This window comes from Ursus americanus, chromosome 23 (assembly GCF_024610735.1).
Source record: "Ursus americanus isolate L20-20 chromosome 23, mUrsAme1.1.p, whole genome shotgun sequence".
Taxonomy (NCBI): Eukaryota; Metazoa; Chordata; class Mammalia; order Carnivora; family Ursidae; genus Ursus; species Ursus americanus.
This window is the reverse complement of record NC_142149.1, coordinates 45,224,853-45,342,021: the sequence shown is the minus strand read 5'-3', so window position 1 is coordinate 45,342,021 and position 117,169 is coordinate 45,224,853. Positions and strand designations below refer to the sequence as shown.

At 48.9% G+C, this 117,169-nt stretch overlaps 6 protein-coding genes and 1 long non-coding RNA gene across 21 annotated transcripts; 4 read left to right on the top strand and 3 right to left on the bottom strand.

Moving 5' to 3' along the window:
• Positions 1 to 294: 294 nt before the first annotated feature.
• On the bottom strand, positions 295 to 4,976 carry LOC123776996 (uncharacterized). Of its 2 annotated transcripts, none has more exons than XR_006775552.2 (3): positions 4,444 to 4,960; positions 2,132 to 2,376; positions 295 to 451 (listed from the first exon to the last, which is right to left on the bottom strand). It is a non-coding gene; the product is annotated as an uncharacterized LOC123776996 (long non-coding RNA). The 2 variants fall into 2 exon arrangements; XR_015721383.1 differs by lacking the exon at positions 295 to 451 and adding an exon at positions 458 to 1,490 and having other exon boundaries at positions 4,444 to 4,976.
• P2RX5 (purinergic receptor P2X 5) lies at positions 3,775 to 19,669 on the top strand. 5 transcript variants are annotated; one of them, XR_015721381.1, is made up of 14 exons: positions 3,775 to 4,451; positions 8,085 to 8,235; positions 8,889 to 8,960; positions 9,244 to 9,319; positions 9,406 to 9,502; positions 9,767 to 9,847; positions 10,188 to 10,326; positions 10,892 to 11,028; positions 11,474 to 11,567; positions 11,687 to 11,752; positions 14,154 to 14,236; positions 15,095 to 15,244; positions 15,566 to 15,691; positions 16,041 to 19,669. XR_015721381.1 is itself a non-coding variant. In XM_087854688.1 (13 exons), the coding sequence occupies exons 1-13, from the start codon at positions 4,315 to 4,317 to the stop codon at positions 15,630 to 15,632; spliced, it is 1,350 nt and encodes a 449-aa protein (XP_087710814.1). In that variant the 5' UTR covers positions 3,775 to 4,314; the 3' UTR covers positions 15,633 to 19,669. The 5 variants fall into 5 exon arrangements, 4 of the variants coding, with proteins under 4 accessions (XP_087710814.1, XP_087710815.1, XP_045629361.2 ...); XM_087854688.1 differs by having other exon boundaries at positions 15,566 to 19,669; XM_087854689.1 differs by lacking the exon at positions 15,566 to 15,691 and having other exon boundaries at positions 3,778 to 4,398.
• A 2,087-nt stretch (positions 19,670 to 21,756) lies between these two features.
• On the bottom strand, positions 21,757 to 22,634 carry EMC6 (ER membrane protein complex subunit 6). Its single transcript, XM_045773408.2, has 2 exons — positions 22,478 to 22,634; positions 21,757 to 22,307 (listed from the first exon to the last, which is right to left on the bottom strand). Exon 2 carries the CDS (start codon positions 22,267 to 22,269, stop codon positions 21,937 to 21,939), a length of 333 nt encoding a protein of 110 aa, XP_045629364.1. The 5' UTR covers positions 22,270 to 22,307; positions 22,478 to 22,634; the 3' UTR covers positions 21,757 to 21,936.
• A 64-nt stretch (positions 22,635 to 22,698) lies between these two features.
• TAX1BP3 (Tax1 binding protein 3) lies at positions 22,699 to 27,797 on the top strand. Its single transcript, XM_045773407.2, has 4 exons — positions 22,699 to 22,905; positions 25,896 to 26,015; positions 26,406 to 26,483; positions 26,795 to 27,797. The coding sequence occupies exons 1-4, from the start codon at positions 22,867 to 22,869 to the stop codon at positions 26,930 to 26,932; spliced, it is 375 nt and encodes a 124-aa protein (XP_045629363.1). The 5' UTR covers positions 22,699 to 22,866; the 3' UTR covers positions 26,933 to 27,797.
• Positions 27,798 to 29,605: 1,808 nt separating this feature from the next.
• On the bottom strand, positions 29,606 to 47,108 carry CTNS (cystinosin, lysosomal cystine transporter). 4 transcript variants are annotated; one of them, XM_045773403.2, is made up of 12 exons: positions 46,852 to 47,106; positions 45,617 to 45,660; positions 44,141 to 44,220; positions 39,729 to 39,807; positions 38,288 to 38,372; positions 34,944 to 35,047; positions 34,707 to 34,838; positions 33,857 to 33,956; positions 33,645 to 33,764; positions 32,451 to 32,621; positions 30,452 to 30,569; positions 29,606 to 30,166 (listed from the first exon to the last, which is right to left on the bottom strand). In XM_045773403.2, exons 3-12 carry the CDS (start codon positions 44,199 to 44,201, stop codon positions 30,033 to 30,035), a joined length of 1,104 nt encoding a protein of 367 aa, XP_045629359.1. In that variant the 5' UTR covers positions 44,202 to 44,220; positions 45,617 to 45,660; positions 46,852 to 47,106; the 3' UTR covers positions 29,606 to 30,032. The 4 variants fall into 4 exon arrangements, with proteins under 4 accessions (XP_045629359.1, XP_087710816.1, XP_087710817.1 ...); XM_087854690.1 differs by lacking the exon at positions 46,852 to 47,106 and adding an exon at positions 46,653 to 46,785; XM_087854691.1 differs by lacking the exon at positions 45,617 to 45,660 and having other exon boundaries at positions 46,852 to 47,108.
• SHPK (sedoheptulokinase) lies at positions 46,573 to 73,207 on the top strand. 2 transcript variants are annotated; one of them, XM_087854687.1, is made up of 7 exons: positions 46,573 to 46,709; positions 53,077 to 53,218; positions 60,184 to 60,367; positions 60,922 to 61,074; positions 62,058 to 62,233; positions 66,046 to 66,246; positions 70,508 to 73,207. In XM_087854687.1, exons 2-7 carry the CDS (start codon positions 53,185 to 53,187, stop codon positions 70,918 to 70,920), a joined length of 1,161 nt encoding a protein of 386 aa, XP_087710813.1. In that variant the 5' UTR covers positions 46,573 to 46,709; positions 53,077 to 53,184; the 3' UTR covers positions 70,921 to 73,207. The 2 variants fall into 2 exon arrangements, with proteins under 2 accessions (XP_087710813.1, XP_045629353.2); XM_045773397.2 differs by lacking the exon at positions 46,573 to 46,709 and adding an exon at positions 47,396 to 47,627.
• Positions 73,208 to 73,348: 141 nt separating this feature from the next.
• TRPV1 (transient receptor potential cation channel subfamily V member 1) lies at positions 73,349 to 112,197 on the top strand. 6 transcript variants are annotated; one of them, XM_045773393.2, is made up of 16 exons: positions 73,349 to 79,637; positions 83,435 to 83,754; positions 84,832 to 84,998; positions 85,075 to 85,227; positions 85,704 to 85,844; positions 85,994 to 86,292; positions 86,831 to 87,010; positions 88,988 to 89,146; positions 90,873 to 90,968; positions 92,450 to 92,520; positions 96,919 to 97,084; positions 97,516 to 97,582; positions 100,232 to 100,554; positions 101,985 to 102,112; positions 102,679 to 102,794; positions 111,257 to 112,197. In XM_045773393.2, the coding sequence occupies exons 2-16, from the start codon at positions 83,468 to 83,470 to the stop codon at positions 111,427 to 111,429; spliced, it is 2,526 nt and encodes an 841-aa protein (XP_045629349.1). In that variant the 5' UTR covers positions 73,349 to 79,637; positions 83,435 to 83,467; the 3' UTR covers positions 111,430 to 112,197. The 6 variants fall into 6 exon arrangements, 5 of the variants coding, with proteins under 5 accessions (XP_045629349.1, XP_045629352.1, XP_045629348.1 ...); XM_045773396.2 differs by having other exon boundaries at positions 73,349 to 83,754; positions 86,198 to 86,292; XM_045773392.2 differs by having other exon boundaries at positions 73,349 to 83,754.
• Positions 112,198 to 117,169: the final 4,972 nt, after the last annotated feature.

Genomic DNA, 117,169 nt, shown 5'->3' with positions numbered 1-117,169 from the left:
GCAGGGGTAGGAACGTAGGGAGAGGGACAGAATCCTCAAGCGGACTCCCTGCTGAGCGCAGAGCCTGACGCAGGGCTCAATCCCAGGGCCCGGAGATCATGACCTGAGCAAAATTAAGTCAGATGCTCATCCAGCTGAGCCGCCCAGGCACCCTGAGGGTCCACCATATTTTTAACTAGAGATTGTCCCAGGACCCAGAGCAGACCAAGATGGTCACAGGACAATAGGCTTAAAATGTTGGCAGGTCTTAGGAGTAAGTGAGATGACATAAAAGGAAAAAAGGCCCATTAGAAATTCATTTTATAATTCCCCATCACTTTATTGCTGGTGCCTTAGGTCATTCAGCCAGGCAAAGTCTTGTGAACCAGATGAGAACGGATGAATTCACTCACTGCCAATCCTTCCTTCAGGTGGACAGCAGTCATTGTAATGAAGCATCATGTAGACTTCTCTGAGAGAGCAGAGGGAAGGGATGTGGTGGTGAGGCAAGGAGGGCTTTTGACTACTCTGAAGACGGGCCATTCAACCCTGACCCCGACCCAAGAAGTGAAGTTTCAAGACACTCAGTTCTTGGCATGCCAGGGTCCTCTCTGCCCCAGCAGCGGTGGGAGCTCCCACAGATGGTGCCCATTCTCTTGACTGACCCCTCGCTCCGATGTGGCACCACGAGAGAGTTTGTTGCCCTTTGAGGAGCCCTACACGACTGGGCCTCGGCAGTGGCCTCCCTCCACAGTGGCAGGGCCACTGTGTGAGCTACACGCTAACTGTCATCCAGAGAAGCCACAGGTTCTAAAGGACTGAGCCCTGAGGGGATGGCTGGGAGACCTAGGACTAACTTTAGCTTCTCGGGTGACCTAGGACCTTCTTCCATCAAATGTGTGATGGGATTGAGAGTTACCTCGGCTGGGATCACAGAGTGAGTCCCGTGAGTTGATGTGGAAACTGTAAAGCACTGTGCTCATGGCGACAGTGGACATGATTGCTTGGGCTGGGGAGCCAGAACACCCGGATTCAAATTCTGGCTCAGATGCTTACTAGAAACACATCTAGCCTCTTAGGGAAACATAAGGATAATGATTGTGCCAACCACGTATGTGTTAGGGCTGTGATGATTAAATTGGCCCAGACACGTACTGCATTTAGAAGAAGGCTGAGCAAGGGCTGCACACTGAGACATCCTCGCTGTGAAGATACTGGAGCAGGGTGCTTGGGGGCTCTTAAGACTGTGGAGATGGGGTTAGGTAGAAACTGTCACTCAAAAGCAATAGGCACTTTTCTTTTAAGTGGAGAATACATCTGAGTTTTGGAAACATCACTTAGAATTTTATGATAATGGAAATGTAAAAAGCATAGGGCCCTTCTCCCACTTCAGGTATATTGAGTGTTGAGCTGAACTTGGGGTGGTGGCTGGCCTCCCATGTGGAGGTAGATTGCAGATACTTGGGTTCGCAGCTTTCCAGAAGCATTTTTCACAGCGTTTTGACCATGACCTCAGGAAGAAATACATTCCACATCATATGCACACACTCATACTGCAAACAACAGTTTCATGAAACTATGCCTACTCTTACTTCCTTAATAAGCATACTGATATTTCTCTCTCTCTCTCTTTTTGGAGGGGGGAGATATGCTCTTTGTAACCAGTAAGTAGATATCGTGACCCACTAATGGGTCTGGACCTAATAGTCTAAGAAGCTGCGCTATGGGGGAACCCACAGGAGGGGTCTGGCCTGACCCCAAGTGTGACCCTTTCCCCTCCAGTCCTCCCTCATGTGGTCCCTAAAGCTTTACAACAGTTCTGTCAGAAACTGCAGCCTGGTCTTGGCTGAGTCATGCGGGCTTCAGGAAGGGCTGCCCACGCTGGTGGGCGAATAAGAGCAGAGCCCCTTCTCTACAGCCAAAGTGGCAGTTAGGGTGAGCCCCACGCAGAGGACAGGGGCCCTTGCATCTCGGCCTTAGCAGCAGCACACAATACGCACTCAGTAAAGGACCGAGCAAGCAAGAACAGGGGAGAGGGCCCTGGACTGGGGCTAGTTGTAGGCTCTGCCCTATGACCTGAGAAATGAAGGCCTGGGTCTCTGGGGATCTCTCAGCAGAACAAACAGGCCAGGCCACAAAGCCTGGAACTCACTTTGGGGAGTGGAGAGACCCAATGTGGCACCATTCTAGACGCAGCGCATGCAAGGGTAAGTGGCCCTTTGGGGGCGGTGTTTTTCAGCCTCAAGCTCTTCTTCAGGCCAGATCTTGAGACCTTGAAAGGCTGCTTTCCTCGTGGGCTCAGGTTGATGGAATCTTCACAGGTGTGTTGTCACTCCATTGAGGCTGCCTCTCCCCCGAGTATTGGAGAGCCATGTGAGAGGAGGGCTGAGGAAGAGACTGGTAGGAGAGTGAGGAAGGGAGGTCTGGTGATAATTCCCAACCTTCCCCCCAGGATATCAGCTTCTAAAGTCCCCAGTCATGACTGGGACAGGGTGGCAGCTCCAAATCTCCCTGTTTAAAAAATCAGGGCTGAGTTTGTTCACTCACTTGACAAGTATGCATTGAGCTAATAAATGGCAGATACAGCAGTGGGCATCGGACACAGAGATGTCCAAAGGCAAGGTCCCCATGCTCCCGGAGCTTATGGTCTTAGTGGGGGACACAGTCAATAAGTAAACAAGATCCTATCCAACAACGACAAGTGTTTTCAGGGAATAAGAAGGGGTAGTGGGATAGAAAGTGACTGGGGCGGGGGCCACTTTTGGGGGTGTAGTAATAAAAATACAGCTTTTGGGGGCGCCTGGGTGGCTCAGTCGTTAAGCGTCTGCCTTCGGCTCAGGGCGTGATCCCGGAGTTCTGGGATCGAGCCCCATGTCAGGCTCTTCCTCTGGGAGCCTGCTTCTTCCTCTCTCCTCTCCCACTCCCCCTGCTTGTGTTCCCTCTCTTGCTGGCTGTCTCTGTCAAATAAATAAATAAAATCTTTTTTAAAAAAATACAGCTTTTGAGGAAATGGCATTTGAATTTGATGAAAAGATGCACAGATCTGTGCTTCCCAAATGACAGTTTGAGAGCAAAATACAGATCTCCAGACCCCATCCTAGACTTATGGAATAAAAATATCAGGGGCAGGGCACAGGGATTTGCATTTTTCTTCCAGATGACTCCCATGTGCACTAAAACTGGGCACCTACTGCCCGGTAGTTATACTTTTAGAAAGAGTCACCTTGGTGAACTTTTGGGACGCTTCCAACCCCTGGAGCCTGTGGTTCAGGGAAGGGAACTTCTAGGTGTGTGGAGGCCAGGGTCGAGAGGGGAGCAGGACTGCTTCTGGTCAGATGGCGGGGTGCAGAAACACGCGTGGCCTGCCTCTCTGTGGCCGACCCGAGTTCCACAACTGATCTCAGAGATGCCCTCCTTCATCCTAGGGCCCACTCCCTCTCAATTTCACCTGTTGTGAGGAGGGGCGCGGTTTTAGCACCCTGGATTAGGCCATCTTTTGCTCTGGGAACATTTCAGACAGTCGGTTTGAACTCTCTCCAGGCATACTTTGTGATTCTGCCTGCATCTCCACACCCCCAGCCCATCTGTCTGTCCTCCGTATGGTACATCTTCTGCTGCGGGCGCTGGGGCCCGCTTGGCAGCTGACTCCCTGGGAGCGGCTGGTTTTCAGCGACTTCATCACAGACGACACAGGAGCCCTGGATCAGGCAAGTCTCCAGTCTCTCAGCCTGTGTAGTGAGAATCAGGGACCCCCAGAGCAGGAAAAATCAAATCCGGGGTGCTTGCCTACAGATGCATTTCCTGTGCTGCTGGTCCCGCCTCCCCTGGCCTCAGTTTCCCCATTTATTCAATCTATTCAATCCCCACCCCAGGATTGCTTTGGGAGTAGAAAAAGTGGGGTTGCTTGAAAAGCGGCCGTTCTACTCTCATCTCCTCGCCCCCGCTCCTCCCGCGCCCGGTTTCTGATTTCCGGCCGGGGGGCCTCCAGGGCGGCCCTGCGCCTCAGCAGTGCCCTCGTAGGCGTGTCATCGTCAGGGGAGGAGGAAGAGGGGGAGGCGGCGGCAAGGTCGCAGCTGAGTCCGGCGCCGCCACGCTCCATGCCTGTGCCCCGGCCCCCAGCGCCGCTTCCTCGGCCTCGCCAGCAGCCGCCCGCGCCTCCGCGCGCTCCCCGCGCCCCCCGCCCTGCGCGCCCGCCCGGCGACCCTGCGCGTTGGGGCCGCGCCCCCGGGAGCCGCAGCGCCCAGCTGCGGGAGGCCGGCGGGGAGCAGGGGGCGAGAGGCTCCCATGCGGCACCCGAGTGGCCGCGCGGGCCGCAGGCGCAGGTGAGACCGCGCCATGGGGCAGGCGGGCTGCAAGGGGCTGTCCCAGTCGCTGTTCGACTACAAGACCGAGAAGTATGTCATCGCCAAGAACAAGAAGGTGGGCCTGCTCTACCGGCTGCTGCAGGTCTCCATCCTGACCTACCTGGTGGTGTGAGTTCTCCCGGCGCTCTCGGGGAGTGGGGGAGGCTCCGGGCCGCAGGGAACTGGATGTGCGTTCCGGGGCTTGGGAAGGGGCTCTTGGGTGTAAGGGTGGCAGGTGAAGAGGGAGCCCTCTGTTTCCCCACCGGCTCTGGAGGTGATGAGATGCGGGCAGGGACTTCAGCATTCCGCATTTATGAGGCTGTCCGTGGGCTGCTCATTCCTTCAGGCCTGAGCTCCGGCTGTTAGGGCCATGGGGGGGGGCGGGGCAAAGATGCAGGGGGCTGGAGCCTCCCTGGTCCGCAGGCCCGGGCACCCAGTGGGTTATTTATAATCACCGAGCTCATGTGCCAAGCTCCTGGCTGGGGCAGCTCCTCAGCCTGGCATGTCCCAGCGCTCCCTTCTGTCAACTCACCCCACCCCTGGCTGGCCTCTCTGGTGTCCAGCTAGAGGTCCTGCCCAGAGGCCCTTAACCCGGCACCCAGCTGGACCGTCAGCCTCTCCTCTTCCCCCTCCCACCATCAGGGGAGGGAGCAGCTCCTTGGAGTTGCTCAGCCAAGCACCGGCCAGAGCCCTCACCCCAAGAAGGGAGGGAACAGGTGGAAGGAGGAAATGACACCAGATGAGTAGGAGGCTGATGTGTGCCTTTTACTGCCTCCGTGAATGCCTGCCATTGAGTCCCTCCTATTTCCTGGCTGGGGGAGGTGCAGATGCTTCTCCTGAGAGGGCCACCCTGACCTCGCTAGGAGGCCAAGTGCCCATGGAGCTTCATCTCTAAGGCACCTGAATGCCTCCGCCTGGGGGCCTTTGTGCATGCCTTCCTCAGCCGGGTGTGCCTTTACTCCTCTACTTGGTTAAAGCCCACTTGTCCTTCAGACCCAGGTTCTTGAAAAACTCCTCTGGTATATTCCATAGGGATCGTTTGCTTGTCTGGCTCCCGTCCAGTTTGGGGACACCATGAAGGCAGGCAGGGCCTGGCATCACCTAACTGCTTAGGAAGTAGGTGTGAAATGAATGAATGAATGCGTGTTGCTCCTTGGGCATTTGCTGAATGTTTCTGTCCAGCCTGGGCCCAGTGTGTCCCTGGTATAATGGCTGGTGGGCTCATTGTCACAGGCCTCTCAGGTTTCCTTGAGGACAGGAGAGTCTAGGGCCTAGGATGTAGCAGTCTGCCCCAGGGATGAAGAGGGTGGGTCCATCCTGGTTGGCACCTGTCATATGAAGACTCCTTACCAGCACACTGGGAGGTGCAGGGCACCCCTGCCACTCCTGCATGACCTCAGGCAGGCAGCTTCCTGCCCTCTCCTGGCCTCTGTTTTCTCAGCTTTCCCAGGGGGTTAACCTGGATGATTTCTAACCTTAACAGTAAACATCAACAATAGGCTGGTTAGAGCCCATTTTGAGCTCTTCCGTGGCCCCGCACTCACTGTGCTAAGCAATTTACATGTGCCATCTCATTAAAAAAAATTTTTTTAAATATTTCGACAAAATTTGAGACTTACAGAAAAGTTATAGGAGTAATACAAACTTTTCAAAACATCCTTCACCTGGATTCCCCAGATGTTAACATTTTATTACATTTGTGTTGTCCTTTCCCCTTTCTTTCTCCACATACACATGATGTGTATGCATATATGCAATTTTTTTCTGTTAAAGAGGAAGTTGCAGGGGCGCCTGGGTGGCTCAGCCAGCTGAGCATCTGGCTCTTGATTCCGGCTCAGGTCATGGTCTCCGGGTGTGAGATCTGGCCTGACGTTGGGCTCCCGGGTCAGCGGGGGTCTGCTTCTGCCCCCACTTGTACTCTCTCTCAAATAAATAAATAAATAAATAAATAAATAAATAAATAAATAAATAAACAGCTCTTTTTTTTAAAAGAAGTAAGTTGCAAACATTATGCCCTTTTACTACTAAAGACTTCAGTGCATATTTCTTAAAACCAAGGAATTCTTTCATTTAACCAAGTACAGCTATGAAAATCAGGTAACTAACATTGAAACAATATTATTTTCTAACCTATGGACCTCTTGTGAATTGCTCTAATAATTACCTTTAATAGCAAAAAAAAAAAAAGAAAAATCTGAACTCCTGCCTTGCATTCATTCATTCAGTCTTCTTAGTTTCCTTTAATCTTTAATTGTACCTGAGACTGTCTTTGTATTTCACGACACTGATGTGTTTTGGAAAGTACAGGATTTTTATTTTATTACAACTTTTTAATTGAAGTAAAATTCGCCTAGTATGTAATTCACCATTTCAACTATTTAAAATTATACAGTTCAGCGGTTTTTATACATTCAAAATGTCGTACAACTATCACCACTATCTTATTTCAGAACATTTCCAATCATCCCCAAAAGAAACCCATATCTATTAGCAGTCAGTAGGAATCCTCCCCTACCCCCATCCCTTGGCGACCACTAATGTACTTTTTGTCTCTATAGATTTACCTCTTCTGGACAGTTCGTATAAATCAAATCATATGACATGTGGTCTTTTTTTGGTCTGGCTTCTTCTCATAATGTTTTCAAGGTTTATCCATGTTATGGCATGAATCGGTACTTGATTCCGTTTATAGCTGAATAATACCCACATGTTGTTTATCCATTCATCTGTTGTCAGGCATTTGGACTGTTTCTACTTTTTGGCTGTCACGAATAAGATTGCTAAGAACATTCACGTACACGTTTTTGTGTGGGTATATGTTTTTAGCTCTCTTGGGTATATATTTTGGCAGGAAGTTGCTGGGTCAGCTACAGCAGCTGCACTATTTTACATTCCTATCAGTGAGTCCCAATTTCTCCGCATCCTCACCAACACTTCTTGTTTTCCTTTTTTGTGTGTTTTTGTTTTTTAATTGCAGCCATCTTCAGTGTGAAGTAATATCGCATTGTGGTTCTGATCCTCATTTCCGTGCTGACTCACGATGTTGAGCATCTTTTCATGGGCTTATTGGCTGGCCGTCTGTATGTCTTCTTTGGAGAAATGTCGACTCAAATCCTTGGGTTTTTTTAAATTGGGTTATTTGTCTTTTTCATTGTTGAGTTGTAGGAGTTCTTTATATATTCTGGGTACTAGACCCTGACCATATGATTTGCAGATATTTTTGTCCATTCTGTGTGTTATCTTTTCACTTTCTTGATAGTGTCCTTTGATGCACAAAAATTTTTAATTTTGATGAAGTTCCGCTTATCTATTTTTTTTTTATTGCATGTGTTTTGGGTGTCAAAGAATGTAGGATTTGTACTGTCATTTTGTAGAAGCCCCTTAGTTTGGATTTGTCTGAGGTCTCTCGGTGAATAGTTTCAAGCTATGTGCCATCTCCTTTAACTGTCCTCACACCCCTGGAAGGAGGCACTGCTACCACTGTGTTAACTCCCGGAGTTCATTGCTTTTCCTGAGGTCACATCACCGGTGCATGGGTGAGCAGGTTTTGGCCCAGCCTTGGCCATCTTCGGGGCCTCAGGCCCTGGAAGCAGCTGTCTCCCTGTTCTGGGATTGCTTGTCACCTCTGCTGCTTGCAGAACCATGTTTTAGGCAGCAGTTGAGTTATGACCCAGGAGCTGGTGGAAAAGGTGAAGCCCCTGGGGAAAATTCCCTGAGGACAGCAATGAGGCTGATGCCCACCTGTCGCCCCTTTCCCTGCAGTTGGGTGTTCCTGGTGAAGAAGGGTTACCAAGACACGGACACCTCCCTGCAGAGCAGCATTGTCACCAAGGTCAAGGGTGTGACCTTCACCAACACATCTGAGCTCGGGGAGCGGCTTTGGGATGTTGCCGACTACGTCATCCCACCCCAGGTCTGAGTCCCACATAGGACTGGGGCTTGGGCTAGCAGGCCTGGCTCGGGGAGGGTCACATAGGAAGCTGCTCAAGTAACTAGGGACTCCCTTGGCCCAGGACAGCTGCCAGGGTTTGCAGGTGGAGACCCTGCCCATATCCCGACCACACCGACCCCCTGCCCTCCTTGACTGTGCCTATGGGACCACGCCCTTCCCAATAAACCCTGAGCCTGTAGAAACCAAATGGGGCTCCAAGAACGTTCAGGTCAGTGTGAGTCAGAGTGACCTGGCACAGAGAACCCCTTCCTTGTATTAGCCACTGGCTGCCCTTGAGAATGGCTCCCTGGCTGGGTCACAATGGGCCTGGGCCAGGGCCTTGGCCACCCTGTCTGGGCCTCTTCTCCCAGATCTGGGCTGGGATCCCAGGGACTGAGGTCAGAATAGGAATTTGTGGAGAGGGCGGTTTGGGATTGTGGGCCTGAAAGGGACTTACCTAAGGATGTCTACTCAGAGACTTCAAAGTCAGTGGGGACATAGGTAGGATCCACTGATTTTGTGGCCCCGTTGTCCTCAACACCCATGCGGAGACGCAACCCCTGCCAGGAAGCCCTGGGAAGGAGGGTCCCCAAGAGGGCAGGAGGATGTCCCTCAACTCCTCTCTGGCTCCTCAGGGAGAGAACGTCTTCTTCGTGGTCACCAACTTGATCGTGACCCCCAACCAGCGGCAGGACACCTGTGCTGAGGTTTGATGTGCTGCAGAAAGTGGGGGAGGGGGTGGAAGAGCGTCCAGCAGTGGTTGGGGGTCTGCCCCTCTCCTGAAGCAGGGGTTTCTACCCCGTCCAAGTGCCCCAGGGGATGTGTGTACCACAGCATGTCCCTGCATTGTTTGGGGGGGAGGCAGGTTCTCAAAGGGTGTGTGGCCCCCCAGGGGAGGAACCCCTGTCCTAATTCCTGGGGCGGGACCTGGTTCTGAACTGGGGCACCTGAGGGCAATTCTTCCACCCCGGTGCCCTTTCTTTCTGGCAGAGTGAAAGCATTCCGGATGCCTGGTGCTACACAGACAGGGACTGTCCTCCTGGGGAGCCTGTTGTAGCTGGAAACGGTGAGGCCTGGAATGGCCAGGGCTGGGAGCAAAGTGGGGGACGGAGCCGGGAGACTTCTAGCATTGTCTCTGTTCCAATCCCGCAGGAGTGAAGACTGGCCGCTGCCTCCGGGTGGGGAGCATGCAGAGGGGCACCTGTGAGATCTTCGCCTGGTGCCCAGTGGAGACAAAGTCCAGGCCAGCGTGAGTGGCTCTGGCCTCAGGACCCTGAGAGCTACCTGGGCAGTGAGTGGGTTGCAGCCCGATGGTGGAGACATGTTTACTCTGAGATCCTCTTTCTGAGGACACCCTGCAAAGCCCTAGGACCACTGCAAATTAATGGTCCTTGACAAAGGCTCCAGGGGATCCAGGGAGCAGGCAGGCCTCAGACCTGCCACAGGCCTGGGGGATATACAGAGGGAGCTGGGGCAGGGCCTCCTGGACAGGCTGTCCTGGCTTCGTTTTCAGGAAGCCACTCCTGGGCAAGGCTGAAGACTTCACCGTTTACATAAAGAACTTCATTCGTTTCCCCAAGTTCAACTTCTCCAAGTACGTGGGACTCGGTTACTGGGGATCCAGGGCCTGCGTCCTGCCTCCTTGTCCCTGTGCATGGGCCTGTGTGCGTGGTGTGTGACATCCGTGTGTGAGTGAACCACTGGGTGATGCCGGAGCACTGCTTCCCCTTGCTCTGGGAGTGGGGTTCGGTCCTTGAATGCAATAGGTTGTTGGGGGGTGCTGAGGGGGAGGAGTCAGCACTTGGGTCGAGGCTAAAGTCAGGGACTTAGCCTGGGCCAGGTAGAGGCGCAGCGATTCCTGGGTCAGGCTGTCTCCGGCATGGGAATGGCCAGTCTCAGCTTCATTTCATTGTCTGTTCATGGCCTCCATGCAGGACCAATGTGCTGGACACCAAAGACCGAGCTTTCCTGAAGTCCTGTCAGTTTGGCCCCAAGAACCCCTACTGCCCCATCTTCCGACTGGGGTCTGTGGTCAGCTGGACGGGGAGCAACTTCCAGGAGATAGCCCTGCAGGTGGGTGGTGTGCACTCAGGGAGCCGTGCCTGGGGGCCTGGGGGCCTAAGAGCTCTGGGTCTGGGCTCTATCACGAAGAGGGTGGTGAACAGGGGGACCCATGGGGTGGGATGGGCAAAGTCCCCTGCCCCAAGGACTCACTGTCTTCAGAATTAGCTATGACGCACCGCCTGTCAGAACTCAGGCACTCAGTGGGAGACATGCTGTGCACCTGCTGTTTGGTTCTCAGTCTTTGGGGCATCTGCTGAAATTGAGCCAGAAGGAGCCCCGTTGGCACATCCCGGCTCTTGTGTGAGGTGCCCCTTCCATTGTAGGTGCTCGCTCATAGAAGCATGAAACGGGGGTTCTGGGATTGGGCGCTCTTGGTGACGTGGTTTTCTCAGCCACTCCAAAGGGGGGGTTAGGACCCTGGAACTTCCACCTTCTTCCTGGAAGGATGCTCCAGGGGGGCTGACCCTTGGCCTGAGTACTTTCCCCGTCTTGTCCAGCTCCCTGTGAGGACCTGGTCTGTGCCTTCCGTCCACCTCCACAAAGTCCTGTGCACTGATTCTTGTCTCTTCATCAGGGTGGTGTGATAGGAATTCAGATTGAATGGGATTGTGATCTTGATAAAGCTCCTTCTGAATGCAACCCTCACTATTCCTTTAGCCGTCTGGACAACAAATTTTCAGAAAACTCAATTTCCTCTGGGTACAATTTCAGGTAACTGGGGCTAGACTTACTGTCCTGTTACCCTGTCCACATTTTGTCCTCTTCTGGGTGCCAGCACTCTGACACCCCTTACTGGGGGTGGATATTAGAGTGGGAGGTATAAGGAGAAAGAGCTGAGGAGAGGTGAGGGATGACAGGTGGGAGCATCGCTGGGAGTGGAGAGAAGTTTCTGTCACCCTGTGGGCTCACCAGGAAGCTGAGGCTTGGCTTCTTAGCCGGGCCACCTCCCTCAGTGCTTTGGTGGCCCTGGGTTGGTCCAGCATATAATGGGAAAGCCCTTGCCTTAGGGAATATCTGTAAGGATTTCAAAGATCTGGATGAATCTTTACTGTGTGTTAGCAAGTGGGTCTATAACCTCCCCCAGGGTCTTGGGGGGTGCTTATAAATCTCCAAAGCAGCCACGTAGGTGTTGCCAAGCAGGGAAGGTCTCCCCTAGGTTTGCCAAATATTACCGAGATGGAGCTGGAGTGGAGTTCCGCACCCTGATGAAAGCCTATGGGATCCGCTTTGATGTGATGGTGAATGGCAAGGTGTGTGCGGCGTATCTGGCATCCTGAGGCTGGGCAGGGCCGGCGGGGGCATGTTGGGTCCCTAGGAAGCCGACTGGCCACCCGTCCGTGTTCACCTGCTGTGTGTGTCTGCACCACAGGCAGGGAAGTTCAGCATCATCCCCACGATCATCAACATCGGCTCCGGGGTGGCGCTCATGGGTGCTGTGAGTACTCCCCCCTTCACCTTTCCCCTCTGAGCACTGGGGGGGTAGGGGGGAACTGCTCGGGAGGTGCTGTCCTGATGCTTCCAAGAGAACAAGAGCAGGCGAGGTCGGTGGGATGCAGGTCAGGCTTTCTGGGACCTGCCAGCAGCCCCCCGGTGGCAGCGACTGCCTAAGTGTCCATGTCCGGAGCCAGAGAGACATGTGCCTGGAGCTCTGCAGCTGGGGATGGGGCTGGGCTTCCCTGGGATCCTAGGTCAGTCCCTGAACTTCCGAAGCCTCATCTCTACTGCTGCTAAAAGGAGGCAGGACCCAGCTATATACAGCATTGCTCGGCTGTGGCTCTGCTGACATTTTGGGCCAGATAATTCTTTCTCGTAGGGCCTCTGCGCACACCGTAGGATCTTTAACACATCGCACTAGATACCTGTCTCGCTAAACCCTTCTTCCCCAGTTGCGACAACCAAAAATGACTCCAGAAATTGCCTGTCGCCTTGGGGAACAAAATCGCCGCCAGTTTAAAGTCACAGGGCTGAAAGCTGCGCAGCAGGGAAGTTGGGCTGTAGCCCTTCCTCGGGTCTGTCCCTTCAGCTGGGCCCAGAGGGGCTCACAGGAGAGGAAGGAGTTGCTGGAGGGTAGGCAAAGGTTGCCTCCGAATCTCTTGTCATGCCCCCTCGTTCTTCTGGAAGTTTTTTTTAAAGACGTGGGAGCTGTCAGTGAGTGGCTCGTGCCCATCCCAGGGAGCTCCTTTTTAAGGTTTCTGGCAGCCTCGTCCTCTCTGCCCTCTCTGCCCTGTGGGAGGCTTCTGGCAGGACCTAGGGTGGACTTTTTACTGAGACCAGGGGAACTGTGTAACAGTATCAGTGAGTAACAGGATGCAACGAGGCCATTCTCCTGAGAGGTGGTAGATGGAAGTGAGTCCCCAGTGATTCCTCTTTCCTGCAAACAACCGTTGTTAGGGAGCCCTGCACGTTTGCTTCTGTGACTTTCTAGAGCGGGACCACTGTCAGTCATTACTTCCTTATGCTGTGGGTAAGTCAGAACACAAGGGCGTGGGCCCATACCTGTGAAATAAAGGTAATGGGAAAAGTGGTGTAGATGCTGGGTTAGGGGGAGGGCTGTTCTCTGTGGAACAAGGAAGTGATGAATAACATTTTGGGCATCTCGGTGGGGAGGGGGAAGAGTCGTGCAGTACCCAGAGTCAGAGGCCGGGGTTCAGCTATGAGCCGGTGCCACAGCCCCCAACCCCCTCACCCCCTCCTCAGCGCTGCAGGACACATCCCCTCCCCTCGGGGCTGCGGGTGGAGTGGCCCTCTGGTGGAGGAGACGGGCATTTGCAGCATGCGCTCTGGTCTGAGGCTCCTGTGAACGGAGCGGGTGGGGGCAGGGGGGTCCATCTGGTTAGCTCTGTCCTCATCCATCTTTCCTTGATCACCCCTGTCAGCCTTGTTCTTCAGATCCCCTCCAACCCACCTCTTAACAGTGACTAGCGAAGGGGCCAACCTAAATTTCTAAAATGCCACAGTTCTGACTGTGTCCTGCCCCTGTTCAAGGCCCTTCAGTGTCTTTGCCTAAGGGATTAGGACCAAGGCTTCAAAGGCATTGTGAAAAAAATCTACCAGCTGATCCCATCCCACCTCTCCAGAAGTGTGTCTCCCTTTGCGACACAGGCCCTGTGGAATTTCCTTTGCTACCTGTGCCATGCCCTTCCTGGGCTTGCTTGTGTTTGGTTTTGTTTTGTTTTTTCTTTTTCTTTTTTTTCTTTTCTCTTTTCCTCTCCTCTCCTCCCTTCCCCTCTGCTCTTCTTCTCTTCTCTTTTCTTTCTTCTTCTTCTTCTTCTTCTTCTTCTTCTTCTTCTTCTTCTTCTTCTTCTTCTTTTTTTTTTTTTTGCCTTGTATAAACTCCATTCAACCCTCAAGACAGCCCAGATATCCGTCCCCAGGTTGAGTAAAGTCCTGTCTTCTCTCTGCTTCCTTGCTCCTGTCCTCATCATAGGATATGTCACTGTCATAATTTACATGCTCGTCGCCTGCACCAGAGGGACAGTCCCCACAGGGTCTCATTGTCTTAATCTTCCTGCATCCCAGTGAAGCTCCTGGCACATGGTGAGTGCTCAGCAGACATTCACCGAAGACATGATTGAAGGGGGTCAGGGTAGTGCAGGGGGTGCTTGGCCTGATAGAGCAGATGGGCCCCAGGCTAACTTTGGCTCTACCGTGGACTAGCTTGGTGGCCTTTGACAAAGGTGCCTCTTGCTGAGCGCAGTTTCCTCCTCCGTTAGTTGGGGACAATGATGCCCCTTAAGGGTTAGTGCAAGATCAGACAGGATGTACTATGTGTCAAGTAGCAGGGTGGTCTGGAAGTCTAGGGTTCTGAGTCAGGAACCCCAACCCTTTTGCTGCAGGGGGCTTTCTTCTGTGACCTGGTACTCATCTACTTCATCAAGAAGAGCCACTTTTACCGGGACAAGAAGTACGAGGAAGTGAGGTCAGTGACGCTTCCTCCGCCTTTGTGGGGCCCCCTTGATCAGCCTCCCCCCCCACCCCGCCCCTGGCCTAGAAACTTTACCCTGGTTGGATGGTGGTGCTTGGGGTGTGGAGGGAGGCAGGGCTGAAGCACTGGGAGCTCCCCTGGAAGGGCCGCAGAAGGTGGACTGTTTTGAGAACACGCTTTACAGAACCGGCTGCTGCCAGAAGAGCTGGCAGCACAAAAGGCCTGCCTAGGCCACTGGCAGGAGACTTAGCTTCCAGGCCTGACTCTGCCACTGCCTGCCATGTGACTTCGGACAAGTCCCAGGCTTCCTTGGGCCTCAGTTTCTCTCTCTGCGAGCCCTCTAGCACTTACACTTTAGGATTCTTGGATATGGTAGTCCTTGTGGACTGGGGTTGAGGGAAGCTGGAGTGGTAAGGGAAGAAAAAGACGGATTCCTTGTTTTTTACTGTGGGGGGTCTATTTCCAGGCTCTTCTGGGCCCTGAGCTTGGTGCTGTGCGATGTGTGTATTCACAGCAGCAGAGCACTGTGGAAGTGGGAAATCCTGATGCTTGTGGGCAGATAGGAAGGGGAAGGGGGGCTCTGGCCCAGCTATTCTGGAGGAGCTGGGACCAGAAGGGGGAATGCAGATGGTGGGCTCCAGATGGGCACCTGGGCACTCCCTGTACCCCACCCCAATGCCTCATTCCCCGGATTGAACCAGGCCTGAGTCAGGCTGAGCCCTTAGCCCTGACCCTGATGGAGCCCTCATCGCACCCCCCGCCCCACCGTGAGCTGCTGGAGGAAGAGGGGTGCTCCCCCCGCCGCCCGCTGGCCTTTGCAGGCCGGGGTTAACTGGGTCCTGTCCTGCCCAGAATCCTACGGGTCCTCCCTGGGCTTGCGGAGTCCTCGCAGCAGGGCGGGACCCCAGAGGCAGAGGACGCCGAGCAGCCTGAGGCGCGTCACGGAGGTGGCAGCCAGAAGGGAAATGGCTGCACGAGCCAGCAGCTCCTTGAGCCCGCCAGGTGAGGGCTGCAGGGAGAGGACCTGAGAATGAGCCTTGCAGAGACAGCTTAGCCCTCTCCTTTGCTCCCTGCTCCAGGGTGACCTGGCTACCAGGCAGGATGTCCAGGACCCTGGAGAGCCCATCCACGCTGGACTTTGTGGGGAGGGGGTGCTGTAGCCCCTCCATTTTGTCTGTTACTTCCCCCATGCCCCTAAGTCACCACGAAGCAGCCTGCTTGCTATGCTACCCCAGCATTAAGACAACAGCAGTTCTACCGTTCACTGAGGCTTACTCTGCCTGGCACGTCTCCGAGCTCTTTGTATGTATGAACTTGTTTCAGCAATGTAATGAAGTGGACACTAATAGTCCCGATCCGACTGATGAGGAGATGGAGGCAAGAAAGATGAAATAACTTGCTCAAGTCACACAGCTAATAAATGGCAGAGCTGGGATTTGAACGCAAGCTGTATGTCCCTAGATTCCAGTTCTTCTGCATTACGGTTTTCTGCCTTATCAGGCGCCCCCTTCCCCCGTTCCTCAGATGCCTTCCTTGCCTGTTGCTGTGGGAGGCTCTGGGTGCCCTCCGGGTGCCACCATCGTGGCTGCTGCTCGTTGCTGGTACAGCTCCGGAGACCGCAGCCCGAGCGTGCGCACGTGTCTGGGCTGTGGCCAGGGGCTCCGCCTCCCTGCCCTCTCTGTGAATGCTGTCTCCGCCGTGCTGCCCCGGGAGAGGCTGCTGTGGGGGGCTCTGCCTTTAGGGCGGCCGTCCCTGGTCACAGGGTTCCCAGTTGTCCTCTGTGTGCCCCCCCCCACAGGTCTGGCCACCTGGGCAACGGAGAGGTGAGTGTGGAGCCCCTACAGAACCTGCGGACCGTGGAGGCGTAGCCAGCGGTGCTGGCGGAGAGCAGACTGGATGAAGATGTTGGGGCCGAACCGCCTGCAGCTCTGGACTGAAAATGGTCTTTGTGTCTGCATGGGACAGGGGCTTCCAGGCACGGCCATCTCTTGGCACTTCCGGACCCTGCTACGGAGCTTTTTGTTGCGTGTGTTGCGTGTGGCTGGGGTAAGGGAGCCTCCTAGTGGCCTGAGTGGCTCAGATCTACAAGAGGAGGCCTTGGAGAGGCATGTGGGGGAAGGCCCAGGCTTGGGTGGTACTAGAGTGTTTTCATTTTTCTGAGAACCTAGTTCATTCATTCATTCATTCATTCACACGATGCACATTATTTGCTATTCCCTCTGCCCTATCCAAGAGATGCTTAAATGAGACGCTGACCTGGCCCTCAGGGAGGCGAGCCCATGTGTCATTCCCTCCAGAGCCAATAGACATCACAGTCAGCCTCAGCCACCCAGGCCTTCCTCCAGCCTCTAGCTGAGACTTTCACAAATCCTCGTCGAGAATGGTGGCTCCTCAGAGAAAGACTTCGGCCAACATCCAAGGGGACATTTGGCCGTGCCCTCAGGGATAAAACTTAAAGGTGGCCAAAGAGGCAACCAGGAAAGGACTGGACATGTAAGAAGGCAGCTGACCCTTGAGGGGAGAGGCAGCCTCTGAGGGCTTCCAGCCAAGGTGGGGAAGGGGAGGCAGGGAGGCCTCTGCTCCAGTCTTCCCGCCCAGTCTCAGAAAGCTTTGGGCATAGTGTCTCCCAAATGGGAGATCATCTGCCTGTGTCATTTGTCTCTTGCAGTTCTGTGCGGCTGCGTGTCCCTACGTGGCTTCCCTCACTTTCTCCTCAAAGGCTGGGTCTGAAGAGCTCCCACTTGGCAGGTGGAAGCTGTTGTTAATAGGGAGGCCCTCGGCCCTCACCCCTGCCTCTCCTTCCCACCCTACTCCATCCACCCCCATGCTGCAGAACCCTGCTGCTTCCCCCCCCCCCAGTGGCTGTACAGCCCCACTACTTCAAGTGTGGCCCACGGACCAGTGGCATCCCCGGGGGGGCTTGTTGGAAATGGCAGTCGCTGGCCCCTCCCTTGTCCTACATCAGAACCTGTGTTTCAGCGGGATTCCTAGGGGATTCGTGTGAGCATTACTGTTTGAGAGCACTGGGTAGAGATAGACACTGCCTGGTTCCAAGGGAGGAGAAGGCCAGCTTTGACAGGTGGTGCCAATTTCTAGGTCAGACTGACACACATTGCACTTTCAGAGTAAGAGGATTCCACCCCGCTCCCACCCCGAGGAAAGTGGCAAGCTCAATGTATTTAAGTTAAAATATTTTGACTAGGTATACGATTCAAAAACTAAAAGGTACAAAAGACTACAGACAGTGAAAAACTTCCCTCCCATCCCTGTTCCCCAAGGCAGCCTGTGTTACCCATTCCAAGAGGCTCTCCTGTTTTGCTGAGCATCTCCCTGGTTACTTGTGCCCTCACTCAGGAAATGAACTTTTCCTGATACCTGCGACATCAGACCGAGTCTCCTCTGTCAGAAAGGGACACGGTGGAGGTCACTTAAGTACCGGGCTGGGGAGTCGGCTAGCTCAATTCTCCCTCTCCCAGCGTCTAGAGTCCCTCTGTAAGCCCAACCTAGAACTCATCACTTGCTGTTGTTGATCGCTCAGTAGCAAAGGCCTGCGGTGCTGTTTGCACAGCTACCCGGACACTAGAGAGCACCCTCTTTGGATGTGCTCCCTCGGGGCCTCCCTCAAGTCAGAAGCGTTTGGTTCTCCTCTGCACACAGAGGAGGGGGGACGCATCCTGCCACCGGGGCCTTTGGAGAGGTCAGAGGGACTTGCAAGAAGCTGTGCCACGGGGGCAAAGAAGCATGGTCCCCCAAACAGGAAGCTTGCTCCTTGTAGGGCAAGCAGCTCTCTCATTCTGGGTTGGTAACCTGTCAACAAGCCCACTTGCTCTCTGAATAGAAAGTGAAAAATCTGGGTGATCCACTGTGGTGTTCGCTTCCTCACTAAGGCACATCCTAGCGCTTGATAATCTAGTGTGTTACTTTTATGTTTGGGAGGAAGTAAAAAGGGGAGGCGTCATGGCTGCTAGGAGTTAGTCTGGTTTCTTTGAACCTGTTTTTAGAATTGCTTTGCAGCAGCCACATCATAACTGAGGGGAAAGTTGTACTATTTGTCTTACACTGGGATGAAAATAGCTCCCTATAGTATTCATTCAATCCATAATGTCAGGTGTTGGACTAAATCTGGTGACACAGTTGTGAGAAACACAAAAACCGTCCCTGCCCAAGTGCTTACAGTCTAGGAGGAGGTGAACCTTAATCAATGGTCACGCCTCTGATCTCAAACTGAATTTTCAGTAAGGGATAGCCAGAGGTTTCCCCAAGGAAGTGACATATAAGCTAAAATCTGAAAGCACTCTAACTAGGTGATGGGGAACCACACGTGTAAAATAAACACCTTGACATGAGAAGGAGTAACTGAGGAACTGGATGGAGACAGTGTGACTGAATCTGGTTTTATGAGGCTTTCTTTCGATCAACTGACTTTAATTTTAAGGGTTGCCCCATTAAAGTACACTGTCACAGAGGACTTAGCTTCCAGTCCAGCCACACTTTCCAGGTGGCCTCCCCTACACATCATGGGTCCCGTGCTCAGAAAAGCCCCCAGTGACCCCATTCCAGCTTCTGGATAGTGTTGCACACTGACAGTTTCCTTGCTTTGGCACAGCACCCCCCTTTTTTTTGCATAATCTCGGTGCATGAGTGGGAGGCTCATTAATCTTATAGAAACTGGCTTTCAGTTGGGCAGTGAAGTGAGAACCTGAGCCCCGCTTGGGAAAGCCCATTTCCTTCAGGGCACCAGTTGCCTCACCAGGAAGATGAGCATACCAGCCTCTCCAGAGCTCCTTTCCATGCTGACATTACAGGATCACCTGAACCATCTATGGCTACATTCAGGCCCTGGCCTAAAACCATCAACCTGGTATTTTCCTAATGATTAATTCCATGCCTTGGGAGTGCCATGATGCTGGCCAACAGGATTTGTAAACTGGGTGCTACTATCAAGGGGACCAGCCATTAAAGAGCCAAGTGTCCTCTACTCCTGACGCAGGGGTCACCAGGACTGACCAGTCATGGCTGCCTCTTTGCTCCCACCACCCCCCAGTTCTTCCTTTCTCAGTGCTATAAAGGGGGGTCATGACTTCCCCCAGGTATCTGAGCACCCCAGCTAAGGACTACATTGCCCTGCAGAGTCCCTAAGTCACCCCACTTGGAATGGTATCTTGCATGTTTGAAAAGGGGCTCCACGTGATTGCTATCCATCCTCCTCCACCCAAGTGATGCAGCTTTCCTCAGAGCATACTCTCCAGTGGACCCTAGAGTACTGTCTCTTCAAAAGGCACACCATTCTTCAGGCTGTTTGTTTTCCCTTAGGCCGGTGCACACAATTAAAGGAGGAAAGATGGCAACCATTGTCTGGGACCTGCCCTATAAATGTATTCTGATATTTTTATTTGGTTATAAAACAATAAAAGGTTTTAACTTTAATGTATCCTGTTTTTTCCCCCCTCCATATCTTCTTGGTCACCCTGTGTTTTAGAGGAAAATGTAAGGAGAAAGTGAGACCAAAAGAGGCAGACACAGAAACAATCAGTGAGCAACAGATTATGTTCCCTATTGTCTTACAAAGAAATTCAAATGGAAGTAAGGAAACTCTTATGAACAAACATTAAAAGGCTAGGAAGGCACCATAAAACTGGTACTTTTTCATTCAATGACTGTAATCTGATAAAACTCTGGAAAGCATTTGGAATCAAGTCATCTTGTTTTAGGAGTTTATTAAGTTGCCTCAAAATGATATAAAGATATTCTCTGCAGTACTTTTTGTAACAGTGAACATTTCAAACAACCTGCCTAGTGATAGAGAAATGGTTAAGTAAATTAGCTCACTTATTCTGCACCACCAACCCCCCTTCCCCTAATCCAGTAGGACTGCCTCTTTATTCCGTATCAGGAATGAACTTCCCCTTTCCATGCAGAGAAAAGCCCTGAGAGGACAAGGAGGTTGAGAAGGGTGAGTATGCAAACCATGCCTGTGAGCCTCTTCAGTGGTGATCTGAGAAAGGGTTCGGAGGTCACTCGGTGAGGGAGGCAAGGCTGTGGCCTCCCTTGTTTCCTCCCTTCGTATGCAAGCATGTGGTCCAGAACCCCAAAGGATTCGGGCCTGGGTTCCAGATCCATCTCTGTTACTGGCCATGGGCCATATACTGTCTGTAAAAGGGGACTTGGATTCAAGCTCAGATCCTCTTCTGATTTGAAACTGATTCTTTTGAAAAAACCCAAATGTGATCACATCACTTCTGGCTAAAACTTCCAAAGGCTTTCCCCAATTGCTCTGTGGATCAAGGAGGCCAAAATTTCCACTGTAGCCTTCCATGATCTGGTCCAAGTACTAGTCCTGGTCTCTTCTCTAACTCTCCAGATACAGGCCAAATTCCTTCCTGCCCAGTGGTCCTCACACACGTGCTTTCTTGAAAGTAGCCCCTTCTTCATACTTGTTATTGTTACTCAACTTTGAGGCCTCAAATGTAATTTCCTCAAAGAATACATTTTTTTTTTTTTTAAGATTTATTTATTTTGAAAGACAGAGCTTGAGGACATGTGCTAGGGAGGGGGGCAGAGAGAGGGAGAGAAGCAGATTCCCTGCTGAACTCCTATCCTGAGGCAGGGCTCCAACCCGCATCCCTGAGATCATGACCTGAGCTGAAATCAAGTCAGACACGTAACCAACTGAGCCACTCATGTGCCCCTCAAAGACTTTACTGATCCCCACTCACCAAGCTGGGCTCAGTTTCGGGCTCTTATGTTCTCTCTTCACAGCTTATCATAATTAAAATATTTGTGAAATTAGGTAATACTGGTCTTCCCAGTCAGACTACAAATTCCACGAGCAACATGTTCACTACTGTAACTCTAACGCAATGTGTATTTCTCAAATGTATGTACTTTTTTCAAAGATACCCCCCTGACAAGAAGGGGTCACGGATTAACACACAGAAGCATTACAGTACAGTCTAAACAAGCCCAAAATTTAGCTTAAATGCCTTCTATTTAATCTCCATAAGACATATTCTAGGAAAGAACTTGAATGTATTTAAAATGGAAATGAAATTCATACCCGAAAGCAGTGGTTACTGAGAGGGACGGCTGGGATTTGAAAAGGTACACTCAGCCAGTACAGCAAGGGCGATTAAAAGACCTGTATTTCAAACCTGGCTCTCTTTCTAGCTGTGCCTCTTATGGCAGAGGTATATTTAACCTGAGCCTCAGATTCATCAATGAGTGTAAATAATATCTACCCCATAAGGATACTGCTAGAATTAAAGGAGATAATGGGTGTAAAAGGTACAAGGCACAATGCTTGGCATGTAAGAACCTCTTAATATTAACTGTTACTAGTTTTTAGGATGTTAACAGTAAATTCTCTTTACTTGGGCCCTCTCTGGATGGCCTATGTGCAAATGCAAGGAAATCACAGAAGGCTAAGACCCAGCCCCAGCTCTCCAGGAGTCAAAACGGCGTTTTGCACCCATGGCAGACATGGGGTATGAGTTAAGGTAGGAAAATACTCCACGAAGTGTCTCACGCTTCATTTAATCTGAAGAATATTACAGGCTCTTCGTCTTCAGATATAAATTATAACATTACAGAACAAGCAGCGAATTCAACAATTTAAAAACTAAGTTTACACGGTGTTAATTTCTGGCGACAGTCCTCCCAATCTGTTTTTTTAAAAAAGTCATCCCTGCCCCCATTCAGTAGACGTGCACCATGCCATAGAGGAACGTCCAGAACAGGACGTAGGTGAAGAGGCCTCCGATGAGACCTCCTGTAAAAAGGGGTCTTCGTGACTTAAAGTATTTGTTCCACCTCCTTCCCGCTTTGAGAATTAAGAGCAGGGAGAGCAGGATGGAGGCAAGCAGGTAGAAGATGAAGCCGTAAAGGCCGGTGAGGCCGAGGATGCCGGCCGTGGCTCCCGACAGTGCTGACACTGAGGTCCGGCAGTAATCCAGGACGGCGGCGTTGCCTCGCACCGCTGCCTCGCTGATGAACGGCGGCCCTTCCCGCTTGGCCACCACAGCGGCCATCGCACTCGCCGGGGCTCAGCCTCTGTTTTGTCGCGGAGCTGCGGAGGAAACCAAGTTATAAGTGGCCCCGGGAGCCTGGCGAGTTACGTTCACGCCGCCCCTCCCCCCGGGACTTCCAAGACCTCGCACCATTCCTGGATCTCGGACCTTCAAAAGACGCAGAGAAGGCTGAGGGCTCGGGCCGGTCCACCCAGGCTCACCCAGTTACCTGCAACACGGCGGCAGACACAGACACTTCACGTTCCTTCAGACGGCCAGCGGCACGGAACCCACCACCGCCATCTTGCGCGGGAGGGTGCTGGGAGGGCCCACGCTGCGCATGCGCCAAAACCTCGCTCCCGCCCCCTGACGCGTGCGCCGCGGGCGCCCTCCCCTTGCGCTTTACTACGCTCCCTCCCCTCCCGGCCTTTCTACGCACGCACCGGGACTTCCGAAAGCCGAACAGAGCTGCGACCGGTGACTGGCTGGGGCTTTGTTAACTATTCATGAAGGGGCGGCCCGAGTCGGGGTGCCTTTGTTAACCAGGGAGGGCGCGGCTGCTGGGATTTTCGCTGCGGGCTTCACTGAGCTGCGCCTCGTTTCCAGATTGGGGTCGAGATGTCCTACATCCCGGGCCAGCCGGTCACCGCCGTGGTGGTGAGTGCGCTCGCGGGCTCCTCTTGGTCTTGGCTTGCTCCCACTTTGCAGATAGGAAGACTGACACCCCAAACAGGTTGACGAAGCGTTGAACCCAGGGCTGTTGCAAACCGGCGGCCAGGGCTCCGGTCCCGGCTCTGTCCCAGCGGGACCGCGGTCTTCCCCAGCCAGGTAACAGAGATGGCTGGGACCCAGGCGCCCCCGGAACACCCTGAATCGCGACCAGACCCCGCGCACGACCGCCGCCTCGTTGGACTCCATCCAGCTGGCAGGGGCGGGAAGGACTGAGGAGAAGGTCCCCAGCTGTTTGTGTATCGGGAGAGCGCCCCCTTCCAGGGCCCGAGTCCCCAGCTGGGCAGCTGTGGGGGGCTGGCGCCAGCCCCGACGTCCGTGACTCGCAGCCTCTGGAATGAGGAAGTGTTTCCTCCCCTGCAGGAGACGCCGCCGCCGCCCAGAGGGAGATTTGTGGGGTGGAGGTGGCCGGGGCCTTAATAGCAGTCCCTTATCCCTCCCGTCCAGCCTTGCTTGCTCGGACCTAGCGCCGCCCGCTCCAGAGTGAAGGCGCACGCAGCTGGCTCGCTCCTGCTCCAAACTTTTACTGGCTCCCCAGCCCTTGGGGCAAAGTCCACGTTTCCCGTTCCCCGCCTGGCACTTGGGGGCCTGAAGAGGCCAGACCCTTTGGGGCTAGCGCAGGCCCCTGGCTCGCCCTCATGGGCTTATCTGGGGAACCAAATGCTGTTAGAATAGGCAAAGGGAAGAAGAGAGACTGGGACGTTAGACGCCAGTGCCAAAGCTGAATGGGGCCTGGAGGCAAACTCCGAGGCAGAGGTGGGGAAACTGAGTTCCAGAGAGAGGTCTGTTCACATCCAGCCCTAAAGGAAGCCCTCAGGAAGAACCCAGATCTCTGAGAAGAAATGCCTGCTGGGCGGGCATTGGGTCAGATGGAAGGCCCAGACCTGAGGCCACGGGACTGGCGGCAGTATCTCAGATGGGTGTGCAGGGGAGTCAGGCGCTGACAGGGTGTGAAGCCACTGAGTAAAGTGGCATGTGAGGTTGGGCTTAGAGAACCAGCTCTGGCCTGAGCTAGTAAGAAATATTTCTGGACCTGCGGACAGCTGTCCTACGCTTCACCTTGACTGCACCAACCTTGCTTTTCTAGATCCCTAGCTGCTTCAAAGAGAAAACCAGGTTTGCTTCTTAGATGGGGGGAAAAAAAAGGGGGGGGTGTGTAGGGACGGCACAAGAAAAGGGCAGTAACCTGCCTGATCTCATCTAGTAAGTCAGTGACAGGGCCTTGTCTTCCAGCCCAAGGGTGTCCCTTCTGATCTTGAGGGTCAGAGGTATGCAAAGGTGTGTGTTGGAAGAGGTGGAACAGGCCTGGAGGAGTTCACACTTTGGGGCACAAGGACTTAGGTCTAGTGGGCTTCAGGGGTCACACTTCCTGCTTCCCCTCTCTTCTGTCCTGGCAGGACCTTGGGCCTTCCTCAGAACTGTTAAGACCGTGCCCTCCCAATTCTTGTTAACACTAGGAACGTGTCTGAATGTGATGGGTGGGGCCTGGCCTCTCCGTCTTGTTTTGGATTGGGGATGAGGTAGGGGAGGCTTCCTCTCTAGTCTCTGCCTTATCCCATGTAGTTAATATTTTGGGAATGTTAAAACCATTTTGGCTTCTCCTCTGAACTCTGGCTCCATAGGTCCGTTTGCCTTCTGGACACTTGCCTGGGTGGCTCCTGGCACTCCAAAATGCTTCTCCTTCAGTGTTCCCAGCTGAGAGATTTTTGTGTTCAGCCAGGCCACTTGGCTGAGTGCTTCCCTTGACTCCTCTCCACCACAAGCAGTCCTCAAGTCTGTTGATCTCACTTTCCAAGTAGTCATGTTACCTGGCCTCCACATCCCACCACTGGAAGATATCCATTCCCCTCCTGACTGCCCAAGTGGTCATTCTAGCATCAAACCTGACCATGACCAACCTTATTCCTGAACTCCTGACAGCTCTAGTGGGCCCAGAATCAAAGTCAGGTGTCCAAACTCCTGTCATTCCTTTCAAGGCCTGGTTTGAAGCTCTTCAGGTCCAGATCAAGTCACTTTGGTTTTTTTCCTTCTTCCTGTTAAAACTCCACTTTTGGGGTGGGGTGATCTGGTCTAGCCCCTACGCTGTGGTGATTGGAGGGTGCCTGCTGAGGGCTTTGAAAGGAGCCTAGCGGTTTGGGGACCACAGTCCCAGAGTATGGTGGGAGAGCTCGGGAACCCTCTTCTGCCTCGTACACTGCACAAGAGCACGGTCTGGGGCTTATGGAGAAACCCCCTCCCTCAGGGCCAGCCTCTTGGGCCCGCATTCCACATTCTTTCTGACCTGGCCCCAGCCTCACCTCACCTCACCTCCCAGTTCCAGTCCTATAGTGTACACTTATCTCATGGACATGTATCCATAGCACCTTTAAGCCTCTGCTCCTGTCCCTTGGCCAGGACAGCCCTTCCTCTCCTTTCTGTGCAAGTTTGAACTTCTCTGCTTTTCTGGAGCATCTCTAGTCTGGCCCTTGACAGGGTTGGCTCAGCAATGAGCTGCCTCAGCAAGGTACCTGCATTTTTTTTTTTTTTTCAGAGCCAGACCCCTTCTGCCCTGTGTGGTCCCTCCCCTGGGACACAGGCCCCCCATCTATAGCAGCCACAGCATCCTGGCTCTTGGACCAGGAGGGACTTAGAGTACATGTTGACTAAGGCTGGTGCCTGAGACTAACAGCAAGGGGACAGAAGCTAGGACAGAAAGTTGCGTAGGTGGGTTGTTGTGGCTGAGTTCTGAGTCTCAATCTCCCCACCCCACCCCCCCAGTCTCCCAGGGTAGTGACCAGCTGGAATCCTGCAGAGGGCCCTGGGCTCCACCCCTTGGCATGGCTCTGAGCTGGCCCAGCAGCCTGAGGCTGCTGCTGGACACAGACCAGATTCATTGTCCACACACCCACCTGCCCCCAACTCATTTTTTCCTTTGCCAGCAAAGAGTTGAAATTCACAAGCTGCGTCAAGGTGAGAACTTAATACTGGGCTTCAGCATTGGAGGTGGAATTGACCAGGATCCCTCCCAGAATCCGTTCTCAGAAGATAAGACAGACAAGGTGAGGGGGACCAGGGTCCTGGGACCTTTCCACTGGGGACAAAGGCCTGAGATGGTGGGTCTCTGCTTCCAGGGCCTTCATGGAAGGAGCAGAACTCTGTCTTCCAAACAGTCCTTAAGAAGGTTTAAGAAATGATAAGTAGGGATGAGGGTGAGGAGTAGACCTCCCAGGCCTAGGAAGACTCACTCAGACAGAGCCCAGGAGGAACAGGAAGAGGCCAGCAGCTGGGCCAGAGCGTGGTGGGGCAGCCCTGTCTTGGCACAGCTTGTACTGGGGGCAGACTTGGTGCAGTCAGCTGGATGGCTGGTAGTTTGCCATGCTGAGCTTTGCTCTCTGCATAAGGGGCCAGTCCAGTGACACTGGGGCTTGACCTGAGCTGTCTCTTTCCAGGGCATTTATGTCACACGAGTATCTGAAGGAGGCCCTGCTGAAATTGCCGGGCTGCAGATTGGAGACAAGATTATGCAGGTAACACATGTCCCAAAGGAGGAAAACAAGGCTTGGGCCACAGGGTCTGAAGCACTTGGGTCAGGGGCTGCCCTTGCCTCCTGGGGCACCTGGCACATTCACTGAAGCTGAAACTGGAGCATATGCTGGTCTTGCTCCCAGAGGGAGCTGACTCTCCTCTGTGTGCCTTAACTTGTGGTACTTGGCATCCCCTAGCCCAGAGACATCAGCTTGGGAGCCTGCTTGGGTGACCCAGGACCCCAAAGCCCATCCTGCTTCCAGATCCCGGAGGGCAGAGAACTGAGGTAGGCTGTATTTTCTCCTTGGGCCAGGTGAATGGCTGGGACATGACCATGGTCACGCACGACCAAGCCCGGAAGCGGCTCACCAAGCGCTCGGAGGAGGTGGTGCGCCTGCTGGTGACACGGCAGTCGCTGCAGAAGGCGGTGCAGCAGTCCATGCTGTCCTAGCAGCCCGCCGTGGTCCCTGACTCGTGCCTGCCTGCCTACAGGGACACCACTCCCACGCTCTGTCTGCCCCTCGTCCTGGCTTCTGCTGAGTGCTGGGCCCCAGCTCAGAAGGGCCAGAGCTGGTCCCAGAGGCCTGTCCCTGGGACCTGACCCAGCCTTCCTTCCCCACCTCCCATCACTGGCTCAAGACTCTGGGACCAGCTCTCATCTTCAGACACTGAGAACTGTTGGTCTGTAGTGACCACAGGCTTGGCCCCCAGACCTTGCTGCATGGCCTTAGCAGTGCCCAGATGGGCAGGAGGCCCCCCACTTTTTCAGAGCCACCACAAAGCTGGGAAATGCCGGTTGGGGCCAGCCTTTCCCACAGAGCCCTGGCTGCAGGGCTTGGCCTTGCGCTGTGTCTCAGCTCTGCAGTGACTGTACCCCATGTTTTTTTCCTGCCTTCCCCGGCAGGGGCTTGACACACTGCCAGAGGCACTACAGAGGTTGGCCCGAATGGAAGCCAGGCAGGCTCACAGTTCACCCCATTGCCACCCACCCCCCCCAACTCCTCTGAGGGGCGCTGGCCTCCTCAGGGTTTACCTGCTTACAAGATTTAGATGAAGTCTGAGGCTGACATTTCAGGGCAGTTCTCAGGATTGCCATTTCCTTCTATGGGTTTAACTTTATATTTTTTTAATCACAACTTTGATACGCAAGCATTTTTACCTTACTATTTGGAGATGCCAATTCTACTTTTGAATTTAGCTTACTAATTCACATCTGGGAACAACAGCGTTACTTTGGTTCCTGTGGAAATGAGGTAGTATGAAATTGCCCCATACCTGACATCTTGGGCCCAAATAAACAATGCTGGAATTCACAAGGGTTTTTTGCTGAGGCACGGGGTAGGGGTCTGGGGGTGGATGGTGGCTAGAGCTTTGGTTGTAGGGCTGACTAGCCTGATCCCCAACCACTTCTGAGACGAAGCCCAGCTGTTGCCGGCCTGCCTGTTGCTGTTTGGCCAGGGCCACATCTGTGGGAACATCTGGGAGTACATTCACTGGAAGTGGGGCAGGGACCTCTTAACTTCCCCCGTGTAACTTAGCGTGTGCTCCACCCGGGAGAGGACTCCTGGACACTAAGAGGTTCATCGGAAAAACACCTACCCCTAAGACTCTTAAGAGCATACAGTTTATCACAGACAGGAGTGCAACTCCACGTTTGCAGGGGCTGTGATCTGATGAGATGGGGGTAAGCTGGATCACTGGGGCCTCTGCCTGGCCTAGCACTGGCCGCACTACCAGCTCTGGGAATTACTGTCATTCGTGGATCCACCTACAACTGCCAAATCCAGTTTTTCAAATGTTCAAGTCTGAAATCTCCGATTTCTGCAGTGTGGCACCCAATAACATAAGGAGTGGCCCAAATAAACAGGTCTGTGGGCTTGGTCAGGCTGCAATCTCTGCTTTAGGGAAACAAGATCCTAAATTCTTTGATATTTGGATAGAGGAATAATCTGAAAGATAAGACATCTGCCCCCCCGCCCCCCCGCGAGAGTGTCCTTAACCCATCCAACCCACGCTCACAACCCCAGCTTGAGCAACATGCCCTGTGGAGACACGGTACCCATGTGACCTACCTGGCCCTGAGCAGGCAGGCATCTTGCACTACCCAGGAGGCTTCCCCTGATGAAGGGCCAGGTCAGCACGCAGCCACCTCGCCATCAGCATACTTTGCAACCCATGCGTTTCCTTACACGAAGTGAGTAGGGCTGTCTCACTAAGCCCTAAGGACTGGTTCTGAAGCCAGCACACCTGCCTCCCACATCTGGCAAATGCTCAGTGTGCAGAAAGGAAACAAATCAGGTTTTAATTAAGGATATAGGCACCTCACATTAATCTTGTAGTAAAAAATCTGAGAGTGAACTGACAAGGCACTCTGGGACCCTCCCCTCCTGCCACAGGAAGGACAGCTGCCTGGGAGAAGAGGGAAAGAGGTTTGGAATAAGGGTTGGGCCCATGAGGATTGTGTGAGGCGGTCTCAAGTCCTTAAGTGAGGCCCCTGAATAGCTAAAAAATGGGTGAGTCTCAGGTAGGTGTCCGGGGTAGGTGAAGGAAGGGGGCCAGCCCCTCACCATTTGGCAGGTCTTACTGGCCTCTAAGGCACGGATTGGTGTGTGTGTGTGCGTACGTATCCTATACTCGGACACAAGATAAGGAGCAGTTGAAGGGGCTTACATAGGGTCCCTGACTCTGGGAAAGCAGAGGTAGGCAGAAGGTGAAGAAATGAAGCCACTCACTTCCAAACATCCCTCCAAAAAATCCCAAAGGGGGTAGTGTGATAAAGATCCAGAGGGTTTGGGCATAAGCCTAGCTCAGAACCAAGCGGTTGGGTACCTCTAGGCTCCGAAATCCAGTTTCTTTACCAGACCCTAGCCTCGGCCACCTGTGATTACAGTTGTGGGTGTTGAATTATGTAGAACGAGCATCAGGAAGGTGAATGCTCAGCGCATGTGGCCTTCAGAGAAAGGACCCCCCCCCCAAGGCCTAACCCCAAAATCAATCCTGTCCCCTCTGCCACCAGCATCAGCACCTCTGAGTCCACTGGCCACACCACCTGGCTGCTTGGGTCTCTGGGAACACAGCAGTGACAGCAAAGCACCCTTGGTTCACAACTGCGGGGTCAGTCCTTCAAGCTGCTCCCAGAAACACTGGTTGCTTAGGTCAAGGCCTTCGGCTCCAAGCTCAGCACCCAATCCTGCCTGGGACGGCTGTCAGAACCCGTGTGTGCTGCTTGAAGCCTTAAAGAAAATAGAGACGGCGGCATCAAGATGCAGGAGGGCCAGAAGCCCAGCTGGCAAAGCCCGGGAGGGGCCATCAGTGGTGTGGTTTTCCATCTCAGAGCAGAGTCTGGTGTCTGTCTCAGAGGGAGGCTCCTCCCCAGCCCAGCCTGGAAGAGTCCTGGCTGGAGGCAGGCTGGTTTGTGTGTGAGGCGTTTGGCCCTGAGGAAGAGAGCTCTCCAACACTGTCAGCACACTGAGCCGCCCTGCGCTCCAGCCTCTGCCCCAGCCTTCCTGGCAGACACAGCACCAGGGCCATTTATGCTGGGTCCCTGGGTGCTAATTCAGTTGGTCATACCCTGGTTTCCTTCTGTATAAGCAGAAGTGCTGAACGAAGAAGACAATATCGAAGAAGACGGAGAAGACGCCGAGTCCAAACTTGGTTGGGTCTCCAAAGATCAGTGTCCACTGGTCTGTTAACAGCCACAGGGGACAGAATTTGGTTTTAAGTTGGCAGCTCCTGAAACAGCTGGAGCACGTGGGGCTGCGGGGAGGTGGGGAGGTGTCCTCAATGCCCAGGAAACCACATATCCTCCAGCTGCAAAGGCCCCTAGTGAGTCTCACCTTGGGTGCTGGGATTGGGTCGGATTCCCAGGCTAAAAGGGCTGGGGGTGGGGTGGAGAGGTATCCCAGGAAGCCGGGCCCCACCCTGTGCCTCCAGCCCACCAGACGGGCAGGCAGCCTGCTGGCTGACTCACCATTGTTGTAGGACTGAAGGAACATCTGGAGGAGGCTGAAGCTGCCCCCAGTGAAGTCCAGAAGCACGTTACCAATGCTCCAGCCCTCGGTGCTTTTGTAGTAAAAGTTCATGTAGGCCTGGGTCAGATAGAAGGACGGCAGTGAGGGGGCTGGGTGGCTGCCTCTTAGACCTTGTGACCGCCACTCCAAACAAGAGCAGCTCTAATTCCTCCCACTCATGTGCTTGGGCCTCAGCATCAAGGAACACGATGACCTTTGGGCTCTGTCAAGTCCCCGCCAGCAGGGGGAACAGTATGGGCGGGTCCCGGGGTCTCATGTGGGTGCACAGCAAACAGCTCTCCTCCTCTCATCCCTGCACCTCACAACTGCAAAGAAGGAGGAGGCGTTGCTTCTCCATCTTCTTTATCCTTCCCTGTTCTGGGACGAAACCCTTTTCTGGTTTTCTAGCAACTGATTTATCTTCTCACTTACAGTGAAGGAGAAACAGCCTGGACTTCATGTTGTGCTTATGAACATGGGCTGGAAGTCAACTGCCTGGTCTGGGATCCCAGCTCCAGCACTGGAGGGAGGTTATCTTGAGAGTGTTACTGAAGTTCTCCTAACCTAAGTTTTCCCCATCTGTAGAGTGGACTTGCCTCCCACCTCAGCTCTGGCTGTGCTCTAGAGACTCCATCTCAGGCTTCCTAGGTCTAGTGGGTGGGTCCACTTGGACATCCCCCCACTTTCTGTTGCCACTGCCCCACATCCTTCCTCCAACGGCAGAACCCTCCGGACTTCTCTGACTGGGGCAGCCTCCCTATTGCCAAAAGGAAGGGTAGGGCCTCTGTAGCGGTCTTCTCTCAGTAAGCCACCTGTCAAGTCCCGTTCTTTGTCCTCTCCCACCCTCTTTTCATGCTTGTGGCTGCCTCTCCAGTGTTGGGACAATGCCTAACATCTCCAGGTGGGGCTTCTGCCTCCTGGGTTGACCAGGCCCAGGCCTTCCCACACTCAGGGACTGTGGGCCTGCCCACTCTGAAGCTTTCTTCCCCCGCCGCCCAAGGCCTGACCCTACCTTTTTTATTTTTTAGAATACATTTGTTTCTGGCCCTACCTTTTTAGCTTCAACAGTGCTTCCTGCTGCCTCCCACACTCCTCTGCCTGTGCCTCTGTGCAGGCTGCCCCCAGCCTAGAATGCCCCCTCCTCTCTTGCCCACAAAATTAAGTCCTGCTCATCCTTAAGAGCCTGGATCTGTTTCCACACCCTGCAGGAGACGGGCCTCGACTCTGGCCAAAATGCTCTCCTTCCTGAGCTCATGAAATTCAAGGTTCCCTGCACTGGGGAAACTGAAAGGAGGCTCCTCCACGGGAAATGGGGCGACTTAGAGGTGGCCCTAGATTCAGGGCTGGAGCCTGCCACTGGCAGCTGTTTCACACCTCCCCCGTCCTGGGCCATTTGGGCTAAGGGGGAAGACGTGTGGGACCCTTAAGTCTCTGAATCTGAACAGGACGTAGTACTTGAGGGAGCATGCTGAGGGTCCCCAGGTGGACCCTGGATGGGACCCTCCGAGGAAAACATCTCTGGATGGGAGACAGGTCAGAGGTTGCAGTGCTGGGCTACCTCCTCTCACTTAATCTCTTCCAAGCATGCTGCTGCTGCTCGTTGAGATCAGCAGTTGTAGCAATGGGGGGCAAGGGTGGGGGCAGAACTGACGTCCTTAGGAAAGACTGGGATGGAGAGACAACGGAACTGTGCAACCTGACTCTCAGAGCGGAGCATGAGCTCAGCGAAGTCTCCACTGACCCTCAGGTGATTCCTGGCTCCAGGGAAGAGCAGCAGTGCTTATGGCCAGCTGTCTGCCTGGCCCTGCTCCGGCTGGGCTCATGCCTTCCACTGCAGCTTTCCATTCACATCTCCTCACCCCAGCCAGAAGCTGCCCCATGGGAGCGGGCCCTGGGCCCTGTATCTCATCCCTCTCACGCTAATGGCCACGTGAAGAGTAAGGAAGGCCCCGGAGGTACCTGTGGAAAATACTTGACCAGCGTCACCGCGAGCTTGATGTAGGAGAAGCAGAAGAGAAACCGCAGCCACGTGATTACCCCGACTGCAGCCAAAATCAGGGTGACGAGCACGAAGACCCATGAGAGCACCAGGAAGCTGATGGCAGGCCAGGACACACGCTGGTTGCCTCGCTGAGGATGACAGAGAAAAGGAAAGGGAGTAGGTGGTAGGGGTGGGGGGGGGGGCACAGACAGCCCAGTACTAATCACACCCTTGTCACTATCAGCATCTCTATTTCAGTCCTTCTTAGACTTTACGAGTCCGTTATCTTCTTGTTCCCACGTTGCAGAACTGGGTGCCTCTCGGAGGCCACCAGGAGTTGGGAATGCAGCCTGCAGCACACTGGAGGCTTGTGCCTCACTCCACGGTCCAGGTGGAGCCTGACCATCTCCGGAACCCATCTCTCACCCCCACCTTTCCCCAAAGCAGGCCTTCACAGCAAAGGGGAAGAAAACCTAGGAAGTTCGTGAAGGTAGGAGCCAAGCAGTCCTGCTGACCTTGCATGTGCAGAGGGAGCTCCCTGAGGGAAGCAGTGTATCCACAGGAAGTGAGACAAAACATACCTATTAGTGATCCCCTGAAAACTGGCCTAATGGTGCCTTCCCTGCTGAGACGCTCAGCAGCCCTCCAGCAATACAGCTGAGGCCTGTCTTCTCAGCTGGCACTGCAGACCCCTCAGGAGACTGCTCCCCTCACCAGGACCCCGAGCCCCAGCCACACCCATTTGCTCATAGTTCCTCTCACTGCCCCGGGACCTTCACAGTGCTGCCCTCCAGCTGGGGCTGCCCCACCCTGGCCTGCTTCCCCATCACCATGGCAACATCACTTATACTATGGACCACCACTCCGCGCCACTTCCTTCATGCCCTCCTTCCCCTCGCCTCCCTGGCTGTGTCAGGGCCTCCGTGAGCCACTCCTCCTGCTCAGCTCTCAACCTGCTGGGTCATCACTGCCTCTCTGTGTCCCTCACCCTAGACCTCGGGTTCATGGGTGTTCCCTGTACCCAGCACAGGGCTGGGTCTGTTATCTCAGCCTCAGTAGGTAGATGCTGAGTCTCTGTGTCTTCTGTAAAATGGGAGGTACGGCTGACAGGTGGTGATGGTGGGTGTCGGCCTAGGCAGCTTGATGTGGGGTGGGCACCAGCTCTCTCTCACCTCATAGAGGAAGCACTGCACCATGACAACCAGGGTGAGGGCAACTGCGTGCAGACTGAAGAAGACGTCATTACTGTCCACGGGGTTCACTCCATTGGGGTATTTGAAGAAAAACTGCTCCTGGTTGAGGGGTTGGGAGAAGCTTGGGGGTAAGGTGCAGCCAGGCTACCAAACAGCTTGGGCTGGGCTGCAGCGGGCAGGCAGTGCCATACCTTGATGTAGGGCACCCAGAGGAGACCAATGTTGAACACGCTGTAGGCCACAAAGCCTGTCAGGTTCAGGGCCACGAAATCAAAGCTTAGACCAATGACACTGTGGCATGGGAGCAATGAAGAGACAAAGTAGGGCAAAGGGTGAGACTGGGGGGAAGGGAGGGAACAGAGCTCCCAACACATGGGGAGGAGGGCCCAGCTCTCCCAAGAACAGTCTCTCCCAAGAACTCAGGTCCCTCTGCACACCCCAATCAAAGCTACCCTCTTGGGAACCAGTTTCCTTCCTCCCTCCCTCCCTTGTCTCCTGCCTCTTCAAGTCCTGGCCCCAGAGGGAAGTCTTGGAGGCCTCCTCCAGAGAGGAAGCATCTTCTTCCCTGGCTCCCTGTTCTGCATCCCGCTATGAGGCCCATTTGGCGGGGTGACTACAGGAGAGACACAACTCCAGGCCCACTTTCTCTTTAAAGTCAGGGTGGGGCGGCTTAACCTCCAAGGCTGAAGGACCCAGCTCGGGCATTGCAGCAAGACTTGACACTAATTCCTCCAGGGCTGGATGGACCAAGAACAGAGCAGATCTGGTGGACTCCCCCAACCCTGCCCATTCTCCACTTCCCTGAAAAGCCCCATTTTGTTGCTTTCACAGGGAGGAGCTGAACTGGGCCACAGACCAAATGCCCAGAGCTGCAAGTCCTGCCACAGGCTCTTGGAGCTTTCACACTGGACACTTTCTAGAAAGGGCAAGAAGAGAGAAGAGCAGAGGAGGAAAGTCTGAACCCATGCTGCCCACAGCCTCTCTGGAATGCCTCCCATCTTACTAGCCTCCAGTGACTTCGCATAAAGCTGGGCAGGTTACCTTTTCCGCCTCCAGTTGGTGACCACCTGAGGGTAGAAGGAGATGGACCAGGCCACAAAGTAAATCCAGCCAATCACCTGGTTTACGATGCTCACGACGTTGCTGTGGATGACCAAGAAGCGGATCCTCGGGCTAGAAAGAATTTGGGGACTGAGATGAGCTAAGGCTGGGCTTGAAGGAAAGATGCCTGCCTCCCATCTCATCATTTAAGGCCCATGTGGGCTGAGGTCAGCCTACCCGGTCTGGTTGGAATGATTTCCATGCAGATAAACAGTAACTTGTCCAACATTTTGAGAGATCACTTGAAAAGAGGAATCTGTCACTCCAGGAGGCACCACAACCTGTTAAAAAAACTGAATTTGATCTGGTGCTACAGTTATTAGGATCTCACCGAGTGTCCAGCTCCAGGTTACTCGCTAGGGACTGATGGGGCAGATCACACACGGTCCCTGCCTTTCAAGAGCTTACTAATAAGAGGGAGAAACGTTGGACCAACCACCCCCCCCTCCCCCATACCTGTGTCTCAGATGTTCTGAGCAGAACAACAGCCCTGTCCTCAGGCTCTCCCCTACCTCAACTACCAGAGAAGGTGGAATAGCTCTTCTCTTACTAACCATGTGATCTCAGGCAAGTTATTCAAGCTCTGACCTCAGATTGCTCACCTGTACAAGGGGATAACAGAAGTGTCTACCTTAAAAGGTTGCTATGAAAGGCATAATGTCCAGAAATACTGACTGCTATTACTTCTACTTCTGTTATAATGAAAGGCTCCTTAACACCCAAAACGATGTCTGCCCCATGCCCAGTGCGGCTGCCAAGTGACAAAAGAGAAGAGGTGCACACCACAGACACCTGTCAGGGAGAACATTCTTACCCTCCTTTCTGCCCAGTACTTATCAAAAGCTCTGCTCCAAGAAACAGTACTTGGAGGCCTGCCTGCAATATCTGATCTCCCAGTCACCTCCCGGCATTCTCAAATCTCCCAAGTGTGGCTGGGAGCAGAGTGATACCTTCCCTGAACCAACTGCCTCCCCCTCTTTGTTCCTTGGATATCGCTCTGGGCTCCAGACCTCCACCATACCAAGGCTTTGTGAGGATGCAGCCATTAGAATTCAGTGGCTTCTTTAGGAGGACCCTGGAAGGACTGTCTTTTTGTTTTTAGCACCGGAAATCAGGGGGCTTTGGCAGAACAAGTGAAATGGTATAAGTGGCTGCTGCAAAGCCCAGAGTCTGAGTCACGGCCCACCTCTTGCAAGCTACATCCTCATGACGTGTACTACTCTTGGCTACTTTTTCTTATTTTTAACAAGTTTTTTTGTCAGTGTTGTTTGTATATTTGTAAGTGGCCACTAAGTCCCTTTAGGAACTAGGCAGGAAGAAAATTGGTGAACTGGAAATCAACTGATACAAGGCAGAAGGAAATCGTTAACTGTCACTATCTTTTTTTAATTATTAAGCTTTATTTTTAATTGATTAATTTTTTTAGAGAGAGAGAGAGTACGCAAGTGGGGAGGGGCAGAGGGAGAAGGAGAGAAAGAATCTTAAGTAGGCTCCACACTCAGCGCGGAGCTTGACTTGGGGCTTGATTTTACAGCCCTGAGATCATGACCTGAGCTGAAATCAAGAGTCAGACACTGAGCTGACTGAGCCACCCAGGTGCCCCAATAAACTTTAAGAACAGTTTTAGGTCTACAGCGAAACGTATCACTATTTTTTACAGACTGCTTTCTTTCTACATGCCAGATACAATTCTACACATTTTATACTTGCTATTGCTTTTAATTCTCACAACCTGTCAAGTAGACATTACTAACCTTATGTCACCAAATGAGGAAGCTGCGATGTGTTGGGTGGAGTACCTTATCCGAGGCTCATGGGTCAGGCGCCTAGGATGCCTGACCCCCAAGTTGTAGTCAGTGGTTTCCAAAGGCACAGGGAGTAGATAGGAGCGGTTAGAGCTGGATGGCGAGGGACCATATAGGTTGGCCCCTGGAAAGTGGGCTGGCACCCATACAGATCATTTTATAATTCGATTTGACTCCCACCATATAATTTTTTAAAATTATAGTTGACATACAATGTTATCCACCATTAAATTTATATAAAATTGAATTGTAACATATGTGCAGAAAAGTACACACATCGCAGCTTGATGAAGGAACAACCACAAACTGAGATCAAACACACAGGTCAAGAAATGGAACACTTCCAGCACTCCAAAGCCCTGTTCTGCTCCTTTCTAGTCACACCCGATCCCCAAGGGGAACTGCTATGCTGACCGACACCACAGATGGCCTTGTCTTTGTTTGCGCTTCGTAGGAAGTGTACAGCATAGGCTTTTTTCCGTGTCAGGCTTCTTTTGCTTAAGATTATGTTTGACTTTTACTGGCCCTAAATTAGGTGATCAGCGTTATTCGTCATACTAAATTTGGTCTGTGGATGGGACCAGACCTCAGCTGGGTGCCACAGTCTGCTATAAGAACCTTGCAGCAGGCTTCATGCCCTAGGGCAGGGGGAAAGTTGTGAGAAAGGGCTCTAATGAGGTGTGGTGCTCACCAGAGGGTGAGAGAGGACTGCCCTCCCACACAAGGCCCTCTGGCTTGACACCCCTTATCTGATCACAGGCTTCAGTACTGTTTTCTTGCCATGGGCCTCAGTGCCAACCTGCAGCCCATTTCTACAACCACAAAGGGCCTTGTGACATGCTGAATAGTTATCCTTACATTTATCTTGTCTATTTTTTTTAATTCTTTTTTTTTTTTTTTAAAGATTTTATTTATTTATTCGACAGAGATAGAGACAGCCAGCAAGAGAGGGAACACAAGCAGGGGGAATGGGAGAGAAAGAAGCAGGCTCGTAGCGGAAGAGCCTGATGTGGGGCTCGATCCCAGAACGCCGGGATCACGCCCTGAGCCGAAGGCAGACGCTTAACCGCTGTGCCACCCAGGCGCCCCTTTTTTAAAAAATTCTTGTTTATTTACATTATTGCCTTCCCTACTGATATTTTTCATGTAGTCAATTGGTAATTGGCTCAAATGTTGGTAAGGTAGAAACAGTGTGTATATTAACAGATAAATGCATATGGGCTATGAATAGTTACCATTAGACAGCATTTGGCACTGGTTTTTGGAAAGAACACTCACCCAATGGATCTCAGAAGAGTGCTCTGCAAACTTCAGTGTGGGCCTCAATCATCTGGGGATCTCGCTCATATGCACGTTTTGCATCAGTAGGTTTGGGATGGGGCCCACGATACTGCATTTCTAAAAGATTTTCAAGCAGGGGCAGTACTGCTGGTCTGCCAATGCCCTCTAAGCAGCCAAGTTTTAGAAAGCCATCTTATTAAGAATTTCTTCTACGTTCCCAGAACCATTCTTGCCTCAAATTTCTTACTACGCCTTCCTCATCCCATCTACATGACATAAAATGCCCATCCTCAAAGAGATGAACAAAGCCAAAATCAGGGATTTTTAGAACGATAGATCAGGAGCAGCCCACAGTATAAAAACAAGGTGGCCTATTTCTAAAAGCACTTACTTAAAAAGTATTTTGTTACGCAGCAGTTAAAATTCATTACTTACTTCATTAGGGAGCTCAAGGATAGTAACATTTTTTGAACGAAATGTGATTTGAAAAGTGATCACCAAGGTTGCATTTAATGGGTGCCTGTGGAGGATAAGAGTCTGATTACTGCTGAGAAACTGGACACTGTGAGATCTCAAACAACCCTCTGGATTTCACATCGGGCCTGTCACTGCTCAAGCAATTAGGGATTTTGGGTCTGTCACTTCTCAAGCAATTAAGGCTAAAAGTCCTATGTGCTAGGTTCTGAGTGGTAGAGGTGGGGTCCTTGCTCCTAGGAGCTTTCCATCTGTATCGGGAGATAAGAGGCCCACAGGGGCCAGGTGAGAACATGAGAAGGTGGGGAATGGGTGGTGACTGCCAAATGAGGTGTCCAGAGGCCAACAGGACCATGCTATCTGCTCTGGTAGAGAAGGCCTTCAAGGTCTTGGGTCTGAGTGGGGACTGGTGTGTCCCCAGAAAGCCAGAAGACATGTCTGATGGAAGTAGCTGGTGGTGACCTCAAGTGTGAATTTACAGACCTGGAGTTAATTTGGAAGGCCATGGAAAGCCACTCAAGGATTCTGGAGAGGGGCGATGTGGTGAGGGGATGGCCTGTCAGATTTATAAGGTGTCCATGTAGAGGGATGGCAGGAGCTGGGATGGAATGCAGGTTGCTATTGAGATCAGACTTCCCAGGAGAGACGAAGAAAAGGAAGAAGGGTAAAGAGAAAAGGACAGGGCTCTACATCTTGGGGAATCTTCATGGCTGGGAGGCAATAGTAGGGAGAAGCAGTGAAGGATAGGGAGAAGGAGGCAGGCTCTCTGGCAGTCTGCACTAGGTCAGCACCTCAGACCTGAACCAGCAGAGGTTATCCAGTAAGACTCTCAGACAAGGCCATTCGGGAGTGTCGCCATGAATAGGATCTACCCAACAAGGTCACTTCTGCTTTTAGAAGGGATCTCAGAGGTGCTGCTGAACAGCTCAGCTCCTTGCCCCCTGACCTTCAGAGCTCTCATCAAATACTTAGTGCCTTGGAAGGGACCACTCTGAGGTCTGGCATCAACTGGTCCCTCAAGGCTGGTCCCTCAAGGCCATCTCTCAACTGGGGAAAAGGTTCATATTTCTAGGGGGAAGCCCCCTTCCTCCTCCTCTGACCAGAAACAAGGATTCAGTGGCCGGGAGTAGAGAGATTCTAGGACCTGAGTCTGCAGACCACCTGCTATCACCTCTCTTTCTCTGGCTTGTCTTTTTTTTTTTTCTTTTCTTTTCTTAAAGCTTATTTTATTTTCTCAGGAGATAAGGGACTTGATAATACCATACGGAATATCCACTGGCCCTAGGGTTCTCTGGCTTGTCTTAAAGTGAAGAGGCAAAGGATCACACAGGTCAGGTATCACATGGCCTGGTGGTGGGGTGAATGAACTGGGCTGATGACAGAGCTGGGACTGGGAACTTACTGAAGGGTGATGCTGATGTTGGCTGAGCTTCCATTTTCCAGCTTCACAGTGGGAGGAACAGTGAGGTTGGCTGTCGACTCTGGAAGGACCCAAATCAATGACAAATCATTAGGTCAGATAACTTAGGCTCACAAGGAAAAACTGGGATGAAGATCCCCACCATCTGAACTCATGAGCTCTGACTCATGACAATCTCCATCTTCTAGAAGACATGGCGGTCCTAAGAGAATAGGTGATGGGCTTGGAAACCTGAGCCTTCATTATGCTCTTTCCCCTTCTGCTGCCGGAGGGAGAGGTAGACCCAGGCCTAAACAGGAAACACCATAGTTTCTTCTTCCCCACACTGAGAGGCTCTGAGGCTGAGTTACCCAGAGATAGTTTTAGAACAGTGGAGCCCAAAAATTGTCACACAGGAATTCAAGCATCAATCTGGGACTGAAAAATGTGGACCTGAACCACCTCTTCAGATGGGAAAGCACAGGGGTCTCCTCTGTTCATGGAACTAAAATGGCCCTGCAGAACTGGTCCAGCCCCTTCCTGTACTCTCAGAGACACACAGGACCCAGCTATCCTGTTTCTAAAGAACCCCTTTGGGCTCTGTACTAACATAGCCAAACCCATTCACTTACTGATCCCCTTCCTGAGACTGACTATGCTGGGAAGTGGGGGGAAAATGGTGAATACCACAGTCTCACTATCAGGGATTTCTTCTTGCCATTAAGGTGTTAATGCAGGATAAGATAGACAAATAGGCCTTGGGAGTGAGGGAGGAAGCAGGTTTGGGAGGCCAAATACCCCAGAGCAGCTTGGCCATAGAACCAGAGTGAGTTAGCCTCTCCCTGACCTCTTCCTGTGTTCTTTGGGCAGCCCACACTCCCACCCCACCCTACTCCCAGGTGTACTCAAAGCCCCAGGCATCTGTCCACTTCACTCTCCTTAGCTCAGGACCTTCAGGGTTATGCAAGGACTGAGGAGTGGTCATGAAGCTAGCCTAGGCAGGAAGGGAGCCCACAGGGGAAAGGAGCTCAACTCGATTAAGATGGTCCTTGTAGGGGGAGCGGCTGCAGGCAGGGCCCAGGTTTCTCTCTCCCCAGTTCCGTCTAGGGTAAGGATAAAGAACTGAAATCTGGGGGCGTCTGGGTGGCACAGAGGTAAGGTTCTGCCTTCGGCTCAGGGCGTGATCCTGGTGTTGTGGGATCGAGCCCCACATCAGGATCCTCCGCTGGGAGCCTGCTTCTTCCTCTCCCACTCCCCCTGCTTGTGTTCCCTCTCTCACTGGCTGTCTCTATCCTGTCAAAGAAATAAATAAGATCTTTAAAAAAAAAAAAAAAGAACTGAAATCTGAAGTTTTAGGTGTTCAGATTGGAAGGGAACTTAAAAGTTCCCTGATAAAACCTTCACTGTCTGACCCCCTTTTTCATTACTCCTACCTGGAAGTTACTCTTCCTCTGCCTGAACATCTCCAAGAATAGTAACCTCATCTCCTGCAAAGGAATCGGCTGGCCTGGAACTTGTACTTCTGGGCCTGGCTCTGCTACCTGGGGCCTCTGAGGGCCGCCTTCTCCATGACAACCCTGCATACATGAATGGGGACGCAGGCTCTGTCACCTGCACGCCTCCAAGCTTAGACTCCCACAGTCTGTGGTCTCTAGTCTCGACACTCTCCTCAAACCTGCCTGGCTGGGTCCTACTGACTGGTATGTCCCCATGCTGGCCCCAGCAGAGGCCAAGCCTCACAGAGCTGAGTAGGATGACCCCTCCCTTATGTGTAGCCTCAGGGCCTGGAGGCAGCTTTGGCAACTCTGCCCCTTCTTCTTCACACTCTGACAGCAACCTGAGGGTTTGTTCTGGGCTTGCACAGCTGGGGGGCAGTAGGACTTAAGATCCCTAACGTTACTTTCTACCTAGAGTTAAGGACCACACCAGGGAAGCAAAACCATCGACGAGACAGTGCCCAGGACTGAGATACTGAAAGTGACGCCAGGCAGCCCCCCACACCTCTGGGGCAACCCATAACCTCTGGAGCCCGAAGGTTCTGCTGGGCTGTCGTCATGGTGAGTGAGAGAGCCGCAGGAACTTTGCTCTTCCATATTCTTTGCACTTTACAAGAGGAGGCTGTGAGCTCCTGAGAACCAGATCAGGGAACATTTACTTTCCCCTCACTTAGAGCCACTGAAGACAGTGGCACTTAGTAGCTGAGAGACTGGGCTCTGAAGTCACACAGTCCATCCTGGCTTTGTCACTTCCTTGCTTCCTTCCTTGTTCTTAACCTCTATATGGGCCTCTATTTCCTCACCTGTAAAATGGGGACAATGGTACTATGTATTTCACATGGCGCTGTGAAAATACAGTGTGATAGTGTTTGTGACACACTTCACATGTGGCCTGAGCGCTAAATAACTGGGTGACTGTTCTCATCATCACGTAAACACTGTAGGACATTTTTAAGCCCGAGATGGAAGACAGTTAACCCGGCATCATGTCTAGGGAAAGCACATTTTAAAGTTTGCCCTGGGGCAACAGTCTCTGGTACCACATCAGAAAATTACCAAATAAGTCTTAGTGAAACCACCTGAAGTTTCCCCTAAGGAAGGGTCTTTTTTTTTTTTTTAAGGATTATTTACTGGCACCTCCCACTGTGCTCCCCACCCCACCCACTCTGCTACACTGTTAACCTATTCTCCAATTATTGTAACAGTGAGAGCTGGGTATTATCATTCCCAATTCGGATATAAGGAAACAATCCCATGAGGGAAAGTTCCTTCCCCACACAGCTCAGAAATCCCGGAGGTGGGATTCAAACCCAGCCCTGTCTGGGCCAAGACCCCGGTTCTTGCCACTAGGTGGCAGTGCCTCAAGATTCCACCCAGAGAAGTCAGAGACTGGTAATCTCATCCACAGTCCTTGATGACCAGCCCTCAGAGCAAAGAGAAGACGAGCATGGAAGAATGAGATCAGAACACCAATTCTAGTCACTTGATTTTATGGTGTTTCCATCACACTTTTTCAATGACATTCAGGAAAGGAGGCAAAGAAAACAGAGCAGGGATCCTGCAGGTCTTACCTTTGGGGACTCTGTGCCTTTGGGGAAGACTTTTACCTTCTCCTGGGTCAAAGATTCCCCTCTGTATAACTGAGCTGGTGGTGGCCAGATACGCTCTTCTTTCCTGGGCTTTATCTAAAGCCTGATAGCGCAGGTGTGAGACACACCCAGGTCTTAGGCCCAGAGAATATGATCCAGCAGGTCTGGAGTGGGGCTCTAGAATTCATACTGAGAGACACCAGGCTTCATGGTACCACCTTTCCTTTCTTGGAAATTGTTTATCCACAAGGTGTGACTCCAAAGTAACATGACTGATTGTTTAAAAAACTGGAAGAGCCTTCTGGAGGCCGATGACTGTACCGGTACGGCCACTGCGTACGGCTCTCAGGAACCTTCTGCAGGATTTGTATTGTTTGTACAAGGTTCATTTGAAATCTTTAGTCAGGGATTTTAAGATATATTTGATTTTTTAAAAAAGATTTTATTCATTCATTTAACAGAAAGCACAAGCAGGGGGAGCAGAGAGGGAGAGGGAGAAGCAGGCTTCCTGCTGAGCAGGGTACCCGACATGGGGCTTGATCTCAGGACCCTGGGATCATGACCTCAGCCGAAGGCAGACGCTTAACCGACTGAGCCACCCAGGTGCCCCAAGACATATTTGATTTCTGACAACAGCCAAGCTGATGATCAAAATAACCAGCCTGCCGCCCTAGGAGTGCTAAACTCTTTCCATCCTTTTCATGGGAGGAATTTCAGCAATGTTTTAGGCAGTGGGAGAATTGTTAGAATGATGCGGGCCTCTAAGGGTCCTGCTCTGAAGGCCAAACCTCACAAGGATGCGCAAACCCCAAGGTATTTTTTGACAACCAGCCTGTGTTATGTGACGCCCCTAGCCACACTTGGGCTGCTGCACCCTGTTCCTCAGTTTCTCTCTACGAGAAGGTTTTTTCATCTTATAAAGGGATGCTGGGCGGACTCCTCGGGTATCCGAACCTGACAGAAGAACCAGGTGCAGTAAGGTGGCCACCTCATTTGCTTCTGCAGCATCTCCTAGGACCTGTAATTCCCTCTGTGAGGTCCACAGAACAGGGAGTTGCTGGAGCTCTGCGGTTTGACTTTGGTGGTACAGAAAAGGTAATAGGGACCCCGTGGAAGAAGGCCAATTATTTGTGGAATCATCTGGATCCTTGTGAAAGTCCTGAACCCCAGACCTGGGTCTGCCCCACCACCCAGTCATTGTTTGGCCAAGGAGCCGGCAGACACATGCAGTCTGGACAATCCTAAACCCTTGGCTACGAACAGGTCAGACTACTTACTCTATTGCACCATCTCCCTCTTTACAAAGTTGATGACCCATTTCTAAACTCACCACATTTCTCTATGAGCTTCAGGGGAAGAAGGATAAAAATAATCAGCCAACTCCTTATCATGTTCCTCAATTTCAAAGAACTAGGAAGAAAAACAAACAGCAAGAACAGTTCAGGTTAAAGTTGGAGCAGCTCAGCAACAAGTGGACAATATGCCCCCTGGAATCATGGCACAGTTCATAGAGGACTTTCGCCTCACACCTGTGACCTCATGTGCTCTGCATCACCAGCCTGGAGGTGACTGGGGGGTGGGGTGTGTGGAACATAGCTTTCTTTGATATGTGGAGCCATGGGCTCAGAGAGGCTAAGTGTGTTGTGTAAGCTTCCACTCTGAGGAAGTAGACACACACTGAATTTTTCCCTCTTCAATTGCTTCTTGTAACCTAGTTAACAAAAACAAAGAATGCAGTTTTATTGGCTGGGGGTTCTTTTTTTCAAAAAGTTATCCAAACTGTGGTCAGATATTTGACTTTGTGAACCTATGAACCTTAAGGAAATTAATTTTGTTCCTTGTCCTGGGACAAAAGCCTAAGGGGCTAATGCTACCAAATGATACCAGGTTAAGACTTTTTCATTTGACAAGTGTCACGTCTCCAGGACTGGCAGGGATCACTCATAATGGGGACCCAGTGAGGGACAAGCCCCAGATTAGCCCAGGGGAAACTCACTGGTTGAGTGAGGGAGATGCACTACATAACACCTATGACCCCAATGCACACAGGTGAACCACGTGTCGTGATGGGGCAGGCCAGCATGGGTATCTCTAACTTGGTCTGTACACGCTGCCTTAGCAAACAGAGCCTAGGCCCTCCTACTGGACAGCCTCTGGGGATTCCCGGGGAAAGAGCTAGGAGAGGTCTGTGTGGAAACACCTCTCTGCTTTCAGTTTTCCCAAAAGGCCTCAAGGAGCCTCCTGATATACCCCTCCCTTCTAAGACGTCTTCCTGACTGCTCCAGCCTGCCTCATCTCTGCCTGTCCCTATCTTCTCCAGGGGCCTCTCTGCCTAAGCATGTCCCTTTGATCTGTTAGGTCTTTTTTTTTTTTTTTTTGTATTTAGACCATTTTAATAATACCTGCACATTGATTACATTTTCTTTTTTTTTCCTCCAAATAAAAATAGTTTTATTTGATCTGTTAGGTCTTATCTCAGGATCTTTCCCACCTGCTGGCACTGACCTCCTCTGTCTCTGGCCTCCTCTGGAGTCCTTGCTTTTGGTGCTGTATCCCTGTGCTCTCTACCACCCACTTTCTGTACCCTGACCTGCAGGGAATTGCTCTCCTGTGTCTGTGGAATGACCATGGGTCTCCCATTCACTCTTGCCACTCTCTGCTCCTCACACCTGCCTGTGTCCTTAAGTTTAGGATTCAGAATGTCCCTCAGGGTAGAGTCTGGGTTTTCCTCTGGAAATCAGATATGAATCAAGCCTAACCAGCTCCTCTCATCTTGCAGGAGTGGAATGCGGACTGAGAAACTCACATGTTTGGTCAGCAAAAGTCCCCAAGCTCCAGAGGCTGAGATACCTTGGAGGAAAGACACCAGGACAGACAGACATTGAGAGATAAGTCGATTAAAATGTCAGAAAAAGGTCAGAGTGATAGCTATACACTAAAACTATGTCTTGTGAATGCTACAAGGTAGAAATGGACAATTTCACGACAATGGACTCTGTCGGGCATGCCCCTCTTCCTGTGTAAGTTCTATCTTCCAGCCCTCACTCAGATACCATTTTAAGAAGTCTCCCACTCCCAAACCATGCATCCTAGGAGCAACCTGGGGTCAGGGGTCTCCAGCTCCTGTCAAGGATCTGACCTAATCCTGTCAACTGTTTTACAACCTGGAACTCCTTGAGTCCCCTTCTCTTGTAGAATACAGAAAGTGGCAAGAATGTGTGCCCTGCAGACAGACTGCACAGGTTTGACCCTGGGCTCCCCATTTATTAATTGTGTGACTTTGGGGTGCTGCTTAACCTTCTCAAGCTTCAATTTCCTAATGTGAAAACAAAGACAGTGAGATGAAATGCAAAACGTGGCTTGTGGCCCTCCAAAGGGCCATAGTACATATACAGATTTAATCAGTGGTATTAAAATTTCATGGTGGTGGGGAGGAGTTCGTTAGAAAAAAAGGTTGAGAAACAGTGTTGTAAATGATTACTACCGTTGCCTTGGGCACATAGCAAGCTCTCATAAAGAGCACAGGTGGTTATTTTTCTCAATTCTGTTGAAAAGGGTAGGACCCAGTCAGTTGTCCTTCCTTCCCCCAGCCTGAAAGCCCCGGAATGCAAAGCGGGGTCTCATTCTGCCCAGTCCCCCAGAACCCAGACCCCTGCTCAGCACACCAACGGGTGTTCGTGGCATGGGCTTTTCAGCATCTTCTCTCTCCAAAGTAATCTGCAAACTCCGCGACCCAGATTCACGCGGCAACTAACCAGGAGGCGGGGAGGGTGCTCGGACTCGCACCGGTGTAGACCCACCCACACCACCTCGGCAGCCCGGTGTCCCCTGCCTCCGCTCACCACCACGCGGGTCTTTCAACCTGGAAGCTGTCTGGTGTCTCGAGGCCGGCACTGCTGGTAGGTGATGGAACCCTGGCGCCGCTGGAGGGGGACTAGACGCGCGGCAAGATCCTCAACCGGCTTACGGTGCCAGTCTTAAGCCCTCTGGGGTTCCCCCGGGTAAATGGGGGGAGGCTGCTGGGGCCGCGCCGACTCTCACCTGAGATCCTCTAGGCTCAGCGAACCGACCACACCGGACGCTGGATCCGTCTCAGACTGCACCCGCTACCCCCGGCAGCCTGACTTTGGGTGAGGGCGGGCCAGAAGTCACCTGACTCCAGCCACCTGATTCTCGGCTTGCAGATCTCGGTGCGATGCACTCTGGGAACTGTAGTTTAGTCTCAGACCGATAATTGGGCAGGGGTGGGGCGGAGCAGAGGGGCCCAGGCGCCTTGGCAGGGATGGGGCTCGAGTGTGTGGGCGGCTTAAACCACTTTTAGGGACACAGAGGCTCCCGGAGCCCCCAGTGCCTGTCGGCGAACCCTGCGCTGTCACGATGAGCGAGGCCGGGGAAACTCTCCACCATTCTAGACCTGCGGCCTTGCGGAAGCGGGCCCTCTAGGTCCTGCCTTCCGCCGTCTCTCCGCCTATAGCCAGGGCCCGCCGCGAGGTGGCGCGGGGCTCCGCCCTTCTCGACCAATGGGAGGGCGAGAAGCCTCCATGTTGGGTGTGGCTGAAGGATTGGCCCCGCCTCGGCGCCCAGAACCCGCGTGGAGCGTACAGGAGGGGGCGCCACTACCCCAGACGTCAGCTGCGCGGCTCTCTGAGACAATGGCTGCGCGGGTGGTCGCTCTCGGTATCGACCTGGGCACTACGTCTGTGAAGGCGGCCTTGGTGGAGGCGGTGCCCGGAGACCCATCCGGGTTTGTGGTCCTGGCGAGCTGTGCCCGGGCTGCGCGGGCCGAGGCGGCCCAGAGCGCGGCGGCAGGGCCCCAGGTGAGGCAGCGTCCTGGAGCTGCGCCGCCTCGGGGAGGGGAGCCACTCTCTTGCTCCTCAAAGGAGGCCCCCTCGACAGCCCTCTTCTTAAAGAAGTCTCCTTGCTTTCTCTAGCCGGCCTGACCTCTGCCTGCTGTTGTAGCTCCCTCCGATCCGTTAGGCTTCGTCCCAGGAGCTTTTCCCACCTGCTGACACGGATCTGGCCCTCTGGGCTCTCGGGGCCTTGCTTATGGCGCTCTATCTCCGTGCTCTCTGCCTTCCACTTTCTGCACTTTGATCTGGGGGAATTGCTCTCCTTCTGTGACCTCAGGCCTCCGTCTTGTTCTTGACCTCTCTGCACCTCACACCTGCCGCTATCCTCAAGTTCAGGATTCAGCGTGTTCCCCAGGGCAGAATTTGGGTTTTCCTCAGGAACTAAGATTGTAGAATCAGGGTCTAAGCGGCCCTTCTCGTTTCACGGGGGTGGAATGTGGACTGGGGAATTCAAACCCTTGGTCAGCAAAAGACCACCAGAACCCAAAGGCTGAGGCACCTTGGGGGAAGGAGTGTGCAGACAGAGACAGGAGAGGTAAGCTGATTTAAATGTTAGAAAAAGATCGGATGGATCACTATGCACTAAAATTAGTGTCTTGTGAGAGCTACAGGGTAGAAATGGGGAATTTCACCACAGTAGGATCTGTTGGGAGATGTGGGTTCAGAAAGATCATCAGTTCTTAGAGCTGGATTCCATTAATTCCCTGAAAAAGGTAGCTCCATGTTCAGTTAAGACAATAGAAATTAATATTCAGGAACTTTGTGTGTAACCTTAGAGGACCTCCCCCGCCCCCCCCCCCCCCCCGGATCCGTGCTTGTTCTAACAGTTGAAATAGGTAGCCTCTAAAGCCCTTTCCAGCCACAAATCTGGATTTTCTAAGCCCCACTCCCAAGAGCTTGTTTTTCACAATCTTGCCACTTATCTAGACTCGATTCTTTAGGGTTCAGAGTCCATTTTGCTCAGAAACATTTCAGAGGTTAAAGAGTTCAGGAGCACTTTGCATTTCCATAGAGACTCAAAATTAGTTTGGTTGGGTCATAGGATATTTTAGAATGATTATTTCACGACATGGACTATGCAATGGAGGCATGTTCAGCTCTGACGCTATGGGGGTGAGCAGCAGAACTGGGATTACAGGGAGTAGGTTTAGGCACTGCCCTTTTCTTTTGAAATAGACTCACTCTTTTTTTTTTTTCTAAGTAGGCTCCCCACCCAGCGTGGAGCCCAATGCGGGTCTTGAACTCACAACCCTGAGATCAAGACCTGGGCAGAGATCAAGAGTTGAACGCTTAACCAACTGAGCCACCCAGGGCCCCTGAAATAGGGTCTTTTCTTGAAAACTGCTTTCTCCACTTCCCACAGCATTCAGCAGTCTGTTCTGTGCTCACAGGCACACAGTGTGCCACACCTGCCTAATGAGGGGTTTAGGAGAGGCCAGGAATAGCCCCCCTTGCATCTTCCACGTGTGTTTTGTGCTCTGGAACAGCATTGCTATAATTTAATCTATAGCAGGATTTTTCAACCTTGGCACTGTTGATACTTTGGGTTAGGTGACTCTTTGTTGTGGGGAGCTGTCCTGTGCATTGTAGGATATTCAGCAGTATCCCTGGCCTTTACCTACTACACGCCAGTAGACCCTTCTACCCAGTTGTGACACCCCAAAACGTCTCTATCTTGCCAAATATACCCTAGGGGACAAACATCACCCCTGGGATGAGGAGCACTGAGCTACAGAAATGCCTGATGACTCTGTCCTTTCCTTATGTCCATACTTTTCACTCTTAAGTATTGTATACACCAAGGTAAAGCTTGGCAGCTGTATGGAAGTTCAGGCTTTTAGGTATTTGCAAATTTAAAATACCAGAATTTTTGAGGGAATCTCTGTGACCCTTTCTGAGTTATTAATTTTTCCTTTCTGGGCCTCAGTTTCCTCATCTGTAAAGAGGGGTATGGGGGAGGAAGGCTAAATTAGTTTCTAAGTTCTTTCTCAGATCTAAAGTTTTAGGATTAGATTTGACTGTAGCACCATGGGTATTCTGAACCAAGGAATGGGGGCAGCGCCTTTCCTGTTACATTGTGGGTATGCCCATTGTCTGAGAGCTACTCCCTGATCACATTCACCACTAAAACTCCCAACTAATTGCTGAGCACTGAGTGCCCCTTTGTCTTCACTCCCACCTGGCCCATATCCCTCCTCTACTATCCCCACCCACACAACTCACCCACCCTGGGCCTGTTTTAAACAGTGGCTACTCTGTCTTGGGTTGATACACCATCTGAGGCTGTGTGGGAACTCTTTAGCACTATGCAAAAGAAATTCTAGCCACAGATGTGACCCACATCTGTAATTTTCAGCGTTCTAGTATTAAAAGTAAAAAGTAACATTTGAAATTAGCTGCATATTTAATTTAGTCCATTTCAATATATAATAATTAATATAAAATTATTAATAAGATATTGTGTGTTTTTCATATTAAATCTGAAGTCTGGTATATATTTTATACTCCCAACACACCTCAATTCAGGTGCATAGCCGTGCACCTCCTCTCTGCTGATCTCTCACTGTTCAGTCAGTTCTGCCGTAGCCTCTCCACATATAAAGAGTCTTGTTAGAATCTGGGGCTGCGTCCTCAGGAAAATGATTTGTGCTCTTTTTGCACTCCTGCCCCCATCCTACCCATCCTCACCTTCTTTTTTTTCTGCTCCTTTGTTCATGCTTGTTTGGAGCCTAGAATTCCCCCTGCCCAAGGCCAGCAGCTGACAGGGCAAGTGAGAGGTTTATCCCAAGGAGGGAGGGGAAGGCTGTGTTCTGCCCTGGGCAGGGTAGCCTGGGGCTTGAGGGCTTAGTCTTCAGATGCTTTTCCAAGACCATGAGCGGTTCGCTTCTCCAGAGACCAGACATTTATTAAGAGCTGAGCCACATTTCTCTTCTTATCTGAGTTTTCCGTGGGTCCTTCTAGTTGTTAAGTATAAGATTATTTTGTGCCTTGAGATAATTTTTGTGTGCCAGGAACATTTTACTTTGGTTGAAATAAAAATAAGTATTCAATTTATTAAATTCAGAACGCTAGTTCTTAAGCTTTTGAATTTAGCTTATAAAACTGGTTCCATTTATAAATCTAACATGTAACTATCGTTTTTGAGGACGTTTGAATTATACTTAATGCCATTTCAGTTAAGTACCTTAGTTATACATTTAATATGTATATATTAATATATTAATTTAATGTAAAATTTTATGTAAAATATATATTTAAAGGTTAAAGGTCTTTAATCTTTATATATAATGTATATATAATATATATTTTAGCTACTGTAGTTGCCTGACCCAAAGCTTTTCAGAATACTTAAATAATTCTTATAAATCTAGTAAGTTAAATGGATAACTATGTAAACTTAAAATGTTTTATATGTTTAAAATTCTTTTATAAATATACAGTATTGAGATTTGAACTTATAATCACAAATCTAGATCAGTTGCAAAGATAACCTAGGCCAAATTCTCTTAAACGTATAGATTTACCTAAAATACTAAGAAGTTTCCTTAAGCACAAATGTTAATCAGATAGGTATGACTCTTTTAAACATGTGTGTTTAATTCTTGATCTTTCCCCTTTGAAAATCTACTTAATCATGGGGTTCCTGTGTGGCTCAGTTGGCTAAGTGTTTAACTCTTGATCTCAGCTCAGGTCTTGATCTCAAGGTCATGAGTTCCAGCCTCACGTTGGTCTCCACACTGGGTGTGGAGTCTACTTGAAATCTACTTAATCATGGAGAAAACAATTATGTCATCTGGGTTGCTTTTCCAAGTGTATATTTTGTGGTGGCCTTGTTAGCTTTTTGAGACTTCTTACTGATTAGAGACATCTCCTGGGATGGGATGGGATCTTGGAGTTCAATTTCTAGTCTTTAACAGGGACTTCATAATTTAAAAGAAGAGATCGTCATGGAACCTACATTTTTTTGGTGTGAGTCACCTACTTTTAAAGGTATATTAGTCTGTACCTCCCGCCCATTTGGATATACTGTTTAATTGGTTTTGGCATTTCATTATCTCTAAGATACCTAAATGTGTTTTTGCTTCTGACTCCAGAGACCTTTAACCTTTTTAAATCCAGCATTCTATTCATATTCTTGTCTTTTAGGACCGTTTGACTTATAGATATTAGTATGCTGTTTGATTACATTCTCCTTATTTCTCATGACTTTGTTTTTCAAGGTTATTCTGCCTAAAGAAGTTCTTGTTTTTGTTTTTGTTTTAGATTTTATTTATTTATTTGACAGAGAGAGACAGCCAGCGAGAGAGGGAACACAAGCAGGGGAAGTGGGAGAGGAAGAAGCAGGCTTCCCAGTGGAGCAGGGAGCCCAATGCGGGGCTGTATTCCAGGACTCTGGGATCATGACCTGAGCTGAAGGCAGACGCCTAACAACTGAGCCACCCAGGCACCCCTGCCTAGAGAAGTTCTTAAGGAGGCAGCAAATCAGAAAAAGCAGATCAGGAAAGGATGGTCCTGACTTTCTTGAATCTCATTTCTATCCCCCCCCCCCAATCTCTCTCTGGGTAGCTTATACCATTGCATACTTAACCTTCTGATGATGGTACTGTCCCATTCAGGAAGCCCAAGGGGCTCCCCATTGGCTTTAGGAGGAGCCCCTTACTCTGGGGCTTGAGTCCCCCACTGGGCCCAGCCTCTCCTCTTTTATAGCTCATCGCCCACCAGCCCCTCGCATGGACCATCTCCCTGGTGCTCTGCCCAGGTATTCTCGGAGTTACCTCCTTGCCTGCCTTGCCTAGTGGGTGTTTTGTTTCCAAATCTAAGGCCTGGCCCTAAAGGCACTCAGGAAATGTTTGCCATGTGGATGAACTAAAGTTCAAGTAGAAGCAAATGCTTGACAAGCAAGAGCTTGTCCTAAAGTGCTTTAGTCCATGAGGGCTTTCTTGTCTACAACTTTCCTGCCAGGTTCCTCCCTGCTATGCTCCATCCTTCCCTTATCCCAGCCCTCTGTGTGCCTTGTGATAGACCCTAACTTTTTCTTATATTATGGTCTTTCTTGTGTTTTCCTATCCTTCCTGCTAGACTGTCCATTTCTATAGGGCAGAGGTAGTGTTTTCCTCAGCTCAGACTCACCCACAGTGGAGGGCAGAGCCTTGACCATTTCTGAACCTAATCCGCAGCAGCGCCACCTGTGAGGGGAGGGAGTGGAATCTTGCCCACCTTGTGCCTGCTCCAGCTCCTGCTGGAGGTGATGGAGAACCTTCAGTCCCACATGTCATCCCTGAGGCCAGTCAGCGGGTCCTGGAAGTGACCCCAGTGGAATTAGCTCGGCATCTACTACCCAGGAAATTCCTTGAGGCCCCTGTCTTCCTCCCCTTATCTGTGTGCCCCTGCCCAACGTATCCTGTTCTTTTTCCAGGGGCAGGAGCAGGATGTGAGCAGAATCATCCAAGCCCTAAATGAGTGCCTTGCTGGCCTTCCTCGGCAGCTGCTCCAGGAAGTCTGTGGCATTGGAGTGTCAGGACAAATGCATGGAGTCATGTTTTGGAAAACAGGCCAAGGTATGCTGGGCTCTGGGGATGATCGTGTGCTCCTAGAAATCACTGTGGGATAGCAAAGTGCTGCAGAGGGCTCTCCTCTGAAGGATCAGGTCACCCTGCAGTAGGGAATGAAATGGTGTATTTTGTGTGCATCCTTTCTTGTACAAATGTGTAAGAGTAAGCGAACTTTCCACTCACACACTGTCCATAAACAGGGCGAGGGAAAAGTGAGTTCTCTCAGATTCTTTGTAGGATTCAGTGGAGTGGATTTTCCACACCTTTCTCTTTATTTCTGTCGGTGTCTCAGAGCATCAACGCAGACAACTAAAGATCAATGTCGTTGTAGGAGATGCCGAGACACAGGAGACTTGAATTTGGACATCATTTTTGTTGTTTGCCATAAACACAGATGTTTGTGATTTTTAAATTTCAGGGCATCCTTTTTATGGGCTCAGGTGCCAAGTATTGTTTAGTTAGTCGTCTTCTATCAGGTCTGCCACAGTGCAGAGGCAGGTGACCTGTTCTGTTTGGCCTCCAGGAGGAGACTTATTAAGCCAGCAAAATAACAATGAGTACTTTACATGCTTGGTGCTGGGCTAAGGGTGTTACTTGTATCTCATCGAACTTTCCCAACATCTTTATAATAGGTTACGTTATTGTTCCCATTGTGCAGATAAAAAGAGGAGGTTCAGAGAGGTTAATATGCTCGGGGTGAAATGGCAGCAAGTGGTGACTCCAGCTTTTGAACCCAAGTTGGTCTGACTTTAGACACTGAGCTCTTAAAGGCCTGTAGGAGGCCCAGAGCTGCAGGAGGGTGCAGTAGCCCAATGAAGGGAGGAACTTCCCAACAGTATGTCCAAGGAGGGATTAGGATGTTATGAGTTCCTGTTACACCAAGCATTAAAAAGCCTTTTTTAACTATAAAAAATTCTGTATAGACATAAAAGTAGGGAGATATTATTATGAACCGACACATACCCATCATCCAGCTTCAAAGCTACCAACATCTTACTGCAGGTATTTTAAGTAGAGGATGGATGGCTACTTTGGGGGCTGTAGTTAAGGGGATTTGAACATTGGATTCACCTCTTTTTGCCTAGAGAGTTAGTGATTCCAGTTTCCTTGGGCCAAGTGAGTGGTGACCTTCCTCTCAGCAGCATGACAGGTGTCTAGCAATGCATCCTTTGATCAGTCCCCAGGAGTGCCTGTGTGACTGCAGGAGCCGTGCAGGATCTCTTGCTCCTTCCCTCCTCATCTGCCTGTTGTCAGGCTATTTGGGACCACAGGAGTTGCTCTAATCAGTAGTTGGAGGAGAAGGCTGATTAGGGTATTAGATCTGGACTCTCAGAGGGAGTCTAGGTTGTAAAAGCTTTTTAAACTCCTTAATTTTGCATTAATGAGAATAAATGTCCTTTTAATACTAAAACCCTTCCCAGAGAGGACAACAGAGATCTAAAGATTGTGGTCTGGTCATACACGTCCCTTTCTGCCCGTTTCCTGGACTCTGTAACAACCACACAAACCATTGCCCACATTGTTGGAGGGAGCTGATTAATATTTCATTGAGACAGCCCACATGCCTCCTTGTTTTGTTTTCTGCTTCTGGGAAGGAGAGAAGCCACTCTTTGACAATGATAGTACTTGCTTAGCAGAGTTGAGGGAATCATATTTGGGATCAAGTTATTGTGTTTTTAATGGTGGCCATAGATCAGTTTGGCTTCAGTACCTGCAATATATAAGTCTCCATGCTGGTCCCCATGGGAGACGTAGAAACCAGCAGACGAAGCCGTCAGCCTCCAGGGCACAATCAAGGCAGTCAACACAGGCACCAGTGAGCTGAGCAGAGAGCTAATTGCTTCCACGAGGGCATAGGCCAGCCAGCGGGCGGAGAGGAAAGACAGTGAGAGTGTCTTCTGAGAGGCCTGTGGTTATGCCTGTAGACTCCATTTCCAGTCTCAGTAATAGCAGGAGAGAAGTGGGGATCATAAAACCAAGCTAAAAGGCAAGCAGCCGACTAGGAGAAAACGTTTGCTACCATGAATATGGGTACATAATAAAAAACTAAGAACAAAGAAAGGACGAATGGCTCTGTGGAAAATGGGCAAAGGATGCTAAGATGGGCAGTTCCTAGAGGAGGAAGTACGAGTGGCTAATAAGCATATGAAGAGATGCTCAATGTCATTAGTAATTAGGGGAGCACAGATGAAAACAACAAGAGAAATCATTTTCCACCCACTGGATTATAAGAAATCAAAGTCTGAAAATGCCAGGAGTTGGCAAATGGGGTGGAAAATTGGTTCTTTTAAACATGGCTGGTGGTAGTGGAAATTAGCATAGCCATTTGGAGGGCAGTTTGGCTGGGCCTGTTAAAACTAAGAGAGCTGCTATGACTCAGCGGCTCTGCTACTTGGAATCTGCTCAGGAAAATTACTTTCACATGGATATGCATTAGGATGCCTACTCGGGGTCGTTCAGTGCCTCCCTGTTATGGTAGTGAAAACCGGCATTTAACCTCGGGGGAATGGACGAATAAATGTTGGTGTGCCCATGCTGCAGAAGGATATGCAGAGGTTAGAAAGAATAAGGTACATTCATGTATACCGACATGGAAGGAACTCTGGAACATTTGTTGCATGATAAAAGCAACACCTAGAAAAAGAAATACAGTATAGTGCTATTTGTTTTAACAGACAAAACAAAATAAAGTCAACCAAACCAAACCAAATATGTTGTGTAAGTGTAAACACTTTATTTAGATGGTTACCCACAAGGGCTAACAGGGACAGGAAGGGGACTGGGATCCTGTGGGGATATAAGTAGGGCTCTGGCTTTATCTATAATATCTGAGCATCTTATACTGAGAATTATCTTTAATATCTGAGCATCTTATCCTGAGAATCCTGGTTCTACCACTTAGTAGCTATGTGACCTTTGGCAATTTTTTAAAAAACTTTTCTGTGCTTCGTTTTTCTTGTACAAAGGGGATAATGCCTCATACCTCTGTGATAAGGCTATTATGTAGATGCAGTGAATTAATATTTTTGAATGCTTTGAAGAATACCTGGTACATGGTAAGAACTCCATATTTGTTTTATAATACAAACCAAATAAAAATGATAGTCCAAACTTTTTTTTGAAAAAGGACCAGAGTTTTGGAAGCAGATAAAGGGGTTGAATAAAAGCTGCAGAGATCCAGCTTTACAGCTAGGATAGGAATCCAGCTCGGAGTTTAAGTACAGATGCAGTGTACGGTTGTGAAGGTGCACTGCTTTGAGGAGCCCTTCACCCCTAGTGAGACTCAGTGTGCTTTAGGTGCGTGGTCTGTAATGGGCCTCTGCTCTTCTGGCTGCTGGCCAGGGATACCAAGCAGAGACTGACACGATCCCCTAGACCCTTTGCAGCATGGGTCCCTAGACATTCTTATGGCTCACTTCCTCACTCCATTCAGGTCCCTCCTCACATGTCACCTTAGAGAGGACCTCCCTGATCACTCTCCAAATATCTATCACTGCTGTATATTTCTTCACAGCAATTAAAAATATCTGGTATTATATATTTGCTTGTTTATACTCTATATCTCTAGTGTATAAGGTTTATGAAAGTAGTGACTTTTCCTTGTTCATTGCTGTATTCTCCGGGACTAGAAGCAGTGCCTAATACATATTAGATATTTAATACACATGTCATTCAATCATGCATGTATGAATGAATGAATGAATGAATGTTTTGTGACCTGGAACTCAGGGGGGAGGCACAGTTAAGTCTCTTTCTTTGGTTCTTAATAACATATTTATAAGAAAATCTGATGGTTTTGGCTCCTGCATCTGGGGCCTGAGATGAGACATAGCCAGGTAACAGCCGCATGTGGGGCTTTGCCCTGCTTTGCTTCAGGGCAGGCATTATTCTCATCTGGAGACCATCTCATGCCACATGGAGCCAGATTCACATCTCTGTCCATTGGGTCTGGAGTGTTCTTGCTGCTGATAACTTTTCTCAATTGGCACTTAATGTCAACATTCTTTTCCCATTCTGCTGCAATGGTTATATTAATATTGCGTGGAAGTGCGAGAAATCTCCCTTATATGAGGAGAGGAGAGTACAAAAGATATGTAGGTGTATTCTCTTTCTTCAAGACTGTTGGAAGTCTTAGACCATGGACAGGGTTTAGAAGGTAAAGGTTCATTTTTATCATTATCATCACTAACATTAATTGGGTACTCATCGTGTCAGGTACTGTTCTAAATGCTTTATGTGTGTTAACTCATTTAATACACAAACCCTATACACACAACACATACAACGCACCCTAACCCTAACGGTAAGCCTTCCCCTTGCTACTAGTTTGACAGTAAAGTCAACACATGGCAGGAAGAGATACCAGGACCCGGGAAACAGTTGTAAGTGTCCTCCACCTCTGGACTTCAGATACAGTTGCCACCAAGATGCTGAACTAGCTCGACTGCTGGCTCGCTCCCCCAGGATTGGTTTCAGAAGAATCAGCACCTGTCCCTACATCCATAGCAATTCAGGTGTCTTCAGGAATAAAATAAAGGAAGTGGAGAAAAGCAGGTGTCTCTCTCCAAATCATGGGGCTGGTGACCTATAATCTAAGGATCCTCAAAACATTGTTTCATCCTGGGGGGTAGAGTAGAAGCCCTGACCCGAGGAGATGTCTTTTAGGGTGGGATGGGTTAGCTGTGGATCCACTCCTGGTCTCATCCATCCTCCCCAGACCTTTGGGGCTGGCAGGGACTGAGGTCTGGCTCATTTACGCTGCCTGACAGAGTAGCCAATACTCCAGGACAAAAGGAGTTCATGGACCAGGACAATAAGACATTTCAAGTTCACAGCTGTTTCACAAGAAAAACGTTGTGCTGGGTGATTTGGTGGAGATTCTTTTTTTTTTTTAAGATTTATTTTTTAATTTATTTTAGAAAGGGAGAGAAGCAGAGGGAGCAAGCGTAAGTGGGGAAAGGGGCAGAGGGAGACAGTCTTCAAGCAGACTCCCTGTTGAGCTCAGAGCCCGACACGGGGCTTGATCTCATGACCCATGAGATCATGACCCAAGCTGAAACCAAGAGCTGGATGCTCTTGGAGCCATCCAGATGCCCCAGATGGAGATTCTCTCAGAAGCAAAACTATTAGAATGGACAGTCTTAGAATTTAAAATTAGCCTGATATACATACTAAAATATATGAAAGGAGGATATTAGCAAGAAACAATAAGAAGAAAACATAAAAAGAACCAAGCAGAAATATTGGGTATGAAAAAATATAATGGTTGAAATAAAGAATGTAATAGATGGGATTAATAGCAGAATGGATAGAACTTCAGAACAAATTAGAGAATGAAAGATGCAACTTTAGGAAATCTCTCGGGAGAACAAAAGGACAAAGAAGTAGGAAATATAAAACAAAAGTAAGAGATACTGAAGATACAATAGAAGCACTCGCATCTGAATACTAGGAGATCCAGAAAGGGAAAAATAAAAGTGGTAGAGGAGGAAATAGTTGGAAAATTAATGGAGAAAATTTACTGTAATTGACAAATTAAGATGTAACAGTCCCGACCAAAGGGGCCCATAGAATGTCAAAGAAGAGAGAGAAGGAAAACGTCACAGCTGGGCATATTGTAGTGAACTTTTAAGGATTTCAAAGATGAAGAAAATTCCAAAAGCTTACAGAGTGAAAGACCAAATCCCATATAAAAGAATTAGAAACAGGCTGACTAGATAGTTTTCAACAGCAACATTCTATGTAAAAATGCAATGGAAGAGTATTTTGGTTTTCTGTTGTTGCATAACAAACTACCTCCAAAACTCAGTGACTTAAAACAGCAACCATTTTTATATCTTGTATGATCTACTTCTATATATCGGATTGAGCTGCTCTACATGGGGTTGACAGAGGTTGCTTGGGATATTCATCTACTGGACAGACTTGTCTGGAGGGTTCAAGAGTGGCTCTACTCAATGCCTGATGCATTGGTGGGGGAGGCTGGAAAGCTAGACTCAGCTGAGGATGGCCGCTAGATGCCTGCATGTGACTTCTCCACAGAGTTTCTGAAGAAACTGATGGCCTCAGGATAGTGGGACTTTACATGGTGGCTGGCTTCCCCCAGAGTGAGTGCTCCAGGAGGCTCTGGTGGGAGCTGCAAGGCTTCTCATGACCTAGCCTTGGCAGTCCTAGGATGTCACTCCTCCCACATTCTCTTGTTCTCGCAAATCATCAAGGCCAGCCTAGATTCAAGGAAAGAGGATTTAGACTCTATCCCTTAATGGGAGGAATAGCAAGGAATTTGTGGCAATCTATCACAAGTCTACAAAGTGTTTTTAAGTATTGCAGAAAGGGAACTTAGAACCTAGAATATTACAACCGTCCTTCAAATACGAGGATAAAAAAATATTCTGAGCCATATAGGCCTCTAGATACTTTGCCACAGAACAAACTACACTGGAACTAGTTTTGGGTAAAATATTTAAATAAGGGCAGAGAAAAAACATCCAGATTTCAAGAGATAAATGAGATAAATTAAGTAAAGATGGCCAGATTCCTGAGTAAAGTTTGATGTCTAAAAATCAAGTGGCTAAGACCAAAGGAAAAGAGAAAATATATCCTTCATCATCCAGAATCAAGTCTAGATAATATTATCATGATAAGGGTTGGAAGGACAGAAACTAGGGGGCTTTAGAGTGTGTCAAATTTCTTTTTTTACAGGGTGGGAGGGGCATAATATCAACTTTGAAAAATGAATTAAAGGAAAGATAAAGGAAGTGGGATAAATGGAGGGAGTAGACAACTTGGTGAGGGTCACATAGCCATGGGTGGTGGAGCCAGGAGCTAAACCCAGGTGCTCTGATATCAGAACCCCTGTGTGTGAGTGAAGCATTATCATGCTATAACCTCACTAGCAGAGTGGTCTCAAGGACATGTTGCTGCTGGTCAGTTGTTCTTTTCTCTGTTTTTGGTCATCTCCTTTGTTCCAGGCTGTGAATGGACAGAGGAAGGGACCTCACCTGTATTTGAGCCTGGAGCTGTGAGCCACCTGGTCACCTGGCAGGATGGCCGGTGTAGCAGTGGGTTCCTGGCTTCTTTGCCCCAGCCAGAATCCCATCTCAGTGTGGCCTCAGGGTTTGGCTGTGCAACCATCTTCTGGCTTTTGAAGAATAGGTATGGACAACTGATTTTTGAATCAGGTGCTGTATTTCCAGGGAAACGAGAATGGCTAGGGGGCTGTACCTCCAGCTGGTCAGCATCACCCCACCTGCTGGAGCATCCCTCAGTGAGGTGGCCTGGCACAGGGTGTGGTCATAAGACCTAGACTCGGTCTAGAACTGTTTCATTTCTCAGAAGGCTCTTTGTTGGTTATCTGATCCTAAACCAGACGGGGAAAGAAAAAGGCAGAGAGGGCAAGGGACTTGGCAAGGGTTACGTGGTAAGTTCATGGTGGGGTCAGGGCTGCTGAGAATGGCCGATGTCTTGCTTTCTCAAGCATGGTGCATCCTCCCCCGAGACCATTCCCTGAAGTTGACTCCAGCCAGCTTTGCTTCGAGTGGCTGGGAGGTCCTCACCCTGGGAGGTTCAGCTGTCAGGGAGCCACAGCATGCGGGGTGCTTGCTACCACCCAGCTATGCCATGTCTAGTCCACTGCCTGTAGCTAGGTGTAGCACATGCTTTCAAGTTGTTATTAGACCATGTTGAATTGTTTTTGATACAAAAACTAGCCCAGAGTTCCTGAAGTCCTACGATGCTGCTGGCACCATCCATGACTATGTGGTTGCCATGCTGTGTGGCTTGCCAAGATCCCTGATGTGCGACCAGAATGCTGCTAGCTGGGGATATTTCAACACTCAGAGCCAAAGCTGGAACTTGGAGATGTGAGTATATCCTTGCAAGCTGGCTCTAGGCTAAAGGCCAGAATCTTGAATGCGAGAGATTTAGTAGGGCTTTCCCATTTGGGAATAATAGTGGTGGATTCCAAGAGCCCCGGAATCAGGTTCCCATGCCCCTCAGTCTGTTCCAGTCACCAGGCAAGGGTGGGCCTGGCTGTAAGTGAACCCTTGGAGGGGGACACCCCTTACGCCATCCTGTCCTGCTCCCCCACAGTTGCCCAGACCTAGGTCGGGCTCCCCCGTTCTCTGTGTCTTGGATCTAGCCTGCAGATTTCAAAGAACAACTTGTAGTGTAATAAATGTTTAAATAAGGTTAAGAAATGAAAGTAGTCATCTTGAGGGGTGTCTTTTAAAAGTTCTTTTTAAGGAATCGTTTGCCTTTTCAGATGCAGAAATCCAGTGCCCTCTAAGTTCACTTCCTTCAGGGTCCAAATTCTGAGCTCTGTAAAAAAACAAAAAGCACCCGGTAGTTCAGGTAAAGGACTTTCTAGCATGTTCTATCAAACTGACAGCCCCCTCTTTACTAACCCAGAGTGATGAATGCAGTTGGTGTTCAGGAGACTGATAGGTTTGACCTTGGTTTGGCCTGTGTTAATCGACTGTGACTGTGTGCTGAAACTCTGTCTCCCTTTGCAGAGTATTTGTGTTCTCTGCAAACACAGAAGGCTGGCCGGTGATGATATCTGGCTCTTATCTAACTCATCCTGATCACCCCTGCTTAAACTGGTTGTTTTCTCTCCTGAAAGGCCAATCCCAAGCTTTTGAAAGTCAGTGTTCCCTTTTTTAAAAATGCAAGTCTATTTTCATGGCTTAAAAAAAGCCAAAGAGGCCGTCTGTGAAAACACTGGATTCTACCTTCCCTTCTTGTATGTGTATCCTGTAGTGTTTTCCTTCGTTGAGTTTCCTGAAACAACAAAGACCAAAAAATCCAGCTCCGGGTAAATACACTGTCCATTTTTGGATTGCAGATTGAGGGCCTCAGGCTTTCCGGTCTGCCTGCTCCCAGACATCGCGGAGGCAGGCAGTGTGGCAGGCAGAACTTCCCGTGCCTGGTTTGAAATCCCAAAGGGGACACAGGTGGGCGTGGCCTTGGGTGATTTACAGGCCTCTGTGTATTCCTGTATGGCCAAAAGGACGGATGCAGGTAAGTCTTTCTTTTGCTGGCTCCTCAGACTTCTACTGGTGCCTCTTAAGCCCCAGCTCTGTGTGAGGGCCCACGGGGCACACGTAACCAGCAGCCTCAGCATCCTGCTGATCGTTATTCTGTAAACGTGATTCATATTCTGTATTCAGCCTCCTTCCTATAGCTGAAGCCCCTCCTCTGACAGCTTACAAAACAGCAGGGCAAGTTCTGTCCCTGCCCACACTGTGCTTTTCCTCTTCAGGGCCAGGTAAGGGAATTGACTCTCTCTAGTTGGCTGATTTCTGTATAACTCCATGACCAAAAAAAATAGATTAAGTAGCTTAGGGTTTTTTGTTATTGTGCGTTTGTCAATGGAAGTTCATTCTGATCTGATTAGGAGTGCAGTCTTTCTGTATTCAGTGTAAGAGGGTCACAGTGAGGTGGAGGCCGCAGTTTAGGGCAGGGCTTGGTAAACTTTTTCTGTAAAGGGCCAGATAGTAAATATTTTAGGCTTTGTAGGCCATATAGTTTCTGTCCTAACAGCTCAATTCTATGAAGCATGGAAGCAGGCATAGCCAATACATAAATGAATAGGGGTATAGCTGTGTTTCAATAAAACTTCATTTATAGACACTAAAATGTGAATTTCATAGAATTTTCATGTATCATGAAGTTTTCTTCTTTTGATTTCTTCTCAACCATTTAAAAATGTAAGAACATGCTACTGGGATTGTAAAATGCTGCTGCCCCCTTTGGAAAACAGTCTGGCAATTCCTCAAAAGTGAAACATGGAGTTACTATGCGACCTAGCAATTCCACTCCCAGGTGCACACCCAAGAGAACTGGAAACACATGTCCACACAAACACTTCACACAGATGTTCTTAGCAACATTATTCATAATAATTCATAATTCAAAAAGTAGAACCAATCCAAAGGCCCACCAACTGATAAATGGGTTTAAAAAATGTGATATATCCACACAGCTAAAATGCCACACATGGGAGTGAAAGAGAGGAATGAAAGAAGCCAGTTCTAAAAGGCCACGTGCTGTATGGTTCCATTCCTAAGAAAAGTCCCGAACAGGCAAATCCGTAGAGACAAAGCAGGTGAATGGTTGCCAGGGGCTGCGGGGAGCAGTGAGTGCTAACGGGTACAAGGTTTCTTTTTGGAGTGATGAAAATATTCTAAAATTAGATAGTGGTGATGGTTGTACAACTGTGAATAAACTAAAAACTAGTGAATTATACCCTTTAGGGGCACCTGGCTGGCTGAGTCGTTAAGCGTCTGCCTTTGGCTCAGGGTGTGATCCCAGAGTCCTAGGATCGAGCCCCACGTCAGGCTCCTCCGCTGGGAGCCTGCTTCTTCCTCTCCCACTCCCTCTGCTTGTGTTCCCTCTCTCGCTGGCTCTCTCTCTCTCTGTCAAATAAATAAATAAAATCTTAAAAAAAAATTATACCCTTTAAAAGGTTGCTTTTTATGGTGAATTATATCTCAATAAAGCTATTATTTTAAACAAAATGTAAAAGTTGTTCTTAGCTCCTAGACCACACAAAAACACATGGTGGGGTGGATATGGCCTGTGGGCTGTTGTTTGCACCTCCCTGGACTAGGGGAGAATTGGGGCCTGCCTGCCTAAGCAGGATGGTTGCAGGATGGGGGTTTCATCTGATCTTCATGGCAGCCTGACTGAGTGAGTCCACTCTGGGAGCCCCTCCTTGTTATCAAGGGGAACGGAGAATTCATTCATCTTACCTGAATTCTCTTTGTTATCACATCTTTTTTCTTCCATCAGTTAGAACTCTTACAATTCAACCCTGAGTTTAAAAATTCTGACCAGCCTTCTCTTCTATGCAGTTTATTCCTATTTCATGACGTTCTTAAGAAATAACATTTCAAGGACTGTTTTTGTGTTGTTTTAGGTAGTAATTCCTTTTAATTCAAATTATCTGAGAGGGAAAAGTGAAATTCTGCCAATTTTGTTTGCACATATGTGTGATAAAATCTTTTAGGCCAAAAGTTGCTCAAAACATTTTCTTCCAAATTTTCAACTAAAATCAGTGCTTCAGGAAAATATGCTAAATTTATTCTGTGACTTTTAATTTTCCCAATACACCATCTCTTGCCTTATACCCCTTCATCTCAAAGTGTGAATGTCAGGGAACTCACGTGGACTTTGGAGTCCAGCCCACTGGCCTGGGTAAGAATTTAGCCTCTCTTCTACTTCCGGTGTGACCTTGGACAGGTTGCTTTTCTTCCTGAGCTCTTGTCATCATCCAAAATGAGAGCAATGATATGTTTCTCATGGGACAGTTGTGGTGACACACTGGGATGGTATATAAAGAGCCACTTTCTACCTTGGTGGTTTTCAAATCATAGGCTGTTCCCTTGACAGAGAGCTGTCCTATGCCTGGATGTGAATGTGCTCTCTCTATAGTAAGTGAGGGGCTAGTCAGATGGGAAGAAAGTAGGTATTAGACTTCCTCTTCACTGAGCTGGTCATAGTCTCTGGTTCCAGATTGGGGCTGCTGGCTGTGCTCGCTTGTTCTGTGTCCATGGGCAAGGTTGGTTGGCCTCCATCCTTGACACCTCTGCTTGAGGGAATAGGTGGAGGGCATGTTGCTTCTGGCAAAGAGTCATGGTGAAAGGCTTGATGTGGCAGGAAGTAAAGGTTATTGGCTTTCCAAGATTGTTTTCAGTCTCCTTGGCTTCCAGCCCCCTAGTAGGAAGGAAAGTTACATGCTGACCTCAGTTATTTCAGACCCCATCAGACTGAGAAGAGCAGGTTTTTTGGCCAGGTCTTGTGAGGAGTGGAAAAGAAGAGACTTCTAGAATAATCTACAGGCCCTGGCCTCAAGCCAGAGGAGAAAATCATTCCCTCTGTGCTGAGTCTGGGAGCTTTTCCCCTCTGGCGGAAGGAGGTTAAGAAAAACACCACGGATATGAGAAGGAGGTGGCACTTGCTGAAAATGAATGAAACCTCCCCAGAGAGTCAAGTACTTGGGCTGAGTGAGGTCTTAACTATCTGTACATCGTTGTCTGTTGCTGTGTGACAAATCACCCTAGCACTTAGTAGCCTAAAGCAGCAAACATTTATTATCTCTCGTGGTTTCTGAGAGTTAGGAATCGGGATGTGGCTGGATGGTCTGCTTTAAGGTCTCTCATGGAATTGCAATCAGACTGTTGCTTAGCTGGGTCTGCATTCATCCAAAGGCTTGATCAGCCTGGTGGATCTACTTCTCAGCTCATTTATGTAGCTTTTGGCAGGAGGCCTCCGTTTTTTGCCACATGGACCTCTCTGCAGGCCTGGTCATGACATGGTGCCTGCCTTTCCCCAGAGCAAGTGATTCAAGACAGAAGCTGCAGTACCTTTTTATGACCTGGGCTCCAGAGTCACACAGGGTCACTTCTGCTTTCTTTTCTCAATTAAAAGCAAGTCCCCAGGGGTGCCTGAGTAGCGCAGTTGTTAAGCGTCTCCTTTGGCTTAGGGCATGATCCTGGCGTTCTGGGATCGAGCCCCACATCAGGCTCCTCCGCTGGGAGCCTGCTTCTTCCTCTCCCACTCCCCCAGCTTGTTTTCCCTCTCTCGCTGGTTGTCTCTCTCTCTCTGTCAAATAAATAAAATCTTAAAAAAAAAAAAAAAAAGCAAGTCCCCAAGTACAGCCCATGCTCACGGGGTAGGGGAAATTAGGCTCTACCTCCTGAAAGGAGGAGTCTCAAAGAATTTGAAGACATATTTTTTTTTAAACCAGCACACTCTCCCCTTGCCCTGTTGTAACCTGTGACCTCTGAGTCAGCCAGACAGGCCTAACTCCTGCTTTCTTTGGACCCCAGTTCTCAACATCAGCACCTCAGTTCAGTTGGCAACCTCCATGCCTTCAGGATTCCAGCCGGTGCAGACTCCAGACCCTGCGGCTCCGGTCAGCTACTTCCCATACTTCGACAGGAGCTACCTAGCGGTGGCAGCGTCACTCAATGGGGGCAACGTGCTGGCCACATTTGTCCACATGCTGGTACAGTGGATGACGGATCTAGGTAAGGTGTTGCCCACACAGTGGTGTGTTCCCTGCTTGTCCTTTCTATTCATGTGTCAGACCCAGCCCGGCTCCAGCACATTCCTTCCTTCTTTAGGGATCCGGGCCTGTAGCCTTTTTTCATCTCATCTTTTGAGCTGCTATCACCTATTTTTTTCAGAGGGAGCACCTTCTCCTCTAACATTGACTAGTCTCCTGGTTCTCCCCTGCCCACTGGTTACTTTGTTAGTAACTCACCATCCCTTTCTGATGACTGCAGACAGCTGAAGATAAAATGATCTTTGAAGATAAAATGATCAAACATGGATGAGTGAAAAGTCTCCTGGTATTTTACAATATTATAAAATCCTTACAGCACTTATTTTTGGCAAGTGGTTCCTGACTCCCTTTGATGGAAAGGATCCTTAAAAACTCTGATGCCCTCCTGCTTTCTTCAGGGTAGAGTAGATCGGACCTTTCTCCGCTCTTCATTTGCAGAGAAACATGTAACCTCCTTCCAGGAGAGGTTCCCTTTCCAAGCACTTAAGGTAGAAATGAAATTTCTGGTCAGCCATGCAGGTCTGGGAAATCACTGTCCACCTGTAGGAGTTCTGAATCAGGTCACTGCAGGAAGCTTTCAGCATAGTAACAAGGTGAGGAACAAGCAGTAGGGAGCATATGGGAAACTCATACTGCTTGTGCAGACAAGCGTTACTGACCCACGTCAGTCCTTTCAGGCTGGCCAGAGATGTCAGGGTTTCAGGGAATTCTGCCCGCTGGCCGAGATCCCCTCAGGAATGCGTCATTAAAAGAAGAGAACTCTGATTTTATTTTGCCTTGTGTCAGAAAAGGTTTTCAAGATGCAGAACCAGTCGTCAGAACCTTCAGGCAAGCCTTATATTTAGATACTGGTTTAACTGGTTGGCTTTGTCAATTGTTGACTGAGTTGACGGTATTTATCTTTACACAGAAGTGACTGTTATTTTTACCCCTGAAAGAGATGGTAATATTTAATTTCTCTGTAAGATCCTTTCAAAAAGAAAAGTCTTTTGCATTTTCATGGTTCTTATTTTGATGAAACCGAGGACTTTGAAAGTTAGTATTGTATGTAACTTAACCTTTGAAGAAATTTCTACAATTATGTCGTATGATTAAAAAATATATAGATGCATCCATAATAAAATTTAAAAAAATAAGAAAAATAAAAAGTGAAAAAATAAAATAAATAAATAAAATAAAATCTTTAAAAAAAAAAAAAAAATAAATAAATAAAAAATACATAGATGCAGGGGTACCAGCGTGGCTCAGTCAGTTAAGCATCTGACTCTTGATTTGGGCTCAGGTCATGATCTTGGGGTCCTGGGATCAAGCCCCTTGTAGGGCTCTGCACTAGGCATGGAGTCTCTTTGAGGATTCCCCCTCTCTCCCTCTGCCCCTCCACCTGCTCACATGTGCTGTCTCCCTCTCTCTAAAATAAGTAAATAGGGGTGCCTGGGTGGCTCAGTTGGTTAAGTGTCTGACTCTGGATTTTGGCTCAGGTCATGATCTCAGGGTTGTGGGATCAAGCCCAGCATTGGGCTTAGCAGGGAGTGTACTCAAGATTCTCTTTCTCTTTCTCTACCCCTCTGCTCCTCCTCCCTCTCTTAAATAAATAAATAGAAATTTAAAAAATATATAGAAGCAGGGGCGCCTGGGTGGCACAGCGGTTAAGCGTCTGCCTTCGGCTCAGGGCGTGATCCTGGTGTTGTGGGATCGAGCCCCACATCAGGCTCCTCGCTATGAGCCTGCTTCTTCCTCTCCCACTCCCCGTGCTTGTGTTCCCTCTCTCGCTGGCTGTCTCTGTCTCTGTTGAATAAATAAATAAAATCTTTAAAAAATATATATATATATAGAAGCAAATATAATAAGGTTTGTTGAAATAAAAGACATTACATTTACTAACCCTATACGGAAATATTAAAGCATGAGATATAAAAATAAAACTCTCTCTCTATTCAGAATACCCTAGGTTTGCATTATTTTCCAGAAGTTAGAAAACAGGGAGTTCTACCCTCATGTGGTTTAGAGCAGAGACTGAAGCCAGGTGGCCCGGGTTTCAATCCCAGCTCTGCCACTCTCTTGTGCTTTGGGGCAAGTTGCTTATTCCTTCTGTTCTTCATTTTCCTCATCTGAAAAGGGATTATCCTAGATCTACCTTAAAGGACTGTGAGGATCAAATTAGTTATATTGCAAAGCCCTTAGAATGATGTCTGGCCCATAATAAGTGGATATAACTGCTTGTTAAATAAGCATAATGTGGTGGTGCAACCTGGGACAGTGGCCTCAGTTCTCAGCTCTGTCAAGTCATTATGTGGCCTTGGCAAGTCCCTTCCCTTCTGTTTTTCAGCTCTGATGGTCTGTGGTTCTACGCCTATGATGTGAATATTTGGCAACTCATAGCATCTAATCCCCACCAATAGATCTGGGTGAGGTGGTAAACCAAGGCATGCAGACAGGGCTAGAAGCCAAGTATCTCAGGCCTCCAGCTCGTACACTCCTTCCTTCAGGGGTGCCCCCCAAGGCTGGCTGGGGTCATGGCCCAAATGTTGCCCAGTGAGGAAGAACACCCTATTTTAACATTTCCTTAACATTCTTTTGGGAATTTTTATTACTGACATACAAGCACATTGTTCATTGTTTTCTTCTTTTAACTACAGACTTTCTTTGGGTTTTGACAGTTTTCCACTAATGTCGTTTTTCTGTTCCAGGATCCAATTCAGGATACCACATTGCATTTAATCATCGTATCTCCTTAGTCTCTCTGCTTTCTTTTTTTTTTTTTAAGTTTTTATTTATTTAAGGAATCTCTACACCCAATGTGGGGCTTGAACTCATGACCCTGAGATCAAGAGTCACATGCTCTATCAACTGAACCAGCCAGGTAGAGCTTTTCTATTTGAAAGCTTTCTATTTGATTGATCTGTGTTTTTCTTTTTCATCTCCTTTCCCTTTTTTCCCATTAGTTTCATGGTTTTATATTCTTGATTCTTTTAGAAGTTTTTAATGCACTATGTTTCCTAGGATATGGTGAGATAATCCCTCTTATACATTGCAGTGGTAGTATAAATTGGCCCAGCTTCTAAGGGGACAATGATGTGCATATCTTTGAACCAGCAGTTCTCCAAAGGACTCAGTCCTACAGATTTGTATGCTTGTACACATGTGCTAGGTTATTCATCAAGCAAGTGGTTTTCCTGAGATTTCTGTAGAATTTCTAGAGGGAGGGGAAAGACACTAATATTCATTCCAGCATTTTTGTTTTTTAAGTAGGCTCCATGCCCAGCATGGAGCTTGAACTCACAGCCCTGAGATCAAGAGTTGCATGCTCTACTGACCGAGTCAGCCAGGTGCCCTGATTCTGGCATATTTAACCAGAGTCTTGCTGATCATATTTTGACCATGATATTTAAATAATTTCTCTCTCTTCCTCTCTCTCTCATTCCCAAGTGTGTATAGTTGAGTTTGTATAAGTTAAATATGCTGCCAATGAGACTTCACAGTGACACTGGGGCGGTGGTTCTCAGCACTGGCTGCACACTGGGAACACTTGTGGAGTTTTAAAAACGATGTTGATGTCCTAGTCCTGCCTGCAGAATGCTGATGCTTTGGCCATGGGGGGGGGTAGGCATTTTATAAAAGCTCCTCAGGTGATTGTTATGCCCTTAAGTGTTGGTAAGCACAGGTCTAGAACCTTCTACTTCAGAAGTGTGGTTCTTGGGCCAGCAGCACTGGCTTCCTCTAGGAGTGGATAACAACTACAGAATCTTAGGGCCCACCCCAGGCATACTGAGCCAGAAACTGCATTTTAATAAGATCCCTAAGTGATTCGTATACATATTCAAATGTGAGGAGCATTGGTCTAGACTGGTAGTTATCAACTCTTCGAGGGCTGGGCTAGACTGTGGTCAGCACTGTGGTCCTGGGGTTTCTTTGACACTGCTAATAAGTCTAACAGTAGCTGTGATGATGCTTTTTGATCCGTGTATGCATTTGCCTCCCTTGGGAGTATTAGTTGTGGGATGCTTAGGGCTCACAGCAACACTTACGAGATCTCTCCCTGAACTCTAGGCTGGGGTCTGGAGCAGAACATAGCTAGCTAGGCTGTGTGAGTCCCTAAGCCAGGAAACAGCCAGCCAAATGAGGAGCAACAAGTAGATCTATCCCTGCCCCTTGGGAATCCTGTACTGTCTCAGCCTACAGCAAGGAGTACATGAACTCACACAGGTCTTTTCTGTTCTTGGAAGGTCTAGAGGTCGAAGAATCCACTGTGTATTCATGCATGATCCAGGCAGCTGCACAGCAAAGAGACACCTGCCTAACTATCACTCCAACGGTGTTGGGCGAGAGGCACCTGCCGGACCAGCTGGCCTCAGTGACCCGAATCTCCTCCTCTGCTCTCTCCCTGGGGCACGTGACCCGGGCCCTGTGCCGAGGCATTGTTCAAAACCTGCACTCCATGCTTCCATTTCAACAGCTCAAGGAGTGGGGTGTGGAGCGGGTGATTGGCAGTGGGAGTGCACTGTCCAGGAATGAGGTGCTGAAGCAGGAGGTGCAGAGGGCTTTCCCCTTCCCAGTGTCCTTTGGGCAGGATGTGGATGCAGCTGTGGGGGCAGCTCTGGTCATGCTCCAGAGAAATCTTAACCAGAGGGTGTCTTAGTGCATCCTTTGGCCAAAGGACTGTTGCAAATTTTATCTAACATTCCTGACATGACCTTGGGGTCCTCCTTTTCCTGGATAGTTTTGTGGGCAGATTTTAAGCAAAGCATGTTTTCAAGGCACCATCTTGACCAAGAACCTACCTTCATACTCTAATAATGCAGCCAGGACTCATCAACTAGACCCCAAATCAGTGCTTTCCAAGAGACTCACTTGGGAATTGGTTGCAGATGTAAATGTGGAAAAAAGAGGGAAAAAGAAAGAAAAGGAACAGTAGCCCAGCATCTTGGTCAGCAGGCTTCTTTGTGATTCACCTGTAGACAAAGAGAAAATAAATGTGGACTTCAAGAACCCCCCCCCCCAGCCCTGCTCCAGCTTTTGGAATGATTGTTTTTTGGGACATGAAGCCCAGACTTGGGTCACATGCACTGTTGGAGAAGTCCTTCCCTACTGGATTGTACTATGTGTCCCTGAGGTCCTTTCCCATTCTTGTTCTCCCTTGGCCACAGCTGGTTAGCTGAGGCAGGGCATGGCCCAAGAGAGTAGAGCAGACTGACTGAGACGAAGATACGGGGGTCTGTGCTGGCCTTCTCACCATGTGCTTCCCTTTCCAACAAGAGCCTCCTGCACTGGAACTTCTCCGAATCCTTAACACAACTGGCTTGAAGGCACAGAACAGGGAAGGAAGGTTGGGCAGCATGACCAGTGAGGGAGACAGATGCTGCGTGGCCCCACCATTCAGGCACTTTGTTCCCAAGAGTCTGACCAGGCACCAGTAGGACCCTTTTTCAGGGGTGTGTCTGGGCAGCAGTGTGTTTTTGCCCCTGTACATTCTTGGGAACCTTCCCATGGGAAGGGATGTGGCTGGGCATGCCCCTCTCAGAGAGGGTGGCCAATTAATCAGAGAGAACCCCTTATCCTGCGGGTCCTAGCTTTTCTTTCTCTTGGTGTAGGCCTTGCTGGGCTGCTGTGTGTTCCTGGCTTGCAGAGACATCCCCCTGGAGTCAGCATCCCTGCCGGGATCCCAGAGCGTCTTAAACCTTCCTGTAGTTGGTAGGTATGACCATGGCATGGCTTCCAGGAGAAAGCCATCATTGGTACATCTAATTCCAGACTCCCAAGAGTGATCCCAAGGCCTGACTCTGAGGCACTTGGGCAACTATGAGTCTAGGGAGCAGCCATGTTGTCTGTTTGTAAATGTCACTTTGTGAATTATGTGATTGTCTGAAGCTCTTCGATTAATATGCCTGGCCATGCTGAGTGGATTTTAGATACTAAAGCTCATTCTTCCAGAGCCTTACACCTTTAATAAGACACACCTGTCTTTGGGATTAGTGTAAATTACGGCACAGCTGCAGAGGATCATAGCCCTGAGGATCATTTGTAGGTTTACTACAGAAAACCCCTGCCTCTCCCATAGTTCTACCGGGACAGGTGGCTGAAGATCACTCAGGAAAGTCATGTGAGTTTTCTCTCAGCTAAAATGAGTCGTCACCATTAATTTGGAGCCCCTGTGGAAGGTGTTTGAGGAAGAAGTCACCATGGGATAAGCCGAAGGGTAACAGCTCTGTCCGTCAGGAGGAACTGGCCCTCTGACTTCAGGGAGGCAGCCTGTCTTGCATTCTCAGAGTGCTGTGGATGGAGTCTATAAATGTAAGATTAGGACCTGGATGCAAGGCCAGGGAGCCCAGCCCGGTGCCCAGCATGGTGCTGGAACTCTCTGTTCCCTTTCCACATGTCGACTCTATCTCTGAGGGCTGAGCCTTGGGCCGTTCAAGCTTGTCAGCTCAGAGCTGTGCTGCAGTTGTTACTGCACATGGCCTGGAGCCTCTGCAGGGGGGTTGAGCACAGCTCCCAGGGCCTCGTTTCTTCAGCCTGAAGTCACAAAGCACTCACTGCTTTTGCAGTGGTATGGGGAAGGTACTAGTAAGCGGTACCAGCATGATCCTCACATGAGGAACTGGCCTTAAGGACTGTTTGCCTGTGTCCTGATCTTACAGGCACTTGGTAGGCTTGCGCTTTCCCGCCTGATTTGCTTTGGCCAGTAAAACGTGACCAGAGGTGTGCCACTTGTTCTGTGCCTTCAAGCCAGTTGTGTAGGCCTTTAGGAGCCAGTGCGTGATTTGTCACATTCCCTTCCTTTTGCCACCAGTGACTGGTAGTGTCCTAGAGAAAGGCTCTGTCAGCTTGGGTTCCGTGATGGGACAGTGTGGTATAGAACCCTCACCAATGAATGAGCAACATGCAGTGTTACTAAGAAATAAACCTTTGATGTTTGAAACCACTGAGATTTGGGGGCTGTTTGTTACCACAGCATGACTTAGTGTATCCTGACCACTACAGCCACAGTAGAAACTGTACCTAGGAAGCCTCAGCTGCACCCAACACAGACCGAGACATTTATTGGCATCCACTAGGAGCTGGGTTTTCTGTCAGGACAATGATGAGTTGTTGCATTTCCATCACTAGGGAATGAAATAAACACTAGGCCAGACTGATGTGTGTGCAGAAGGAGGAACAATTCATTCTTTATGTAAGTGACATTGAGCTAAACCTTGGAGAGTTTCAGTCCATCAGTACCAACAACAGTTAACATTTTTTAAGTACCTGCTTTGTACTAGGAGCTAATCTAAACTCTACTTGTTTGGACCTATTTGATCTTTATGGTGATCCTAGAAGGTAGGTACTATTATCTTCATTTCTCAGATGAAGAAACCGAGACACAAAAACGTTAAGTAGCCTACCCAAGATCACAACTCTAGGATTCAACCCCAGAGTGTGTAACTTGGTCAAAGGGCAGATGAAAGTGTGTGATAGGACTTGTGACTGGAAATGTTGGCCAAACTGTGCAGGATCTTGGATGCCAAACGGAGGGGTTTGGACTTTCTCCTGTGGGCAATGGAGTGGGGGACAGGCCTCATGGGCTTTAGGAGTATAACTGCCAATGTGAGGACTCTGGATTGGGGAATGGGTGTTGCAGGAGGCAGGGGCCCAGTTGGAGGGGCCTAGAAAGCAGCCTGTGAGAGATGGCCGCCCGAACCAACCTGAGGGCAGAGGCTGACACACATACCCTCCCTTTGGGTCTTGACGATGACTAGATCCATGTCATGTTATGTGGCTTTCATGTTCTCTATTTTTCTTCTCAACTGGACTGAAAGCTGCTTGAGGGAAGGGTTCCTCTTAAGCTGTTCTCTGCCCTGTCCTCCTTAATCTTGGGCTGATGCCCATGTTTGGAAGGTCCTCCCAGGGCAGAACATTATGCTTGTCCAAGGCCCAGCTCAAATGCTATCTTCCTGCTACACAGTCTCCCTGGCAGCATATTTGTCACTGGATTATAATAGCAGCTGACATCCAGGACCCCACTCAGTGTTTGCTGTTGGCATGGCCTGTCGGCTCCTGGCTTGGGCCTGTTACAGGGCCCCCCACCCAGTAAAGCAGAGACAGAGCCTGTCCTCATTCATCCTGGCCTCCTTGAGGGCAGAGACCATTTTATTCATCCTACTCAATTGCTGTGGGTTTGCTAGTGCTCAGTGGTCCTTCAGGAAAGGGCAATTTGCACCTGACCTCTTGTCTCAGCCACAGTTAGATGGGCAGATCACATCTTTGAAATTGAGAGATTCTGGGTTTAGAGATGCTCACTGTGTGAGTCATGAAACGTTAAGCAAATCCTGTTTTTTTTTTTTCATTAAAAAACAATTAGTCACAACCTCGAGCTAATGGCCGGATACAGCTCAACAGTCAGCAGATGTGGTTCTCATTTGAAATAACGAGGATGAGAACCATAATCCCTCATGCCTGCCTAGAGCTTTACAGCTCACAGAGACCATTCATACCCTGTCTCCTTGTTAATCCCCAGAAAAGCTCCAGAAAGCAGATAGGGCAGGTGCTCTCGCCCATTTTGTGGATGAGGACGCAGGCCCAGAGCTTCAGCTATCAGCTCAAATTTATGCAGTGGGCGTCTGGCACAGCTGGACCTCCTCTCCTGCCTCCAGTCTCTGCCCATGCTCCTGACCCTCCGATCTCTTCTCCCTCTTGTTCCCAGTCCCCACCCTGGGTCCCAGCTCTGCAGAGCAGGGCTCAGTTATCAGGTGCTGATTGGATGCCTCGTCCCTCCCTGGCTTAGGTGGCCAGCTGCATTCACTTCCGGAGTGTGCTAACCCTCCCATAGAGCCCTGCCTCCACGGGAGCTGACTCCTGTGGGCACCTGGTGATGCTAATGCACAGATGCAAAAAGGAAGTAGTTTTCTTCCGGGTTTGCTCTTCGCCGTCTGCATTTGGGACCCCTGAAGCCATTTAAAATCTGGAAGGCAAGACGCAAAAATCAGGGAAGTGAAATGTCAACACAAGATTTAGAAAGCTCAAGAGAAGACTAGTAGAGTTGGCACTGTCCTTGGGTGGGTGCCTTAACCACTTTCCCTGGGGTTGGAACTAGCACTGCTTGGTTCCTACCTGGTTCCTTCCAGAAATGCCAGGCTGACAGTTCCTGATTTGGATAACCAGGCCTTTTCAGCACACGAGAGTTTGCAGGTTTCTAGCTGTACCAGAAAGTCTGGCTTCAAATCGGTGAGGACCCAGATGGATGAAGAAAATAAATGAGGATTCTATGGCCAGAGTCAAGGGCTGTTTAAGTCCATGTGCCCCCTGGTGGTAACACTGGAAGAACTGCAGCCATTGATGACGTGAGTTCCCGCAGATTTGGCCCACCCACTTGCTGTGTGGCCTCCAGCCCTTTCCTCCACTGCCCCTTGTCCCCGTCAGACCTGAGCTTGGAGTAAGTGCCCCCTCCCAGAATTCATCATTTAAGCGTGATCTGCTTACGAAAAATTTCAATGGGTACATCATTACATAGATTCAAGGACACCTTTAAAGAATTATGGAAGCTGGGGGAAAAGGAAAAATAAGATCACCCTGTCGCACATTATGACCCAGAAAACTAGGCTGATGGCAGCAGTGCTCAGCCCTAAGGTGTTGTCTCTGCCACCATTTCATGAATTTTAGTAGAACCATTCACTGCAGATTTCGCTCAGATAAACTATGCCAATAAATATTTACAGTGTGCTACTTTGGGCAAGGCATGGAGCTAGGCTTAGAGAAGGAAAATTGGGGGGGGGGCAAGAGCCCTGTCACCCTAAAGCCATTAAAATCTGTGAAATAAAATACAAACCAGAAAAGTTAAAATCAGAGAAGTTAAAGCTCAATATAAGCTTTAGGAAGCTTCAGACAAGACTGGTATGGTTGTCACTGTCCTTGGGCAGGTCACATAGCCTGTCTACACTTCATTTCCTAATCCATAAAATGGGGACAAAATCAAAATTTCTAATGAAACGTTGTGAGAGTTTGATAAGTTAACGCCCGAAGTGCTTACCCCAGAACCTGGCACAGTGCATGGGCTTAATAAGCCTCCACACTATTATTGTTGTCCTTGTGATCACATGCACCAGTTGCTACAGGAAGGTCTAAGCTGAGATTTCTGTAGGAGTTTAGAGGTGAGCACATTGGCTGGGCCCTTGGTGGAGAGGCTTTTTGGAGGAGGTGGGAGTTGCATGATAGAGTCTCAGCGTCCACAGGTCTCACCTGCCACCTGGGTCTTAAAGACGGGTTAAGTGGGATGCATAGTGCAAGGATATTGGACAGAAGAAGGGCAGGGGAAGAGCATGGGGGCAGGCACAGTTAGTGTGACTAGGGAGGAGATGTGTCCAGGTGACAGGAGGGGCTGGGCCACAGAGGGAGTAGGGACTGGGGTTGTAGGCTCGGGGTGCCAGGCTGAAGGTTAAGGCCTTGTTCAGTAAGGGGGCACAGTCAGAAGGATGTTCCAGGACTGGGGATTGGGAGGTGGTGGATCAGCGTGCTGGGCCAGGGAAAGGAGGCACTTCTGGAGCCTCAGGTGAGAGGAAGTAGCTGCCAGCTACACAGAGGGATGGGTGTGAGCCATGGAAACGTAGCCCAGACAGTAAGGACAGAGGAAGAGAGGCTGGAGATGACAGTATGTCAGACTTGGTGACCACAAGACAGTTGGTGCCTCTATAGGCAGGAACATTGAGAGAAGGGACTGTGGAGGGCCGAGGAGTCTACTTGGACATGCTGAGTGGAAGGGGTTTGTGGTCTTCATCTGGAGATTCCAGGAGGTAGGGATGGAGCTCAGGGTAGAGGGTAGGGCTGGACCCCTGGATGAGGGAGTCCCTGGCTTGAGAATATCAGATGGGTGTTGGAGGAGTGGGGGTCTCAGAAAGGGGTAGGAGGATATAAGGGTCGGTTGTGGGGAGCCCCCATGTGTTGAGAGAAGCTGTCAGAGAAGGAGGAGAAGGGCCACAATTTCCCCTGTAGCCCTCAGCATGCATGGTACCATGCAGACTCTGGGAGATGTTGTCAACACCCAATGGCTCTGTTACAAAGGGAACACATTTAGTGATGTGTGTTGTCCTCACTGGAGGCAGAAATCACCTTGGAAGCTAAGGGGATGGTTCTTGTGGAGAAGTGTAACCTTCCCCTTTCTTGGACTTTGCCCCTGACCTGGCCAGTTGTCTCAATGCCTTTCTCAGGTGTCTCCCACCCATGCCCCAGGGCTGCCCATGGCTGAGACCTGGCCCTGGCCCAGGCAGCGTACAAGCCAGAGGCTGTCCCTCAAACAGCATAGGCATGTCAGTCTCCATACCAAGGTGTTCCCTGCAGCACCTCTGGCCCACACATGTGGTTAGAAGGAACAGTGACCCCAGAGAACTTGTAGGTTGAGGGGTCACTGCTGGTGAGTTTTTAAAATATATGTAACAGATAGTTATGTATGATTGAGAATGAATTCCATGATCCAGCAATCCCACTTCTCAGTGTATGCCCCCCAAAATTGAAAGCTGTGACTCAAAGAGGTATTTGTAGACCCATGTTCACAGCAGGATAGTTCATCCCACAGTTAAAAGTTGGAAGCAACCCAAGTGTCCATTGACAGATGAATGGCTAAATAAAATGTGGTATATACATATGATGGAATATTTTTCAGCCTTATAGAGGGAGGAAATCCTGTAATTTGCTACAACATGGATGAATCTCGAGGACATTATGCTAAATGAAATAAGCCAGTCACAAAAAGATAAATACTGCATGATTCCACTTATACGATGGTCTTAGAGTAATCCAGTTCATACAGAGAATGTAGAATGGTTGCCAGAGGCTGGGAGATGGGAGCAATTGGGAGTTCATGTTTAATGGGTAGGGTTTCAGCTTTGCAAGATGAAAACAGTTCTGGAGATGGATGGTGGCAATGGCTGCACCACATTATGAATGTACTTAATGCTACTGAATTGTACGCTTAAAATGGTTAAAATGGTATTTTTCATGTTATATGGATTTTACCAAAATTTCAGAAAAAAGAGATGAATTTACTTGAAGTTAAAGTGGCACATAAGAAATGGCACACATGTCCAAGGTGTCCAAGCAAGGGGCATGGTATGGCGTGTTGAGATGGGCCTGGCTTCCATGCCCAGACCAACAGCATGACCTGGGCAGTCAGCTAAGTGCACAGATTTCTCACGTGTAAAATGAGTATGGCAATCTCTGCCCTGCCACTGCCCAGGGTGTTCTGTGGCCTGGGAGAGTGAGTTTGCACAGCCTCTCTGTAAACTGTAAAATGCCATGCAAAATCCGTGCACTGTCTGCACTTTACTCTCTTGACTCGGGGTCAACCTTGTGAGCTACTCCAAGTAAGGCTATGATGGGCCTTTCTGGCATGTGGCTGCTCGTTTCTGGCCGTGTGGGACCTGTGGCTTATTGGAGGCCTATAGGGTTCCTATGGGCAGCTGCCAGGATGGTTCTGCAGGACATTTTGGGCTACAAACTGTATGCATACTCAGAAAGACTTTGCAGCTTTCTCAGCCATATTCTGGGAGGGGATTAAACCTTACTCAATTAACTTTTCTCTTGTGCGTTTAGGATAGTACTAAGAGAAACAAGGAAATAAACACAGAAAATAATTTTCTGTGTTCTGTGGTTCCATGAGGAATCCCAGTTGAGCAAGCCTGGGACCTGGCAGACCCAGAAGTCTCCCACCTCAACCCACAGGGAATGAGAGGCCCAAGAGAGGCAGAGACTCATCCAAGGTCACTCAGAGCTGGTAGCAAAGCCAGAATTCAAAATCAGGTCCTTAGATGCCAAGCCAGGATTATATGATGGGTGACATGACCATTTCCATTCCACCTACATTTTCAAGCTGGAGCAGTTCCGTGGTGCCGGGTTTGACTTTTCTGGTTGTGAAAGTGAATTCGTGGAGTTTTTTCCCCCAGACCACACTGTCTGTAAGGGTGGTGGTTTGGGAGGCCTGAGCAGTGCCCTCCTTTTCCTTGTGAGCTGAGGTCACAGCTCTGGCTGGTTCTGGGCTGTGTGTCTAAGTGCACTGCAGCCCTCGCATGGTTGGAGGCGGGGCGGCAGCTAAGTGGTTTCTGAAAAAGGGCAAAAATGATGGGAAAAGCTCTGGGATCCTCTGGGAATCAGAGCCATGGCAATAGCAGCTGCTGCCGTTGCTGGAAACGTTTTCCTTGAGTGCCAGAGTGTGCCCACAGCTCATCCCTGCCAGCGTGGAGCAGCCACGGCCTGGGGAGGGGCCAAGGACCCCCACGGAGTCAGGGGAGGCAACTCTTCTTCCCACACCATTCCAGCTCTCTCCCTTCACGTAACAACAGCCTTGGAGCTCGCCGGTACCTGCCGTGTCTGGGGTGTGCCTGCGACTAACTGGTGAGTCCTTTATGTTTGTTGGCCAATGTCAATGTTAGCTTTTAGAATGGCATGGTGAGCTGTCGGAAGCTGGGCCTTGCCTCTGTCCAGCTGTGTGACTATAAGCAGTTCAACCAGCCTCTTAGCACCTCAGTTACCCCATCTGAACATGGGATAATCACAGTGACTGCCTTAAAGGTCATGGTGGCGCTTGAGTGAAGCTGTTGCTATAGTGCACTTAGCATGGCTAATTGTAAACACCTGGCAAGTGATAGTGGAGGCTGCTATTGTCAATGTGTATTATCTGCACCAGAGTCATCCTGGACCCTCATCCTGGAGCAAAGAGGCTGTGGGTCCTGCTGAGGCCAGTGGTCTGTGGCTGGAGGTTTCACCATATTGCCCTCTCTGTACTAAAGGGATGATGGGCTGGGAGGCAGGAGCCCTGGGTTCTTGTCCAGATTCCAGTCACTCTCTGTTTTGGGTAGAGTGCCTCTACCCCTCTACTCCACGAATTCACTACCTCTTTGGGTAGAGTGGCTCTTCATCCATAGTTTGGGTAGCCCCCCAGATCTCCATTCCTCTTTAAGAAATGCTCAGGTAGGCCAAGAGGGTAAGAATGATACAGGCTGGGTCCTGGACAAGCTCCCAAGAGCCTTCAGGGAGGCCAAAGGCAGACAGAAACTTTGAGCAGAGAGGGAGCAGGAGAGCCACACCCCAGGATGTCTCATTTGGATTGGGGAGAAAAGGGAGGCTTCTCCCAGGTCATGGGCAGTGTCCTCCCTGGCTCTGGAGTTGAGGAAAACCCAGAGGCCAAACCCAGTCTTTACTAAGCAGGGTCATTTTTTCAGGACTGTCCTTTAGTCCAGATTGGTGTTTGTGAGTCTTGCATAAACCAGAACCACCATCTCCATCAGACACCCCAAGTCATGGTTGGAAATTCTCCTATCGTTGCAGAACATTCAACTGTGACAGGTACATTGCCACGGGGCTCATGTACTAGACACACCCAGGCCTGGCAGTGGCAGGCTATCCTGTCCCTGTCTACCCCACAGCCCAAAGCAAATGGCCTCTCAGTCCCTGTCCTTCCCTCTGCTCCTGAAGAAGCTTGGTTTCCAGTAGGGAATCGGGTGTGAGTCATGCAGTGCAGATTTGGGGTTTCTTGACCTACTGAATGATGTTACTGTGTGGGATGCTTCATGTTTCTTGGGTTTGGTTAGATTTGGACCACTCAGAGGAAGAGGCAAAAAGGAACATCGTAGAACAGTTCTGTGGAGGCTCCTGTTAACGGGTGTCCTTGTTGGGATGTTAAGAGCTGTGCATCAGGCAGCAGGTTTATTCTTGGTTTTGTGGCCAGTCCTATCCAAGGGGATGGGAGAGCCAGGCCTGGCCTATGGCCTGGATCTTACTCATACTTCATTTTGGGCTTTGAGCTTCCTGGGGAGCAGGAAGGTGCTACAGACTGGGGCTTCTGATGGGAAGGGGGTTGTCCCTGCCTGCCTGGCCCCAGGGCTAGGGAACCCTGGTCTCATCAGCCCCCCGCCCTGGGGTGAGATCTGGGACTGAGTTGAATGGCTGAGAAGAGCCCCGAGCCTTCAGAGAGGTGGTGGAGTGCTGGACATGCTCTGGAGCCAGGCTGCCACATATCAGATCTGGGTTCCTCCTCTGCCTGTGTGGCCCCATGTAACCGCTGTGTCTGGGTCTCCTCCTGTGTCCAATATTTACTTCTTAGATATGTGAAAATGAAGTGAGTGCGTGGGAGGTGTTAGCATTCGCACAGCACATGCTCAAGCGTGTCAGTTATTTTCATTCTTACTAGCCTCCTGTGCCTTTTAAAGGTGACAGGCTCCCCATAGTATGAACAGTCCTGGACAGGAAGTTACTCTTTGAAAGCATAGCGAGTGCCTGTCTTCATGCTTCTGAAGCTTCTCATGGCTTCCTACCATCCACACAATAATGTCCACATCCTGTTCCTTGACATCCAAGTACAGCAGCCATCTGGTTTTGACCCTGCCACCTGTCTTCCAGTCCCCCTGGCTTCCTCTTCATTAGCTACTCTGGGATCCCCATCATCTCCCCAGTCTCGGACCAACCCTGCGCTCCTTCTGGGCCCAGATCCTCTGTCACTTCCTCCAGGAAGCCTTCTTCAGTACCCTGGCCCCTCCTGCGAGAGCCCTGTCCCAGCCAGCCCCTGGTCTCTGTCTCAGATGGGGCCTGAGTACTCTCCGTGACCCCAGCACCGTCCTAGGTTCCTGGTAGGATTCCATAGATGGGTGTTGAGTGATGGAATGAACAAATGGGTGAGTGGTCGGAAGTGGGATTCTCTGTGGCTGTGAACACTTCCTGCTGCAGGGTTTCCATCTGATGGATGACCCAGAGAAAGACTCAGGCCCTCCTGAAAGAGGAACAGCAGGCAGGAGGGAAAATGGGTCTGTCTTATTCACAGGATGCAGAGGGGTGAGGCTGCCTCATTTTTCCCCCCAAGGATCCGGGCAACAGATCATAGCTGATTTATTGCCAAGGCCCAGCCATGTGCTCTGAGTGCTCAGTGCCTGAACTTGCATTTGAAAATGCGGGTCTTGGAGTGCCTCCCGGTCCTTCAGTGGCTATTTTCTGGAATCCAGCCACTGCTGGAACATGAATCTCACTTCCTGTGCAAATGGGAACAAAAAAGCTCTGTATCTGATCTCTTTCATGTCCCCCACAGGGACCAGCACAGCTTTTTTTTTTCATAAGGAGGGGGATCAGGCAATCTCCCTGCTCAGGAGATCACAGGGTGTGGGGGAAATAAGGCAGTGCCAGATAGAAATTGCTAGACTGCATAATGGACGTTGCTAAGAAGGCCCTGAAGGATGATGGACCACCAACTGGGCCACTCTGGAGGGGTTGGGAGCATGACCAGGGCAGAGCTTGGGGGTGTGAAAGAGGCAGTATCAGTGCTGGACGCCAAGGGGAGGTGGCATCTGAAAGGTGGTAGGATCTGGGCAAGAGGAGGAGAAGGAAAGAAGCACCCTAAGTGGAGGCACTGCAGGAGCAAAGGCCCCTGAGACGTGGGACAGCCCTGGGTACTAGAGTGGGCATGCCCCACTGAGTGGAGCAAAGAATAGGAGAGGACGTTAGGAAGTGAGTGGAAAACAGTATCAAAACAAGTTCACGGCCATATGTGCTGGGAGGCCTGAACCAGCCCTGAATCACTTAAAATTTGAAAGTTCAGGGATGCTTGAAATATACTAATTTCACAACAATGACTAAAAGTGCAAAAAATCTCCTACAAACTCAACAGTTGCAGCCACTGGGCCGAAGAGCAAAGGCAGGCGAGCACATGGCTGGTGACAGGGACATGCCGCTCGCCTTGTTCGCGAACACACAGCCTGCCCTGCTCTTTGGGGTTGAGCCATGCTCACCACCGAGTTCTCCCCTGAGTGCACAGTCAGCGACAGCCACTGCCGTTGTTTCCCTTACTCTGATCTTGAAGGGAGGCTGAGCAGTGGTTATCATCCTACTTCGCAGATGGGGCATCTGAAGTCCAGGGAGGAGAGCAATACATTCAAGTCCTTCAGAGCCTGATGGCTCCAAGCTGGGGGACCCATTTACCCCTAAGCCCAATGCCCATGGGGTTGCTAGGCCTGCTCACCCCTGGGGCCTCTGAGCTAGAAGGTACAGCACCTCTGGAAGCTTCAGTTCTGGGGAGCTAGTGCCAACAGCTATGGGACATCTGGGGTGTGCTGCTTCACAGGGGCTTTTGCAAGGAGGGCAGGTCGGGGCTAGAATCGTGTAGTCCTCAAGCTGGGAACAAACCTGATCTTGGTGGCTGCCCACAGGCTGCCTCTTAGGCCACAAAGGATCTGGCAAGGATGAAGAAATGGGGGAGCTCAGATTCAGGGGAGTCTGAGGACCCACCCCAAGAGTACTCCTGCCCAGACCCCCTGGATGGAGACCCGAATTCCAGGCCAGCTCCAGCCAAGCCCCACTTCTTCCCCACGGCTAAGAGCCGCAGCCGGCTTTTTGGAAAGTGTGACTCAGAGGAGGCTTCTCCTATGGATTGCTTTTATGAAGAAGGTCAGCTAGCCTCCTGCCCAGCCATCACAGTCAGCCCTGTTGTCATCATCCAGAAGCATGAGGATGGCCCCACCTGTGCCAGGTAAGCTGCATCCGGAGCCTAGCTCCCCTCCTCACCAAGAGCTGAAGTGGCTCACGTGGCTGAGGCCCCAGCTACGAGATAACACGTGGTGCTGTAACTTATGGGCTGCAGGTCATAGATCCAGGAAGGTGGGGAGCCTTCAGAAATCGTGTGGTCCAGCAGCTGCCCTCATAGGAGCTTTGGGGCACATGGTCATGGAGGCATATATGCTGATTTTAGCTGCAGGCTGATATCTAGGTATCCAGGCCTCGAATGCTTACCAGCCCCAAACATTTAGACTTGAAGTTGAAAAGCTCAAAGCCAGGATGCTTTTATTTTTTTTATTTTTTATTTTTTAAAGATTTTATTTATTTATTTGACAGAGATAGAGACAGCCAGTGAGAGAGGGAACACAAGCAGGGGGAGTGGGAGAGGAAGAAGCAGGCTCCCAGCAGAGGAGCCTGATGTGGGGCTCGATCCCATAACGCTGGGATCACGCCCTGAGCCGAAGGCAGACGCTTAACCGCTGTGCCACCCAGGCGCCCTGCCGGGATGCTTTTAGACAGAGAGTGCAGAATAGTTCCAGTGAGGAACCCACCAGCATTCTTGCCTCTGCCGAGGAAGGTCAGGGAGGGTGCATAGACTAGCTAACCTCCGGGCCAGTGTGAGGACACTTTTTCATTTTGCAGTGGCCATCCAAACCCTTAAAACCCCTGCCTCCAGCCCCCTCCAGGCCACTACCTCCAGAGCCCCAGCTCCTGAGCAAGCAGAGAAGTGAGTGGCTTGGGTATTGGAGGAAGCGGTGGCAGGAAAGGCTTTCTAGATGGTGCCTACAGACAGGGTGGGGGTAGAATGAGGCCACATGCACCCCATGGTTCCTTGTTACATCAGTTTCCTGGACAGTCACCTAGACTAAGGGATGGGTTTTTTTTTTTTTAATGTTTTTTTATTATATTATGTTAGTCACCATACAGTAAAGGGATGGGTTTTGTATAATGTTTTTTCCCCTTTTGGTTTGCTCTGAGCTTTCATCATGCTCCCTGATAAGCTCTGAAGGCAAATCGGAACGGTTAGCTGAAGGTGTTTTCTGGCCCCCAGGCGGCCGTCCCAGGACTCTGTCACTGCCAGGTCTGAGAAGAGCCTGAAGCTCTATGACCGCAGGAAGATCTTCGAAGCTGTTGCTCAGAATGACTGTGAGGAGCTGCAGAGCCTGCTGCTGTTCCTGCAGAAGAGCAAGAAGCACCTCATGGACAGCGAGTTCAAAGGTGGCCCCGCACAGCCAGATTCCCAGGAGGGGCCCTGGCTGCCGCGCCCGGCTCTGACCCCCACTCTGTCTTGCAGACCCAGAGACAGGGAAGACCTGTCTGCTGAAAGCCATGCTCAACCTGCACGATGGGCAGAACGCCACCATCCCCCTGCTCCTGGAGATAGCTCGGCAGACAGACAGCCTGAAGGAGTTTGTCAACGCCAGCTACACCGACAGCTACTACAAGGGTGAGGAGGGGTCTGGGGGCTGGCCTGGCGCTGTCCACAAGCAGACCTGGAGCCAGGAGGCATTGTCAGGCCTGGGCAAGCCTTTCAGCTCCTCGTTCTCTGCACCAGCCACTGAGGTGGCAGCTCTTGGTCCCAGGGGGTCTTTGCCTTCCCCACCTGCTGGACTTGGTTTCTCCTGGTGCTGACGATCCCATCCTCCCCTCTGTGGACTTGCTGTTCTTTGCCTCTGGAAGCCATGGCTACTGTCTCTGCTACTGTTCCTTGACGTTGGGCAGTTTTGACTACTCTAGTTCCCAGTCTGATGTCCCTCCGGGGGTCTCTACTCCTGCCGCAGGGACTCCCGGGGCCCCCTTTGGGCATTCTGGCCTGCTCTCCTCTTGCGGGGGGTCATCTGGCATTTTCTGCCCGTGTCTTCCCCTTGCACCTGTCCAAGCACAGAACTGTGAGTACAAAACCAACAGCACTCATCTCCACAGGCCAGACGGCCCTGCACATTGCCATTGAGAGGAGGAACATGGCCCTAGTGACCCTCCTGGTGGAGAATGGGGCAGACGTCCAGGCTGCAGCCAACGGAGACTTCTTTAAGAAAACCAAAGGGCGGCCTGGCTTCTACTTTGGTAGGGACACCATGTGGCAGAAACTTGGTCTTTTTTGACAATTGCTAAGGGGAGGTTTGGGGTGGAGACAGAGGGATTTGGAGGCTGGGTGGTCCAGGGACCAAGCTAGTCTATTCCTGAGGCCCATCATATACCTGTGTTGGCCACAGGTGAGCTGCCTCTCTCCTTGGCTGCATGCACCAACCAGCTGGGCATTGTGAAGTTCCTGCTGCAGAATTCTTGGCAGCCAGCGGACATCAGCGCCAGGGACTCAGTGGGCAACACAGTACTGCACGCGCTGGTAGAGGTGGCCGACAACACAGCGGACAACACCAAATTTGTGACAAGCATGTACAATGAAATTCTGATCCTAGGGGCCAAGCTCCACCCTACACTGAAGCTGGAGGAGCTCACCAACAAGAAGGGACTGACACCACTGGCTCTGGCTGCCAGGAGTGGGAAAATTGGGGTAGGGGGAGGCTCCATGCCTGAGCTAGGGGTGTGACTTTCGAGGGTGCTATGGGAGGGGACTGCCTGCCTTGCTGCACACCTGGCGTCACCACCCTGCAGAGCCCTGCTGCTATGACACTAGCCTGTAGGGGTGGGGTAGAATTGTGAGATGCTAAGCAGAAACCAGGCGTCACGCCTGTCTCTTTCTGATTTCCACCTCTGAGCAGCACCAACCAGGCGTGGAGTGGGGGTGAGGTGCTGGCATCTGGGCATGTGGGTGGGTTGAGCCAAGGGTGAAATGGATGTGACCAGGTATGATCAGCCAATGTGATCAGGCAATGATGAGTCTGATGTGGCTGTGGTTGGGGTCTGAATTAGTGGGCAGGTTGGTCAGGAGGCTGCTGGATAGAAGTGAGGGTTCTCCTGAGGCTGGGTTGGGTCTCCAGCTGGGCTAGGAAGCAGACTTATTGTTGAGGCAGAGCTGGTGGCCTGGTGGGGATGTGCCTGTGGCGGGGCTCCAGGCTGGCATCTCACAGGCTTTTGTATCCCTGTGGTAGGTCTTGGCCTATATTCTCCAGAGGGAGATCCAGGAGCCTGAGTGCAGGCATCTGTCCAGGAAGTTCACTGAATGGGCATACGGGCCTGTGCACTCCTCGCTCTACGACCTGTCCTGCATTGACACTTGTGAGAAGAACTCGGTGCTGGAGGTGATCGCCTACAGCAGCAGCGAGACCCCTGTGAGTGGGCCTGGGTGTGGCCTGGTCAGGGTGGGGTCCTGGCCTCATCGTGCCCCAGCCCCCACCCCAGCCCCCATCCAGCTTTGCCTGCCCTTTCATCAGTGAAAACCTGCTGCCTGGGGCCTAGGCCCTGATGCCTCATCTCCCCATTTATTCCCACTGAATGTTTTCCTTCATCATACAAATAATGTAGGGTAATTTTCCCATAAAAACATAAATATTTCAGATAGACAAAAAGAATCCCCTTTTTATACCATGTAAAAACGTGGCTTCATTTTGTTTACATAAATGGGGGTCCTACTATACAAAATGTAGAACAACCAGTTTTTTTCATTTAATCTGTGTCTTGTAGATCATGTTATATCAGTATATATGGGCCTGCTTCATTCGAAAAATCTCCGGCTGTATAATATTTCATAGTAGGGATGGGGAGTAAAAGCCCATTGGAGGACATTTAAGTTATTTCCAGTTTTTTGCCTCTACAGTGCTGCAGGCCACTGGGCATGAGTTTAGGAATTTTTCTAGGATGCCTGGAATTGGAATTCCTAAATCAAAAAAGATGTATGTTTTAACATTTTAATAGCTATTGCCAAGTTGTCCTCCAAAAAGACTGCATCGATTCATTTGCCCACCACCAATGGGAATACATCTACCCATGTCCTTGTCAACCTGGGTATTAGCAATCTTTTCTCAAAAACTAATTTAAGTTCTTGGGGCCAAAAATACTATCCTATTGATGTCTTAATTCTCATTTTCTTGACTAATGTGAGGTAGATAGTTTTTCAGTAATTATCTGACCATTTCTTTGGTAGATTTTCTGTTCATTGTCCTTGGCCATCTCTTCTACTGGACTGTTGGCCCCATTCCTTTTGGTTTGTAGGTGCTCTTCTTATAGAATGAATTTATTCTTTCTCTATTGTAAATGTTGCACATATTTTATTTTCTTCCAGTCTGTCTCTTGTCTTCCAACTTCATATAAGGCATCATTTGCTTATAAAACGTTTTCATTTTGAAAGTCAAATTAGTCTTTTTCCTTTATAACTTCTGTGACTTGTATCTTGCTTTGCAAGGTCTTTCGCATTTCAAGATTGTACACATAACCTTCGATACTTTTTGTTTAGCTCCTTCGTAGGTATTTTATGTTTGGCTCCTTAATTTATCTAGAACTTTTTTTTATGTAGGTGTGAGGTAGGCATCTTACTTACTTATTTTGTTTCCAAATGAGGGTCCCAGGGCCACTGAATAAAAAGTCTGTCTTGCCACCACTGCTTAGAAAGGCCACCTTCCCTGTCTGTATTTTCTAAGGTGATACCTGCCCCAGAGGCTGACCCAGGGGGTGGAGTCCCTGCTGTCAGTGAGAAGGGGCTGCCACTGTATCTCACAGGACAGAGGCTGTGTTTACAGGGGCAAAGTTCAGGGGAGAGAGCGATCTAGCCTGCTTTGCTCTGCCCTGTCAGCCTCCACCTGGGCTGCCATGCTGGATCAGGGCCTTGGACTCAGAATCCCCAAGGGCTGGCACATGAAGGAAATGGCTCCAAAAAGCCTGGGGTGTTTGACCTAGAGAGGAGAGGGCTGTGGGGCCATAGCTGCCATTTTCATGGCTCTGAAGGCTGTCTTGGGCAGAAATTCAGTACTGGGGTCCCCGAGTACAGAACTGGGACCCCTGGTGGAAACCAGAGAAGATCAACTTTCCTCCAGAGGATAGATCTTCCTGACAGTTAGTATTTCTCCCCAGGCTGTGTGAGGCAGCAAGGAGATTCCTATCCCCAAAAGTATTGAAGAAGACATTGAACAGGGACCTCGTTGGGGAGCTTAAGCGTGTGCTGGGGGTTGGGCTTGATGGCCTGTAAAGGTTAGGATGACCTGATTTTGGCTCATCCATCTTAGGGTACTGGAACTTTAACAGAGATTTCTTGGATGTGAAATTTTGTGGTTTCTGGCTGGGGAGTGAGCCTCACCTCTCTCTGCTCCCCTTAGAACCGCCACGACATGCTTCTGGTGGAACCGCTGAACCGACTCCTGCAGGACAAATGGGACAGATTTGTCAAGCGCATCTTCTACTTCAACTTCTTCGTCTACTGCTTGTATATGATCATCTTCACCACGGCAGCCTACTACAGGCCTGTGGATGGCTTGGTGCGCACTGAGGCTCGGCCTCGACAGGGAGGTGGGGAGAGGGATGGGCATTCTTACAAGACCCCCAAGACCCAGGCCAGGCCAGGCCCTGGACTCCTTCCCAGCTTGCTGGAGAGATGAAAGGATCACCTGGAGCTCCTTATGTACCCATGCTCTGCCTTCCATCTCTCAGGATGTCCTAGCGACACTCCCCAACCCCTTCTCAGTCCCTCCTTTAGCCTCCTGGTTCCGTGAGGCCGAATGTGTGGTCTGTGAGGTCCCTGATGGCAGAGGAGGGACAATAGGTTAGAAAAGAGGGAGGAATTAGGGCTCCAGAAGCAGCTTTTCCCTGGGTTGGCTGTCTGCAAGGTCATGGGCTGTCATGAGCCCTGAGCCCATTGCCATCCTGCTGACCTGCCCACTTTTGTTCACTCACTCACACATTTTTCTTTCCTTAGACATCTACTTTCGAGCCCTTCTCCTCCTCCTTCTCCTCCTCCTTCTCCTCCTCCCCCTCCCCCTCCTCCTCCTCCTCCTCCTTCTTTTAAGATTTTATTTATTTATTTATTTATTTATTTATTTATTTATTTATTTGAGAGAGAGAGAGCACAAGCAGGCAGAGCAGCAGGCAGAGGGAGAGGGAGAAGCAGGCTCCCCACTGAGCAGAGAGCCCAACATGGGGCTCCATCCCAGGACCCTGGGATCATGACCTGAGCCGAAGGCAGACGCTTAACCAACTGAACCACCCAGGCACCCCTTGAGCACATCTTCTGTGCCAGGTCCTGGGCCACCCATCAAATCAGCTGAAGACCTGACTTCTTCCTCTGCCAGGAGCCATCGACTCCTTTGAGTTACTGTATTGAATCCTTTCCATTCAGTACCCAAGCACTTAATTTGTTGCTGTTATTTCCAGGGCAACTTGCTTATAAATTTGATTTAAAATTCCACTTCCAAGTTAGGTAAAACCTGGCTTCTATCCACCTAGTAAGGCCATTTAATAATTTCATTTTATGAGAAAAGAGAAACATGCTAATAAGACAAGCTAGTGAAGCAGTGTTTACAAACAATTGATGGCAAGCAGAAAGGAAACCCACCCCAGGAAAGTGTCTGAGACACAAGGATGACACACGTGTAAGGGACGTTCCACCTTCCACCATCCATGGGAAACCTTTACAGGGGCTCACTGTGGCTGTGGAAGCAGCAGGAAGCGTATGGCATTGAGTGTATAGGAATGTATAGGAATGTCTCCACCTATGCCATCACCCTCCTCTCAGCAGAGCTCGGGACTGGGACATTGTCTGGAGGCAGCACAGCACTGTAAGGATACCTAGAGGCTTCCACTTTGGGAATCAGGTCCCACGGAGGGGCTTCTTTGCAGTGTCCCCAATAATGCACTGTCTTTAATTATGCCTCTCTCTCTTTTTAAAAAAGATTTTATTTATTTATTTGAGAGAGAGAGAGAGAGAGACAGAGATAACAAGAGAGAGTGCAAATGGGGAGGAGAGGGAGAAGCAGGCTCCCCACTGAGCAGGGAGCCCAACATGGGGCTCGATCCCAGGACCCTGGGGTCATGACCTAAGCAAAATGCAGACCCTTAACTGACTGAGCCACCTGGGCATCCCTATGCCTCTCTCGATAGAGGATGAGCCTCTTGGGCAGGGGTTGGCTCTTAATCACAGGGCTTGGTAAATGTTTGTTGAGTCAATGAATGAGTGAAAGGAGTCACTAACTTCTCTGCACTTTGCAGCCTCCCTATAAGCTGAAACACACCGTTGGGGACTATTTCCGAGTCACTGGTGAGATTCTTTCTGTATCAGGGGGAGTCTACTTTTTCTTCCGAGGGGTAAGCATTCCTTCCCACACTGTGAGATTCCATTATCACCAAAACCCAAAGCGAAGAGACTCACTCATTGCTCACTCACTCTTTAATTCATGGGAGAGATACACAGGTGAAGATGAGAGCTCTCCAGGCATTCATGACTAGGGGTTGAGGGTCTGCCCCGTGGGTTCCTGCAGGCCCAGGGTAGTCACATTCAAAGACAGTCAGGACTCCTCACTGAATGTACAGTTGACCCTTGAAAACTGTAGGGATTAGGTGTGCCAAATGCCCCCACAATCAAAAGTCTGCATATAACTTTTGACTTCCCCCCAATTTAACTACTAATAGCCCACTATTGACTGGAAGCCTGACCAATAACATAAACAGTCAATTAACACGTATTCTGTATGATATAGGTATTATATTCTTACAATAAAGTAAGCTAGAGAAAAGAACATGTTATTAAGAATATCATAAGGAAGATAAAATACATTTATAGTACTATACTATATTTATATAAAAAACCCTGCATATAAGTGGTCCCTCACAGTTCCAAACCATGTTGTTCAAGGATCAACTAATATTTAATTACAGAAGTAGAATGGAAGCCTCTTAAGTGACAGGATCATGACTGGTAGGTGTTCAATTAATCCAAACAGTCTGTTAACGTTCAAAATAGTGAAAGAAATCTACACATACAATGGCATCATTTTATTTTACCTGAAAATACATGCATATTCCTTGGCGATTAACATGTGAACAGTCTTTTCTTTGAAATTGGGGCCACTGTTACATGTTACACTGTTGCAAATAATTGGAGATTATTGTGATGTTTTTCCCCTTAATCTTTTAAATCTAAGCTACACCCAGTTTTTCTTAGTGACTCACCATTAAGGAGTCTTTCCAAATCATCGGACTCTGTCTTCACAGAAGCAATTGTCTTTATTTTATACTCATATTTTATATTATAATAAAATACAAAGCAAGTGCAGTGGGCAAAAAGCACTCTTGGCAACCAGCATTAACTGGTGGGAGGGAGTGGGGTGTGTGGGTGAGAGAGGATCTCCTAGCCACCAGCACTCACTGTGGGCATCATTCAGAATGTTTTTAGGGAGAGGAGAGCACTGGCTAATCTGGTGACTTCGTTCAGTGGAGGCTGATTAAAGAATTTTTACTTTAATACGCAGTTCTTAAAGAAAACTAGGGGAAAATGCACATATTAGGAAGAAGAAAAAAATCTCTCCATCTCATCATTCAAACACAGCAATTAATAATATTTTGATGATTTTCCTCCCTGTCTTTAATTCTAACTATAGTTGTAATTCCACTCTCTATTTTAAAAAATCTCTCCCGACTGAGTTACATAAGTTAGCCTCACTGTTCTACCCTCTTCGGAATCTCTGCTTTGACGCAGTCCTGTGTTCCATTGTAGGCCATTTAGGAAACATCGCAAGTACTCACCATTTAGCCTTTTCTGGGATCTTATTCTCTCTATTTGCCTGCAGATTCAGTATTTCCTGCAGAGGCGGCCGTCACTGAAGACCTTGTTTGTGGACAGCTACAGTGAGATGCTTTTGTAAGTGACACTTTGACGCGTATGCCTCAATAGCAGACAGCATCTTTTGGCCCAGTTCTAAGATTCTAGCCATCAGTTCTCACCCCCCCCCCTTTCACATGTGGTGGGCCTGGGACATAGCAGGACCTCACAAACATGTTGAATGAATGATGGAAGGCCCTCAGAAAATGTGTGTTCAGTGAGTGGATGCTGAGGCCCTACTCTATGTCAGATATGCCCCGGGTGCTAGGGAATGACAGAGGCGGGCTCAAGCGGCTTATGGTCTGAGTTGCAATCTGAATACTCTTGTTCATTTTTTTCATACATTTGTTCAACCATTGGACATTCACTGAGTTGGCACTGGGATACTGAGATGAAACAGATATGCTTCCTATCTTCAAGGAATTTCCAATCTTTAGGGCAGGGTCTCTCAGCCTTGGCACTGTGGACATTTTGGACTGGATGATTCTTTGCTGTGGGGCTGTCCAATGCATTGTAGAATGTTTAGCAACGTTCCTGGCCTCTACTTTCCAGATGCCAGTAGCACTCTCCCGGTCCCCCAGTCTTGACAGCCAAAAATGTATCCAGATGTTGCCAAATGCCCCCTACTTGGGGAGGTACATTGATAAGCAAAAACATAGTTATAAAGCAATGTGGATGTCATTGAGAACCTCCTTCCCTCACAAAATAAACTGGAACCTTATGAAGTTTCCTTGCAGGACCCAGGATACAAAGGGGGCCTTCAGATGGGGATGGGTTCTTCTCCTGGGATCTCTTCTATGGACTTCACTCTATTTCTAGGCTTCCCTCATTCCTGAAGCCTCTCTCTTGATTCCTGGCAAATACAAGTAGTTGATTCTCTTCAAATTGTAGCTCGCTTGTCCCTAGGACTCACAAATCCCATCCTTTTACTGTAATCTTGAGATGCTTACACTTTTGTTTTATTTTGTTTTGTTTTTTTATTAGTTTCAGGGGTTGAATTTAGTGATTCATCAGTTGCATTTAACACCCAGAGCTCATTCCGTCAATTGCCTTCCTTAAGGCCCATCACCCAGTTAATGACCCCTTCCCCCCACCCACCTCCCCTCCAGCAACCCTCAGTTTATTTCCCAGAGTTCAGCATCTCTATGGTTTGCCTCTCTCAATTTTCATCTTATTTTATTTTTCCTTCCCAGTGCCTATGTTCATCTGTTTTGTTTCTTAAATTCTACATGTGAGTGAAATCATATGGTATTTGTCTTTCTCTGAGATACTTACACTTGAACCCCAAAGGGCAGGGTCTATAGGGTTAGTATAATGCTGGTTTGCTTTACTAAGAGAAGCAATATTCTCCTACATAGCATTAGGCCAATAAACTTGATTCTATTTCTAGGAAGACCCATTGTAGGCAGGTTAGAAATTTATTTTATGTTTTCAAAGCTATCCATGCACATAGGGAAACATGGAAGAGTACTAAAAACTTATAGTCAGTATATGAGTTCCTCATCTTAACCCTTCCCATTCCTTGTATTCCTCCTTCCCAGGGACAATCACTTTTCATTCTTGTAACTTTCTTCTGACGTTTACTTACCTGGTAGATGAGGATTTAGTATCTTTGTACTTCCTTCCCTTCTTCTTCCACTCCTCTAGCCTTCTAATGTGGTTCATAGTAATTTTTGTTTTACTGGATATCGAGTAATTTACGTTCTTAGGTCTCTACAAGCAGTATTCACAGTTGAGCTTCATCATATACTATATCTTTTTTTCTTGTTTTTCCTAAAGTTAGTAATTGTCTCATTTTTACTCGTTTAGGTTTCTTTGTATCCACTGTTAACTCGTCCCACATATTTGGAAGCCTCTCAGTACAATTTTTCTCAAAATCAGTCACCTAAATTATATGATTGGAATCCCCTGCTCCTTTTTTTTTTCTTGAGGGATTTCCTCCTGGAGTGCTGTCCTGTCTTTCTAACTGAGCTGGTTGCTCTTTGGGCCTGCTGCTTAGCTGTCATCCTGGGACTCCTCTTTGCTGCCAGCCTTGGGGTGCTCACTGCTGTCCTCCTGGGTTAGACTCCTGTCTCTTTCTTGATCTTCCTCCTTGTTTTATTTGAGCACATCCTTCAGTATTGTCATCTGGTGAAAAGGATGGTCTTGTGGTGGAGAGCACAGTGATGGCAGCTTTCACCATACGTGGTTCTTGAGTCTCACTGCTGTCATGTATACATCCAAGGTGTTAGCCCTTCCCTAGCACCTTGGAGATCCCTTTCACTTCTCTCCTGATTTGGATCCCTTATTTTCTGAACCTTATGTCTTCCTCTTTACTGATTCACTCCTTTGTTTGGGGGGAAGGCATCCTTTAGCCAAAGAGAGAGGACACATAGTAGGGAAGGGGGGAGTAAAATTTATTTTAAATCTGGCATGTCTGAAAATATTCTACGACACCTTCATGTTTTGTTGATAGCTTGGTTGGGTATAAAATTCTTCTAAAAATTTGAAGATACTTCTCCATTGTTCCCTTGTTTCCAGTATTCTAGATGACAAACTCAAAACCATTCTGATTCTGGATCCTCCTTTAAGACCTGGTTTGGCTTTCCTCTTTGTAAATCTGTAGTATCTTCTATTTGTTCCTAGTGTTCTGAAACTTAATGATGTAGTCTTGATGTAGATGTGTTTTTATCCAATGTTCTGGGCACTTAGGGGGCTCTTTCAGTCTGGAAATTTATATCCTTTATTTCTTAATTTCTCTTCTGGAACCCTATGATATGTATATTGAACTTCCTGACCTAGTCTGAACCAGTTCTTATATTTTTTTCACCTGTGTTTTATCTCTTTATCTTTGACTGTTCTTTCCGGGAGGTTCAGATCAACTTTAATTTCCAAACCTTCTATTGAGTTTATTATTTTTTATATCATGTTTTTAATTTCTAGGTATTCTTTAAAAAATTCTTTGTTCCTTATTTATAGCATTCTATTCTTTTTTCATTGATGCAATCTTCTTTTGTCTCTCTGAGACTGTTAAGATAGTTTTTGGTAATTTTGTCTTCTTTTTGCATAGGTTTTATTTTCTCCAAGTTCTTGTTTCCCAATTTCTTGTTTTGCTCTATCTTTTGTGTTAGAGAATATTTGGAAATTTTTGATATCTGCTCATGAGTAAGAGTGGAGGACTGAAAAGCTGTTTAGAAGCTCTTTTTGAAAATTAAAAAAAAAGATTTTATTTATTTATTTGACAGAGAGTGGGAGAGAGAGCAAGAGAAATACAAGCAGGGGGAGCAGCAAAGGGAGAGGGAGAAGCAAGCTCCCCACTGAGCAGGGAGCCATGGAGCAGGGCTTGAGCCCAGGACACTAGGCTCATGACCCAAGCCAAAGGCAGACACTTCATTGACTGAGCCACGTAGGCGTCTCTAGAAGCTCTTAATGCGTGAATAGGGCTTATCAATTTTGAGCTTCACTATAAACTAGTCTGTGTAAGTTATTTATTGAAGAATATCCAAAGTTAGTCGATTGCATCTTTTCAGTATTCTACCCGAAGGGAAGAAGTCTGGCTGCCAGATTTCTGAGAACTGAGTGGAAAGGAGGGCTTTCTGTAATCTGAATTATATAAAAATCATATAGTCTCCTGCTTTTGGTAAAATACCAATGTTTTCACTGTTGTTTGATGAAAGTGGATCCAAGGATCCTCTGTTTTACCTTCTTCAGAGATGAAACCTCCACTCTTCCTTATTTTAGGTCTTTTCACCTCTCCTCCACAGGTTCCTAAGCCTTTTGAGACTCCTTGATTAAATGAATTGGTTCTCAGCTTTGCCCTGTACAGATATGGGTTTAGTTTTGTTGCATCTGCTATGCTAAGTCAGTTTCCATTTGTCCACTGCTTCCCAAATTCATATGTGGGGGCTCCATTTGCCCCCACAGCAGCTCTTTACCTATGTCAACTGTGTCAATTCTTATTTTGGCTAAGGTTCTGCGAATACAGAGAATAGTTTTCCTTTGCAGCAGAATTCCAGTTGATGAGCCAGTCTACAGACATCAGTTTGCAGTAGACTCAGATCAGCACAGTGGTAATTTTTTGCTGGGTTCTCTCATACAAATGGGAGTTGAGGTGGTCAGTGTGGTCTACAGTGTAAAGGTAGTTGGGGGAATTTTCAGGAGGAGGCCATGATGAACAAGGAGACCTGGGATGAATATGTAAATTACTACAAATATACTGTATAGTTGTCTATGTACTGTATTAATATTTGTGCTTTCTACAAAAAGAGAATAAGATTTTGCACCCCCCAACCAACTTTTGCCCCCTTGGGGATGCTGTTGCTCCCACGGAGTGTCATGGGCTGAAGGAGGCAGGACAGCCAAGCCTAGCTCCTACCACAGCTTATGGTCTGTGCTTCTGAGGGGGTGCCAGGTCTCTTGGGTGCTCACAGACAGAGCTTCCTATCCCTCCACCTTCAGTTTTGTGCAGTCACTGTTCATGCTGGGGACCGTGGTGCTGTACTTCTGCCACCACAAGGAGTACGTGGCCTCCATGGTGTTCTCCCTGGCCATGGGCTGGACCAACATGCTCTACTACACCCGAGGCTTCCAGCAGATGGGCATCTATGCTGTTATGATTGAGAAGGTGGGTGCCAGTGTCCAGGTAGATTCTCCACAGAGCCTGTCTATACCAGGGGTATGTGGGATATGGTCTACAAACTCTGTCCATCCTCTGTAATGTCTGGGGAGGTGCTAGTTTAGTTCAGGACCCACTTTCCCAGCTAATTCCTCAAGAATCAGGCTATATGGCCCTGACCCAGGTTTGGGGGCTCCCCTGAAACTTGACCCCTCTATATACCAGCCCCTCTCTCCCACCAGAACAAAGGCCAAGGAAGGGGGAGCTATGGATGACTTCCTTATGACCCCAGAACTGAAAACCACCAGACCAAACCTTCCTGCATGTTCTCCGGTTCTACTTGGGCTCAAGATTAACCCCCAGGTTGACATAGTCCTGACCCTTCCCTTGGCCTTGCCTGGGACTGGACTTGGTTCTGACAAGCCTGCTCTCTCCTGCAGATGATCCTGAGAGACCTGTGTCGCTTCATGTTTGTCTACCTTGTTTTCTTGTTCGGGTTTTCCACAGGTAATTGGCTTGCTCAGGGCTGTTGGGGGCAGAGATCCTGCTCACCTCAGCTTCCTGAGGACTCTGCAGGGGCTGGGTGGGGAGAGGCCCACTGGGGTGTCTATCTGCAGGTAACAGAGCTGGAAAATAAAGAACACACAGAAATGAGCAGGAGAACCTGGAAATGTAATTCATGAAACATTGTAAGAAATTTTAGAGGTAGGAAGTGCTGTTTGCCTATATATAGTATAGCTGCATTTTGGCTTAGCTTTTTTTTTTTTTACTTTTTATTTTTAATAATTAATTAATTAGTTAATTTGGTGAGAGGGGGAGAGAGAGAGAGAGCAGGAGAGGGGCAGAGGGAGAAGGGGAGAAAGAATCTTAAGTAGGCTCCATGCCCAGCACAAAGCCTGACCTCATGACCCTGAGATCATGACTTGAGCTAAAATCAGGAATTGGCACTTAACTAGCTGAGCCATCCAGGTGCCCCTTTTTAAATTTTAATTTTGACGTTATTTCAGATTTTCAGAAAACTTGTAAGAATAATGCAAATAACTTTTCTTTACTTATTACCCCGATTCCCCAAATTATACCACATTTTAAAATCACATTCTCTCCCTGCTACACACACACAGACACATGCACACACACGCACGTGCCAAAGTAAAAAATACCACCACCAAGGTTAAGAAGAAAATAGTAAGCTGCAGACGTGATCAGCCCTTTACCACTGCATAACGTCTGCATTTCCTAAAAACAAGAGTATTTTCTTACATGAACAACATATAATTATCAAAATAAGGAAATAAACATCAATACAGTACTATTAGCTAATCTACCAGCCTTATTCAGATTTCACCAATTTTCCTAATAATGTCCTTTACAGAAATGAAAATTCCTGATCGTGCTTAACATTCAGTTGTCACGTCTCTTTAGTTTCTTTAACCTGGAATGGTTCCTCAGTCTTTCCTTGTCTTTGGTGACCTTAGCATTTTTAATGAGTAAAGGCTAGTTTTTACAATGTCTCTCAATTTGGGTTTGTCTGATGTTTCCTCACAGTTAGATTCAGGTATGCATTTTTTATCAGAATATCAAGGAAGTAATGAGTAATGTCTTCCTCAGTGCATGTATCAAGAGTCCCACCCATTTCTGGTGATGTTAACTTTAATTACTTGGTTTTGATGGGTCTGCTAGATTATTGTCAAGTAATTATTTTTCCTTTTGGAATCAATAAGTAATTTGTGAGGAGATGCTTTGAGACTAGGTAAATATCCTGTTTCTCATCAAACTTTCAACTGGTAGTTTTAGCATCCACTGATGATTCTCACTTGAATCACTTAATCCTAATAGTTGCCAGGTGATGGTTTTCTAGCTCTGTCATTCCTTCTACATTCATTAGCTGGCATTCCAATGTAGCTTTCCATTCTCCTACATTCCTTTATTACTTACATCAGCATGGCCTCACAGATTCTTTTTCTGGTTTTGTTTCTTTTTCATGGCTTCTCACTTTGTTAAATGGGTCATAATCTTCACTATTACTATGCTGAGATTGTGCGAGGAGTCATCCTCTCCAAGCAGGTTCCTGTGCCCTTCTGACACATCCACGGCATTTCTGGGCACCTGGTTCTGCTTTGATCCTCGTCGGAGTCCTGTAGTTACGTGGTTCACAGCCTGTTTCAGAATCTCTGTCCTGGAGTTATGGACAGCTTTGACTAGGAGCTTTGACTGATAGGGATGGGTATGGGCTCTGGCACCTGGTCTGAAGGCCCTGGTCTGTTGGTACCCCCAGGAAGGGATTTGGCCAAGTGGGTTAATGGATACCGGATATGCAGTAACCATGGGGCACAACTGCTACAGAAGCTCTTGGCTCCAGGTTATATTCCCCAAAGAAAGGTGTAGCATGCAGCAAGAGGCTCTTCTTCTCTGAGCTGCTTAGTCCCGGTCATTCTGGAATGAGCTGGCTCTGGGTCACCGTCTAAGGGGCACAGGCAGACAGGGTGTGATTGAGAAGCTGGGTGTGGATTCAGAACTGATATGTAAAGTTAGGCAGGTTGCGTGCTGCACAAAGATGACTGTATTCACATTGTATATATAGATTTGCATATTTAACAGTTTTTTCGTAGCAGATGATGATAAAGTTCTTATAGTAACAAAACAGTATACAGTTGACCCTTGAACAACATGGGGATTAGGAACACCAATTCCCTGCACAGTCAAAAATCTGCAAATGACTCCCCCGAAACTTTAATAATAGCACACTGCTGATCGGAAGCCTTACCAATAACATAAACAGTTTATTAACCCATATTTTATATGTTATATATATTATATACTGTATTCTTATAATAAAGTAAGCCAGAGAAAACAAAATATTAAAATCATGCAGAAAATACATTTACAGTACTATCCTGTACTTACTGAAAAAAAAATCTGTGTATAAATGGACTAATGCAGTTCAAACCCATGTTGTGCAAGGATCAAGTAAACTACGACAGTTTGCTGATAGTGCTGAAGTAGGAGGTTGTTTTTCTGTTTTTAAATTCACAAAAAAGTGTCCTATGGCCAAGCAGCATTCCAGCTGCAGACCCATCCTGGGATATGGGGTGTGTCTGTTGGTGGATCTGTCTTGGCTTCCATCCAGCTGCACCTGTCCCTCCCCATGCCCTGTAGCGGTGGTGACGCTGATTGAGGATGGGAAGAATAACTCTGTGCCAGCTGAGTCCACATTGCACAGGTGGCGAGGGCCTGGCTGCCGGCCACCTGATAGCTCCTACAACAGCCTGTATTCCACGTGTCTGGAGCTCTTCAAGTTCACCATTGGTATGGGCGACCTGGAGTTCACCGAGAACTATGACTTCAAGGCTGTCTTCATCATCTTGTTGCTGGCCTACGTGATTCTCACCTATATCCTTCTGCTTAACATGCTCATTGCCCTCATGGGTGAGACTGTCAACAAGATCGCGCAGGAGAGCAAGAACATCTGGAAGCTACAGGTGGGTCAGTGGGTGGGGTGTGTGCAGCAGGAGGGTATCTGCTGCTCTGTTTGCTGCTTAACACAGCTAGGTGTGTGAGCCCCTGCAGGGTTTGAGGAAGGGCAGAGAGCCCAGACAGCCCTGGGGGATCAAGCAGCAGCATCTCCCCCATTTGACTCCCTTCTGGTCCCTCCTTCAGGGTTTCCCTCCCAAGCATCACCAACTGGTGTTCACAGACATATGCTTACTGTGGCTGGGCAGTCCCCAGCGGCAGGCGATGGAGGGCTCAGCCCATGGGGTGCCCACCTCACAGGAGCTTGGTCTAGGGTGGGCACCAGAGACCAGACTTGGGGGAAACAGCTAGAATGGGGTGAGCCCTGACAACTGCATTTTTGAGGCACCTGGTCCATATCTACCCTCCCACCTAATAATAAAAGTGTCATTCTTACTAAGTCACATGAACTCTATACTAGGTATTGTTCTAAGTGTTTTATAGCCTCTCATTTAATTCTCACAACAATACTATCAAGTGGCTACCATTACTGTTCCCGTTTTTGGATAAAGGCACTGAGGCACAGAGAAGTTAGGTATCTGTGTCCAAGGTAACTACAGATCTTCCTGAACTTACAATGGGGTTACATTCTAATAAGCCACCATAATTTAAAAACGCATTTAATGCATCCAGCCTACTGAACGTCACAGCTTAGCCCAGCCTCGCTTACATGTGCCTAGAACACTTAACATGAGCCTACAGTTAGTCAAAATCATCTAACACAAAGCCTATTTTATCATAAAGTGTCGGATGTCTCATGAAATTTATTGAATACTATAATAAAAATGAGAAATAGCATGGTAGTATGGGTACAGAGTGGTTTTAAGTGTACTGGTTGTTGACCCTTGGGGTCGCATGGCTGACTGGGACCTCCCCGCGTCACGAGAGAGGATTGTACCATATTTTGCTAGCCTGGGAAAAGATCCACATTCAAAACTTGAAGTGTGGTTTCTGCTGAATGTGTATTGCTTTCACACCATCGTAAAGTTGAAAATCATTAAGTTGAGCCATCGTAAGTTGGGGACTATCTGTAGCAAGTAGCCAAGCAGTCCCATCTTGTGGCCCTGCACCTAACTACTACAGTACCTGCCCCTTTGTGAGCACTTCAGGGAAGAGTCTGGGGCTGGACACTCCACATCACTCACAGGAGGCCCTGCCCCAACCCAACCTGGCAGGCACCAGCAGTGCCTGGGCAGGTCTGGGCTGGATAGGCTGAGCTTGGAGTGTGTACCTGTCAGGCTGCAGAAACAAGCCTGATATAGAAGTCACTAGAGGTGAAGCTTAGGGGCACTGGGGCTGGGAGAAACTCTGGAGAGGCTGATCTTGGAATCCCCACTGGCATCCCAGGGAAGCTCCAGGATAAGCCCTCTGCCCCTGTGCTCTCTGTGTCTTCTCACAGAGAGCTATCACCATCCTGGACACGGAGAAGAGCTTCCTTAAGTGTATGAGGAAGGCCTTCCGCTCAGGCAAGCTGTTGCAAGTGGGGTACACACCTGATGGCAAGGATGACTACAGGTGGTGTTTCAGGTAATGCTCAGGCAGGAAAGCAAACTTAGAGAGCTCAGGGGCTTAGCTATAGATATCAGGGATCTACCCAGAGCCAGCTATGGGTACAGAGGCCATTGTGGGGCTTTGTGGGTATAGGGGACTCACCTGGAGCCAGCTGTGGATACAGAAACCTGCCTTAGGGCTTCCTGGGACCAGTAATGAGCATAGGGGACTCTTCCAAGGCCAGCTATAGGTAGGTACGGGGGCTACTCAAAGGCTCAGCTATGGACATCAGGGACTTACTGTGGGCATAGGAGACCTACTAGATAATGAAGTGTCCAAAAGAGGTCATCCAGTGATCAGGGTCAGAACCAGGAATCCAGCATTTAAAGTCCCTGGGCTTCATGATGCAGTCAGAGAACATAGCTTTGGGGGTGGTGTCCAAAAAGCAGGCCCCTCTCAGCCCTCCCCCTACCAGATATGTCTCCCCATCCTGGTCTATAGGCTTCTTGAGATTGGCCTGTGACACTAAGCCCTCAACCTAGGAAGCTAGGTATGGCTTTTAGGCCATCAGCTCCTATCTCCCTTGTCTCCTTGCCCTTCAGGGTGGATGAGGTCAACTGGACCACCTGGAACACCAATGTAGGTATCATCAATGAAGACCCGGGCAACTGCGAGGGCATCAAGCGCACCCTGAGCTTCTCCCTGCGGTCAGGCAGAGGTGAGGTGTGAGGGAAGGGTGCTGTGGCATGGAGGTGGCCTGATGTTGGGCAGGTGAAGCCTTGGGGTTCCTTGCTCCTTGCAGGCCTTCTTCACCCCACAGCCTGGATGCTGGAACAGCTCCAAGGGTCAAGCACCTGCACACACTCAGTCCCAGGCCCCCTTGTGTACTGTCACACATTCCTGCACAGCTCACTGTGCCATGTGCCCATGTTCACCAGCTCTGCCAGCACCCTGGCCCAGGAAGCTGTCCTCAAGTGCCCCAGAGGAAGCAGTGTATCCCATATACAGCCATCTGGGACAGCTGGCCTTGTGGGCTGCCCTGTCTCCTCTTCCCGTTCCTCATACCGAGTGTCTACGTTCAGGTCTGTGAGGCTTACGGACACAAGCAGGTACAGGCAAAAACTCACCCTGCATGAACACATCCAGGCAGGCAGAGGAAGAATGGGAAGAGTAAAAGGTATATAGACCTTGGGCAGAAATGCTCTGCAGAAAATCACCACCAGAAAAACAGTCCTTTAACAGTTGATGGCAAACATTTAATAGCACATGTTAAATTAAAGGTCTAATTGAGGGCATTTACTTAAAAATGAAGCAAACCTAGCTTGTATTGAACAGATTTTGAGTTATAATTACAATTCTGCTCTAATTCTTTGTTTTTAGCTTTTAGGAAATTGTGGTAAAATAGGTATAATACAAAAGTTGCCTTTTTACCCATTTTTTAAGTGTACAATTCATTGGTGTTAATTGCCTCCACAATGTTGTGCAACCTTCACCACTCTCTATTTCCAAAACATTTCCATTATTTCAAACAGAAACTCTGTACCTATCGAACAACTACTCCTATTTCTCCCTCCCCGCAGCCTCTAGTAACCTCTACTTTCTGTCTCTGTGATTTTGCGTAGGGTAGGTACCTCGTCTAGGTGGAACACACCTTTTGTGTCTGGCTCGATAATATTCCATTGTAGGTGTATACCGTATTTTATTTATCCATTCATCCGATCAATCAACATCAGGATTGTGTCCATCTTTTTGGCTATTGTGAATAATGCTATGAACATTGGTGTACACAATTCTGTTTGACTCCCCGCCTTCAGGTTTTATTATTAATAATTAATTAATTAATTAATTGATAGAGAGGCAGGAGGGAGGGGTGGGGCAGAAGGAGAGAGAATCTTAAGCAGGCTCCCCACCCAGTGTGGAGCCTGACAACGCAGGGCTTAATCTCATGACCCTGAGATCAAGACCCGAGCTGAAATCAGGAGTCGATGCTTCAGTTCTTTTGGGTAGAAATGAAACTGCTAGGTCGTATGGCATTTCTTTCTTTCTTTTTTTTTTAATTTGCCGGTCCAAGAATTTCACCTCTAGCGGCGCAATACGAATGCCCCCGGCTGTCCCTCTTAATCATGGCCTCAGTTCCGAAAACCAACAAAATAGAACCACGGTCCCATTCCATTATTCCTAGCTGCGGTATCCAGGCGGCTCGGGCCTGCTTTGAACACTCTAATTTTTTCAAAGTAAACGCTTCGTCTTGATGAAGTCCCATAAATTCATTTTATCTTTTGTTTCTCTTGCCTTTGGGGATGTGTCATGAAAAAGGTTGCTTTGGCCGATGTCGTAGAGGTTGCTGCCTATGTTCTCCTCTAGGATTTTGATGGATTCCTGTCTCACATCGAGGTCTTTCATCCATTTGGAGTTTATTTTTGTGTATGGTGTGAGATAGTGGTCAAGTTTCATTCTTTTGCATGTAGCTGTCCAATTTTCCCAGCACCATTTATTGAAGAGACTGTCTTTTTCCCACCGGATGTTTTTTCCTGCTTTATCAAATATTAGTTGCCCAAAGAGCTGAGGGTCCATTTCTGGGCTCTCTATTCTGTTCCATTGGTCTATGTGTCTGTTTTTGTGCCAGTACCATGCTGTCTTTGTGATCACAGCTTTGCAGTACAGCTCGAAATCCGGCATTGTGATGCCCCCAGCTTTGTTTTTCCTTTTCAACAGTTCCTTGGAGATTCGGGGCCTTTTCTGGTTCCATACAAATTTAAGGACTATTTGTTCCAGTTCTTTGAAAAATGTCCTCGGTATTTTGATTGGGATAGAATTGAATGTGTAGATTGCTCTGGGTAGCATGGACATTTTAACTATGTTAATTCTTCCGATCCATGAGCATGGAATATTTTTCCATCTTTTTGTGTCTTCTTCAATGTCTTTCAAGAGTGATTTATAGTTTCTAGAATATAGATCAAGATTAAAAGTTTCTGCACAGCCAAGGAAACAGTCAGAAAAACTAAGACGCAGCCCACAGAATGGGAGAATATATTTGCAAATGACACTACAGATAAAGGACTGGTATCCAAGATCTACAAAGAACTTCTCAAACTCAATACACGAGAAACAAATAAACAAATCAAAAAATGGGCAGAAGATATGAACAGACACTTTTCCAATGAAGACATACAAATGGCTAACAGACACATGAAAAAATGTTTAAAATCATTAGCCATCAAGGAAATTCAAATCAAAACCACACTGAGATACCACCTTACACCAGTTAGAATGGCAAAAATAGACAAGGCAAGAAACAACAATTGCTGGAGAGGATGTGGAGAAAGGGGATCCCTCCTACATTGTTGGTGGGAATGCAAGTTGGTACAGCCACTCTGGAAAACAGTGTGGAGGTCCCTTAAAAAGTTAAAAATTGAGCTACCCTATGATCCAGCCATTGCACTACTGGGTATTTACCCCAAAGATACAGACGTAGTGAAGAGAAGCACCATATGCACCCCAATGTTCATAGCAGCAATGTCCACAATAGCTAAATCATGGAAGGAGCCGAGATGTCCTTCAACAGATGACTGGATTAAGAAGCTGTGGTCCATATATACGATGGAATATTACTCAGCTATCAGAAAGAACGAATTCTCACCATTTGCTGCAACATGGATGGCACTGGAGGAGATAATGCTAAGTGAAATAAGTCAAGCAGAGAAAGACAACTATCATATGATTTCTCTCATCTATGGAACATAAGAACTAGGATGATCAGTAGGGGAAGAAAGGGATAAAGAAAGGGGGGTAACCAGAAGGGGGAATGAAACATGAGAGACTATGGACTATGAGAAACAAACTGAGGGCCTCAGAGGGGAGGGGGTGGGGGAATGGGATAGACCGGTGATGGGTAGTAAGGAGGGCATGTATTGCATGGAGCACTGGGTGTTATATGCAACTAATGAATCATCGAGCCTTACATCGGAAACCGGGGATGTACTGTATGGTGACTAACATAATATAATAAAAATCATTAAAAAAACAAAACAAAACAAAACAAAAAACCAAAGTAAACGCTTCGGGCCCTGCGGGACACTCAGCTAAGAGCATCGAGGGGGCTCCTAGAGGCAAGGGGCAGGGAGGGGCGGTAGCTCGCCTCGCGGCGGACTGCCCGCCGGCTCCCAAGATCCAACTACGAACTTTTTAACTGCAGCATATTTAATTCGTATGGCATTTCTTACTTAAGGAACCGCCAAACTATTTTCTAAAGCAGCTGCATTTCTGTACATTCCCACTAGCAATACGTGAGGGTTCCCCATCCTCACCAACATTTGCTGTTTCTGGGTTTTTGTGGTGGTGGTTGTAGCCATCCTAATGTATGTGAAGTAGCATCTCATTGTGGTTTTGATCTGATTTTCCCTAATGAGTAATGATTTTGAATATATTTTCATATGCTCATTTGTCATTATAGGTACTCTTTGGAGAAATGCCTATTCGAGCAATTTGCCCATTTAAAAATTTGTTTTGTTTTTGAGTTACAGGAGTTCTTTATACATTCTGGATAGTAATCCTTTATCAGGCATATCACCTGCCAGTGTTTTCTTCTATTCTGTGAGTTGTCCTTTGATATAAAAGCTTTTATTTTGATGAAGCTCAATTTATCTATTCTTTTCTTTTATTGCCTATTTTTTTGGTGTAATGTGTAAGAAATTCTCGCCAAATCCAATGTCTTGAAGATCTTCCCCTATTTTTTTTGTAAGAGTTCTATAGTTTTACTTCCCTACCACTTTTACATTGATTTTTAAAAATTGATTCAGCATTTGCTTGTTTGCTATAAACCTTGGACTGTTTCCCAGAGTTGTGACAACATTGGTTCCAAAGTTTCTGTCTGTTTTTTTGATATTTTTGTGGAGACCGAGGTTTTGGGAGCTGCCTACTTTATTATTTTGCTGATGTTACTAATTTTTGAACAAAGAATGAATCAGATGTTGACAGTTTGGGGTTTTTTTTGGTAGGGTGGGGCAAGCGGCACAATTTTCAGATCAACTTGCCTGATAGCATGATAGTGCATCTTTCATATTTGATATTGCTTCATAGGGAAACTCATTTTTTATACTTTATAAACTTAAAATCAACCTTCCTGAGATAATTTACATACAATGAAATGCACACATTTTAAATGTACAGTTGCCTAAATTTTGGCAAATGTATACTCAGGCGACCACCACCCCACTCAAGATACAGAACATTTCCATCATGCCAGGAAATACCCTAATGCCTCTTTGTAATCAATTCCACCCTCCCCATCCCAGGTAACTACTTGTCTAATTTCTATTGTTGTCAATTAGTTTGATATCAGCTTTTGTTTACTTGAAAATGTGAATTTCATTCTCTTGTTTGAAGGATATTTTCACTGAGTAAAGAATTGTGGGTTAACAGATATTTTTTTCTTTTTAAAAAAAACTCCAACACTAACTTTTTCTCCAGTATCTTCTGGCCTCCATTGTTTCTGACGAAAAGTTGCTCATTATTTGCATTCCTGTATGTAATTTATCTTTTTTCTTTTGGCTGCTTTCAAAATATTTTCTTCATCTTTGGTTTTCAGCAGTTTGAGTAAAATGTGCTTAGGTTTGGTTTTCTTTAGTTTACCCTGTTTAGGGTTTGCCCGAGGTTCTTGGATCTGTACATCAGTGTTCCATCAAATTGGGAAACTATATGTATTTTGCTTCATTGCCCCTATCTTCTTTTGGGGGAACTCCAATTACATGTATTTTTTAATTTATTTAAAATTCATTTATTTATTTGAGAGAGAGAGAGAGAGAGAGACAGAGAGAGAGGAGGGGGAGGGGCAAAGGAAGAGGGAGAGAGAGAGAAAGCGAATCCTCAAGCAGACTCCCTACTGAGTGTGGAGCCTGACACAGGGCTCGATCCCAGGACCCCAAGATCATGACCTGAGCTGTAATCGAGTCGTATGCCCAACTGACTGTGCCATCCAGGTGCCCCTACATGTATTTTAGATCATTTGATATTGTCCCAAAGGTTTCTGAGGCTTTATTTTTCCTTGATTTTTTTTCTGTTTCTCAAATTTGATAATTTTATTGTTCTGTCTTCAAGTTCACTGATCCTATCCTTAGCCATCTCCAAACTACTATTAAGCTCATGTACTGACATTTCAAGTATTATGCTATTTGGCTTTTGAATTTCTATTTGGTTATTATTCTTTTTTTACAGTTTTCCTTTCTTTCTTTCTTTCTTTCTTTCTTTCTTTCTTTCTTTCTTTCTTTCTTTCTTTCTTTCTTTCAGATTATTTATTTATTTATTTGACAGAGAGAGAGAGAGAGCCAGCGAGAGAGGGAACACAAGCAGGGGGAGTGGGAGAGGAAGAAGCAGGCTCCCAGCGGAGGAGTCTGATGTGGGGCTCGATCCCAGAACACCGGGATCACGCCCTGAGCTGAAGGCAGACACTTAACGACGGAGCCACTTAGGCCCCTACAGTTTTCATTTCTTTCCTGAGATTCTCTAGCTGTTCTCTCATCAAGATCCTATTTTCCTTTGGGTTTTTTTTCAAATATTAATTACAGTTCATTTAAATTCTCTGCCCACTAAATGTAACCTTTGGTCCATCTTGGGGGCAGTTTCTATTGACTGCTTTTTCTCCCTCTAATTGTGAGTTACATTTCCCTGTTTCTTTGCATGTCTGGTAACTTTCAATTGTATACTGGGCATTATGTATAATATGTTGTAGAGAACCGAATTGAATTTTTGTTTTAGTTGGTAGTTCAGTTATTGATGAATCACCCTGAACTTGTGTGATAAAGTTTAAAACTTTATTATGGCAGATCTGTGAAATGCCAAGGTATTTGCCAATTCCATAAAACTTGTGGGACTCAACCTCCAAACTGTTTCCACTGAGGATCTTGTCAGGGTTTAGTTTTAGGCTTTGTTAGGGTGGGTCTTGTGTAGACCTTACTCTAGGGCATGTAGAGTAAGTAGGGCATTTCTGTTATTTTAACTTGATCCTCAGAGTAGAAAAAAGGTGTTAAGGAGGTCTCTCCACTCAGTACTGCTCAGCTTCTAGTATTTCTATCCCACTTTCAGCCCTATAGCGGCCACTGTCTGGTAAGACTTATGTAGTCTCACTTACGCAGTCCAGCCCCCAGACCAGAGACTTCTAGACCTGCACCCCCACAGCTCTCTTCTTCCTCTTCTTCTGTGCCCTGTCTCACAGATTCTAGCTCCTTCAGCTGCCCCAAACCCTGATCTCTTCTTCCTTAGTTCAGAGGTACTGCTTGGACTCCAGCTCACTGCACCACAGTCAGAGAAACTGTCCCTATGCAAAGTATCAGGGCGATCACAAGGCTCACTTTGTGAATTTCACTTTTTCTCAGCAGTTGCAGTTTTCAGTCTGTGTCCTATGCCTGAAAACATTTACTGCAAGTATTTTGTCCTGTTTTATGGTTGTTTACAACAGGGTGGCTAGCCCAGTACCACATACTCCATCAGGGCTAGAAGTAGAAATCTATTTAATCAAAAGCCTCCTGCAATCCTGTAATTTTCCTACTAGTTTCATTAGAAGCACTTCCTGTGTCATGCCATAATACTTATTATCTCTTCAGTTGTTACTGGTCTAACTTTGTCACAGAGCCATTCAAAGATGATTTCGCCTATACTTTGAGCAGTTTTCTAATATCAGTCTTACTGATTTCATGAAACCTCACATCTTTTAAAGATTTGCTGTTTTACTTTGCAGTTGATTTGCATTGTGTTTGCATGACATTGTTGGCGTTTATAACATTGCACATTCACTGTGATATTAATAAAGATATTGACATATCTTTATATGTATCAGGGATATACACATTCATGTTACTTGGGTTGGGGTAGGAGATGGTTAGAGGTTCCCTGATTTCACATTTATAATTAGTGAGTACTTCCTGAGGATTTTGCTTTTTTTGTACAACTTTGTAGCAGTGGAAACTTTAGTAATGAATAGTCATACAGTTCAGATAACAAGGAGCTCTCCCACCCACAGAGTGTGTATGATTGGGAAGGGGCGAAAGAATGCGTGAGAGAAAGGCCAAGGAAGAAAGCAGTCAGTAGCTGAGCTAGAGAGGGCACTTGAAGGAGTCTTGGCATCAGGACTGTGGGAAGTGGGCACTGGGAGCCCCACGCCTCCTCTCAGGGCCTTTGAGCTAGAGCTGCGCCAAGCAGTCTCTGAGGCTGTTTGTCCTCGACAATGAGCCAGCCAGAAGATTGTGTCTCAGTGAGACCTGGTCTATATCCCCATGAAGTCCTACTTCAATGCCTGAGTTCCCCAAGGGATCCTGCTTCAGCAGTTGATGCTTGATATAAGACTATGTTTGGGGGCAGGCTGGTGTCAGCCTGCAGGCCTGGGGTGAACACCAAGACCTGGGGATTTGGCTGGAGTGGTCATGATGGGCCCAGCCTCCCATATTCCTGATGCCTTTGACATGTGGTCAGTGTTAGACACCAGCAGAGGAGCCCAAATTATGGCCTGAGGGTAGGAGGTATAAAATGAGTCTAGTTTTCCAGTGAGATTAGACCCAGGTTGGCCAATCAGAGGACTTGGCTGAGCAGGGCTCTGGCAGTGGGAAGAGAACATGTACAGCTTCCCCTTTTGGTTGTTAGTTTGCTAGGTGGCTGGGAAGCTGGAGGTGGCTATGGGGGTGACAACTGGATTCTCTTCAGGAGTTCCCTGTCCACACATGAGAGCCCCATTCAAGGCCTAATGTCACCATGGTTTCTTTGGCATTGTTCTCAATCTGCTGTGCCCTGGTGGGGCCTGGTCCCTAAATCCTGATTCTTTGACTGGTGTTCATCACCTTACAGCTGACCTGATGTGGACCCACAATGGGGCAGGCCCCAGTATTGCTCTGTGGAGATCTGCTCTCCCTCCCCTGTGGGCAGGGAGGAAGTGGAGACTGGGAAAGGCAAGCAATAGACTCATGAGGTCCCTGCAAGTCAGGGTGAGGTGAAGGAAAAGAATTTAGGATCTTCCAGAGTGGATAAGTCTCCTTAAGCAAGTAAGGGAAGAGGACATGGCACCTATCCATGTGTCTCAGGAAGCACCAAAATGTCTGGGTCTCCTTTAAGAGACCAACAAGTTGGTAAGGCCAATAAATATGTGTTTATTTCTGCTTGCTTCATCCAAGGTAGTAATGATGTTTTACCCTTTAGTTTCAGGAAGAAACTGGAAGAACTTTGCCCTGGTCCCCCTTTTAAGAGACACAAGTACAAGAGAAAGGCACCCTGCCCAGCCGGAGGAAGTTCATCTGAGGCACTTTGCAGGGTCCCTCAAGCCAGAAGATGCTGAGGTCTTCAAGGATCCTGTTGCTTTAGGGGAGAAGTGAGGGACCCCTCTAGGGTACTCTTAACACTGTTGGGCCTCAGAATATCCCACTGTGTAGGGAACAATAGGGCACTCTGAGCAGCCTGGCCTGGTCTGTGCCTGCCTAGGCACCGTCCTCACCTGCTCCGGACAAGCTGCGGGAAGCATTGTTGGATGCGTGGGAAGAAATAGTCATCCAACCTTCACTGTCCCCAAGTGAATCTCCCTCCAGGAAAGGATTTTGCTCTCCTATTTTTACTGACTTTGTTAAGTATCATGAATGATAAATCTTTGTGTGGACATATGTGCTGCCCCTGTTTTGTTTTATATTATATTACTAGGAGTAAAAGTAAATGAGGCCCAGGCAAACACCTCTTAGAACAAAACAGAACATGTCCTTTGATGTAAAATGCTGAAGCTGTTCTCTGTTTTGTGTTGAATGCCTCCCCTGAACAGAATGGTCTAGGGATGATGTCATTTACTCCTAGGAGAAGGTGGGGAGGCTGGCCCTATTTCCAGCTCTGCCAGAATCAGGTTTTGCCAGAGTGACCTCCTCCTTCTGTGTGATACATCACAGTTCCAAAAACATTAGCTCTATTGCTATTCAGATAAAAGTACCGAACCATGTCTCAGAAGCACGTGGCAAGAGTTTTTTAATGATCTTCCGTTTGTGGTGACCATAGTCCTGCTCCCCTGCAGTGGTACATACTTCCACCTCCATCCATCCTGTCACTCATCAAATAAGTAAATAAGTAATAAGTAAAAAAATAAATATCATATCAAGTGTGAACTTTGTGCCAGTCACTGTGGGTCCACAGCTCATTGGCTCTGGGGGGTGTGTGTGGCCCTATCGAGGCTGGGACAGTTGGTAAGGTTACACAGCCAGTAAACAGCATTGTCCGGGTCTGACCCCAGGCAGTCTGACTCCAAAGCCTGGAACCTAACCAGTGCCAGGCTATCTGGCAGAGAACGGGCTGGGGCATGCCAGTCCATCCCTGGGGAGCAGACACACGAGGGCTCTCTGCTTCCTGTTGTGTTGTGGGCCTCAGACCCCTCACTTTTCCTGTAGGCCTTCCTTAGACGGTGTCATGTGAATGTCAGATATTTGCAAGTTTCTGCAAATTAGATCAACTTTCAAACTTACTCAGAGCTGTAAGGAATCTTGTGGGTGTTCTTTGCTAAAATAAACGATCATAACCTTTTGTGTAAACCTGTGTTGTTTAAAGAAGGACACACATGCAAGTTAGTCTGTTCTTTGCCCTTTTGTATCTGTCACTGTCTCTTTATCTCTCTCTCCCCATACCCCTCCCTCCAACACCTGGAGGCAGGGTGAGCCACAAGCCAGAATCCCCGGTGGGGGTGCTGCTCAGGCCCGAGGGTGTTGATGAAGTTCTGCCTGGCTCCCAGTCCTCCCTCCTTGTTCACTGCACCAAGTGGGGTGTTTCCTAGGGCAGGTCAAGGGGTTGGCCCATTGCCGCATGCACTTACCCCACAGAGACCTCTTCTCTTCCTCCTCTCTTCCTCCTCTTTCTCAAGGGGAGAGCTGTGCACCTGCCACCAGGGTCTGATGTCTGCAGGGTTTGGAAGGTGTGGGGAGGAGGTAAGGGTGTTTCACTCCTGCCTGGTATGTCCTTTGTCGGGGGTTTTACAGTCCAGGGTAGACAGACACTGACAGCAGTCTGGTGAGATGGGGGCCATGTAGGGTATGTTGGCAGATGTCTAGGGGCTGCCTAAAATTTGGGCTTCTGGGAAGCAGGATTGGGGCAGGAATGTCCAGAAGATGCCCTTTTCCTCTCACCGCCATGTCCCTCCCCGGCCCCAGGCTGCATCTCCCCTTGGTGTTTTGCTTCACGCAGCCCATTTGGAAGGTTCCTTCTGTCACTGTTGTCTTTTTATTTAGGCTCCACTTGTTCCGTGCACTGTCACAGGAGCTGGAGGATGGGCACAGCATGGCTCACTGAGGAAGGGTGGGCACGGCATGGCTCGTGCTGCTCCAACGTATGAGGAGCTGGACTGTGGAGGGCACTTTGTCAGTCCTCCTGGGTACCCAGGCCCTGGGGCAGCTGTGACTGAGCACTAAAAGTCACCCACATAGTGGCCAAGGCTGAGTGGGCAATGCTGGCTTCTAACGGGGCTCCAGGCGTGGCAGAGGAAGGCCGGACTCCTGGCTTCACACTCCTGTCACCGTGCCGTGTGGGCCCCAAACACAGGGTGGGAATCAATCGCACCCGCTCCACTGGAAGCGCAGCCGGGGTTTCCGCTGGTGAAGGGTTGCCTTTGGCTTGAGGGGCTGACTCGGTCCAGTCCAGCCGGGTCAGTTCCCTGCCTGACCCCATGGGTGAGAGCATCTTCAACAGGGCTCTGTACCCCGTAAGGCTGGCCCAGTGCAGCCTCCTGTGATTAAAAAGGGTCAGGGCTGACTCAGTGGCTCATGGCCCGACTTGCAGGTCCTGTCTGATACCCCACCAAGGTTGTACATTGCTCACCCAGGCTCATCATGACGCCTCGAACGTGCTTCCCAGTCTGGTTGTCCTGCTTCCCAGTCCTGCTCCTGCCGCTCTCCCAGTATACACTGTCCTCCCTCCTTCCCAGTCCAGCCCAAACGCTCTCCCTCCCCTGAGCCCATCCCCCACTTCCCCATGGGCGGGATTTCCTTCCTCCTCAGTGACCTGAGCCTGTTTGTTCTTACAAACTGCTTGGTGGGGTTATGGCTCCTGCCTGAGCCTGTCTCCTGTGTGGCCCACAGTTTCCTGAGGGTGGAGACCACCTTCTTCAGTTCTGAACCCTATACTGGCCTTTGCTTCCCTGCCTTGTCTCCTACTGTGGGCTCTCACCATGTGTTGGATTAACTGGGATTGAACATAGACCAGCTCAAGGGGCAGGAGCTGCTGTTTCCTTGTATTTGGGGTGGAAGCAGGGGCTGGAGGTGGGGGGTGGTTGGTGGCTCAGACTCTGTCGGAGACCTGGTCCCTGCTCCCACACGCACCAGAGAAGGCTCCGCTTACTTCTTGCTGGGCACAGTGTGTGTCCTTGGGTGAGGACAGGGGCCTTTTAGGGCAGTTCCAGCCTGGCCTTTGAGATAAAGTGCTAACACCAGGCAAAATGTGAACACTGAAATTTGACAACAGCCTCATCCCTAGGGTTCTGAGGCAGTGAGAAGCAAGCTGAGAGGGGCAAGGGGCTGAGTCAGACGGGAAACTAACTGAGTATTAGAGGGAAGACTATGATTGATCCAAGGTCATGAAGGAGTTTCAGGCAATGTTTGTGGGAACTTCAGGATCCCTTGATGCAAAACTGCAAAATCAGCCCGTCATTTACCCTCATTAAAGCCTGTTGGTCCTGAAGCCAGGCTTCCCGTCCCTTACTGGCCATAGGTCCTGCTCCCTATGGTCAGAAGCCTGAGCCTGCCTCCTGCCTCTCCCCAGGCCTGGCAGGTTGTGGTGATGAGGGACGGAGGGACTTGCCCCAGATGGCAGTTGGGGAAATCCCTGCTGCATCAGTCATGGGCGCCATCCCTGTCAGCAAGACTTCCTGCTCCCTCCCAGTCCTGTCTGCCAGAGGGAACAGGTGTGCAATTCCTGAATGACAAGAGACAGTCAGGGCTCCCAGCCTTGCCCCGCCCCCTTCACAGAGGCAGCCTGGGTGAGGAGGGAGGGCACAGAGTCTTCCCCATCATCTGGCCTGGGCGCAGGTGGCCCAGGTGGTTGCTGGGGGAATGGATTGGGATGACAAAACCAGTAAGAATTAATAGCTGTCACTGTTTATTCTTTCTGTACCCCGGGCCTTGTTCAAGTCCTTTCTATGTGTTTTCTCAAGTAATTCTGCAAGGTGGATTTATTTATTTTATTTTATTTTATTTTATTTTATTTTATTTTATTTTATTTTATTTTATTTATTTAAGGGTTTTGTTTTGTATTTTAAGATTTTTTTTTTATTTGTCAGAGGGAGAGAGCACACACAAGCAGGGGGAGTGGCAGGCAAAGGAAGAAGCAGGCTCCCTGCTGAGCAAGGATCCGAGGACCCTGGGACCATGACCTGAGCCAAGGCGGATGCTTAACCGACTGAGCCCCCCGGGCATTCCTGCAAGGTAGGTTTATTATGCACATTTCACAGACAGGAAATGGGAGAAATGACTTGCTCAAGGTCGTATAGCCAGAAAGCGGTGAGGCTGTCTGACATTAAGGTCTGAAGTGCATAATTTCTGGTGGTAAGCTTTGAATGGGGACTTCCTTTGTCTCTAAAAGGATCTGATCCCAGACTTTGAAGGACAAATACCAAGTCTTGGGACTGGCCATCTTGGGATCAACCAGGCCAGTGCTTAGCTGTGGCCTTTCCTCCTAGGGCTCAGGGCAGAGCCCTGACTTGACCATTCATTAGGCTCTCCCACCAGCATGGTCTCTTTGACTCTTCACAGCATTCTTGGAAAGTAGCTATTGTAATTCCCATTTCCCAGTTGGGGAAACTGGGGCCTGTGATGGGAAGCATCACATATAAGAGAGAAAAGAGCTGGGACCAGAACTTTGGCCTTGGCACCTGCTGCCTCCCCTGCCTTCTCCTAGGTTGGGCTGCCGTGTGGGTGTGGGGGTGACTCAGGCAGGGCATGTGGGTGGGCAGGCGCTGCAGCTATGGCTGGTGGGTGTGGCCTGTCCGACGCCTAGGGCAGGTGGCCCAGCCAGTTCTGCCTCTGACGCCTCATTTCAGCCATCTCTCTGCCTATGATGAGAACCTCCCGCCGCCTAAGCCACAGTCCCTCCAGGGGTCCTCGGGCCCAGGACATGCGGTGATCTCAGAGCAAGGGCTGCCACTACCACCCAGACCTCCCCAGGTGAGTCCTTACCACACATGGCAGCCAGTGCTTTCCAAGGTCCTAGGGGACCCTAGAGCGAGGACCTAAGGGGGTCCTTTAGGCCACATCTGCCCTTTGCTGATAGGCCTTGGGGGAGGGGTTGGGAAGAAGCTTGGATTCTAGCAGGAGGGGTGAGCTCTTGGCCCAGGGAATGTGCCAGAGCATAGGTTCTGATGGACTCAGGAAACTTCCCTGAGGTTTGGAGATCTTAGGGAGGGGGAAGGGCTCACAGCCACAAGGGGCAAAGGTGAGGCTCTTGTCTTCACCAGGAGGCCCCAGGATGTGGCTCTCCAGTGCAGGAGTGTGAGGGGGGCGTTCAGGATAAGATGAGGTGGCTCAGAGCTTGAGAGGGACAAGGCCTAGGCACCTCATAGGTGCTGAGCCAGCAGCTGCACGGGCTTCCTGTGGCCCCCAGGCCTGGTGTGTCTTCCAGGAAAAGCCACTGCAGTCAGTATCAGGGGTTGGGAGGCACTTCCCAGGTGAGGAAGCCCAAACCCAGAGAGGGAGGGCAAGGCAGTGAGAGAGTCCCGCAGGTGAGAATGCGGAGTTTATGAGGTGACTCAGGGAGCTAATTATCACTGCTAATTATAGTTCCAGCCCAGAGTTTCCTTGACCCTCTCCTGCCCCAGCTTCCCAGGACTGCCCCAACTCATGGGCCCAGAGCAGGGAGGATGGAGCAGCCAGCTGTCATGGGGGAGAGCTCTAGGGTCCTTGGGAGTCCTTTCAACTCATTTATCAGAAGGGAAAACAGAGGCCCAGGGAGGGGTAAGAGACATGCCCTCCATCCCTCTCCTTCACTCTTGGTTTAGCTCAGCCTTTTAGCTCTATTCGTCCATGGACCACTTCGGGCAGAGGAAGTTGGCAAAGGCCACCCATCCTCATCCTGTGACTGTGGATATGGCCAGGGACCTGCATG

What these genes read in the sequence shown, in the direction of transcription:
- TRPV1 (XM_045773393.2), top strand. Translation starts at nt 83,468, where the DNA reads ATGAAGAAATGGGGGAGCTCAGATTCAGGGGAGTCTGAGGACCCACCC. An exon ending in GCGGCCTGGCTTCTACTTTG is followed by an intron (nt 85,845 to 85,993) that starts GTAGGGACACCA and finishes TGTTGGCCACAG; the next exon opens with GTGAGCTGCCTCTCTCCTTG. An exon ending in CTCCCTGCGGTCAGGCAGAG is followed by an intron (nt 102,795 to 111,256) that starts GTGAGGTGTGAG and finishes TTTACCCTTTAG; the next exon opens with TTTCAGGAAGAAACTGGAAG.
- CTNS (XM_087854691.1), bottom strand. Translation starts at nt 44,201, where the DNA reads ATGATAAGGAGTTGGCTGATTATTTTTATCCTTCTTCCCCTGAAGCTC. An exon ending in GAAGCTCATAGAGAAATGTG is followed by an intron (nt 39,808 to 44,140) that starts GTGAGTTTAGAA and finishes GGGTCCTTCCAG; the next exon opens with AGTCGACAGCCAACCTCACT. An exon ending in TCTGGGTGCCCTACATCAAG is followed by an intron (nt 33,765 to 33,856) that starts GTATGGCACTGC and finishes CCCCTCAACCAG; the next exon opens with GAGCAGTTTTTCTTCAAATA.
- P2RX5 (XM_045773405.2), top strand. Translation starts at nt 4,315, where the DNA reads ATGGGGCAGGCGGGCTGCAAGGGGCTGTCCCAGTCGCTGTTCGACTAC. An exon ending in GAGACAAAGTCCAGGCCAGC is followed by an intron (nt 9,503 to 9,766) that starts GTGAGTGGCTCT and finishes CTTCGTTTTCAG; the next exon opens with GAAGCCACTCCTGGGCAAGG. An exon ending in CAGCTCCTTGAGCCCGCCAG is followed by an intron (nt 15,245 to 16,040) that starts GTGAGGGCTGCA and finishes CCCCCCCCACAG; the next exon opens with GTCTGGCCACCTGGGCAACG.
- EMC6 (XM_045773408.2), bottom strand. Translation starts at nt 22,269, where the DNA reads ATGGCCGCTGTGGTGGCCAAGCGGGAAGGGCCGCCGTTCATCAGCGAG.
- SHPK (XM_045773397.2), top strand. Translation starts at nt 47,463, where the DNA reads ATGGCTGCGCGGGTGGTCGCTCTCGGTATCGACCTGGGCACTACGTCT. An exon ending in TTCTGGCTTTTGAAGAATAG is followed by an intron (nt 60,368 to 60,921) that starts GTATGGACAACT and finishes TACAAAAACTAG; the next exon opens with CCCAGAGTTCCTGAAGTCCT. An exon ending in GGCCAAAAGGACGGATGCAG is followed by an intron (nt 62,234 to 66,045) that starts GTAAGTCTTTCT and finishes TTTGGACCCCAG; the next exon opens with TTCTCAACATCAGCACCTCA.
- TAX1BP3 (XM_045773407.2), top strand. Translation starts at nt 22,867, where the DNA reads ATGTCCTACATCCCGGGCCAGCCGGTCACCGCCGTGGTG. An exon ending in AGCCGGTCACCGCCGTGGTG is followed by an intron (nt 22,906 to 25,895) that starts GTGAGTGCGCTC and finishes TTCCTTTGCCAG; the next exon opens with CAAAGAGTTGAAATTCACAA. An exon ending in TTGGAGACAAGATTATGCAG is followed by an intron (nt 26,484 to 26,794) that starts GTAACACATGTC and finishes TCCTTGGGCCAG; the next exon opens with GTGAATGGCTGGGACATGAC.